This window comes from Akebia trifoliata, chromosome 14 (assembly GCF_017979445.1).
Source record: "Akebia trifoliata isolate Shusen 1 chromosome 14, ASM1797944v1, whole genome shotgun sequence".
Lineage (NCBI taxonomy): Eukaryota > Viridiplantae > Streptophyta > Magnoliopsida > Ranunculales > Lardizabalaceae > Akebia > Akebia trifoliata.
In genome coordinates, this window is record NC_141388.1 from 11762950 (window position 1) to 11906463 (window position 143514).

Below are 143514 nucleotides of genomic sequence, written 5' to 3' on the forward strand. Positions count from 1 at the left end.
GTCATGGTGTTGGATTGAAAATTTCATAATCCATATAGGCCCAACGACTTTTAGTAAGATTTGAAATCATGCTAAGTTAGTCGTACTAACCTAATTCATAAAGTAAGGTTTGTTTAATAACAAACTTAATTAATTAAGGGAGTTTTGTAATAAAATTGTACAAGATAGGCATGCCTGGTACTCTATAAAAAATTTAAATTACTAAAAAATCCTAAATTTTAGAAATTTTTGCAGGTGCAAACTCTTAAGAAACTTTTTTTATTTATTTATTTATTAATAACTCCTTAAGGCTTTCAAAATTATTGTGGGGGCAAATTCTTAAGAAATCAAATAAATAAATAAATCATTAATAACTCCTTAAGATTTAAAAAAAAATCTTGTGGGGGCAACTGCCCCAACCAAAAATCCACCTTTGTTTCTAAGCATGCCACATCCCCATGATTTTAGATCATGGTTGATTTGCAACTACAATTGGGAATAAAAGTAAAAATAAAGAGAAATAAGAAGTATCCATAAACCCTTATAATATACACGATTGAGTTTTGGTGACTCATGGAAAATGATTCATGCAAAACACATGATCCCATTTGTGTAAATCTTCTTTTTCTGCTTCTCTTCTCTTTTTTTATTTCAGACAATATTCTCACACATTTAGATGGGATCGGTCCCTACGACCACATGTCTCAATCTTACAGAAGTTTTCTAACGTGCAACAAAGTAAGGATGCCACTTAGTTCAAACACATGAGCAGAAGGAACAAACCCCTATCACTAATTTTACTGCTCAACCAACCCCCTCAAGATAGGAGATATATGCATACCAATAATATAGATCTCAAAGATACTTATCTTGATCGTTGGATTGTGTTTTGGATGGCCAAAGTCATTTATTCCAATGCCTATTACAATACTACCCCGTTGTTGTCCATTTTTTCAATAGGGTTGCTCTATTTGCACCTACTATTTGATGTAGGTGCACCAATTTAAACCAATAAACTTAGTGTTATGTTTCCCAATTTTTTATTGGTGCACCAACCACTTTCAAATAGAAATCCCTAGCATCTCCTTCGTGTTAGCAACATATTTTTATAGATTACGTCAACGGAAGTTGGTTTAACCAAAAATCCTTTTATTTTGGCATCTTTTTTAATGAATTCACGTCAATATAAAAGGAATGACGAACTAAAATCGAACTCAGTGAACTAATGAGTTAAATGAACAAAATGCAAGAAAATGATGGAATGAGGATTTTTTGTTTCTTTTTTTGGTTTTCGTCTTTGCCGACATGGAAATGGTCATGTATTTACAAAAGTCTATGGACACAAGCAAAAGATTTGATTCTTTGTGTCTGTTGATAGGATGATGTCGACATGGATAAAATCATTGCTTTTATGTAATATTATCTCTAAATGGTTTGGGTTTCTAGGATTTCTAATAATCAACTAATGTACATTGCTTTTATCTCAAATCAAACCTTAAATTTTACGCTTTATCATTTCTTCATGATTTACCAATATAATAGAAAGTAAAAAAATATAAAAGAAGAGGAAAACGAGAAGATTTAAAATTTACTCTGTGGCTTTATTGAAAAAAAGAGAAGACAAAGGTGGTGGTGGTGGTTCATTTCCTAACACTGGGGGGAGACAAGATATGATGGAAAAATATGAATGTATGGATAAGTTACTTAAGAGGGGAAGGTGTGTGTATTAAAATGTTATAACTTATTGCAGTGCACTTATAATAAAGGTATACTTACTCAAATGGTGGGTGCAACAACAACTACTCTTTCTAAGTGACACAAGAAGTACATAAATCAATAGAGTCCTGACAATATGACTCGCCAAGTGGCATACTCCATCAACTCCCTGGCGTGGACAAGTACGGGAATCATAAATATGTATGCCTCAATATACATCTTTTATGCAAAAATGCAATTGTGTATCCCGAGGCATGTAGAATTACGGTTCCCAAACTTGTCACATCAGAGAATTGATGAGTATGCCACCTAGCGAATCATATTATTATGACTCTAAAAAATATCCAAATTTTTATCAAAAGTTATAATCACGCAAAATTCACTTATTGACATGGCATGTACATTGAATCATAAATCATTTTCTTTCAGATACACAAGGAAAAAAGATATATAATTCGTACATACATTCATGTCAATGAGTAAAATTTCAATGACGTTATCTACAGTAATAATTGTTAAACATTGTGCAAAAATATTAAAAATGAAAGATGACCGACGGTCCATCTTCCCCCAAAAATTTATTACTAACTAGTACATGGGGCCTCACCAAACCAATCCCACGGCTAGAAATCTCTAATGTGGCTGATTTATATAAGTCCTTACCAAGCGGTCACCTACTTTCTCTTGGGTTGGGTAATAAATTAGAGTAAGTCTAACCTTACTAACTTAGTAAGACTTCATATCTTACTAAGGATCTTTGAGCTCACCTAGTGGATTCCTAGAACATGACCCTATATAGAGGACAAAATTCTATGAAATTTAAAAAACAAAAACTCGTTTAACAGTTCAGTGGGAATTCAAGAATCGTTCATTTTAAAAACTACTGATCAAACCTAGAAAAATATTATTTTTTGAATTTTGTTCTCTTGGATCTGAGTATTTTCATGAAATCCAGAAGTTTGTGTTGTTGGATTGTCAATTTAGTAATCAATTTGAGCTCAATAACCCTTAGTAAGATTTTCAATCTTACTAAATTTGTAAGGAAATTGTTTCTACAAACAATGACTTTATCAAAGTCATGTTCACTGTGGCGCCTACTCGGTCAGGAAAGTTTGGTGGAGCTTTAAAAACAAGGGACGTCCGCGACACAGGTAACCATCTTTCTCGATCATCTACAACGACCATACAAATATTTAATATATATACGACCAAATCAAACTTGCCTTCTCCTCCAAACATATTTGTATTATTTGAAAAGAGAGACAGAGAGATCAGAGTGGGAGATGGTGGGACCTCAAAGACCTCTGTTCGTTCTCTTTGGATCCTCCATTGTTCAGTTTAGTTTCAGTAATGGCGGATGGGGAGCTGCTCTTGCTGACATCTACGCTCGTAAGGTAAATCTTCTTCGTCGTCTTCTTCATCTTTGTTGTTGTTTTAGGGCCAAAAACTGTTTATTTCTTGAGAAATTTGGATTGATCATGGAGATGAAGTTTTGAATTTTGAAGATTGAAGTTTGAAGTTTTTGTTGATTGAAAGGTTTAGATTGTTGTTTTCAGATTTGGTGTTGCATGTTGAGTTGTTGCGAATCGCCTTGATTTTGTTGGACTTTTTATGGTAATTTTTGTTCTCAGATTTGAATTTGATTGTGTACTTGTTATGGTTCTGTTTTTTTTTCTTTTTTTTTTTTTTTTTTTTTGTAGGAATTTTGCTTTGTAAATGGTGGGATCCACTGATCTACTTTCGTTGTTGTTAAACAATTTGCTGCTTTTTTTTTTTTTTTTTGTTCTTTTTGTGATTTGACGCGCACTAGTATGTTGGATGAGATACAGTTCCTTATTGATGATAAGGTGAGGAAGAACGGAATAATAAAAGAGAGATTTTTAAATCGAATTGGGATCAGTATTTTTAATTTGAGGCGATTTTTGTATGAAATTTAGCTTGAATAGGGGGAAGCCCTTGTATTTGGGATGAATCAGTTGAGTTGAATATGTCTTGGATCAAATTTTTGACCTTGAAGAGAATCAACTTTGTTAAATGGTTAATTAGGTATTTAGGATGAATCAGTTGAGTTGAATGTCTTTTTTACAAGTGTTTGTTCAGTTTATTCGACAAGCACGCCTTTATTGAGGTAGTGAGAAAAGATATTTAGATGCACACTTTGGAAAAAGGTTTAACTCTAGATAGGATTCGATGGAGAAAAAGGAGGTTGTAATTGAGCTCCTTGTTGAAAGTGAGAATACTTAAAGATAAGATAAAGTGTACCGAATGCTAAATATACAATATCCAACTACCACAACCTTTCTCAATCATGGTTTTAAATCTTGTCCGAGACCAAGATGACTAGTTTGATCGTCTCGTTATCGTCCACCAACGAGACGAATTGACAAGTCATCTCAAACAGTGAAACCATGCTCTATCATCAACCATTGTCTCATTGTTGAACGAGATGACTCGAATAAATTGGATGACTCATCTCGTTCATGAACGAGACGAGATGTCAAAACGAGTTTTAAAACCATATTCTCATTGTATGTTTTAGTTGTTGATTGATAACCCATTGAGTTTCTTCATAATCTTCTCTTCTATTATGAAGACCCCTAATGAATCTACAAGTTTGAATTAGACATAATGTTCTAATTTCCATTATTGGAGAGAGTAAAACTTGGTTATTCTCCATATTATACATGTGGATAATTGTCTCGTGTAGGTTAAGATGGTGTACCATGAGCAGGCTTCAATGGATGACAAAGATTTGGTTATGATAATCATGAATGATTTGATCCCTGATTCATACTTCCATTTCTGGAAAAACTAACTTGCTTGGAATTAGTGCCTTTAGTGTTGAGTCCATGACCACATCATCTTACCAAGAAAAATTGTCTTCTCTTTCGTGTCACAAGGACAAGTGATACGTTGAACTGGCTTGCGTAAATGAATTGTACATCACCCGACATTGTATCTGTCAACAAGGTACTCTCTCAAAAGATGTATGCCAATTCAATCACAAAGCTTCAAGGAAATGAGAGAGTGTTTTGCCATCCATAACATCATTTGCAAATCCTTTGTGTTGTCTCCAAAATCCTTAAACAATATCATGTCCATAATTTTACTAAATTTTGATTCATGAGGACAGGAGATACATTCTATACACATCACTTTCGTTAAGAATGCCAAGAATACTTGGGAAACTCCAACTTGACTTGAAGTTTCCATTGTAAGAGTACATGTGGAATCAACATTGCTTGCTTATGATCATTTCTTGGAGTTGGAGTGTTCACTTCAAATCAATGATTTGATGGTAAACAAAGATTTTTTTTCTTCATGCAGAATGTTTTACATGGTAACTTATGTTTCGTAGTTCCTCTTTCTAAATCTCTGCTAAGTCATAAGTCCAAGTACATCCTTATCTTTGTAGTTATTTTAGTTCGTCAATGACATTCAAAAGAATATTGACTCCTTTATATTTAGAGTTCTGCTACACATTTTGAATGAAATTTTCATTTGAGACCCTCTGGTCTTTTTGTTTTTCATTCCTCTTTCTTTGGTTTTATGAGTTGGCTTTAAAATTTATGTCAGTTTTGGATGGTTTATTGAGGCTATGATTTTAATTTACTTTTTCCTATTTTCTTCTTTTGTTTTCAAAGTTTTATCTTTTCCTTCCCTTTTGAAACCTCCTCTCTGCTGTCTTTCATAGGTTTTACGAATATTGCTTCTCAAATCTGACCTTATGGTCTTTTCATTTTTCTTTCCAAACCTAATATAGCATATTATATTTCCCTATTACATTTTTAAACTTGCATTTTCTTATAATGTAGTGCAGTTATGTTTGAAAAGGTGTGAGGCTTATGCATTGAGTTGAGGCGTAAATAGAAGACCTCCAGGTGCATCTTGGAAAGCATATATTGAGCTCTTTACTACCCTACAACATTATATATCTCTTTTTATTACATTATTATTTTAAAAATGGTGGGAGCACAAAACTTTGTTCCTTCATTCATAGTTTTACCTTTTCAAAACTATCTGGTTTTTGTATATTACACCGAATTAATTTACTTGGTCCAGTACTCATTCAACTTAGCCAAGTTAGTTGGCCCAAGCCTTCATTTTGGGCGCATTATCAGTTAAAACTTGAAACCTAGTTTTTGGGCATTGTATAAAAAATATTAATGCAGGTTGTATACATACAAGAAAGAGGCTGATATTCAGATTGGTTTGGGTTTTGTGGACTTCACAATTAAGCCTGAAATCAATACAAAATCTGGACAATTCGTAAGCCTGAGATCCAGCCCTTCTTAGAGCATGTTGCAGCAATCCAACAAGGCCAAGTGTTTGACCTAGTAAAGGGATCTTTTTGCTTGCTCGTCCGGCTTTAAAGAGGAGTCCCATGTGCTGGTCGAGTAGGCAATAATTGGAGGGATTTTAATGCTGGCCAAACACTAAAACTGGAGAATTTTTGGCCTGGTTGGCATCTCATATGTTGGTCCTATTAAGTATTAACTGTCCAAAAGGGGGGTAATTTGGATCGTGCATTCAGTCCAATAAGGAAGGAATTTACTATTGTTCAAAGTTCAAACCACCAAAAGTAGGTTTTTTGTCACTTGATTAGTGTCGTGAAGTTTCTATTTAATTATTGAGTGGTCAGTAAAGTAGTAGAATTAGGAGTTTTACTATTAGAATAAATAGAACCAAGAACTGAGTTCATAGAGGATAAATTAAGTCCTGACACTCAGGAAGTGGAATGTCCAATAAAAATCTATGGTCTAGAGAATGATGTCGAGGATGGAGAGATTGAGCCAATGCTGGCTCCATTATATGTGGTTTCCTAGCCCAACATCAAACCTATACAACTTATTTAGCCTGTTTTACTGCACCCTGAGTCCAAATCACCCGACTCTACATCAGTTTTGATGCAGGAGCTAGTTTGTTCTGCATAAATTTGGTATCAGAGTTTGTCTAAGAATTTATTTATTTTGACTTTTTTTTTTGTGTGTATGTGCCCCAAAGCTTATGTTTGGTACATAAAATACAGAATTTGACTACTTCACTTAATAAATTCTAACATACTACTCACTCCAATAATTGGAACTCATAACATTTATTACCAAATATATAAGAAGCACAAAGGCTCCACACTAGCCCCTTTCTTATATCATAGTTTTCTTCTTTTTATATATCTTCAATTCATTGTTGTTGCAACTTACTTTTGGTACAGGCAGACATATTAGTGCGAGGATACATCAGTTGGAACTCAAGGCGTGCTCTCCAAGTTGTCAATCAAGTTTTTCCTAAGGTATTTTATGCAACATCAAAGTTATTGAACCGTCCTTCAATCCTGGACATTATTTAGGACGTTTTTAGTGTTTGTCACTGATGTAATTGCTGAAGGGAAAAATTATTTCTATGCATTTAGATTATAATCACCATTCATAAAGAGAAAATCAGAACATATGCAACACACGCAGGGTTGCACTGACCCATGTTCTGTGGTATATGCACATTGTTGAGTATTGTGTTATCCACCTCTGCTCCTGGGTGTCACGTGCTCATGTGTCGTGCCCCAATTCTACCGTGACCCTCTTATATTCATAGTTGCGCCTTTCCCATCAGATCGGTCTTTTGGGGTAAATGGTTGTCAACATGGTATCAGAGCGCTAGGTTCGTATAGGTCAAAGGGTTGAGTCTCCTCAAAGGAATTTTCCACCCATATGGGTGAGGGGGGTGTTGAGTGTTGTGTTATCCGCCTCCGCTCCTGGGTGTCACATGCTCACGTGTCATTCCCTAGTTCGACCCATGACCCTCGTATGTTCTAGTTGCGCCTTCCCCATCAGATCAGTCTTTTGGGGTAAATGGTTGTCAACACTCATTGGGTCTCACCCATCTGTGTGGTACTACACAATGTGGGTGCAGTTTTTCTTCCATGACAAAATGAAAATGGAACCGACATTTTTTTTAAGGATTTCAGGTATTATCTTCTATTGCCTACACTTCTAAACCACTATCTTGTTCTTGTCTTTGTTCTAGGATGCAGCTGTACAACCTTCGTTGGTTGTCGTTTACATAGGGGGTAATGATTCAATGGGACCTCACTCATCCGGCTTGGGCCCTCATGTACCACTTCCAGAGTACATTGAGAACATGAGAAAGATCGCAAGTCATCTCAAGGTAATTTTCACCTACAATATTACCTTATTTGCACTCGAGGGAATCTACGGTTGACCAGGGCAGTCTTCTAGTGGGAAAATGGTGCACTTGCACATTCCGAGGGGTGATTCACCCACCGATGGATGGGTGGTCCCTCCTTGGACATGGAAACCATCCTTCAGAGTGTTTTTCCTATATTGTTCCTCCTTTTCCCTTCAACGGCCCAAACTAATCAGATGGTTACAATCAGCCAATTTGGTTGATCTTTGCTTTGCTGCATTGCTTGGAGCATTATGCCATTAAACTATCCTCCAGCTCAATTTTACTAGTACCTTAAATTCCCTACATGAAGATGGCAGTGGTTGCACATTCTAACACCACTTTTTGATTGTCAGAGCCTTTCAGAGACGACGCGCATTATTTTTCTTAGTAGCCCTCCCGTCAATGAGGCAAAACTTCGCGAATCAACAAGGTTCTTTGATGTCTGCTTTTGCATTTCATGTTTTCCTAGTTTTCTTGATTAGAATCTATGTCCTTACATTGGGTGTTTGCTCTGAAACCAGTGGGATATTTAGTGAGATTGTTAGGTCAAATGAGACCTGTCGAATATATTCAGAAGCTTGTATAGAGCTGTGCAGAGATATGGACCTGAAGGTTGTGGATCTTTGGACTGCCATTCAGAGAAGGGATGATTGGATGAATGCTTGCTTTACGTAAGTTTGCTCATTTATCTATGCTTTCTAATTTATATTTCTCAACTAGTGAATATGTATATTTTGAAGATGTAAAGGAACTCATCATCAGCCTTACTCTCTTAAAGACTGGTGGTGAACATTGTGTTGCACGGGGACTGGGATACAATTAAAGGGAACTCTTAGGAAACCTCCTAGCTGAACTTTTTCTACCCAATTTGGTGATCCTAACCATTAGTTCTGTTGATTTTGTATGCTCCCCCATCTGTTGTGCTATTTTATTTTAAAAAAAATGTGGTGGATAGGATGAATTCATGCTAATTTTTGGCGAGAGATCACCTAGGTTGGACTTTAGAAGTGACCGGATCTTTCAACCAGGAGCGTTGCTCTTGATGAAACCTCATTCATCCACCATAGTAAGTACTTTTTCTTTCTTAACAGATTAACCCTCTATGTCCTAAAAAACAATGACCGTAATGAAATATTGATGATTACTGCAACTAAAAGGCTACAATAGTGTACAAATGGAAAAATTAAAATGTCATAATTTAAAAATTCACTTGAAACCTCTAAAGTGAAGAAATTTCAAATGTTAAAAATAAATAAAAAACTTATTATCAATAAATAATGATATTGACTAGGAATTGTTTGGTTGAGAAGAATTTTAGAAGAGAAAACTCAAGTCTCATAATGAGAGCTTGATATATATTTATAACCCATAATAAAGGAATGGACATAAATGTCCTTGCACAGAAAGAATAGAAATAATAGAAATAAATTGATATAAGTCAAATTAGAACTAACTATCCTAATATTTCCAATACTCCCCTTCAAGTTGGGGCAAGTATATCAACTAAGCCCAACTTGGCAAGATGAGAGTTTGTGACAGAAGGTCCAACAGACTTTGTAAGCATATCGACTAGTTGATCTGAAGAAGAAATAAAGATTGTCTTAAGTGCACCAGATCGAACTTTCTCCTTGAGAAAGTGAACATCAACCTCGATGTGCTTAGTCCTTTCGTAAAGGACTAACTATCATAATATTTCCAATAGGTTGCAGCTACTTGAAGGCTTTGAGTAGAATACTAACATCAGTGATACTTTGTCAATTCACATGATGAGTGAGAGAAAAATCAACAAAGCTATGGATATGGCACGAGTGAAAGTACTACCAAGCCATGGACCATAGTGTAGTCATCATTAAATTTTTCAGACACCTTATTCAAATAAAATAGGTTTACTTTCTTAAAGAATACCAGTTTTAAATTATAAAATAGAAAGGCTTTTTAAGTGGTATCAGAATAGGTCAAATGAATAAAGATATTTTAGTATACATAGCTCAATATATAGCATACTAAAGGTGCTCTGCACCCTTAAATAGTTTTGAACTTGGTGCTTCTGCATCCTCACTCTAGTTCATTCTTTCTTTTTGAATTATAAATTGAGTATTTCCCTGACTATCCTTCTTTCCTTAATGGTAGTATTTGCATCCTTGGATGTACCTTCTTTAAGTCAACATGTTTGGACTAAATTTTTAAAAACCTTTTTTTTTTCGGTTTAGAGTGGGATGCTTTCCAGGAAACATTCAGGTTATGGATATGTTTGCTCTTTTCTATAAGGGCCAATGACTACATAGGAAAATCTCCGGTTAAGATTAATTTACCATCACCCAAGATCAATATACTTCTCAGTTTTACTTATTTGCTAAGTTGTGGCATGGCTTCTTCCTGGGTTCAAGTGTTTTGTTTGGAGCATAGTGACAAAAATCTGTGATTTTTTGAAAAAATCACGATTTCGAAAGATCTCGGATTTTAATATTTGTCAACTAAATCATGAAGTTTTTTAAAACTTTGATTTTTCAAAAAATCACGATTAATTGTGATTTAATCCTGATTTTTTCAAAAAATCACAGATTATTTTGTTTTTTTTTTTTTTTTGACATTTCTTATACTTAAACCAATTATTTTTTACTTCTTAATTTATAAAAATGTTTTCCCAATTTTATAGACATTTTCCAAAGCTTTCTCTTGCCAAATTACTTTGTCACTATGGTTTGGAGGATCTTCGTAATAGAATGTTGATGAGAGATCATTTTCTTCATTGGATTTTTCATTATAATTTTAGACATGTTTTATAAGTGGTCTCAAACCAATTGGTTTCGAGAACATTGGTGGTGTCTTGCAATAATAAGTAGAAAGTGAACGAGTTAAACCAGTCATACTCATTGTTAGTGCTGCTGTTAGTGCTAGTAGTTATGCTCCAAAATGAGGCTTCTGCCATGCAATCTTCCCACCATTTCTTCATTGAATCCATTATTGTTAGGTAGGGAGATCATGGCCTCTTTCAAAGTCTTGGGAAATTTGAGTTGGTGTTTCACAGATAATTAGCCAGTTTACAAGGTACTAGGAGAATCCAAATCCTGTTTGATATTTAAATTGAATAGGTAAAAATTCTCTCCATAATCCTGGAAGTACGTGTTAGAATAAGATGGTTGGCAAGAAATTATTGCAACTAAACAACCTTATTGTAGCCTAGTAACTATTTTCTTTATTTTTTTGTCTGAAATGATAAGTAATTATATTACTTCCCTCGGTTTCTGGGGCTGACATATAATATTATCCTGAATTCATTTTTATAGAGATGGTGTTCATTTATCGGCGGAGGGAAGCAAGATAGTGGTGAAGGAGATACTAAAGGTCCTGAAAGAAGCTGAGTGGGAGCCGAGCTTATACTGGAAATCCATGCCAACTGAATTCGCGGAGGACTCACCGTATGATCTTGTTGCATTCAATGGAAAGGACACTATAAACCCATCTGAATGGACCTTCCACAGAGAGATCCAGTGGGATTAGCTTCTGAAAAGCTGTATTTTTTTGGGTGCCTAGGACATCAAAGTGTAGAAGATGGCGAAATTGCAGAGCTGGAGATCATCTCTATATGCACTTCTGTCTGGTGTGAATGGCAGATATTTTGATGACTTCAATTTTAATTCATTGTTCAAATATGTTCTGTTCTAAGTGTGATTTTAAGTTCTTCCTCATATTATAAGTCATCATATACCCAATCTAAATTTGACGCCTCAGCTACAAAAGAAAAGGTAAAAAAAGCTTTTCGCCACCCTTTCATTTTGATCCCATGAACATTAGGCCCACCTCTTGATGGACCTACACCTAAAAACATGATTGGTGATTCTTAATTTAGAATCAATTGGCGGTTTTCCTGAAACACCCAGTTGAGGTACAGCCAACTACAAGTCTCCACAAATTCATAAAATTCTCCAAATAAGAGATTAGCTGATTAAATTGAGAAATCTGTCAATTAATCACTGAATATAATAACAATTTTCCCCTTCACCCTCAAAATTTTACCTACAACACTCGATTCTTAATTAAAATGATGGGTTTTTTAAGTTGGTGAGGGTTTGAAGAAAGTTGATCTCATGACACTAGGTACAAATCCTATTCAACCTCATCTCCATACATAATCCCTTTGTGGCCTAGCAAACAAAATAATAGTATTAACAATAATAATGATCATGGTAAGAAACCCAAGAAACATCAATCTCAGTATTCTCGGAATTTTTTTTTTTTTTTCTTTTTTTGAAATATTCCTCCAGTTATGTGAAATAACCAGATCCAGATCCAAACTTGCTTACTATAGCCCTTATTTAACTTCTTTCACCCCTAAGGTATAACAACCAGATCCAAACTTGATTACCATAGCCACCCTTATTAACTTCTTTCAGAGAGAGACACAATGAACTGTACTTGGCCCTCAATTTAGAGGAAAGGCGTTGGTAATCTATTGCTCGATTTAAAACCCATTCAGTGGCTCCAGTTTGCCAGTCTCGGATCAAATTGCAATAATCAAAACTAACTTGGAACAAGTTTTATAATGAGATTGGATAGAATGGCACACAGCCGGTACAGGAATTTAAAAATATATATATATATGTTTTGATGAAGGGTCAAATCTAAATTACAATAGTGATAATTCGTCAACCCCTAATTCCACTCTTAACACAGAATAACACAACATAACAGGCCTCTCATCAATTTTGTAAAATAGATGAACGATGAAATAATACATAGAGAAAGGGGAGGGAAGTTAAAAGAGAGGAAAATCAGAAGAAAAAAAATACCCCCAAAAGCTGCCGACAACAACATCAACATTCAGCACACCATTGCTAATTGCAGCAAAATCAATTTACATTCGGATTTGGGAAACAGCCCTTTTTCTCTCAACACCAATACATGGAAATAAAATCAGACCACAGACATCCCAATCTGAAAACCATCCTGAAATGATATGCTGCTTTGAGAATTCTGCAAATCACAAAATTCATGTAGAAAGCTGGAACCTGCCACTGGGTTTTCTCTTTCTCCATCCCTGAAAAGGATTTCGACATGTTAAGAGACTGGCCTATATGAATTTTTACCAAACAGGGATCAGAAAGAAACTTACAAAGGCCACGTAATACAAAAACGTCAACCCTGCCAAAATAACAAAGGCTATTTGGAACACATTATACCTGTAAATCAAAACCAATCCAATCAGTAAAGCATACATGTCTAAACAAGATTCATTAAGCATAAGTGCCTATTGTTACTGACTTGTATAAATATTTAATTCCACGGAGAGACTGCAATGTGTGGCCAAAAATTTCCTGAGCGGCAGTTGCTTGAGCATAGTAACCAAATGCAGTGGCACAGAACTGAATCACACTGCAGTATAAAAGGCCAATAGCATTACCAACAAAACATCAAATCAACGTTTGCTTCTGTTGATAACTCACGAGATTACAATAAATGACTGTTCTTCTCTTACCATTTTCCTTGCAAAACCCAACTAAGTGTAGAAGCATTCATTTTATTCTTGGGAGGATCAAGTAATTCCATTCATACCTAATATTAATTCCTTCCACCAATACTCATCATTATTATGGCTCAATTCAGTAGCATGTGAACTATCACATTTAAATGGAAATACAGTTTTCAAGTTCCAAGACCATAGATCTTACGATCAAGTGGTATTTGAGTTCCATGGATTGCCAAAGCCATTGTACTGGACACACAAGACGTTAAATATAGTAGTATAAGAGCTAAATGTTTTCCGTTTGAACACTTAATTTTCACCATTTACTCTTCCCTCTAAATTACGACTGTTGCTTCCCAGATGAGTAGTGATCTCATCAAACATTAGAAAGAAAACTACTGTGCTAAAAGATTGTCATTTGGAAGTCCAATGAAATGCTCGGGAAATCACATATGCATACCTGATGGAGCAAAGGAGAATGAGTCCCACATTGAAAAGAAAAGAGTTCATCAGAGTGGCTCCCCACCTAAAACCAAATTCAATAAATGATCAAAAAATTGAAGGTGTATCAGAAAGAATAAGTAAAATTTGGGGCAAGTTAACAAGGCAGGTTTGTTACTTCATAGGATGGATGGTTATGAAAACTAGTCTCAGACCAAGCATCATTGCCCCTGCAATCACTGCAATCAGAAGGTAGAAGCAGAAAAAGGCAAATGCCGCTGTACCAAGAAGACCTGTTTAAGAGTAAAATAATTAAATGAAGTCTGAACAAGAGGCCTCCATAAAGAGGGAAAAAAGATGGACATACACAAGCTTTACTCATTCTCATTACGTACCCCAGATATCATCCAGCTTGATAAAAACCTCGTTTAGGAAAGGTGAAAGAGGGGGATCGATCAACAAATAAATGACAATATGTGCAACCCAAGCCACTGAAACAATCAACCTGTAGAGCAAACAGTTTTTAGAGATTTATACCAAACTTGTCATAGTGCTAGGGCGTAGTCATACATAAATCAGCACATGGGAATTATTGAAGAGTTCTTAGGAAAGACGATAATTGATTAGGAAATGGTGTAGGCATAATAGTAAAGACATTTAAAAGATAAAATTGTAGGTGCTAGGACAATAGGTAAGTATACGGTAACATAATTAGTGCTTATTTAACCCACATTGAATTAGGAGAAAATATTAAAAGATAATTATGGGAATACATGGACGAACTCGTTCAAAATGTTTCCAATGGAAAGAAGAAATTCATAGAAGGGGACTTTAATAATCCTATAAGGAAAGCAGAGGATATGAGAGGGAGGTGTATGGAGGACCTAGATTTAGAGAAAGAAATGCAATGGGTATGAGATCGTTAAGTTTGGAAAGCATATGAAGTTGAGACAACAAACATGTATTTCCAAAAGAGGGATGACTTCTATCAAGAGTGAAACCAGTAAAGATCAAGTACATTTCGTTCTACTATGGATAAATGAAAGACAATAAACAAAGACAGTAGATTTATTACAAGGGAGAGAGGAAGTTAATAGTTCTGAAAAAGAAAATAAGTGACAAAAAAAGGACAAGGATTATGGTAACGAGAGCAGATATGAACACACTTGAATTAATAGAAGACATGACTTCAAACATAACTATATTGAGGAACATGGTTCAATCAGCAAACCCCAAGATAGGGCTTTCACGGTGATGATAGCAATTTCCAGACATAAGAAAAGCCAAAAGGATGGCAAAGACAATCAAATATCATGTCCATTAAAAACAAAGATACCTCTACTTGTGATATTTAAGTTTACCTTCTCATTTTTCATGGTACTATATTCTCAACTCATAACAATTTTCTTATATGTATTGTCATAAAGGACATGTTAGTTGGTACATTATGTAGAAGAATGAAATTGATTGATTCTCTTGAATGATTACAATGAACCCTAATAGGGTTTAGATCTTATCCTAATCAAATCCTAATCCTAACTAAACTTGCAGATGATTTGATATATCAAGATACACCTTATTACAATGTTCCATATCTAATATTCTAACACCCTCCCTCAAACTCATGGTGACTGGGGATCAACAATCAATGTTAGTTTGTTGAAATCGATGGCCTTAGAGATCAAGATCGTCAAAGAAGAGTCATAAATGCCAAATGCATGTTGTTGAAGAAGACATCCCAATAATCATATAGCTTAAAACAAATCAAATCACCTCAAATATGAATGGACAACCCGGAAAATAAATATTATCGAATGGCCTCTTTTGGACCTTGAAATGGGTTCAATGTAGGCTCCATCCATCATGGGCTCAATCATTGGCCATTGCCTCTATTGGGTCTTAGATGGTCAAAATGTCGCTCCATTGCGGGCTCTATCATTGACCTTAATTTAGGTTTTCATCAAACCACAAACTTCTTTAAAAAAAATGATGGGCTGAACCATACAAATTGACTGTATTTGATCTTGGGCAAGTTTAACAAAAAGCTTAGAGAATGAAAAGTAGGACTTGGCCATGAAAAATGCGATAACTTGGACTGAAAACAAGTACGACATAAAGGGTTTTAGTATGTGGCTTGGAAAGGATCAATAAGGGGGCACACGTTATTTGTATGTAACAACATGCACAATAAATTGGGCTTTTTAAGTGGCTGGCTGGATGGGTCATCTATAATGGTTCAATCTCAATGTTTTGGATTTTAAAGGAAGATGGATGCATGTAGGCTAGGGTGGACTTTATAGGAAAGATAGGGGCTGAGAATAAAATCTTCCTCCTTGGGGAAAATAGTCAGTGGGATTACTAGAGCATTACTTTATATTAATCCAATGATTTATGTATGCAAGTGCAAGAGTACAGGTGTTGTTTGATCCACACTTGCAAACTCTCTTCTTTGGCTTATGCTCACATAAGACCCCTTTCATGAGCAACCCAGCAACTATGGTCTTTGTGTTGGTCTCCTTACCAAAAGAAGCTGAAGTTTGGGACATCTTGCATACCCCAAATCCGTTCCCGCACATGCGGCCAGAACTACCACCTTAGTTTTCCTCCAAAAACATGACAGTTACAAAAAAAGAACATAGATGTCATCTAAAACCTGGCAAGATGATGGAGCATTCATGATGATTATTGGATCTGGAATGTAATGGTAATAGAGACTAGATGCAGCAGAATAGAAGACAGGTCCTTGAACGCTTTGATACCATGTAGAAGAATGAAATTGATTGATTCTCTTGAATGATTACAATGAACCCCAATAGGATTAATATAGATAATAAAAGAATCATATTCATATCTGATCAAATCTAGATAGACCCAATAAGATCTTATCCTAATCAAATCCTAATCTTAACTAAATCTGTGCAGATGATTTGGTGTATCAAGATACACCTTATTACAATGCTCCATATCTAATACTTTAACACATTACAATAGGTCTTGTGGAAAAAAAAAAGTGTAACATAACAAGTTTCACCATATTTATAGCATATAAAAACAATGATGTTCTTTGTGGATCAAGTACTTACCCTAGAACTCCCAAAACAAGTTTTGCCATGTAGCCAATAATAGTTAAAGCCCACGTGGCCTCGGCCTGGACAAATCAGGTAGAAAAATGAGAACAGGACAAATCACTAATGCCCATTGCAAGAGTACCATAAGTTCAGCATGTCAATATGGCACAGCCATCACCTTTTCTCCTTGAGGATACATCTCCTCTAAGGCCTTGACATCTTCTTCCAACAGAAGCAATTCCTGCAAGGGCAACAAATTCCCATTACCATGAATTCAAGAAAGTAAGTCCTACCAAATGTTCAAGTCTTCAAATTTCTAGTTAATGAAACTAGGGTTGACAAAAGTATAATACCACTAGAACACTAATTATTTTCAATATAGACAAACAAATATCCATTAGAACAATCCAATGTTTATCAGAAGACAAGAAAACATGCTTCATATAATAGGATCCAAAAGGTGGATGCAATGTCATAGAAAGCAAAGCAAGGCAAGATATGTTCAAAAAGAAACACAAAAGATTAGAATGGTAAGTAATGGTGTATAAAATCCATATTTGTAAATGTTATGCACTTAAAAATAAATATGAGTGGACAAAAGTAGAGATACACCTTTTCAACTGCTTTTACATTTTTACGCCATTTTCTCCCCTTAGAACCACTTCTCTCTTCCTGATGAAGTGCATCAGCTGCTTTCTTCAATTCTCTAGCTTTTTTCCCAAATTCAGTTGCCTCCTGCAGGATATCAAAGATGACCCACCACAAGTAATTTCCAAAAAGGATTACATGGAGTATGTCGATGCCAAATCTTTGGGATAAGGCTTCAAATACATTGTAAATGATGAATCGCATGGAGTATATAATATTCTACAAGTATATCGTGGGTAATGCAAGAAGACCTTGATATACTGCGAGCGAGTGATGACGGCTTTAGGACGCCTAATGAATGAAAATATGAGTCCCAAAGGCAGGCAAGCAATACCAACACCGCCAAATATCTGCATGGAACATTGAGAAGATAGTAGTAAGCAATAGAGATACACCCAAAGTAATAAAAGCTGAGAACAATCCAAAAGTTAAGAAAATATTCACTAGTCCACGCTGAGCAATAAGTGTAGATAGTATATTTTCACTTGCCCTAACTCCCCCTACACATAATATCACCATACATGTCTATGGGTCTCATTCAATCGAAATTATTCTACAACAAATATCATTTAAAAGAAAAGTACCTGGGTATTATGCAAGATACGGAAGTCTACAAATAAATTCAAAGTTTTGCAAGAGAGAACATACAGAGAAAAGGAATGATCCAACAATGGTTGCAAGGGCTACAACATATTCTGGAAAGGTGGTGCGCATAGTCCAAGATTTTTCTGATGAAGCACTTGCTGAGTAAGCAGAGCACTGGAAAAAGTACAAGCAATCATTCAGACTGGTGCAATCAGAATTTTTCACCACGGACACCAACCGTGCCAATAAAAGAATATCAGAAAGCAAATCAAGAAAAAAAAAATTAAATGGATAGCCAGTAGACAGTTATGTTAAAAAATGACAAACAATTCAAAATTGTGTTTTAGAAAAGTTACAATTTAAATATATTACTCGCAACACATCAATTAGTAGCACTCTCAAATTATCAAAACTAAATGGAACTGGCCAATCCTAGGGAAACAGATCAATGTAATATTAAAAAGTAAAAAAGGAACAGAACCTGGTGAAAGGATGAGCCAATACATGGTTGATTATTTGAGAATTCAGTCCAAGTACTTGGGAAGTTTGTCGTAGGTGAAGAAAGGTGCCTAACAGTGAAGTCCACCTTTCCCACTAGACCTAATTACATCAAAGAGGTTAAAAAATGCGAGATAAAGATCACACATAAGGAAAAACTGTGCTACTAAAAAAAAAAGAATATCCAATCAATTAAAAAGATAAAATTACATAAATGTACATGTCTAAGTTACAAACCTTCTATTTTTCCATATGAGAGTTATTTGGCATGCCTTCTTTGGGAGGTAAATAGAACAATAAGTTGCAATGGAAATCAAAGATGACAAAGTATCTTTTGTACCAAACAACTATCTTGGGAGAATCTTATTAGTTATGTGCAGATGATTCAAAACTAACGTCATATAAACGATAACTCCTTAATTTTGTGTGTGTGTGTGTGTGTGTGTGCGGGGGGGGGGGGGGGGGGGTTCATGGTAAAGTAAGAAAAAGAAAAGGCATATTATTCAATCCTTAAGTTTTTTTTTATTACTAATAAAAAATATTTTGAAACATGATAAATCACCACAGCACTAGCACACTTCCTCAGAAATAATCTCAAAAACAAAATGATACCCTAGGAAAGACCTAGTTCCAGATATCCAGATTTGGACAAACAAAAATTTTCAAAGTTATGAAGACACTTGAAGTTGGACCATTTTCATGTGTCTTCATAAGGGGGCCAACTTCATTGTTTGTTTAAGTAAAAAAAATTGGTCATTTGTACTCTCTTTATTCAAAATTGATTGTGTATTTCTGCATGTCATTTCGTCATTATTCCAATCTTCACAGTACTTGGCCTTTCCCTAAAATGAAAGGATCTTATAGAGTATGACCCCTTTTGCGGTTTATTGGGCCATCTAGAAATAAAGGAATAATAGTGTTTTCAAAGGGAATGAATGCTCAGTCTACAAAGTGATCATCAGTACTACAGGTTATCTTTTTCTTTCGGTGTAAAGCACTTGGGGAATTCCACGGTGTCTTATTTGAAGATATGATGTTTAGGTGGGATCAGGTTATCTCTAAAAGATAATAGGTTGTGGTCTTGTGGATAGCATGCTGATCCGATGCCTATATCAGTTAGGTTTTTATTAATTTAGATTAGACTAGTGTGTATTGTAGGTAGCTTGATTGAATTCCCTATCTTTCTTAAGAAAATTTTCTACTTATCAAAAAAAGTACAACAGGAATGATATTCACAAAACCCAAAATAGTAAAGAAGAAAAAAAACAGTGTTATTAGAACAATATCAGAAAGATTCGTGCTCACTGTTACTAATCCAATTTTATATTTATTTTTTTTATAAAAAAAATATCCATGTTCTCACTTAATGATATTTTGTTACAACCTTCCAGCATCAATTCAAATTTTTGTACCTTCAAAATTACCATTAACCTAATTTGGTTTGATCCTAAGATTCAAGATTAGGTCATTTTGGATGAAAAACCTAAACAACATTTCTATGTAGAAAATACTGTCAAATTCCACAAATAACTACAAGAAGAAGAATGCCCTAACCGAATAAAATTCCAAGTAGAAGCCCGCAAACAATGGCGGTCGTCCCAACCCACATCAACGCGCTGGTTATCCGTTTCCCCACACTCCTGCACACAAACCATCGCCATCAACAACAATTCATTAAAACCTAAATTTTCCTCATAAAAAACAACCAGTAATAAAGAGCTCGATGAATCACAAAAACCTAAAAATACCAACTTTTCCTGATCTCCTTCGTAGTAGAACATGGCAAACGGGATAACGAAGAATACAAGAATGGCATCTGCGATGTAAACTGCGAGCCATAGATCCTTCATCGGTAGAGTCAGACTACAAGCTCCATTGTAGATTGCGTGACGACAGGCCTGACGATTTGCAACATCGGCTGGAAGCATCAAGATTGAGATTGCAGCAATGGAGAGACCTAAAACGACTACGAATTTAGGGAAATAGGCCTGGTTCGCGTCATCTGGGTGTTGATAGTTAACGAGGAGGTAGACATTGAAGAAGAAAACCAGAACGCAAACCACTATCGCTACGATTACAAGGGCAAGATTGAAATCCCCCATTGTTTCTCAATCGATCTTTCTTCGAATCGATCAAGCAAGATAGATCGATTGATGCAGGTTCTTCAATGATCGAGCGAGAGATTGATCACTAGAGCAAGATTGAAATTTCAATCCCCCATTGTTTCTCAATCTTTCTTCGAATCAAATCGATCAACCGAGAGATCGATTGATGGAGGTTCTTTAATGGTGGAGAAATCGAAGGAGACGACTCATTTGATCTGAATCTGAAGATTTGAAGCACAGAAGAAAGAGAGACAGACAGACAGACGGAGAGAGAGAGAGAGAGGTTTTTTCTGGGAGAATCGTGTGCGTTTGACGAGGGATGGGATAATTACTGTAATGCCCTCTTAATTTTGCTTAATTAATGGAAATATTAGGTCTGATTAGGTGGATTTTGTTAGGGTAATTTTGTAATTTTGAATCTCCGTATGAAGACGTAAGGACAACCTGTCAAGGCCATGTTAATTTTGTCGCACAGATTAAATTGCAGGCGATTCGAACCCGGGTGTTTTACGCCGATGTTGACGACTTATATCACACATTAGACTTGTCTACACTATCCAACGAATGACTGGGATGGGAGAAAAACCGTTTAGTTCAAAGGGATTTCTAGAGATCAGCACTCTTTTTTCTAGAGATCAGCACTAACTTTCCAGTACTCCTCACTCTCCCGCCTTGGGTTTTTGAAATTTCCCTCTTTAAACTTCATTTCTTTCATTTCATGCTCGATGATTACTGAAGAAATTGGTTGCAAAGAAATCGAGAAATAAATTAGCAGATGTCAAGTATGCGAATCTCTCTCTCTCTCTCTCTCTCTCTCTCTCTCTCTCTCTCTGTGAGTTTGGGTGCACATAATTTGTTTGATAAAATGCCTGAAAAAATTATTCCTTCTCCCAAAATGTGGGAAGGGTAGGTTACTTGCAAAACTTGTGATCAGATTCAGATCTCAAATAGGAAATTTGTCTTGTTAGGGCATGTTATTCTAGATTTAATTTCCTTACTTGGCCATGTTATTCTAGTAATTAGAGTTACTGCTGATTATTATGTCTAGGTAATTGTTTATCATAGGGCTTATGTGTTTTCCGGTTGCCTAAATTATAATTCAGAATTCATTTGAAGAACGAACGATCCTCGCTGGCTCTCATCAAAACTGTTTTTTTTTTTTTTAAATTTGAAGTTGTGTACAATTCTTGGATGGAATTCCTACACAAAGACCAAATGCTGCAGTTTATTTTAGAGTTTTCAACCAACATCAACTCCAATTCCAAGCCCGACCAAGTACCGCTTCCAAACACACCCTTACTCTCCTCCTTCGAATTCGAAAAGGAGGTAGTCAGGGTTTTTTACTGGTTTTTCTTCAATTAAAGCTTATTCTGAGCGTTGATCTTTTGGAAATATTAGGTTTTTTGTTGTGTTAAAGCTTCTATGAGGATTGATTCTGCAAAAAAAAAAAAGGTTTCTTTCCTATTAATGTTGTTAAAGCTTTAAAAAAATGATAGGAAAATGGGAAGTACCCACTGTGAGAGCTGGAACTAGGCACGACCCAATTGGGCTTTTGATTGTTCCCTCTCCGTTGAAGAACCGAATTGGGTACAAATTGAGGTTTTGAAGGGAGAATCATCATAATTTTATATGTAGATTCGCTTTGGTCTACTATCTTATCATCTCCAGCATGATTTCATAGCTTGTAGAGCTCAAAAAGAGTTACAAAGGTTGAAGGGCATAAACATGCAGTCACGCATACAGTGGTGAAGCTTCTGCTTTGTGAGTTCTTTACAATTGTATGTATCTTTCACGCGTACACAACATCAATTGAATGAAGTAGTAGCAGGAGCAGCTAGGAAGCATCTTGTATCAACATGAAAGAGCTTAACCCCAAAAGATGTGTGAATCATCTAAAACCAAACATGAATAGTAGGACTAATCCTCTGAAGGATGACAATTTGACCTTCTTTTATTGTAATGCCCATTATCGTCACAAAAGCTTTATATCAATTATTTGGGATCTGCAATATTAATCTATTTCAGTTATTCCCCTTAATCTAGAACAACTGAATTGTGTGTCCGATTAATTGTTTTGGGGTAAGTTGTACACCACATATCCATATTTGCAATGCCCTACACTCATGCTGGTATATCTTACTTACATGAAGAAGGTGCCGACATATATTGTAAGAGATCTGCGTGAAGTGACGGAATCAACAAGATTTGATTTCACAATGACCCATTTTCTCAAATGGTGAGAACTAGGACTAAGATTTGGGTTTTTTAGCAAACAAGATGAGAATTGTGTGTAAGTCTTAGACCAAGACATTCTGAGACAAAATGAAAATTTGTTTCATGTGTCATGATCACAACTACTATGCCAACTCACTTTTGCTTAGTCATTAAATGGCTAGTATTGTACTTGTTATATAAAAAAAAAATTGGATTTTCAAGTTTCCAATCTTGAACTTAGAAGTTATCTAACAGGGCTCGAGAGGGTGGTGTTCTTCTGTTATATCAACAGGTACTAATATGCAGTATATAAACTTCACCACTCACTCTAGTGGTCTATTGTTGCAGTTTATTTGGAGCAAATTATTCACACTCGTTCTATCACTACCATGCTTGCATACTGCCCTTGAGTAAAATCTTATTAGAAATGTGGTTAGAGATGCAAAAGTTGTATGCATTTGAAATCTGTAAAGTTTTCTATTCAAGGCAGACAGTGAAAGCCTATAGTCCATCCAAAGGATTCCACTTTTTTACGGAAATTGTGTGCTAAAATTCTGGGAAATGGAACCCCTCAAACATAGCTTAATTTTCTTAACTATTCATTCTTTCCCTTGGACAACTACATCCACTCAGAGGTCACTGAAGGCTTTATGGAGCTTGGAATTGGAAGTATTAAATTTAGTTTTCTTCTTTAGTAAAACAGTACTTTAATTAATTGAACTTTATATTCAATATATAGTTCATAAATCTCCTTTTAGTTGCATTCACAGCTGTCATTGTGCTAGATGGGATAATAAGATAACTTGATGGGTGAAGCAAGCTTGCAAGGTTTAAAGTGATACGGAGTTGCACTTCTGCATCAATAGAATCTATTAGAGAGCAACTGAAAGAGAAAACAATATCAAGCTGTGACTTTTGGTCAGAAATGGCACGGTATTTCGACATTGACGACATTATCATGGAGGAGGAGGTAAGTACTAATGGAGTCAAAGCGAGAGTGTGAATGTACCTCATGCACACCCTAATACCTCCACCAGTCCTAATTTTATTTTTTTTTTGTTTTTTGCAGCTCATCTCGGCTGTTTTTCAAGTAGGGGCAAATGGAGTTGGACTGCTTGATCCTAGTGCAGAAACAAACAGTGTATGTCTTGATCATAACATGGACCATAAGAGAAAATTATCAATGGCATTCTTATGGTTTCTGTTTGTGTTGCTCAGGTTGAACAAGGTGCAAAAGTAGAGCTGCCTTTCTGGCTTGCCCAGGAGTTACACTTAAGACAAGCAGTATCAGTCACTGTGCCCTCCTGTTTCAATCAAAAGTAATCCACTCAATTCTTTGGTTGAAAAAAAAAACTATTGAATCAAATATGACAGATCAGGAATCCAATCAAACCAATCGTTGTGCCTAGGAGATTTCGTAGATGGTACCTATTGAACAAGTGGACTACACGGTAACTGCTGTGTAAAGCACTGGCCTGGAATACAGCTGCTTCCAGTGCTGACCCAAGCACAGTTTCAAAGATGTAATAACTGACTGTATTTTTTATTTACGTTCCTATATTTAATTTGGATTTCGCGACATTGCCAGGACAAGGAAGGAAATACAGGCCGATGCTCCATGTGTCGATCTAAGGAGTCGCTGCCCCTACTTCTATGAGTTGGGATGCAAGGTTTCCCCCCTGTGAGTTTCTCTCCATATTTCTTGTATCCATATCTTTAACTACGAATCTGCATGTCTTCAAAACTATTGGCACATCTTCAAAATTACATTTTCTGGGGTACATATAAAGCACGCTATAAGAAAACCTTTTTTGTTCTTTTTGGCATCATTTATAAACTTTCGAAGTTTCTGTTTTTTGTCTAGATTTTTTTATCTTTATTGATCAAATTTTTACAGGGAATACTTTAGTCAGGACAACCAACCTACTTGTGCTATGCATGTAGGTTGGCAGTCAATATTGATAGGTCTCATTAATCTCCGTTGGCCACCAATCCAACCAATCGACTACTCAACCAATGGTTTCATGATTGAATATTATGAGCGATCCACAAATAAGTATTATGCTAGGTTGGATCATTCACTCAATTCTATTACTGGCCCAGTAGATCTTGAGAGGACCCCATCAAATGGGGTGCCTTGTCCATGAAATAGAGATTAAAAAAAAACACAGCTGTCCTCATCCAAGTATGCCTACCATTTATGGATGATGCGATCAAGGTTTAAAATCTTGGTATTATACTCTTGTTCAGCATCTCGGAGAGTAAAAATAGTTTTGGAATGAGAAAGGCAATGCACAAAAATAATGGTATATTTCCAACTTCCAATATACATGCAGTGGTATACATTATGCTACACTAGTTTTAATGCTTAATTAGACACTATCTATAAAAAAAATGCTTAATTAGACACCAAATGTGATGTTTAGTGAAAATATATTAGTGATGGAACTAAAGACAAAGTTTCTAATTATCTTAATTTTCTGATTCAAGATTGTATGCTGATGCATATTGTAGACGCCCCAATTTGCACGAACCCGTTAGGAAAATCCAAATTTCCTCGAATTGATTCCGACTTAGACTTAAGCCTCTCAATGGACCCGCATTGCCACTTGGCATCATTATTCATGCATACATGCATACTTATTGCATTTCATATAATTCCATGCCCATACCTTGTCCCTAATCCACTTTAAACCTATATCCATCACCCATATCCTAACCCAAGTCCATATCCTAATCCAAACCCAAACCCAACACCAAGCCCACTTCAAGTCCATTCTCTTATCCCTTCACAAGATGACACATGTTGATACCTGTAGAAAAATTGAATTTATTGAGAATTCTTGGATGATCATTACAAATGCCCCAATAGTGGTATTTATAGACCAACTATCCTATTACAAGAATAATCTAGAACTTCAAGAATATTCTAGAATAATAAACCAACTATCCTATTGTAGAACATTACAAGAATATTCTAGAAAGTTAAGAGTAATCAAGAATAATCAAGAAGAATATCCTATTTTCTTGATTCTATGAGATCAGATTTCCGGATTCTTCTACACTCCTCCTCAAGTTGGTGCATAGATGTCAATCATGCCCAACTTGCTTATCAGATGTTCAAAGTTAGGTCTAGCAAGCCCCTTAGTCAAGATGTCGGCTGTTTGCTGACTAGAAGGCACAAACGGCAAGCAAACAGTTCCAGCTTCAATTTTTTCCTTAATGAAATGTCGATCAATCTCAATGTGCTTCGTCCTATCATGCTGGACAGGATTGTGAGCAATACTTATTGCAGCCTTATTGTCGCAGTACAGCTTCAGAGGAAGTTCCACAGTCATCTTGAGTTCTTCGAGGATTTTGTATATCCACAATACCTCACAAATCCCTTGAGCCATTGCTCTAAACTCAGCCTCTGCGCTACTTCTGGCAACAACATTTTGCTTCTTGCTTCGCCAGGTAACCAAGTTTCCCCACAAAAAGGTGCAATACCCTGAAGTAGATCTCCTGTCATTCACTGAACCTGCCCAATCTGCATCAGTAAATACCTCAACACTCATTTGATTTGTCTTTTTGAAAAACAGACCTTTTCCAGGAGTAGACTTTAAATATCTCAAAATTCGATAGACCACCTCGAGGTGTTCTTCATAAGATGCGTGCATAAATTGACTAACAACACTAACAGAGAAGGCAATATCCGGTCGAGTATGAGATAAATAGATTAGTTTTCCAACCAATCTCTGGTATCTACCAGTATCAACAGGAACACTTCCCTCTTCCCAAAGCTTTACATTGGGATCCATGGGAGTCTCAGCCGATCTGCAACCACTTAACCCGGTTTCCTTCAAAAGATCAAGAATATACTTTCGTTGAGAGACAACGATTCCTTTCCTTGAACGAGCAACTTCCATGCCAAGGAAATATCTTAGTGCTCCCAAATCCTTGATTTCGAATTCTAAAGCAAGGCTCTTCTTCAATCTCTCTATTTCGATCACATCATCACCTGTGAGAATAATATCATCAACATAAACTATTAGCGCAGCAACCTTTCCTTCATGAGAAAACTTGAAAAACAAGGTATGATCAGCTTGTTCTTGAGAATATCCTTGTTTTTTGACAAACTGTGTAAACTTCTCAAACCAAGCCCTTGGAGACTGTTTGAGACCATACAGGGACTTTTTTAGTTTGCATATTCTTGAGCCAAACTTCTCCTCAAAGCCCGGTGGACTATCCATGTACACTTCTTCCTCCAAGTCACCATTGAGGAAGGCATTCTTCACATCTAGTTGTTGCAAGGGCCAGTCCAGATTAGCAGCAATAGATAAAAGTACTCTCACCGTGTTTAATTTTGCAACAGGAGCAAAAGTCTCAGAATAATCAATGCCATATGTCTGGGTGAATCCCTTTGCCACCAACCTAGCCTTGTATCTTTCCACTGAACCATCAGAGTTGTACTTCACAGTAAAGACCCATTTACAACCCACAGTGGTCTTCCCAGTTGGCAACGCCTCAACACTCCAAGTATTGTTCTTCTCAAGAGCTTTCATCTCTTCAAGTATTGCTTCCTTCCACTTTGGAACCTTTAGAGCCTCCTGTACACTATTAGGAATTTCTACACTGGACAATTGAGAGGTAAAAGCAGCACGAGATGATGACAATTTCGAGTATGATACAAATTTAGACAGTGGATTACTAGTATAAGATCTAACCCCTTTACGAAGAGCTATAAGAATGTCTAAATCAGAAGGCTTAGACTGACTGTTGGAAAGAGAAAGAGAATTACCTGTAACAGACTCAGATTGTTGATTCGTCCTTGGTTCAGAATCATGGCTGTGTTGTAGAGTCAATTCGTCTTTCCTTTTCTTATGATTCTTTTTCAAGTAAACAATCCCTTTCCAAGTTCGGTCACCATCCTTGAATCTATTATCATGTTGTGACATTATAGTAGGTTGTTCCTTATTTTCGGTTTCCAAAATTTGTTGTTCAGAATTTTGATTTTTAAATTATTTTTCAAATGTAGGTCTAGACTCAGGGGAAACATCACTCATAATAGGAGGATTTTCAAGGAATGAATCTTGGTCATTTACTGTAGGTGCAGAGATACTAGACTCAGATTCTTGCAAGAGAAACACATCATCTGAGAGAAAAACATTGCCCGAGTTAAATGAATCTTCCTTAAAAATCTCCCCCTGAAGATGAATATCCTTAAAATATGGTTGTTTTTCAAAAAATGTAACATTCATTGTGACAAAACATTTTTTCGATATCGAGACAAAACATTTATAGCCTTTCTGAGTTGGGGAGTAACCAATGAAGACACATTTTATAGCTCTGGGCTCAAGTTTTCCAATTTTTCGATGTTCATGAACAAAAACCGTACAACCAAATATTTTTAAGGTAGATCAGCAGAAAGTCTAGTAGTTGGAAAACAATTTGTGAAAACTTGGAAAGGAGTTCGAAATTGTAAAACTTTGGAGGGCATTCTGTTTATTAAGTACGCAGCAGTTAAAACAGCCTCTCTCCATAGATACTTGGGAACTTTAGTTGTAAAAAGTAATGCACGAGCCACCTCCAACAGATGTTTATTTTTTCTTTCTGCAACACCATTCTGTTGGGGTGTATCGATGCAAGAACTGTGATGAATTATTCCTTTTTCAAGAAAAAAATTTCCCAAGGTCGTGTTAAAATACTCTTTCCCATTATCACTCCTGAAAACTTGTATGTTAGTTTGAAATTGAGTCTGCACCATATTGTAAAAATTTTTAAAAACGCGTTCGGCCTCTGATTTTTCTTTCAATAAATACATCCAGCAGAGTCGAGTATGATCATCCGTAAATGTGATGAACCATATCTTGCTAGAAGGTGTACTTATCTTATTAGGACCCCAAACATCACTGTGAATAATAGTGAAAGGTTTTGATGGTTTATATGGTTGTGAAGGAAAAGATGTACGGTGGTGTTTTGCAAATTCACATATTTCACAATGAAACATAGATGGATCTTTATTGCCAAACAACTTAGAAAATAAATGTTTTAAATATTTGAAACTTGGATGACCTAATCTTAAATGCCATAACATAATATTATTATTGGAAACAGAAATAGATTCAAAGCAGGAACTTATTTGTTGAGATTGTCGCCTCGATTCAGATCCATCATCAAGGAAGTAGAGTCCTCCACTCTGTTTAGCACTGCCAATCATCCTCCCCGAGGTCAAATCCTGGAACACACAATGAGTTGGGAAAAAGGTAGTTTGACAATTTTGATCACGGGCTAGCTTGCTGACAGACAAAAGATTACAGGAAAGTTTGGGAACGTGAAGAGTGAGTGATGGAGATACTATAATAGAACATTTTCCTGCAATGGCTGAAAGAGAGCCATCTGCAATCTTAATTTTCTGATTACCATAATAAGGATTATACGAAGAAAAAAGAATTTGACAACCCTGTCATATGATCGGTTGCACCTGAATCGATGATCCAGGTGCGATCAAGGTTGACATCAATGAGAGCTGTTTTCAGGTAATTACCTTTTTGAGCCAAAGAACAAGTAGGATTTTTCTGAGACTCGAGAATCTTGTACAGTTGGTCTATCTGCTCCTTGGTGAAAGGAAACGAATTTGAAGAAGACTGCTGCTCTTGATCCGAGACACTGGCCTGAAGTGCACGCCCCGCTCCACTAGACTTCTTCTTCCAGTGATCGCACCACGGCCGTTCAGAACGCTTACCATCCTTTTTTACCTCCTCCTGAAAATCTCGAGTTACAAGGGCAGAACTTTCTACTTCCGAGTTAGTAGTACTAGGAACCGATTTGTTGTTAAGCATCACACTCTGCCGTGCTTCTTCTCTCCGAACATCTGAGAAGGTCTCACGAATTGTTGGCAGAGGAGTTTTCCTTAAAATTCGGCCCCGCACCTCGTCTAATTCTTTGTTAAGTCCTGCTAAGAACATAAATACACGATCATTCTCCTGTCGTTTCATGAACCGGATACTATCATTGCACACTCCCAGACATCATCATAACAGAGGTCTAACTCCTGCCACAATGTCATCAACTCGTTGTAGTAAGAGGTTACATCTCGGTCACCTTGTTTCGCGTGCCAAAGTTTGGATTTTAAACAAAAAATCTGCGAAGAATTTTCTAGATCGGAATACGTATCCCTGACTGCTTCCCAAACATCTTTGGCCGTCGGCAGGAACATGAAGGGCTTGCCAATTGCGGGTTCCATTGAGTTCACTAACCACGCAATAATCAAAGAATTTTCTGATTTCCAGGTCTTGAGAGTCGAATCTACATCGGCAGGTTTTGTCACTTCTCCTGTCAAATATCCAAGCTTCCCCTTGCCTTCCAAAATTAAACGAACGATTTGCGACCATTCCGTGTAGTTTTTTCCATTTAGACGGTGGATATTTAATTGGAACGAATTCGTGGACCCTTCTGAACCACTAAATGAGATGGAAGAGTTCAGGTTCGGACTTGTGGTGCTTTCCCCTGACACCACTGAGTCCTTACTAGTCGCACCGGTTAAAGCCGTCTTCCACGGATTTTGACCCGCCATAGGTAATTCCTAGATCAGAACCTAGTGCTCTGATACCATGTAGAAAAATTGAATTTATTGAGAATTCTTGGATGATCATTACAAATGCCCCAATAGTGGTATTTATAGACCAACTATCCTATTACAAGAATAATCTAGAACTTCAAGAATATTCTAGAATAATAAACCAACTATCCTATTGTAGAACATTACAAGAATATTCTAGAAAGTTAAGAGTAATCAAGAATAATCAAGAAGAATATCCTATTTTCTTGATTCTATGAGATCAGATTTCCAGATTCTTCTACAATACCTCATAAGTCCCCAATACCCAATGCATCATCTAATTAGAAGGTCAACTTTCCTTTTGTAAAAATTCAAGAATGCCCTTCTCAAAAAGTTTAGTCAAACCAAAAAAGTTATTTGGTCTTTAGTAATAATCCATAAAGGTGAGAAAACTTCCAATCATACCCTCAAAAGGTGGGAATCTTCAAGTACATACATAGAGTCTCCCATTAGTCCATTTCAAAAACATACATTCACCCTTGCTTTATGAGTTATTTACAAATGAACCAAGATCTACTTTTCACCTACCACTTCACCTTTACACATGTCATTCTCCTACTCACCTCCCAAAAAGTACTTTGTTCTCCCATTGGTCCATTTTAAAAAATATTCTTACACATTTGCTTTATAAGTTATTTACAAATGAACCAAGGTCTACTTTTCACCTACCACTTCACATTTACACATGTCACTCCCCTATTCATCCTCTCAAAAGTACTTTTATTCTCTCCCCTCTATTTATCAAAAAACCAAATATCAAATAATGTTTTTAGGATTTCTTCACAAATGTCATCTTTGCCCTCATACAAATGAAAATTTCAATAAGAAATAACCTAAACCCTATGTCCATTTTCTTTATTTTTAGGGTTGGATCACTTTATCCCCAAAAGTTCTCTAAAAACTCTATAAATACCCTCATTTTCTATTAACAACTCATGCTCTCAAACCCCCATCTCTCAACTTAAAATTCTACCAAAATTTCTACTCACTCTCTCATCTTCTAAACTTCAACCCACTCAACCCTCAACCATCTCATTCAACTCTCAAGTCTACCTTTCAAGGTTCAAGTTCATCAAGGGACAAGGTGGGGTTCAAGATGTAATTTACTTATTTCAAAATTTGCATTCTCTTCTTCTAACCCTCTCTTTTCTTTTCTTTTTAGAAATCCCTAAGATGTAATGTATACTCTCTCCCATCCCCGGTAGATTAGACTAAGGTTCGATCGAAAGGATGGGGGTTGAAACCTTTTTCACCCCAATCTAATGTATCATCTTGTACACAATGCACACACTCACCTATGCATGGCAATGATAAAGAAATGTGTCACCCTCTTGATGGGGTGAATCACTAAGTTTCTAGCCATGCATACATGCATCAAGGTTGTGGCCTCAAGGGAACTCCATCATGGAGTCTCTCTAAAAGCTCAAATTTACATTCATATTCCCAAATGCAATGTGACTACATGGGTCATTCTCTTCCATAGAATGCCCTTAATGTCACTTTGAAATCAAAACCCTTTTGAAAATGGGACATTTCACTTTAATGCACACACCACCCTTGTCATACATTCTCATGCATTTTTAATATTTGTTTTTTCAAGTTTTTACAAAATAAAATGGCCAAGCAAGGTAACCACCTTTGGTGGAGAAGATGGGGTGCCTAACACCTTCCCCATCCTCTAATCGAATCTCCTTACCTAGATCTTAGGTAGACTTTGCCCTTTTCCAACGAATGAGAGTCACTACAATGCCATGAAAAAAATAGGTTTCAAAAAATCAATTCGGGTGCCCATTCACACCCATTTCCAAAAAAGAATGGTGGCGACTCCAAACAATGTAGCATTGAGGTTCATGACGAACATTTCATGTCTAGACATACTATTGTATATTTTCTTGATACCTTACAGTAACGGAATGTCTTAGATGGGGATATTTTGAACCATGGATATGATGGTGATCTATATCTTTTAGTGTTTCTATCAATGGCCATAACATCATGTTGTGGTTCCCATGTTCAGTATGTCTGACAGCACTTGTTCTTGTGTCTAAGCTACAAAGGTCTTAATTGGATTGGTTACTAACTATCTAAAGCATCACACTTAGATGTTTGTTTTAGTATGATTTTAATGGTAAAAGTCTGGAGAATACGACACAGAGTTGGATCACATGCAGCTATATTATATTAGGTTAGAGACAGACAAAGGACTGTTTCTGTCACTGAGCCTTTTTTTTTTTTTTTTGATTAACAGGGTTGGTGATAAAACCATTGGGGCTTTCCTCCTATATGCATTTACGGGTAGGTACAAAGAAGTTCTGAGCAAGGCACATAGTGCAGCATTTGCAGTGGCTCCCAAGTTTTTGAAAATTCTCACGAAAGAAGAAACTCAATGTAAGACTTACGTGACATTGTCAAACTATCTTCTCATTCTTACATTCATCTACAATGATTCAAATCTCGACAATTATGAGAAACATTTTTTTTCTTGAAGTGTATGAAGCAGCTCGATCTTCAATGTTAGCATTCAAGAAATGGCGGGTGGGCGGGCCAAGGTTTGAGAGAGCATCAATACTCAGGAAAAAGAGGAAAGCCGACTAAGTAGGTGCATTGGTCCTTCCCCTTTGCAATCTCAGCTAAATACTTTTCTAGTTTGATTGAATGCATGTATGGAAACGCTTAGAAAGTTATTTTACTGTCGGATGAAGCATCCAGAAAACAGAGAATATTATTTAGAGAGCTTCTATTGCCACACTAACTTTTGCTAACACCACCCCAAGATGTGCTAATTCTTTGTTGATTTACATATGAATTGGGGTGGCAATTGAATCTCTCTATTTTTTCAGTAAACAAAGTTAGCTTCATTATTGCTGATCATCCATGTAAACCATCAGATGATTAGTATCATCTCTTTGATACAGATACATTGTGAGCTACAATACAAATAACCCTTCAATTGATATCATGTGTTTGTTGTTGTTGCCATGTTTAAAATCTTATCTTGAGGCAATGTTTCAGTCCAGAGAAAAACCGATAATTTCTCAACCAATACATTCCTGAAACATTCAATATTTTGGGGTCAATGTCATACTTACATGTATTGGCTGACACAATTTTTGAGCCATGGTGGTTGCTTTCATCCTTTGATCCACATATGGTAAGAGACCGATTAAAATGCATAGAGAATAATCAAAAACCATTGAAAGTCTCAATAATATCAATCAAATCATAAACCAAAACATAGCTTTTCATTATTTCCCATCATCTATTTTGGAAGAATGATTCTTTCTACATAATCTATTGTTCTTTTTTGTTATATCTTGAGGTTGCTTCTGAGCTTGTACCATCCTTTCTTGCAGACACCAACGACTTTCCGTCCATGTTTGAAGAAGGCCTTGAGGTCTTTAGTCCTCTCCTTCATCTGCTTCTCCAGCTCTCCCATTCAGAATCAGAGATGAAATAAAATGGAAATAATGACCCATCATCAATCTCCCCCTCTCTCCCTTTTAGTTCTAATGTTCCTCTATTGCCTTCTCTGTTCCAGCCTGTTTTTTGGGATTGCTTTGACCCGTTCTAAACAAATGGATTCAGATTCCCAGAAAGATTGGTTGGATTCACTTTTGGTTTATTTAATATATGGATAATGCTGGAGTAACATTAAAATGTACATCGATTGTACATTCTGATGTGGACACACATAACCATAGATGTTTTTCATCAAGATACAAGTGAAAATCATTTATGGTTGTGTGCACCACCACGTTAGAATGGCAGAATCGATGTACATTTCAATGTTACTTCAACACAACTCTATATTTATCTTTCTATTATTAACCGATGACCTTTTTTATTTTCTCTAATGGGTTGGCCAAAGATGATAGAAACCAAAGTTTAAAGGGGTCTCTTACATGGTTTAAAATATGGAAATGTATTGGCCTATACAAAATGTTATTGGTGGAGATCGATACAGAACATTTTGACCCCTACATATTGGTGGAGCGATGCAAAACATTGAATGTATTGGCCAATACTGTATCGGTTTTTTTCATCAACCGTAACATTCAATGGATATGACATTTTAAACCTTGGTCTCTTATAGCAAAGGGTGTGTTTGGCAAGGTAGTTAATGGATTGGGTATAGATTGGATCTATTTGGGACCAATCTGACAAGGTTTCGGTTTGATCTAATGAGAATTGGATTGAATTATTATTGGATTCGGTTTTACTGGATCCTAACATTTAGATCCAATTCTGATTAGCCTTTCAAAATATAAATAAATTTCATATATTCAAACAAACATGAAATAAATGCTTTCTCACACTTCGAGACAAGGGAAATTGTTGATGTAGAATCAAATTGGATCCTTATGGAAGCCCAAATCCTTGTTCCAAACTTGAAGTTATTGGATCGGATTTTGGGTATATAGCATGGGCTTGTGCAATTTTAGGCTCAATGAGTTGGCCTTAACCTGAAGGCCCAACTAACATTTCACCTGTGAATTATGTATTCTTATAGTTAGAGTAAATTGATAGAGCTGAAAATTGATCCTATTTGCTTCCAAGAATCAATCATCTTCAAGTTCTTTAATTTCTATGATAAATTATTTTTATTCTATTTAACTTTATCTTCAATCCAACGTAACCTTAACCTTTTGTTAAAATTCCATCATTTTTACTTTCCCAAAAGCAATATCTTGTCTTAGGTTTGAAGTAAATAAATTCTTAAGGTTGAAGTTGATTGGTTCGGTAGAAAACTTAAGGATTTTTCTGGCTACAAGGTTCCGTGCCCTTGCCATGTCAGCCGTGTACCCAACTGTGTACCAAGACCACATACATTCATTATTATTCTTGCCAAAAACATGGGCAACTCACGGGCAAAAAAATATTCTGAAGTGGCCTAGAGTAAGGCCACTAACCCTTCAGTGCATCATGTGTCACTCAAATCCCCCGAGTACATACAATACCCCAAGATGGCTAATTCATCTCAAAAATTTGGACACCTCCCTATTACATTACACATGATTTGAGTGTTCTGTCTCTGTTTTCTCCCCAAAATGGGTCATCTTTGAACCAGATAAGATAACAGATGGTCACGACGATTATAGTAACAAAGTTTGTATTTGATAATTATTCGATGGGACTTCAATTCGATTAACATAGATAAATTCGTGAAAGCTTTTTGTCATAAAATTGGGAAACCTAAAATAATGTTTTTGGATATTTTACCAAATCTTTCGTCTTCAACCTCCATTTAAAAAAAATAATAATAAATAAATAAATTTTTTAAATTGCTATTGGCACCCCAACTTTTACTTATTTCACCCCAATTTCTAAAATTATTTCTCACACCCCAATTATAAATTAAAACACACCATCAGCCATCAACCATTATAAAGGTTTGGCTCAAATTGTTATCCCAACATTAGAAAACATCATAGCACTTGTACCAACAATTTCAATAGTTGGTTATAATTATGATTAGACTCATATAAAATCTTAAAATAAAAAAATATAAAAAAATTGAAACGTAGTTTCTATTGGCACCTCAACTTTTACTTATTCCCAATCATATATTTATTTTCTCGAGGTTTTCCCAAAATATGTACAACTTATGTCCAAATTTCAATTTCAACGCACTATTCATTTTAATTCTCAAAACATGTGTTTTCCACTTAATTCGTTGATAAATTACCAATGAGATCACTAGTAAGGCAAAATCGTTAGTATTTTATCAACGAATTCGTAGATTTTTTTTTATTTTTTGCTTGGTGGGTTTAGTGATTAATAATTAGCATTCGGTATAAGAAAGGGTTCAAACCTAAGACCTTGGGAACAACTAGATTACATAAGTGACGAATTCACCATAAAAACATGTTTTGGGAATTAAAATGAATAGTGAATCGAAAATTGGAATTTCGTCGTATTCAACTCACGAAATGGAGGTTCACCTTATTTCCTTTAATTTGAATTGGGGTGTAATAATAAAAATTTGAGGTGCCAATAGCAGATCTAGAAAAAGAAAAAAAAAAGTCTATGTAGTTCTTAAGATTTAAATAAAAAAAATAAAATTTTGAGGTTGAAAGGTAAAATTTTTATCATATTTTAAGATGAATCGATAAGATGATTAATTCATTGATTTGTTGAATTAATTGACTAGTCCCTCATTCGAAGAAGAATTTTATGATTTTTTTTTTTTTTTTTTTTTTTTTTGAAAAATTCGGATAATTTTGTGAATGTGACGATGATAATGATTATAAATGATGACAACCAAGAAGGAAACGGCATTGATGTCATTTTGATTGGTCTATAACAGAAGACGGGGGTCAAGGAGTATATCAAGTATCAACAATTGGTAATGTCGGCTTCATTACCGAACCCCAACTTTTGGTAAGACGTCGGTTAACCCCAACTCTCTCTCTCTCTGCTTCGCATTGGCTCCTATAATGGCGTCGACAAAGCAGTATCTCTCTCGTTCGTCAGATTCCGACGGAGATTCCGACAATAACACCTCCGTAGCAGACGAACTCCGGCACACAAATGTCGAACTCGAAGAATCAATCTTCAAATCCTATCTCCAGATCACAGGCCACTCATCTCCTGATCTCTCAAAGATCAAATCTTTCCTTACTTCCGCCAGATCTGGTGCCCTATCTTGCTTGATCTGTCTCGAGAGAATCCGACCGTCCGATCCCACCTGGTCCTGCATCAACGGCTGTTACGCCGTGTTCCACCTCATTTGCATCCAAAGCTGGGCTCGCCAAGCCTCTGATCTCGCAGCTGAACGCGCCACCGCTCGGCTCTCTCGCGAATTATTCCCCGTAGCCGCAGCTCAAGCCCTAGAAACCTCAAATTGGAATTGCCCCAAATGTAGAGTTGAGTATTCGAAAACCCTAATTCCCCGAATTTATCTTTGTTTTTGTGGAAAATTAGACAATCCTCCAAGCGATCCATGGGTACTTCCGCATTCATGCGGGGAGATCTGCGGTCGGCCGCTGAAATTCAATTGCGGTCACAATTGCTTGTTATTGTGCCACCCGGGTCCTTGCCCAGCCTGCCCGAAGCTCGTGAAAACCCGATGTTTCTGTCGAAAAATTGAAGATGTTCGGCGATGTGGATTCAAAGATTTCTCGTGTAACAGTGTCTGTTCAAAATTGTTGGATTGCGGGGTTCATCGATGCTTAGAAACTTGTCATGAGGGTTCTTGTCCACCTTGTCGAGCGAAAGGGGTTTATCGATGCCAATGTGGGAAAATTGAAGACGAAAGGCAGTGTTTTGAAAGAGATTTTCGATGTGAGAATCCGTGTGAGAAGTTACTTGGGTGTGGAAAGCATGTTTGTGAGAGAGGGTGTCATTTGGGAAAATGTGGAGGGTGCCCGCTTCAAGGGAAGCGGTCGTGTCCTTGTGGAAAGAGAATATATGAAGGTATGTCTTGTGATGTTGTGGCCCCAACTTGCGGATCAACTTGTGATAAAATTTTGAGCTGTGGTCTTCATAGATGCCCAGAGCGGTGCCATCGCGGTCCTTGCATCGAGACTTGTAGAACTGTTTTGGTAAAATCATGCCGGTGTGGAAGTTTGAAGAAAGAGGTAGCCATTTTGGTAACTCTGTCTTATTTGTGTTTGATGGATCGTGGATCATATTGAGTTGTTTTTATCTTAAAAATGCAAAATTTAGACTAAATTTAGAATAGGTTCCTTGCTGTCAAGCTTTAGCATGTGAAAGGAAGTGTCAGCGAGTACGAGATTGTGGACGACATGCTTGTAGACGTCGTTGCTGCGATGGGGACTGCCCACCTTGCTCAGAGGTATCATATGTCATCGTTTCTCACTTTCTACTTTGTTTTGGTAGCATATGCATGGCAATTGTATTTAATGTTTCAAAACTTCAGATTTGTGGGAAGAAGCTTCGGTGTAATAACCATAAATGCCCTTCTCCATGCCATAGGTATATTATCATCCTATTAATGATTTTTGTATTTTAATAGGAGAAAATTTTTGGTTAGTTCAAGCTATCTTGGTTTACATAAGGGAAGGGAATATTATGCAAATCAATAGCCTTAATCTTATCCATTTCTTTGCTTTTTATGTATTATTATGAAATTTTATTATAACTTTGTCAGTATTTTCTTTGTAGAGGTGCTTGTGCTCCTTGTCCGCTGATGGTTACTATTTCATGCTTTTGTGGAGAAACACACTTTGAGGTGAGAGTTTGGTATTGCATACTGTATTCAACTTATTGTCAGTGGGATATAATTTTCCTTGTTGCAGACTTGTGTGAAATCAATTTTTTTTCCATACACTCTAATTGAGTAGATCTATTATGCTTGAAATGAAAAAGGATCTTGTTGAGTAGGATAAACTTGACTATTATGCCCTTGCATTGTTTTTCTCTACTGAGTTCCATTTGACAACATACATGAAATTATGGCAACTACCGCAGTGACATCATGCACCTTGCGTTTTAGGACCCGGAAGTGCCTCATATTTTTCTTGCTCAATATTGCCTGAAACTTAATTTTGTTTGAAGTTGAACAGAATCAATAAATAACCTTCTGTGAATTACGTTACTTGGAGTTTTATATGGCCAACCATTGGCTAAATCCTTGGAGTGGTGCAACTTAAGAAGTCTTTTTCTCATTGAGAACTGTTCAAGCAACATACTGGGTCTTGATCTGAGATCCTCTGTTATAATGGTGAATTTTTGTGTGTGTGTGTGTGTGTGTGTGTGTGTGTTTCTTAATTATTCATTGCATCAGCTTTTATGTTGTTTCTTGGGCTCATTGATGACATTAATACTGAGCTGTTGTTGCATTTCCTCTACTACCAAGAGTACTTAGTTTCATCTTGTCGTGGTAGTATTTTTTTTTATAGACATTATCTGTAAAGTTTGTGTCATTACTATGTTTCTATTCAATCCGCTCTGTATGATCTTTTCATCTATTTCATGATAGGTTCCTTGTGGGACTGAAGCAGATCAAAAGCCTCCTAGATGTCCCAAGCCATGCTCTATTACTCCTTTATGCAGGCATGGATCAAATCGCAAGGTACTGGTCTTGGTTGTTTGCTCCTTCTTGGTCTCCTATAAAGCTTGGTTTTAACTTACCGAATGAGTTCTAGGGAAGTTTTTTCGGATTCCTAAAATAAACTTGGAAAGTGCTTGGAATTATGGTAGGTATCGTTGCCTATATTTGGAAGCGTATGAGAAAAACAGAGTGCTTTCTCCATTCTTGCTCCTTCAATGATGTCATCAATTAATGAGATTCTTCATCTCGACCATGGTGGGTCACATAATTATTGAAGTTCATGCCTCTGACTATGGTTTTAAATCATTGTTCTTTATGATTGATGATAATAGTATTTGCTGGCATTTTGTTCCTCCAAAATTCAATCATCCTATAACTTTATGAAAAAAATTATCATATAGCTCCTGCGGAGGTTAGAAAAGTTATTGATATTAATTACATAATCTATAGCATGTAGTATTAGAAAGATACACCACCTTAAGCAATAATGTTCATCTTGTATCTTGCTACAGCCACACAAGTGCCACTATGGAGCTTGCCCCCCTTGCCGGCTAGTTTGTGAGGAAGGATTTCAATGTGGGCACAAGTGTAAATTAAGGTTTGTTGGTCATTTCAAGATATCCAGTTCATGAATGCTGTTTAACATTCTTTGACTGTTATTTTATCTTTACATACGGTGCCCTTGCTCTTTAATTTAGAACATTGTCTTTCATCTTCAGGTGCCATGATCCTAAACCTGCTCCTAACCCAGAGTTCACCTTGAAATCTAAGAAAAAGAAATCAAATCGACAGCCCGAATGCACCCCTGGAACGCCATGCCCTCCCTGCCCAGAACTTGTTTGGAGACCATGCCTTGGCCAACACATTGGAGCAGAGCAGATGGTAGGTTGTAAATCTTCTTGCAAGAAATAATTTTTTTAAGTAAAATAACTCCCATCTTATTAAATACTTGATTATTTATTGCCTCTTAGACCTTTTATGTCATTTTCCCCTTAAAGTGTCTTTGATGCTTGCTTTCAGATGGTCTGCTCTAAAATAGTAGCATTTTCATGTCAAAACTTGTGTGGAAACCTTCTTCGTTGTGGCAATCATTATTGTACAAAACCTTGCCATGCTTTGAAGAGCCAGACCTCAGCATTGGGTCTGCAAGTAAGAAGCGAATCTTGTGAAGAGTGTGATCTCCCCTGCCAAAAGGTTTAACTATGTTTCATTTTTGTTCCACTATTACTTTCTTTATTTATGTTTCTTTCGATTTTTTCATCTCATACATCAATGAGAAACTACGTAACAGGATTTCTTACCATTTTATTTCTTGTTTCATGATAAAACTTGCTTGGCGGCTAGATAAAGTTCTTCAACTTATAAGTTTCCTTTGTAACTCAATCTTCTTTCAGGATAGGAAGCTTGCATGCCCACATCCTTGCCCTCTACCATGTCATATTGGCGATTGTCCCCCTTGCAAAGTTCTTATCAAACGTTCATGTCATTGTGGTTCCATGGTGCATGTTTTTGAGTGCACGTACTACAACAGTTTACCTGAAAAAGAGAAATTGAGTATTCGTTCATGTGGCGGGCCTTGCCACAGGTATATTACATAATTTACTCTCTTTTTCATTGCAATCCTTTTATTTGTTTCTATTTTACATGATAAACTTGTTGCTCAAAAAGAAAATTTATCGATAAGAGAAATCTATTAAGAGATTGGGACAAGAGTTCCAATCAATGAATACAAACTTAATCTGGTGATAGAGGGATTCATCAAAAGGTAATAGCCAACAAGAAAAAATACAACAACTAATTACTGACCAAAGCTCCAATCCAAAGATAAAATTGTTAAACAGACAGCCCCTAAGCACCTTCAAGATTGATGCCTATGAATACAGTAAGGCTTTGATCTTTAACACCAAATCTTCATTCCTCTATTCCTTGTTTTCCATGACAGCGTTTTTCCTAAACAGGATTTTATGAAGCCAAAAATTGATTTCATGTTCATGCTCCACACCCTATATTTCATGGTGAGGCAAGTATGGTGCCATTGTACTTTGCTTAAAATCTGTTGAATTTCCATTTTGTGGTTTTATTCAATGCTAGCGAGGGAGCCTCAAAGGCACCCGGATGATTCCAAGGTAAATCAATATCATTTTTTCTTTAATCTTCTTCTCCGCTTCTATCTTCTGCGTCAATCCATCTTTTCTACATTTTTTTTGTTTGTTTGTGAGAAATCAAGAACCCATCAAGAAACCACTAAGAAACCCATCAAATCATTCCTAAACCACAAAAACCTATACCATTAATCTCTTCTCCAGATCTACCTTATACTCTTTTGCCTAACCCTATTTCATAACCAAAGCTTAATTACAACACCCTATTGCAAAATATCGTAATAACAAAACTTTGTATTTTAAATAACCAAATGGCTTTTGTTGAAATCTTTCACTATGGACAGTAAGACCTTTTGAGCCTAAAACATTTTGTTGCAATCCAATTCCCTCAACCTTTAATCCTTTTCTTTATCCTATAAACCTAAATCCCTAACCTTAATTGCAAAACGCCGTTATTAGACCCCACAACCCAAACCCTTTTGGGTTTACCCTAAACCTTTACAAGTAACTCTATCATAGTAACTCACTCCCAAACCAGATTCCATCCCTATATTTTATCTTCTTCCCTCTTGTCCTGCATCAGATTATTTTTGAGTTAGCCTCTATTCCTCTCCTCCCCTCTCCTTATTTCTTTCCTTCGTCTCCTACACCTTTCAAACTTCATCCCCTCATCCAACTCCATTGACTTTGTTTAGACAATAGTCATAACCACCTCATCCAACTCCATAGTCTACGTGTACACCAGTTTTCTCATAGGCTAGTGCATCATCACACAATAGTTATTTGTATTTGGTTGCATATGCCTATTTTAGAAGCATTAGATTCCTGCATTCAATTGATAATTTTCCCTACTATCATTTGATACATTTAGAGAATTGCTCTATGGCTAAGATGCCAAATATTAGCCTAGCTAGCAAAGATTACTTCTAAATGAACACATTACCATATTGGCCCCTAATCCATGTGAACAATATCCTAGATTTCATGTTAAATAACATGTATGTGTGTATCTGAAACATGTAATGGATCATAAACATAGATTGGTTAGTTTAAATTTTCTTTTCCCCTTACCAAAAAAAAAAAATTCTTTTCCCCCCTATATTGAGCTCCTTCCCTGTGGAAACTAACCATTCATCCTGTTTGTTAATGTCGATACATGTTAGTTTGAGTATTTTTGGACATTTTGGTAGTTTAGTTTGAATACTCTTGGACATTTTGATAGCTTTATTTGCTGAAGTCAAATCTGTGAACATTAAAATGATTTCCTTGCTATATTTTGCTTTTAGGGTATGTTTGATTGCATGGAAAGTGATTTTCCATGGAATTTGAAATCCATGAAAAAATAATGGTGGAAAATAGGTAGGGTTGGAAAATCAAATTCCATTGTTTGATTTTACTTGGATAAAATCATGGGAAAATTATCTAAGATAAATGAAGAGGAAGAAGAAGGAGAGGAGGAGGATGACAGGAGAGGGAGAGGCTTGGGAAATGATAAGAGGGAGGGGGGAGGACGTGGTGGTGGTGGCGACGAAGGTAAGTGATGAAGAAGAGGAGAGAACGTGGTGGTGGTGAGAGAAAGAGAAGAAGAAGACGACGAAAAGAGAGAGAGAAGGTGGCCGGAGATGGTGATGACAGCTACAGCAAGGTTAGTGTGATGGTGGCTATGGTGATGGTGGTGGTGGTAGGGAAGAAGAAGATATGAGTGGGGAAGAAGAAGATGCTATTTTGGAAATGGAAAATATGGGTGGGAAAGTGAAATCCATGTTTTGGTGGACATTTTTGATTGGGGTGGAAAATCAATTTCCATGGAAAAATGCAATCAAACACATGAAAAATGTCATTTTCCATGGAAATTGATTTTCCACCCTATTTTCCATGTGCAATCAAACGTACCCTTAGTGGATTTCTATTATTCTTGAAAATCCCAAAAAGAGTTTTGTTCATCTTTCATTATTATTTGTTTCTAACAAAACTTTAATGTTGTTATTGTGTTGGATATGCAGAAAGTTGCCAAACTGCTCACATTTATGCCCTGAGATGTGCCATCCTGATCAATGCCCATCACCTGACAAGTGCTGTAAAAAGGTAATACTACTATATTATGTATCATCTTACCTGTTTCTATTTGTACAAACCCGTTTGTCCAACACCAAAGCCGTGGGTTCAAGTGTAGCTTACCCATTAAAAGAAATGTATTTATGGATGGATGAATAAGTATTTATTTAGGGCCTTTCTGATAGCTTAGTAAATTGTTCCTTAGAAATTTCCACTGGTTTGGAATTTTCAAAACAGTAGACTAAGTGTGTGTACGATTGTTGAAAAAGTATTTTCTTGAGAAAATTGATTTCCCAAGACAATCATGCCTGTGTGTTTATACATGGGAAAATATCAGAATTTCCCAGTTTCGCTATATGATTGCAATAGGAGAAGTATGTGGAAATATACAAGGTTAGACTTCATTTAAAAAATGGCAATATTTACTTTTAGATTTAACTTCTTATAAGACTGCCTCTTTAAAGTACATTGATAACTCAATAATGTGGGTCCCATGGGATGTGGGGTTCATATTTTTTCAAATCGATCAATAAATGAATAAATAAGAACTCCACGTAAAATTGGTAGGATTTGATCTACTCAAGGGCATATAGGTAGGGTGCTTGTGTACTAACAACACAATCATTTTCAAAATAATCTTAGCAATCTACAAAGTAACTTCATATGATTCCACCATGTGGGTCCCTCACTACTTGGTGTCCACATTTTTTTCCAATGAAAAACTCCCCTATAAGCTCACAAATTTCCTTGTGCAAGTGTTAAAGATGTTCTGAGGGGCGTTGGCTGGCAAATGTTTCCTAGCCGAGAAAGGGTTTTCATGTGAAATTGGGCAATCAGATGCGTGGCAAATCTCATTTTCATCTGAAAACTATTTTCCCATGAATTTTTTTGAGTCATACAAACCCCAAGCTTCCGTACAGGGACTAAAAAAGACAATTTCCTATTCAACATTATTTATATAAGATTTTGCTAAGATTTCTTTCAGAATTCCAAAATGAGGATGTTATGCTTGCCGTATAATACTTGGGAATAAAAGAAAAGGAGAAGAAATTAGATTTGCTCCTAAATCTATTTCATTCTTACAAGCACTTCCCCTGAATCTAATTCATTCTTATGGTCACCTCCAACACCGAAAATTTACATGAATTGTATTTAACCGTTGGGCATCAGTGAGCTCCATCTTCATCTAGAAATTATCTTTCTTAAAGGCTATTTGAATACACTTCAAAAAGCAATTTTGTACTTTTGAAAGTTAAAAAGTAAGTTTGGATTCATTTTAGAAAACTACTTTAAAAAGTAAAAATCCTTACTTTTTAAAAAGCAAAAAGAAAATACTATCTACTTTTTAAAAGTTACTTTCCTCCTAGCTCGTTCCTACTTTCTATCCAAATGGGGCCTTAACCTTATTGCTTACCTGACTGTTATCTAAACAAGGCAAACCAAGGGATAATTAGTTGACCTTGCAATCATGTGATTTTCCTTAATCCTTAAGGTAGTTCAAATTATATTAAATTTGCCCAAGGAAGACGTATGTTGGTTGGTATTACCATTTCAAAGTTTCATCTACGCATTTGATACATTTTTCTTCATACATTCAAGCAATGCATAGGTTGCTTTAATACATACACATTTATCAACATAAATGAAAAAAAGCGCACTCCCACAAAAATGAAGAAAAAGAAAGAAAGGGAAGCACTTCTTTCACTTTGTTTGAGCATTTAGAAGAATGAGAAACTTTGGACTTTCCATTTAGATTCATGTAATATGGAATGTCAATATTCATCAAGGCAGATGCTTGAAAAGAGTCCATGTGGGCATTTTCTTTATGTTGGTTAAGAGTAAACATCATGAACTCTTAAATGATACCATATATTTTTGTTTGCCTGGACATTTTAACAACTATAACAACAATGCTACTTTTTTATTTATCTAATTTTTATTGTATTCCCTTGTCGACTCCCTCTTGTAAGGTTAATGTTCGTTGTGGATGTCAAAACCTCAAAAAGGAGTGGCTATGTCAAGATGTTCAGGCAGCATATCGCAATACCAGTCGTGATCCCAAGGAAATCTCAAAAAATCAATATGGAGTTGGCCTACTTCCTTGCAATTCACAATGCGCTAGTAAACTAAAGGTTATAGATTCAGAATTACAGTTGCGTAAAGCTAAAGTTTTAGAGGTAAATTCCTTTCCCTCAAGAAGCATTTTACTGTTAATTTATTAAGTTCTTTTAATTCATTTTTCTCTGCTTTAATTCTTTACTTTTATATTTGAACTTTGAAAGGGACACATCCTCGCAACATGGCCGTGTGTTTTTTAAACAGATGATTCATATGGTCTATGGATTGCAACTTGTCATTATCTAGGTCCATATGGAGGCCAATTACTAATTGAGTAAACAGTGTCCTCAACAAAACTAGCCCACATGCAGCATATGCTTTTTCTCTATAACTGTGTGAAATCAAGCAACCATAAATGGGAATTTGTTCTCCTAGGTAATCAAATTACCCCCAACAATGTATAACGTTGTAATCCAAACCAACCTTGCAATTATATGTACTAAATCAAGCAAACATAAATTGGAACTTGTTCTCCTAGGTAATCTAATTACCTCCAACAATGTACGATGTCTTAATCCCAACCAATTTTTTCATAGATCTAGAAATCATATCCCATTTCGGGGTCTTCTAGGTAGTTAAGTCTTCTCCAACAACTTAAACTGTGGTTAGTCAGGACCAACTGCCCGACACAAATGAAACATACATACACTTTATGATACAGAATTTAGGAAGAAAATTAGCTGCTCATTTTGTCTCTCTACTCTCGCCATTCATGAAAATCCTCCCCAAAGCTGAAATTTTTTCTAAGGTGAGCTATTACTCTCATTGAATTGGGGAGAAATTTCCAAGGTCATATGTAATGACATTGATGCAATCAGCGTCTGCATAGGCTGAATCCACTTCTGATGGTTTTAGGTTATTTGTATTTTTTGGTGTAAGATGTAGCTTTTAAAGGGGTTTTCTTTGAGCAATTTGTATTTAAGTGGCTCCTTGTGTTCTTTGTAAGTTTTTCTTTTCGTTCCCTTTGTATTTGAGGTTGGTCATCTCAACTTCCATCTTTAATAATATATTTCTTTTACCAATCAAAAAAAAAACTACAGCCACCAATATCGTTTTCAAAATGGCTTGTAACTCAATAAGCATGATGAGTGGAGGAACTCCAAAGGCAACTACTTGATTCTATTGATATTCAAAGGTGAAACCCTTTTTATTTATTTTTTTATTATATATATATATATATATATATATTGGGGGGGGGGGGCACCATTTTGGAATAGGATGCTTAAAGGTGTCTCAGATGCTCCACGAATGGAAAGATGCTAATTGATGAAGTATTGAATTTCTCTCATGATATTAGAAAACTTTCTCATATGTTCTTGGGTGTTAGGGATGGTTTTCTGTAAAAAAAATTTGTTGTGCTACGTCAGTAAATGGGAAGACGGAGAGCAACCTTAACATTGTTGAATACATTTGAAATCCCAACGCTGAAAAGGCCCAAGCAATTTCAATATCCCAAATGTTTCTTCTTTCGTATCTAGAAATTTTAAGAATGTCTTCCCAGATCATCAGTGAAGCAACAATCTAAGAAAAGATAAGCATGAGATTCTAGATGGTGATCGTGGAAGGAGCAGGATGCTTCATTTATTATCTAGTGATGGAGCAAGATAGCTTTTCTTTGGAGGCAGCAATGAAGAGCTCTTGAGGCTACGTTGCTATGCTTCAGGATGCAATTTGAGTACCGAACAAATATATGCCGTTCCCAAGGAGGGTATGCCCTTGTATGATTCCAGGCCGATCACTAAACTAAAAACTCCATTTGATGTGGAATGGTTTCAGTGTGTTAAAGGTCATTCCAAGTATCCTTTTGGTTAGGTGAGGATGAAGGAGTGGGGCACTATGCTCCATTGCAATAATTTCAAAATTCTACATCAATAGGGAATCCACCATCGTGTCTCAGCCAAATAAGAGAGAGAATCCACGGACACGTCCTTGCATGCCATCAATCTGGCCATATGAATCAGAGATCCATTGCCAATGAGACGCAAAATAAGTGGTCTGATTTTATTGCTCGTCTTGATAATATGGAGCCATGCCCATAAATACTCAGCTGGCATTCAGCATTCTTGCCTCCCACTGGGAACTCTTGTGGATATATCTAGTCTTGACCCAAGAAATCCATATATGATTGAATCCATTCTGCATCTTTGAGAACTGAGATTCTAAAGATGTTCATTATGGTCACAGTATATCCCTCTTGTAGGAGAGTACTCAAGATGTCATAATATCCTAGTAAACAATGTTTTTCTTTTAACTTGGTTAGTAATAGAATGAATAATGTCAAAAGGCGCCATGAATGGGGCATAAAGTTACTATTATATTTCTGCTTAATCCATTACAGACCTTGTGATAGTCAGATATGACTATAACAGTAATCAGTTACTCTTTACATAGGGTTGGAGGCTGAGCAATGAAGTAAGAAAATTGTGAGAACCAGAAGGGCAAAATGTGTTGATTAAGAGGAACTACAGGGTGGTTACAATCCCAAACTATCTTCAACGTCAGATTTGCAATCTTATCATTTTGGCACTTTCCTTCTCTAAGAACTTGTATCATAAAAAATAAAAATAAAACCAATATTGAAGTCGGAGACAATAGACACCAAATCGTTGCAAAAGGAATTCCTTCAGCCAATTATTGTCTTCTTTGCAAGTCTGATGGGGAATTGGTCAATCATTTGCTTATCCATTGTCCTTTTTCCAGTTAGATTTGAGCCTTTTTTCTGTTGTTATTCAGAGTCTCCTGTTGCTTTCCACACTCCATCCTTGTGCTCTTTCAAATCTGGCATCTTAATGGATTCACTTTCAAGAAAAGGATCCTAGGGTCCTTAACCACATTTGCCATTTGCCATTTGTTGAGGAATTTGGCTAGAGAGGAATAGGATGATCTTCATAGAGGAGGAGAATTCCATGGAAAAGTTCTTTCAATCATTGGGCTCCTAATCTTGTGGAGCAAAATTTTTAAGTAATTTAGGGGGGTCTTCTTTGAGGAATTGTGTAAGTGGGATCTCATTTGTTCAGACTTCAGACAATTTTGTTTGGAATGTAGCTTTGTTTCTTTATACCTTTCTGTTTGGATGGTTAGGTGGACTCCTTGGCCACCTTCTTTCCTTAAAAAAATGTAGACTAATCAAGGCTCTATTTTGTTCACATCATGTAAAAAATATTAATGCTTTAAGTCACAACTATTTTAAGTGTCATTTCACATAAAAATAATTTTTCAGAAAACTAATTGCCTTGAAGCAAACAAAACCTAGGAGGAATAACAGGCTACATAATGTCTCATTACTAAATCATCTTTCATGGTTTGTGAGACTTTTACCTTAGATTTCCTCTCTTGCAATTTTCATATATTCAGGGTTACAAATCTTATATACTGGTTCGTGTACCTATTTTCGTTCGCAAGTGCACTTGCATGCATGTGTAGATTTTTGTGTTAGTGGAGCTCAATCAGGTTGAAGTCTAATAATTATTCAATTCTCTTGTGTAGTGCAAAGAGACAGATGAGGGAAAACCCATGCTAAAGCGTAAAAAAAGACGAGAGCGGGCTCAAGAAGTTAGGCAGATTTCAAGGGTGCAGGTCCATATTAGTATTTTGACCATAATGTGTAGCATTCATATCTATCTATTTCTTCTGCTGCTTCATAATATTGACGTGATCATTTGTATTTGAACAGATCATATGTGCAACCCTGAGACGATCTCTCTTTTTTATTTCCATAATCGTTGCTCTAATTGCAACCATGTACTATGGTTACAAGGGCCTACTCTGGCTGTCAGATTGGATGAATGAGGTCGAGGAAAGAAGACAAAGAAGAAGATTTCCAGGAATCTGATAGTTCTCAACCATGATGTCTGCCTCCGAATAATATGAGTTGCATGAGGTTAGTATAATAAATCCCCCCTTAAGCTTATACATGTTGAATTTGTCAACTCACCAGTGTCTGACAAAAAGCATGAAGAATATGGTCAAAATTATTGATTGTGTGATTCTTGTTTATATTATAGTGCTTGTAGAGTAACAAACTAATATATTTTTTAGATTCAAACAATTTTTTTTTTTTTTCCTTTTTTTTTCTGCTATGTGGGGGGGTCTAAAATAGGAGACTTGTAATTCATTTTGAATAACTTGGGAAGCATTAAGACATACAGGCATAAGTAACCAATTGAGTAATTAATTTACTGCTCCAAATGAGGTTTATTTTCATTAATTTATTCTGTAGAGTGCATAACATTGTCACTGCAAGTAATGGTGTTGCATATTTTACTGATTAATTGAATTTTCTAAATAATAAGAGTTTTTTTTTTTTATAAAAGTAATTAAAAAATATTTTAAAAGTAATGGAGTTCTTACCTTCATGGATAATGTATCTGGCATGCCTCCCTCCATTAAAAAAAAAATTGGTGAAATAGGAATCATGATGTCAACTGTAGTAGTCGGATAAGGTGTAGACAATAATGAAAATGTGCCATTATCCAAGATCATGAGTGATTCTAAAATTTTGACCATTTATATAAAATAAAAAATTGAATAATGAAGTTGTGATTCTAAATTTTTTTTTTTTTTTTTTTTTTTTTTTGAAGGTTACGTTGTAACTTTTGATTGGAGTGTCTGTTTTGCAAATATGATTATTATGCATTTTGGGTATTTTAAGTACTCCGTCCACATCGAAAGTCATTTGGACCGGATTTTGGATCTGATCCGATCCATTTGCAACCCTAATATTTAGATGTTGATTTATCTTGTCTTTTTCCATTAACAGTCCTACTTTTAGTTTTAGATGTTGATGTGGCATTTATTTAAAATTAAAATTAAAAAAAAAATGTGTTTTATCAAAATCTTTCTCTTTCCCGCGGTTTGTTTGAACTTTGAATACTTTACGTGGAGTGACGTAAAGAAAGTATAAAATATAAAATAAAAAGAGACTACGCGAAGCTTCGCATGGTCAAATTCTTCAACTACGTGGTGGACTTGGTCATGAGTCATGACATGACACCTGAATCTGAATATCCCAAAGGTGTATAATTACAATTCCACCCTTTTTGATGGCAAGTCTGAACTTTTAATCGAGTGGTGTAAAGTCTTTGCAATTTAGAAGAAGGGGGAATTATTACTTAAAAGGACCCTCGCAGAAGGGCATCTTTTTAAATAATCCCTAAATTTTCATGGGTGGCTTAACATGGTACTTAGTCAACTTTTTTCTTTTTAAATGGTCTCTGAATCTTATCTCCTACGTTTCTCACGATTGAATGTCCTAATCATTTTAACTCATCGTTTTCATTCAAAAATTGAATTTTTGACATCTCAATCGAGTTTCGAAGATTCTATTTTACTACAAAGGATTTAAGAAAGAAGAAGTTATTTTCAATGATTTTTTCAAATATTTTGAAGATGTGTGTAAGAGATTAGGATTTTTTCTTAATTTTTGGATGAAAATCAATCAAGAATAGTTTTCTTGGGTTGAAATCATCTAAATAATTCATTGTCTCAAGTTTTTAGTCAATCTTTCTATGTATTTTAGTCAATAAAACTCAAAAATAAGAAATGGGCGGATTTTACCTATGTCGAGTTCACCACTTTTTATTTAATAAGTGGTGAACTCGATAATAAAAAGTTGTGAACTCGACAATAAATAATGATAAGTTCGATAGTAAAAAAAATTTGAACTCGATACTAAATAAAAAATTATTGAGTTCAACAATAAAAATTTTAAACTCGATAGTACGAGGGACAATTTAGTACGAAAATTTTTACTAAATATCTTGTTAAGCAGCCACACGAAACTTAGGGACTATTTAGAAAGAAATCCTTCTATGAGTGTCTTTTAAGAAAGTTTTCCTAAAAAAATTGTATATTAGAAACAATGTGTGCTTAAGCAGACACCAACCTAAACATATCCGTGTGATGAATTCATCATCGTAAATGTATTTAAACTATAATTTTATAATTAAAAATAAAAATATAATTTTATTTTTAGATCTTACTTATGTTATCTCGAAATGAAGTTAACAATTTATCACTATTATCAAGGACCTTTAGGTGGATGACTTAATGATGGGGCGAATCATCTGACATCTTGGTTGGGGGGAAGCAATGATAAAATATAATTTTATTTTTAGATCATATGTATGTCATTTCGAGATGAAGTTAATAATTTATCCAACTTAGTTGTATTTTATTATATATATATATAGGATCGCGTTATTACGACCCCCTTTGCGACATACCTTTTTGTCTTATATGGGCAAAAATGTTTGGAATGGGCTGATTTTTTGTGAGGATGATCTCTATGGTGAGGAGATCATCCTGGAAAAAAATCAGCCCATTCCAAAACTTCTAGACCGTCTGATTTTTGTTGAAAAATTATAGACCGTCCAATTTTTGTAAATCAATTTTGATGGGGTTAGAAGTTTTGGAATGGGATGATTTTTTGCCAGGATGATCCCCTCATCACAGAGATCATCCTCACAAAAAATCAGTCCATTCCAAACATTTTTGCCCATATAAGACAAAATGGTGTGTCGCAATGGGGGTCGTAATAACCCGACGCATATATATATATATAAGGGAAATGTTCAGCACCATATATTTTGGCAAAACATTTTTCAAAACATGGGTCAGAAGTTTTGGAATGGGCTGATTTTTGGTGATGATGATCTCCTCACCATAGAGATCATCCTCACCAAAAATCAGCACATTCCAATACTTCTAACCCTATCAAAAATGGTTTACAAAAAATGGACGGTCCACGATTTTTCATCTTATAAATATGGGGCTAGAAGTTTTGGAGTGGGCTGATTTTTGGTGAGGATGATCTCTATGGTGAGGAGATAATCCTCACCAAAAATCAGTCCATTCCAAAACTTCTAACCCATGTAGGACAAAAATGATTGGCTAAAATGTTGGCCAAAATGTTTGGTGCTGAACGGACTCTATATATAATTGTAACAATTGCGTATATCCATGTAACGAATTCATCAAGCTGGAGTCTTTTTTATAGATGTATTTAAAATAGATTTTTATAATTAAAAAAATATAATATAATTTTATTTTTAATCACACATATTATTTCAAAATGAAGTTAAAAATTTATCACAATTATCAAAGACCTTGAGATGAATGACATGATCGTCCAAAGTCGGGGATTTTTTTTCCTAATATCTTAGTTGGGAGGATAACGCATCATTCAGGCTAAGACCTTCCTCTGGCATTCAAGTTGAAATCGCCTCAAAATATATAATCGATCTACGAATTGACAAAATCGAGAATTCATTATAAGTTAACAAGCTCACCAAAGATATAAGTTGGACCTCACAGTGCACACCCTGACGAGAAAGTGTATGGGAACCATAATGCTTTCCTCAAGATACAAGTGAAAAAGCATATGTGGTTCCTATTCACTTTCACGTCAAAATGTGCCATATGAAGTCCAATCTTGAGGTCACTCTAGCATGACTCTATTCATAATCTCAAATATCGTGGATATCTTCTCAAACTAATCTGAAATAACAAGTCATTTTAAGAAAATATAACTTACTAATATACAAACACAACCCAACCAAAATAATATGAAACTTAAAAAGGAAAGGAAGTTTCATAAAATAGGTTGATTTGTTCTTTAAAAAAATAATGTTAACCAACATCTAATTTGAGCATTGGAGTATTTTTTTAATAGGAATTTGTAATTAAAAAAAAAAAAAAAAACCTCAAAATATTGAAAAGAAGACTATGAGACAAGTCAAATCGTAACACGGATATTGAGTTGTACCAATATCCTTAAAAACCTTTCGTACACTGTATAATTATGATATTAACAAAATAAATCATGTCTGTATTATTTTCATTTTTCTTAGATTTCCTAAAATATCATAGTTTTGAATTTATATTGTAAAATAAATAACACCCATCTTTTCAACTCTCCATTTTTAACTCCCCCCAAACTCTCTTGACATGGCATGTGCATGAACTATAGATTATTTTACATGGGATACACAACTGCACATATTTATGGGGATGTGTAATTGTGTATCCTAATGAAAAAAAAATCTATAATTCATGCACATGCTACGTCAAGAGAGTTTGTCGGAAGCGGATCATCTGTAGCCCATTTCTCCAGTAGCTTTTGTTTTACAGTCCATAGAACACTACATTCAAGGAAAATAACAATACAGTCCTCTTGGATTCATTGTTTGGATCAGATTTGATGAAAAAAAATTATCAATTTTTTTTTTTTGAACCTCAAGTGTTTGAAAATGCACTATTATTTTACTCCTATATTTAAACGATTGGATGCAATCATCTTGATGACATGGCACACTCTTAAACGTTGATATAGGTTATATAGGACTATAAGAGATTCACGCTACAAAGTATCTACTCCTAAGTTTGTCAAAGGGGATCAGAAAATCACGATTCCTTATATGAATATGAAAAATCTGTATATCATTAGAAACATAATGTTTTTCAACCAAATTTAATATTTCTATAAAATTTCTAATAATATTTGTTAATATTTTTATTTAAAATAATAATTTCATATTATTAGAATTAACTTAAGCTGCACGTGCATCTTACCTATTATTTATGATAGAAAGCTTAGAGAGGAACTTGGACTATACTAGTATTTAAAATCCAACACCGAACCAAATAAATATAGAAATATAAATGAGAAGAGAAGAAGGCCGCCAACTAATAACTTACATTCACATTTGTGATTAGACATAAAGAATTCAATCTCCCAATTGAGGCTCCCACCACACCACACAACCATAAATTATTAAGATTGGCGGTGAAACCCAAGCAATTCTACCACCCCATCCCTACCGACCAAATCATCATTTCATTCTCTCACAATAAAACCTAATAATCAATATTCTCTCTCTTTTTTAATGTACCTATGTTTCTCTTACTTTAATGTAAGAAATAAAATAAGGGTCTTGTTAACCTGTGCCCTAAAGTGCAATAAATGCACTTTTAGAAATTGGAATCTAAAGGTATTTTGATAAAATATAATTTTTTTTACAAGTATTTTTGGTACATAATCTAATTTTTAAAGTAGGGATGTACATTCAGGTAAACTTGAACCAGAACAAATTGAATTTTTTTATTTGAATTAGGTATGATTAAAACCAAGACCAACTCGAAAATCTCGAATTCGTTTTGGGTTCAAGTATCAAAGGTCAAAACCAAACTCAAACCGAATTAAATTTTCGGGTAGAATCGAACTTCAAAGGTTTGAACTGAATTTCTTTTTAAATAAAATGAGATTTATGAGAGTCAAACCTTGGATGTGGCCATGTCACAACATCTTACCAACTCGTCAAGTGTTACGTTGTGTTAAAATTAGTAAAAATGAACATAATATAATAAGTCGATTCTTGATTTGGGTTTCGATCTTTAGAATGGGTTCAGTCCGGTCTTGGAGGGGCAAACCCAAACTCAAATTGATATTTATCGATTTCGATTCAATCTTAACCCAAACAGATTCGATCCGAGTTCGATTCGATTTTTGGTCTGGGTTTCGGATAAAATGTACATACCTATTCCAAAGTGTACTTATTGCACTTTAACGTATGCCCTTGGGGCACACGTTAACAAAATCCATAAAATAAAGGGTAATTTATACATGGGTTTTGTTAAGGGCACACTATTAAAGTGCAATACACACACCTTGGGAATAAGCACTTGAAGGTATTTTGGCATGAAAAAAAATTAAGGACATTTTCAATACAAAATCTAATTTTGAAAGTGTAGTTATTGCACTTTTAACATGTTCTCTTATGTTAACATTATACATTACCCTCTTTCTTTTCAAGAATATTTTTATTGCTCTTTTGTATTTTTCAAATTGATAACATAACCCTCAATGTTTTGTGCTTATGCTTCTCGTACTTTAATATAAAAAATAAAATAAAGGATAATTTATACATAATCCTCTATGATTTCATGAATATTTGAGTTGCTCTTCTGTATTTTCAAATTGATAACATTGCCCTAGACCTCAGTCTTCACGGAGAGATTAATAGAAGTTATCAAAATACTTTCATCTTCAATTTATAGTCAAATAAACTTGATATTTCTCTCAAAAATCACATATTTGTGTGTAAAATAATTTTTTTGTGCTTTTGTTCAACCTTAAGATCTATCTATTTTAACATTACGAGTTTTAGACCAGAAAAATGTGCATATCTTTAATACAACTAGACATTTAATAAAATGTATTTTCGAGTAAGAAAACATATTATTAAATATTTATGCATGATAACATGTTCTCAAACGTAGATGTAATTATACATAGAGTACTGATTTTCTAACTCAACCTGATAAAATAACTCAAAAACTCTTTGGTGTCGCATGTGCAAGAACTGTAGATTTTTCCCCTTGGGATACATAGCTCCATATGTTTATGGGGATATGCAGTTGTGTATCATGAGGGAAGAAATCTACGGTACTTGCACATGCCATGTCAATGAGTTTTTTTATTCTATCAAAGTTGATTTAGAAAATCATTATACTTATACATATTATGATGATAAAATAAATTAAAAAAAATGATCAACATATATTTATTTCAAAATAACACACTATTGAAAATTTTAAAAAGCATAATATTAAGATATTATTGTTAAATCCCCATATTTTTCATATTTTTGAATCACCAAATTCTATATTATGTATCAAATTCTAAATTAAATAACATTCATGAACTAAATTATAAACAATCATAAGGTTACAAAAATTTACCATAAGTCGACCATTTTTCTTGACCATCACAAACAAGACGGAAATTTTGGGAATGTGGAAGACAATGGTTTTTCAGATAGAAAAACTAAAGGGTTTTTCAGGAGATTGAAGTCGATGGATCATATAAGAAGATGGATTCTTGGGGAAAAAATCAAAGGTTTTGAGTTAAAAGTTGCAGATGAACGTATTTAAATCATTTTCTACGAATCTTCTCAATAGGTCAAAGATGGCATGCCATAACTTTGAAAATATAGAGGTATCTCAATAATTCATTAAAACATGTTTGGTATGCCTTAATGGCTCTAAAGTAAAGTAGTTATGGATTCAAGTTCACATCGGTCGGTTGAGGTTCATATATGGACCCCATTTCTCCATCAAGATCAGTATTCGAAGTCCATTTACCAACTAATTATTATAGATCAATATTAAGAATGATAAGCTCTTCTGAAAGGGTAGGTCAAGTGTTTGAAACCCCCACAAAGCTATGAATTCCTTGGGACCATTCTCTAGGGTCCGATAGACCCTTGATACAATCAGTTGCACAAAGGACTTTCCGAGGGAGTGGTGCGTGTGACCCTAGGAGTAGTCTCACCTGAAGGGTTGGGGATACTAATAAAAAAAATAAAAAATAAAAAATAAAAAATATTAAGAATGATGGACCTTGACCCATTGTTATAAAGCTGATTCCATAGGTTCCTTTACTTACTTTTTTTTTACTTGGATCTTCGAGATTTGTGATTTTATTCAACATTGGTGGGTCCCACTTCTTAATTACTACTAAGGCCACTGGACACATTATGAGTGATTTTTGGTTGCCAAAAGTTGCATGCGATGGTAGCCAGCATGCCTGGTCGGGACACACTTAGCCCATCTGTTAAAAAGGGTAAAATAAATAGCTGTATCGAATCATGTATTAAAAGCATCTACCCTTCAGTATGTTTAAATAGGGGTCTATATTAATTTAACATAAAAAAATAAAAAAATAAAAGTTTTAGTTGACCTAGAATTTTTTTATTATTATTAGAAAATCTTAATTAATCTTTAATTTATACTTTAGCCAACTGTTCCAACTGTTAAATATGTGACTAACAGAAAATAATTAAACTAAGAGTCGAACACGAAATAATAGAAAAACATTAATCTCCAACCTCTTGGAAAGTTTTCTTAATTTTTTTTTTCTTTAAAATATTTACCTCCATTTCTGAAAGTTTCCAAATGAACAATTTCAACGATATCTTTTAATTTCTTATTTTATTATGTTCGACTATATGCGTTTCTCTATCCGTAGAGTACATTGAATGTATAAAAATATGACCATAACAAAAAGTTTGTTATTCGTATTAACTTTTACTCTAAGAGGAATGTTGTGTGAAGATTCTATCTTTTTTAACCTTCAAATTCAAATGTTAGTAACAAATTAGGGTTTCGGGGGAGGTTGAAGTTGATGGATTTTTCAGAAGAAAACTCGAGGATTTATGGTAAGACTTTAAAGAAGTCAAATAATTTATATATATGTATAAAGAATTACAATTATTTTTTTGACAGTCTAATGCAGAATTTAGAAATTATCCTATTGGATTGGCCAATAGGATAATTTTCCATTGTTATTAGACACATAATAATCAAGGTGATTTAGAAAAGGGGGAAATTGTCAACAACAGAAAAAATCTGTTAAAATAAATTTTTATTTAAAAAGTATCAATTTATCAAAATTTATAGATTGGAACCTAAAACACCTTGTAGTGGCATTTTGTTTTAAATTACCATATTATCCCTAAAAAATGCCACTTCAAGTGGCCTTGTATGTACAGAAGAAGAAGAAAAAATAAAAATAAAAACACCACTTGAAGTGACGTTTTCTATAATTTCAAAATTGTTTATGACCCAATTACAACCCTTGTGGTACTCTCAAGATCAATGATTAATTTAATATTAGACCATAGATCTAAAAGTCCGGAACAAAAAAAAAAATACAAAACCCAAAACTGATCATATGCGGAAAAGAAAGATAAAACATTCAACTTGCCTTCGTTTAAATGGGAGTTAGTAGGTGTTTAAATGGGATTTCGAACTAAAAGTAGGAAAGAGGAAGGAGAAAGGAGGAGGAAGACGGAGTTCTTCGAATCAAAGAAAATGCCACATTAAGTGGCATTTTTTTAATAAGTGCAAGGGTATTATAATCATTCTAGGGAAAAATCGAGAAAAAAGAAAAAACACCACCACCACCACTTCCTATCTATAAATTTTGATAAATTGATACTTTTTAATAATAATTTATTTAACAGTTTGTTTTTTTTTTTTTTTTTTTTTCTAATTTCCCCTTTAAAAAAGGGTTGGGAAAATGATTGAATTGGCCATATCTTTTTAATAAAAATGGCATATATTCGATTTTACAATTATTTATTTTTTATCAAAATAGTTATATATATTCGAAGATCACATTTGCTATTTTGCAAAAATTATTGAATTGGCCATATCTTTTTAATACTTGCAATTATTGTTTTTATCAGAACGGTTATATATTGTATGATCACATTTGCTATTTACCTTTGTCTAACTCTATGTGCAATGAACAAACGAACTTATACCAGCTACCCATTTTTGTAAAATAAATAATTATAAAGTACATAACCATTTTCAAAAACATTAAAACAACAACAATAAGAACAACATGACTGGTTCAATAATTTGGCTAAATACATAGCTGTTTTACTAATTCCTCCTAATAGTAAGGGACCAATTAATAATAAGGTGCAACTACATTGTATAGGAAATTGGGACACTTCCAACACAAGTGTGAAAGGGAATTTTAATTGTGAACTTATTAGTGCAGGTCTATTCAGAATTCAAAGAACTACCAACCAAACACATGTGAAAGACAGAAATGGTGGAGAATAAATCAAAGTATAATTTAAGAGAAGCTACAACAACAACAACAGCAACAAAAATCCCCACAGAACCCAGTCTTGGAACTCTCATTCCCCCAAATCAATTTCAAGTCAGTGTGCACCAAACCTACAGTGCGTGTTAGAACAAATCCTACCCTTTACACTCACAAATATATGGAAAAAATAAAAATGAAAAATAAGACAAAAAAATTTCCTTAAAATCCGTGATTTTCTTTTCTTTTCCCCCATTTCTTTCTTTTGAAAATTTTCATTCTGATACAATGGAAATTGTAGCACTAGAGATGCTGCCGTGGCTGTCATCACAAAGAAGAAGCGCCCTCTCCAAGTTAGACACAATGTCGGCCATGCTCGGCCGCTCTTTTCCTTCCATGTTCACACAATGCACAGCTGTGTACGCCACCAACTCAACCGCTTCCACCTCCTTTGTCTCCGGTGGCCCCACTCTCACATCCAACACCGTCCCCAACTCCCCCGCCATAATCTTTGGCACCACAAAGTCCACCACACTAATGGGATTTCCCTCGTCTTCCTCACTTTTGAATATCGCTCTCTTCCCTGTTAGCAACTCCAACAACACAACGCCAAGGCCGTATACATCACTCTTTGAAGTCAAAACATTTAGCCCATAATACTCTGGATCCATGTAACCAACTGTCCCTGCTGCCTTCGTCGACATGTACTCTCCTTCGAATTCAGGACCCATTAACGATAATCCGAAATCAGATACTCTAGCAGTCCAATTGGCATCCAATAATATGTTAGAAGATTTAATATCTCTATGAATTATAGGTGGGACTGCATAATTGTGAAGATATTCAATTCCTCTAGCAGCATCTAATGAAATCTTGATCCTCATTTTCCAAGAATTCAAAACACTACTACTTTTTTCTCTATTGTTCGTTGAATGTAAATGATCATAAAGTGCACCATTCTTCATGTACTCGTAAACCAAAAGCCTCTCATCCCTCTCTTCGCAAAACCCCACAAGCCCGACTAAATGCTTATGGTGGAGACGTGATAAGAATGCCAACTCCGATTGAAACGCGCTTTCTTTCTCTTGAAACTTCTTTGCCTTAGAACCAATGTCTCCCCTTTTAATTGCAACTTCACGACCATCATCGAGCTTACCCTTGTACACGGTCCCAAAGCTCCCGGACCCAATCTTGTTCTCCAACGAGAAGTCATTAGTGGCAGTTGCAAGCTCCAAAAAGGTGAATACCTCTGCCCTGTCTGTGTGCTTCGATGAGGTTCCACTCCTTTGGCGTCTCATTAATCGTGAGCCTTGTCGCCTTATGGTTGAAGATCTCGAAAAAGAGGGACTAAATGGACCACTACCCGATTGCGTGACGTTAGTATTGGCACCAGTAATGGTGGGTTGAACCGAATTGTGTATCTTTTTGTGACTACAACAACAAATTCCAGTCCAAAGGCAATATATAATAGTGCAAATACCCGAAAAACATCCGATTGAACCAATAATGGCAAAAATCAATAAACCCTTCTTCACTTTAGATGAAGATCGCGGTGGTGGCGGTGGCGCTGGTGGTGATGATGATGGTGGTGGTGGCATTTGCAATGGTTCACAAGGTTTACAAATTTTTCCAGAACCAGAACAAAGAGATTCAGAGTCAGGAAATATACCACAGATACAAGAAGATTGTGTACATGGACCAGGAACGATCTTCGGAAGACCCACCTCCAAATTTGGATTTATAGGCCACCCAGGTCCCCAACAAATTATGGTTAAATTCGACGTACTCAACCCACAAGTGAAATTCGTACCAGCGACGATCCTCTCAAATGAAACCCCATTAATCTGATTGTTATAAAAATCTCGACTTCCCCAACAAATCACTGAACCATTCAATCTTCGAATGGCACAACTATGATTCAAACCCAATGCGAATGAAGAGAATTCGAAAGGCGACGAAGCAATTGGACCATCCAATTGCCCTGAATCATTCATCCCTCTACAAATTAAATACCCAGTAAGATTCAAACCACAAACATGAGAGACCCCAGCTACTAAATTAAACATCGAAATGTTCCCAAATTGATTTTGAATCTCGTTCGCAATCGTACTATTACTCCCCCAACATCGAACCTTACTATCGTTCTTCAAAATTCCACACGAAAACCCTCTCCCAGCCGTGATTGACTGGAACTGTTCGTCTCTAGTCAAATTTATTTTTTCATCTCCTCTCCACCAACATTTAGCGATTCCTGTACTGTTCTCTAACGCACAAACCTGATCTTCTCCTACCGTTAGATTTCTCAAACTAACGGTGTTATGGAAGTAGATCCGTTTGGGTTGAAAACTTGTGTTGGAAAATCCAGAATCCCAACAAAGAAAGCTGAGTCCTCCAGACCTCAAACCACAGAAGAAATCTCGACCACCAGAGATCGATTCGTAAGAAATGTTAGGTTCAATATAGATTCTTCGACCACCTCTGTAACACTCGATCCTCTGATTCGGTTCTTCAGCTACGATTCCACAAACGGTTCCGGAACCGTAGCTGATGGCGATGGTAGAAGCTGAACCGAGACCATCAACGAACACGGATGGAAAGATAACGGCAGCAAGGACCAGTGTAACAGTAACGGTAACGGTGGTGGAGGGAGCGGTTATCCTCATCTGACGAAGTGGGATTTAACGGCGTGAGTGAGGTCTGGTTTCTGCTTCATTGGCGGAGAGAGAGAGAGAGAGAGATTTTCCTTTTTGATACAAAAAGGAGAGACTCTGAGAGAATAATAGAGTCACGACGTAAGTGACCCGCGTGGCACGTGTAAAAAAGAAATAGCTGAAATGGTAATGGAAATGCAGATGAAATTAATCTGAAATTATAATTTAAATGAAAGCTTACGGCGGCGAAACACAGAAAATGCGGGAGGTTTTTCGTAGTTTCGATCTATTTGGTCAAACACGTCGCAGACACATTAAGTCCAGCGAACCAAGTTCCATGAGAGAGAGACTGACAACTTCAACATGCGCTACTTGTGGGTATTCTAGTAATTTCCCATATATTTTCAAAATGACAAAAAAATCCTTCACATTGATGAATGATGATGATCATGGCATGGTGAGCATAGGGGTCCTGAATTTCGAGGCTTAGATTTTAAGTAAAAAACTTGACTCTTCACCTCTTTTCTCCACGTTGTATGTTTTATGGAATCAAAATGTAATTATGTGACTGTAATATTTTTGTTGGATCACTTAAATACCCTATGTCATTCCAGTATTTTTTTTTTTTAGAGTCGTGCTGGGGTGACACAGGATTTTTTGTGATTGTCACAATTCTGACGTGGAGATGTATACATAACCGTAGATGATTTTTACTCGTATCACGAGGAGATACATATATGATTATGTGCACATCCAACATTAGACTTGTGAGAATCACAATAAATACCATGTGTCATTCCAGCATTTTCCTTTTATTAGTTTCATCATGAGTTGTGTTGGAGTGATAGCGCCAAATACTTTGTTTCACACTGTATTGATGTGGAGGTGTGCACGTTATAATATATGATTTTTACTCATATATTGAGAACAAACATCTATGGTTTCGTGCACATATCCACGCCAACGCAGTGTTTTATGTAATCACTTCAACATTTTTCCTGATAAATATATTCAACCATTTAATAAGTATGCATGCAGAATAAATGAAGTACATATCTTATCTTATTGAGATTTTTTTTTTGTACCGATTGAATTGTCGATCCTATTGTACATGAAAATTTTAAAAAATCTGAACTCACTCATCCTAGCCTTCACCTTTACCTTAAGATTGAGGATCCAATACAATATCATGTTCTTATAATAAAGGTAATGTGTCTACATAGTACGTTTTTGTTGAAATTTGAAATATCTAGGACTCTTGACCAAATTGTGAATTCCAATAAAAATGTGCCATGTAGATCCCTTAATATTGTTATAGGAACGAGACACAATTCTAGATAACAACTTTTACCTTACATGTCACAAGCATATTAGAGGGGTCTTTCACCTCTGAATTTGTCAACTTTTGGTCTTGGAGTTATCATTTTTCTATTGGAAACAACAGTCAATTATTTTTGCTCCTACAATATGTTTAAAAAACGAGTCCTGATAATATGACTCGCTAAGCGGCATGCTTAATCGACTCCCTGCCGTGGACAAGTTTGGGAATCGTAGATCTATACGACTCGAGATACATTGCTCCCTCAAGATACACTTTTTATGGGAAAGTGTGATCGTGTATCCCGAGACATACAAATCTACTGTTCGATTGAGTATGCCCCTTGATGAGTCATATTATCACGACTCTTAAAAAATATGATTGAGACTAGTTAGATTCAAACATTTCTTTTATAATGGTTTTTACACGCGCTAATTATTAGGTGGATCAAAGGCTATTAACTTTTCTTCTACCGTTGGATCAGCATACACAAAATATATCGATGGCTGTGATCCTCTTGAATGAGTCTCCGCTGCTCATCTACTTCATGCATGGCACGTCTCTTAATATTATAAGACCCGGTTTAAAGTTTGAATCTCTGTGAGGGAGTCAATGGAGTTCCAGATAAAATACTGTGAATTCTCAAAAATCTTCTAATCTTCCATGAAAATGACCGGAAACTCCCTTTCTCCCTGTCAAATTATGTGCCTTTTGCGATTGGACCAAGTCCACCGTACAACCACTCATTGCTATTTTTCTTTATCATTAAAATTTCAGTTTTGAAGAGGAATTAATGATTATTGTTTCTCCTATGGAATGAAATTTTGGATGATTTACACACACACCCTCTAAATTTGATGAATTTGTTTAGACAACCATTGTTTTGAAACTTATGACATGTCCCTTGACATCAGTATTCTTTAAGATAATTATTTAAAATGACCTAAATACTCCCTTATTCAATCTGGAATAAAAAATCTTTGATTTCCTTTCCAAATCAATCATCTTCAAGCTCTTAAACCTCTATACTGGATTTCTTTTACATTGTGTTTGGATTGTTAAGTGGTGAGAGAAGAGAAAAAATAATGAATTTTTTTCTTCATTAAAGAAATTAAAATTGGTTTTGCATAGAAGAATTAAGAGATTTTTTTTATTTTTTCTTAGAAGTGAAGAAGAAGGCATTGAGGTCATTTTCAAATTAATCTATCACGAGAGATTAAGGTCAACGGATATGTTATCCGCTTGGAAAAATATAAAAGGAAGTAAACGTGGAGGGGTATGTGCAAAGCACTCTAAATTTTTTAAAGAATTAAGAATGCTAAAGAGAAAATAATAATAATAATAATAATAATAATAAAAAGGCCTTCGTTGTTTCTTGGAGCCCAACATTTACCTTCTTCCCAGACCCCACTCACAAATTATTTTGGATTATTTGTGTTGTATCTAATATTGTACATAAAATAATAATAAAAATTATTTTTTATATTATTTTAATGACTAAAATGAGTCCACTGGTGAGAGTTATTAATTGACTTGACATGTCAACATCCAAGTCAAGTCAAATTTTGGTTTTAGGACATTGTTTGGGATAAAGGCATTACTAAATCTCGTCCATCGTCAAAAAATTCTCGAGATACAAAAAAAAAAGACCTTAGGGTTTGTAACTCAAGGTCTTTTTGATGGTGGATGAGAATTAGTAAGGCATTTTTTCCTCACTATCACGATACGGTTAGTTAGATTTAAAAAAATTGGGAAAATTTTGACGAATATAAAAAAAAATGATATTTTTGACTTTCATAAAGTTAATTGTCATCTTTAATTTCCAAATCCTATCTTGTTATTGACATTTGAATGTGAAAGTAAACAAAAAAAAATTAGAGTAAAAGGTAGAAATTAGGAGTGACGATCTCAACATGACTCGCAAATACAACATGAAGGTAGTGGGTTTGGGTCAAGCCTAATTAGGTTTGGGTCATAATAATATCAATTTTTCTAACACAATTATTAAATGGATTGGGTTTGGGTTCTGGATGTTAACCCACCTGACCCGTTTAGACAGTTGTTCGGTTACTAACGTATTATTATTATATATATATATATATATATATATAATATATATATATATATATCAATAATTATTTCAGAATTTTTTAAATTACTCATATTTTTTCTAGAATTTTCTAAAAAATTTTCATAATACATTTTATTTTATCAATTCTATAATATATGAAGAGTGTTTTAAGATATTTTTAAATTAATAAATGGTTAAGCTTTAGTTTATGAAAGAAAAAATAAATTTCTTAATAAGTTATTTATTTATATTTATATCATTTTACTTCATTTTTTTATATTAAAATCTAGAGATATGTAGTGTTTGATTTTTACTATTGACAAAATGACCATCAATAAGATTTTAGATCTTCCCAAATAAGGCTATTATGTCTCATGTGACAATAAGATTCACTTTGCTGAGCCAACAACAACAACAACAACAACAATAATAATAACATTGAAAAACACTTTCTTTACTAAGTAAGGAAAGTTTTCTAACCACATCACCTTATGACATCCAAAAACATGATCTTATGCCACATGGTTGTAAAAGATAAAATTCTACAAATTTTGAAAAATAAAAGTTATTTTGCCCAATTGAATTTAGTTTACGGTTGTGTAACTTTATTTTTAGTAATTATATTTTATTTTTGGTGGTGGAAATGAAACTTATTTTTTTAAAATAAAGATTAGAATTTTATTAAATAAGTTATATATGGGTTGAGTCAGGTATACCTATTTACAAATGAGTTGGGTTTGGATTTGGTAAATTTTTATAATACCTTCACCTCAACATGACCCGAACACGATCCAACCCGACCCATTGCCACCCCTAGTAGAAATGTTATCATATTTGGCAATTAATCAATTAATTTGTTAATCCATCAATTTAATTGGTCATTCCCTTAATTAGAGAATTTTACACATTTTGGAAAAATTCAAAGAATTTTTTTACTTTGAGTTTTTTTTTTTTTTTTCTTTCTTTCTAAGGACTAAATTTTCGAACATGTCACAAATTCACGGAACATAGCATACCTTACAAACACATGAAAATAATTGAAGTTACTCCATACATGTTTAGACCTTTACAAAGTTTACAAACCAATTTTTATTTAGAAGAAAAATTACTTAGAGGATCCTGGCGGAGAGGTTTCTTTTTAAATAGTCCCTAAGTTTTGAGTAGTGTCTTAATAGTCAATTTAGTAAACCTATCATTTCTTAATGGTTCCAGAGCCTCATCTAATATTATAATGGATTGTGAAATACCTAAACTACCATTTTCTCATCTTCTTCGTGTATTTGGGGTTCCAATAGAGATGTCGATCAATTTTGACAAAATTTTTTTTTTTTTGCCACAACTAACGAATGGAGAATGAATACTTTTGATTAAAATATTTAAATGTATTTTTTTCGAGTTCATCATAACTTTTTATAAGGAGTGTCCATTTCACAACTATAACATATGCATTTTAGGTATTTCAATAATATCTATCTAGTATTGTAGTCGAAAAAATGAGAGAAAAAGAATCTCATTTACAATGTCGAGTTCAACACTTTTATTGTCAAATTCAACATTTTATTGTCTAGTTCACCATTTTTTTTTTGTTGAGTTTAATATTTTAATTTATTATCGAGTTCATTACTTAGTGTCAAGTTCACTACTTTTTATTGTTGAGTGCAATATTTTAATTTATTGTCGAGATCACTACTTATTGTCAAGTCTAATATTTTAATTTATTGTCGAGTTTGCCGCTTGGTGTTGAGTTCACCACTTTTTATTAAATAAAAAGTGATGAACTAGACAACAAATAAAAATGTTGTACTCAACAATAAAAAGTGGTGAACACGACAATAAAAATGTTGAATTTGATAATAAAAGTGGTGAACAAGACATTGTAAATGTGATATATTTTTTTTCCCCGACTACAATATTGGATAAACTTTCTCGAAATACCAAAATGCATATGCTCAGATAAAAAAACCAAGACAAAATCTTCAAAAAAGATTAAAATCTCAACTTCATTATTCTTTTTATGTTATAAATCGTTGAAATAAATCGAACAAATACATTCAAATATTCAAAATTAATAGTATTTATTCTCCATTTGTCATTCACGATAAAAACAAATCGTTAGAATTAATTGCAATCCCCATTGGAAACCCCAAGTGTGTGAAGAAGACAAGAAAATGGTACTTTAGGTATTTCACAAACCATTATAATGTGAGATGAGGCCCACGGACCATTAAGAAAAGAAAAGTTTATTAAATAAACTATTAATACACTACCCAAAACTTAGGGACTATTTAGAAAGAAACCCCTCTGTCCCCTCCGTTAGGGTCTTTTAAATAATTTTCCTTTTTTAATATCTCATATCTCATTTAGCCATTAACCAAGCTATCTCTTCATCCATTTCAATTAACAAGGGCTACAAAAATGGCCAAGTAGTTCATCAATATAAATTCATATGTATAATGTTTTTATTTGTTTATAATACAAATATTTCACCAAATGTGGCACACCTTAAAGAACATAACAATTTTTGTATAAAGGTGCTCCTCCATACATGTCTGGACTTGTTTGTGGGTCCCCAGATGAAGATCTCCTCACAAAACAGCACATACATTATTGTTTAAATTAATCCTACCAACTATTTGGCTCGAATTTTCGATGAAAAGATGTCTTTTTGGACTTTTAATTGACTTCAATATGATTTTTTCAAATTCAAATTTTTGACAAAGATGACAATGTGGAACATGGTTGATTATCTCCACGTAATATCAAGCTCCTATGTAAAAATCTATATAATAAAGGGTTTTGTTAATGTGTACCCTTAAGGCACAAATTAAAGTGGAGTAAATACACTTTGGAAATTGGAATCTGAGGGTATTTTGATGGAAAAAAAAAAATTAAGGGTATTTTTTTTGTGTGTGTACAAAATCCAATTTTCTAAGGATATGTTTGATTGTATGGAAAGTGACTTTTCATGGAATTTGAAATCCATAAAAAAAATAATGGTGAAAATTAGGTAGGGTTGAAAAAGTAAATTCCATTATTTGATTTTACTTGGATAAAATATCTGAGGAAGATGAAAAAGAACAAGAAAACGAAGAGAAGGAGAGGAGGGTGAGAAAGGAGATGTGAGGAGATGGAAAGGCTTGGAGTGGAGAAGAAGATGCTTGAGAAATGATAAGAGAGAGGAGGGAGGGGGGAAGGAGGATGTGGTGGTGGTGGCGACGAGAGTTAGTGAGGAAGAAGATGAGGGAATGTGGTGAGAGAGTGAGAGAGAGAGAGAGGGGTTGCCAGAGATGGTAATGATGGGGACAATGATAGTGACGACGTCGATGTTAGTGTGATGGTGGCTATGGTAGTGGTAAGGAAGAAGAAGAATATGATATTTTGGAGATGAAAAATATGGGTTGATTTCACTTTCCCACCCATATGGGCGGAAAAGTGAAATCTATGTTTTAGTAGATTTTTTGATTGGAATGGAAAATTAATTTTCATAAAAAAATACAATCAAACATATGAAAAATGTCATTTTCCATGGAAATTGATTTTTCACCATATTTTCCATGTGCAATCTAACATATCCTAAATTATATTTATTCACTTTAACTTGTACCCTTAAGAAAACACTATAATAAAATACAATAGTTCACTTCCCAATGTTCAGCCTCTTATAAGTAAGGGTGGAGATTTAATCACTCCATGGCACTCTCACGGACACTTATCAACTTTATTTCCTTTTCTCTTTTTTACTATCTTATCCAATTTAATTGTTTTTCTCGTCTTCCCCTTTTTTTCAGTAGTACCCCTACCTCTTTATTGTCTTTCATGTTTTAACCCCAAAGAAGTGTATATTCTAGGGTTTGATGAGTAGCCTAAGGCCTCTACCTAAGCCTAAACCTAATTTTAATCGGATTATACTTTCTACTCCCAAGCCCAACAGAATACTTGAAAATTATCTCCCAAACTTGATTCGAAGAAGGGTGGAGCCCATTCAGCTCATATATGTGTGTGACCTGAGGCCCCAGACCAAGTCCATTATAATTTACAACTTTTATTCTTATTGGGTCCGAACCCAATCTGAAGCTTAAGTACCTCCAAGATTGGCCCAAAGCCTAGTTGAGTCCGTCTGATGACTCAGATCAGTTTGGATAAGCCCAAATTGCCGCCTAACACTGGCCTTGTTTTGGGCTTGAAATTGTCAGGTTGTCATTAGATGGAGTGGTCTTGTGCCTACCAGGGCAATCAATGAATCGGATCATACCCAAAATTGGATCCGTTCCAATAAATTTGGTTCTTGATTGAGAATTCGGATATGATAAGGATCCAATCAAATATCTTATCGGATCATTTATGGATCAAGCACAACCCAATCCTACAGGGAGTTGGTAAAATATGGGGAAATTGTATTATATTTTGTTTATTTAGATTTTATACATGAAATCAGAATTGATCTTGTTTGGATCCAATCCAATTGTTTTCGTTTGGATCCTAATATTAGGGTTACAACTTTTGCCGGCTGACCTGAACTCAACCCGATTGATGGGCGAGCTTGGGCCAAGTTTATGTAGAAGATGAGTTGAGCCTGTGTTAGAATATCTCAACCTAATTTCAAATTGGGTTGAGCTCCGGTCGAGGTTACATGCAACCCTACTCATCTTGACCCAATGCTATATACTAATATAGCAATATTTTTTTATTTCATCTTATTATTATGACTTGTGGATAATTAGTTAATATTAATGTGAGCTTTTGCTTAGTATGATTTATCTAAATATTATCTCAATGATGGATTTGAAGGTTTTTTGCAATTTTATTTACTAATAATTTTATTTTTGGTGTTATATATATATATTTTTTAATATAAAATTTATTTGTTAATCGAAACAAAATTAGTGTTATATAATGAACCCAAGCAGACAAAACGGCCCAAATTACCTAACTCGGATTAACCTGAACTTAACCCAATTTTAGAAGATCAAGCTTAGGTTAGTGAGCTTAGGCCCAATGATTGGGTTGAGCCTAGGTTTACCTCCCAACACGTGCAGGTTAGTATTAAGTTCCAAATTCCAATAAACAAGCTCAATCTAACAGTGTTCAATCAGATTTGTGTCCGATAGGTTCCGGATCCTATCATTATTAGATTGGTCCCAGATGGACCCTATCAGATCCATTGACAGGCCGACCGGACAAGTGTCTGATCCAATCCTCTTATCAGAAAGGTTCCGGTTCAAATCATTATTGGATTGGTCCCAGATCAATCCGATCCGCTCCAGTGATATCCGTACCCCCCCCCATAGCCCGTTCCACATCATATCGTTCTCCCAAACTGACATGATTCTCTAATCTTCCATTCTTTCTTAGAAGCAACTCCTTTCGCCACTGTAACAACTCAACAAGATTAGGGTTTCGAAATGGTGGGAATGATGGCCAAGACCTCGAGAGAGGAGGCCGCGAGTCTCCTGAACTCGATCAATTTCTCTACGAACAAACCCTCGAAGCTCGAACATTTGTGTCAATTAAAGCAAGTTTTGTTGCAGAGAGATCCTTCTTTGCTACAGGAGTTCGTCCCTCGTCTCCTCGATTTGCGGACTGATCGGTTTAGCCCAATTCGAAAATCTCTCGCAGAGTATGCCCCCCTTATACTTCCAAACCCTCTTCATTTAATGCATTTTCTCTCCATTTGCTTTCTTTTTGGCAAGTTCTTTCTTGCCCATTACCAAATCGATTCGATCGATTGTGACATTTTTATTTGAATTCTAGATTGAATGTTTGTTTACTGAGAACTTTAGGGTTCCATTCATGAATTCTGTTATAAATGAAAACCTGATCGACATCCAATTGCCGTTGTTAGAACCAAAAACTGGTTCTGTAAATCTATAATGTTGGAAATGAAAATTTCAATACCTAGGTTTGAAAATTTTGCAAATTTGGAACTTTGGACAAGATAAACCATTTTATTCGGTTTATAATTATATATTTTAAACCGTCCTTAATATTCAAAAGTTATAATTTCTTTTTTATAAAATAAGGTGGATTTGAAGAAGCTTAGGCCTTGCTTGGTACACTACAAATCATTTGCATTTGCAAATGGTTTGCAATGCAAATGGTTTGCGATGCATGATTTACTATTGCTTGGTAACCATTGGAATTGGTCGGTCTTTGCAATAAAATTTTTCATTGTGATTTTGCTAATGTTCTGCAGTACCTTTTGTGCCGCAAATCAAACCGCAAATCATTTACTAAAACTTCTTAAGAATGTAGGTGATCCATGCAAATCATTTGCATTGTGTAACCAAGCACCAATAAAATTGATAACAGAAAATTATTTGCATTTGCAAATGATTTGCAGCTTACCAAGCAGGGCCTTAGTCACAACCGACTTTAATTGACTCGGTCGACGTTTTCAAAATATTGGACGAGTTGTATTAGATCTTGGATGAGTCAATGTCAAGGGCGATTCGCATTGAATATCCAGCTCATTCGTGAATGATACCAAGGGTGAGATGACTCGCTCTCGGACGATTTTTAAACCCATGGCTGTATTTCAACACCACCAAAATAAAACACATAAGATGCGCCTTAATTTACAGAACTCTAGAGAGGAGAGGGAAGTATAATGAACTAGAATAAAATACCTTTTATAATAAATGATCTCACAATTTTTTCTCTCTTAAATTACTCAACTTCTAATTTTTCTAAGACAATTTCAAACAAAACGTATCCCTAAATTCTCAATTCAAATCCTAACCAAACTAACGAAAAGACAGCGAGAGTGGAGTAGGGGACCGAGGTAGCTGAACAATTATAAATCTGTGTCTCTTTGTGTTTTTCTCGAAAAAGGTGATGTGGAGATATAGAAATCATATAATGGATTGGTAAATGAAAAAGTGGTTGTAGGGGACATTGATGAATTCTTGGTTGATCTCGTCCCCACTGCAAGGAGAAGGTTTTGGGATCCAATCTCGTAATGCAGCAAGGTGATCAGTTTTGATATGCATTTTAGAGCTTTTTTAAAGTTCTAAACTCAAAATTACAACTAAAATGATTTCTCAATCAGATATGAATCAGAGATTTACTGAAATTAAGGAATTGAGTTTCATAATTATGAATCAGGACTAACAACTACAAATAAAATATGACGATGGAGAAATTTATTTTTGATTGAAGAATATGTAAACTAGATTCACGATAAAACTCATATTAAGAAATAAATGAGAATTAAAATCTAAGAGAAAAACTTAATGAATCTAACGTGAATTCGATCTTATATTGATTTGCATGAATTCTCCAAATCTAAATGGAATTCTTCTTCTATTATTCTTGAGAGCTGAAACTCCGATCTTTTTTTTTTGATCGATAAAGATGAATTTATTAAAAACCAAAAAAAGAGTGGGGGGTTGAGAGGACCCTCCCAAAACAAACAAAGACACAAAAACGCTATACAAGAAAATTAACCTGACAAGGAACAAACCCTATCCATCTTACAACAAAATCCTCAAAGAAAATCCCCCCGAATTCTCTATAAAGTTTACTCCAAGTGAAAAGAAACTCCAAGATTGATAAAACTAATCGATCAAACGTAGAAACTTTTCTTTCAAAAATGCCCCCATTCCGATCTAACCAAATTCCCCAACAGATCGCAGATGGAATCAAGAACCAAAGAATCCGTTTTGACGACGTGAACGAACTACCCCAAGCCGACCAAGACTCCAAAGTCTGTTTAACTGAGCAAGGAAAACACCCCTCTAATCCGAACAAAGATAGGAAGTGCGTCCATATAAGGTGTGCCACTCGGCAATGAATAAGAAGGTGATCCACCGATTCAGCCTGAGATTTACACATACTGCATTGATTCGACGAAATAAGGCCTCTTTTGATTAACTGGTCCATAGTTGGGAGTCTTCCCAAAACCGCCATCCACAGAAAAATTGAAATCCTAGGAGGAATCTTGCCTCCCCAGACAAAGTTGTGAGGGAAGGACAAAGTACTCCTAGGAGCAATCCCAGCATACAAAGATTTAACTGTGAATTTCCCATCCCTAGTACTGCTCCATAGTCTCTGGTCACCCGAAGTACTCCTGCTGTAGCTATTCTCCACCAAACTCACTAATCTCCCTAATATCTCCACCTCCCAATTATTGAAAGTTCTTCTAAAACCAAAATCCCAATTTGTCACCCCATTTGTGAAATTTTTGACAAGAGAGATAACTTGGTTATTTATTGAGGATAGAGCAAAAAGATCGGGGAACAAGATCTTAAGAGGTCCTTCCCCACACCACCAATCCTCCCAAAATCTCACCTTACTCCCATTCCCAACTTTGAATTTCACTTTCTTCTTAAATAATGGAAGTCTTCTGAGGATTCCTTTCCACAGCCCACACCCTACAGCTCTTCTAGTCGGCACTCTCCCAATTATTCCTGCTCACCCCAAATTTATCCACTATTACTTTCCTCCAAAGACTATCCTCCTCCTCCCCAAACCTCCAAAGCCACTTCCCCAATAAAGCCGAATTCATAGAACCAAAATCTCTGAAACCCAAACCCCCATTCTTCTTAGGCATACAAAGCTTCCTCCAACTTACCCAATGATGTTTTCTCATATCTCCTTTGCCATGCCACAGAAAATCCCGACAAATTCTATCCAGTTGAACTTCTACACTTTTCGGCAGAGAAAACAGAGAGAAAGTATAGATAGGAATACTAGCCAAAACACTCTTGATAAGAACGATTTTCCCTCCTTTCGATAAAAGTTTCGCTTTCCAAGAACTTAATCTCCTTCGCGTCTTTCTAGCACCGGGTCCCAAATATCTTTGCTCGTATAATTCATACCCAAAGGAAGACCCAAATAAGTCGATGGAAGAATCCCCGTCTGGAAGCCAATTGAAGCTGCAGCTACCTCCGCCCCTTTCGCCTCTCCCACCAAAAAAAGCTTGCTTTTACAAAGATTTACCGGAATACCAGAAATTGCTTCAAAACAATCCAAAATGTTGCTCAAGAAACTCAGTTGCCTCGGCGAATAATCCAAAAAAATCAAAGTATCGTCCGTGAACTGAAGATGAGAAATCACAATACCACCGACCTTGGTGGAGAAACCTGACAACTCACCACTTTCCACCGCCTTATGCAACATTCTACCCAAAGCTTCTATAACTATCACAAACAAGAAAGGCGACAACGGGTCTCCTTGGCGGAGCCCTCTCGAGCTTCTAAAATACCCAGTTGGAAATCCATTAACTAAGATTGAGAAAGTTGGAGTGGATATACATTTCATTATCCATTGAACCCATCTCTCACCGAAACCCATCCTCCTCAACAAGTATTTCACCAGATTCCAATTCACATGATCGTAAGCTTTTTCTAGATCCACTTTGCAAACAAACCCCGGGACTTTTGCTTTCCTACGCGAGTCAATACATTCATTTGCTATTATGATCCCATCCAAAATTTGTCTTCCTGCTACAAAAGCTCCCTGTGCCAAACCAATAATATCACCCAACACCATCCTGAGCCTTGAGGCCAGGATTTTAGATATGATCTTGTAAATTGCGTTCACCAGACTAATCGGTCTCAAATCCTTAATGTCTTCCGATCCCGCCCCTTTTGGAATCAAAGCAATGAAAGTGCAATTAGAGCCCAAATCCAGGAATCCTTCCCTATAAAAGCCCTCGACAGTCGTCAAGACATCGTCTTTAACCGTCGGCCAACAAGCTTTAAAGAAACCCAAAGAGAAACCATCCGGTCCCGGGGCCTTATCACTATCCAAACTATTAATCACCCCCCACACTTCATCCGCATCAAAAGGTCTCTCAAGCCACCTTTGTTGATCTTGAGAAATGCTATCAAACGGCAAGGAATCTAAAGTAGGCCTGTTCACGTGATCTTCCGTATACAAATTCTTATAGAATTGCACTACCCCTTCGCACAACTCCTCCTCTCCCACCTTCCAAGAACCATTAACCTGCAATTTTGAAATAAAATTGACCCGACTGTGAGCACTCGCCATACGGTGGAAGAAAGAAGTGTTCCTATCTCCCTCTTTCAGCCAGCGGACTCTCGACTTCTGTTTCCAAGTAATTTCCTCCATAACTGCTAACCTTTGAAATTCAACTTTCAGATTTGCTCTACGCATCCTCTCTTCTACCTCCAAACACTCCCTCTCCTCCTTATCATCGTACTCGTGTAACTCTAAAAGCACAGCGTTCTTCTTTTCCACCACGGACCCAAAGATTTCTTTATTCCAAATTTTCAACTTGTCCTTAGTAGCTTTTAGTTTCAGCCTCAGCACTTTCCCCGGCCTACCTTCAAAGGACATCCCATTCCACCAGGAGTGGATTAACTCATCAAAACCTTGGTGCAACAACCACATATTTTCAAATCTGAACGGCATAGGGCGATTTCTTAACACCCCTGCTACCAAGGAAATAGGACAATGATCTGACACCGGATTCGACCATTTCTCTTGAGATAACCTCCCAAAATGCTCTTCCCATCCCAAAGAGACAAGAAACCGATCCAGTCTTATAAGAGTTGGGTTCACCTGATTATTGGACCATGTGAACCTTCCCCCGCCAAGCGGAAGGTCAATCATCTCATTGTAGTCCACAAACTCTGAGAACCTGCGCATATTTGGAGTGATTCTCGAACCCCCACTCTTGTCGGCTGAAAAGCGAATAACATTGAAATCTCCCCCAACTACCCATGGTTTGTCACACCACCTTCTAATATCCTCAAGCTCGTCCCAGAATTGACTCCCCTCTTTCTCCAATGTCGGGCCATAAACCCCAGAGAAAACCCAAGTAAAGTCTTCGCCAATCAACCTACACACAACTGATATTGAGAAGGCCTCTGTAAGATAGTCTTCCATAGCAATCGTCTTCTTGTTCCACAAAACAATAATACCTCTCGACGCACCCAACGAAGGAAGAGCACACCACCCCATTGCTTTAATCCCCCATAGCTCCTTAATCACCTTATCATCCACCCTTTCTAACTTTGATTCCTGCAAGACCACCATATGGGGCTTTTGTTGATGTAGAATGGCTTTAACCGCTGCCTTTTTTGTCGCCGCATTCAACCCCCTAACATTCCAGGATAAGATTTTAATTGACATTTAAAGCAACTAAGCGCCTCCCGGCTCTCTTCCCTTTAGCTGTTTTAAGTGAAAATTCCTCCACTGATCTCTTGAGTTGAATAATTTCCTTCTTCAATCTCTTATTCCTCTCCTTAATCAGATCTTCACTACACGACAAATGTCTCATAATCTTCAGCTTGGAAAATTCCTTCTGAAATCGATCCCTAGGCGACATCTCCACTAAACCCTGGTCCGAATATGAAACCCCACCCCCCGACAGAGGCCAAAGTCCCACCACCTTCTGCATGCAAAGTTCGACTCCCTTATTAGTCTTCAACGCCACATTGAGCAAAAGTTGAGCCACATTTCCGTCCTTTCGGACAGACATACCTACTTTCAACCCAGCCTCAAGCATGTTAGCCAGCACCTGCTCTGTTAATTCCATTAAACCACTCCTATAATCTTTACTTACAATAACCAACTCTTCTGAATGTTCTGAACATTTAGACCTAACAGATACCTTCGTCTGCCGATGTATTGAGCACGAAACCCTCTCTTCCTTATCAGAACCTGGATAAAGTCTACTCACCCAACTTGGATGACAGATACGCCTTCGAACACCGAGGCTCCCTGTAGATTTGACCATCCTTCCCATCTCATAACAGTTCGACCCCTGCACTTGTCCCCTAAAATCTCCCAACGCTGGCCAGGAAAAAATCAAACTTGGTAATAACACACCACCTCTGTTCTCCATAACAGAAAAAGCAAAACTGCCCCCTAAACCCTCTCCCAAAACCCACCTATCAGTCTGCGAACTTACCTCGAATCGTTGTCGGGGACCAAGTAAACCAGACGGTAAACGAACCTCTCCGGAAACACGATCGATGCTGAGGTTGAGCTCTCTTTCCGTAACCTTACCCTTTCCGCCGATGATGCCCTGCCCCAGCCACGCTTGTTATCTTGCAAGAACACCCTCGTTCTTCACTCTTTGAGCTTTGAGAACCTCCTGCTGCACAGCTGAACCAAGCTTTAGGATCAACCTTAGTAAATTGATGGCTTCCAGTAACCTCCACTCTCTCTTCCTCAGATGATCTGCTAGACGAGAACGAAAAATCTTCGATAGCTAAATGTTGCAGGCTGGACTGGGTTTTAACAGCTCGACAACGAAGAGTTAGCCCGTGGGCCTTCTTAGCTCTCGGCCCGCCAGATTTCGCAAGACCACCCAGCCCAACTCTTACCTCAACAGTCCTCTTTCGACCTTTACGGCCTGTTCTTGGTCCAGTCGATTTAAGGAGACACCTACTACCCACCGAGACTTTACAGCCCAACCCGACTTCATTAAGATTATGGGCATCTTACAATAATTTTCGTTTCTTCTAATCATTGTTTTTCCTCTTTAATTATCTTGATTCTTGGCTCTATCACCCTCAAATCTGTCAATTTTACACATTCTTGGATTCATGAAGCTTTTATCAACAATACTGATGTCTGATTCTCCTTCAAAATATTTGTATCAAAGTTTGAATAGTGGGTGGGCCCAACATGAGGTATAATAATAAAGTCCTCTTCATGCTTGCCTGCCAGGGGACTCAAAGGCGAGCATCGCACCAGATCAACCCAATCAAAGAGCAATTAGAACAATGAAGGCACCAATTGATAACAGTTAACCAAGATGAAACCCAACTAGCAAGCCCAATGGGCTGAAAACTGTTGCAAGGGAAAATGTGTGTTGATGCCCATAAGACAAAATTTTAATCACAATATTAATGAGATCCCTGGCAGCCTAGCTTAAGAGCCCTAAATGTTATCATCCCTATCATATTCTTCAAAGTTGACTTTTGTTGATGTTGCTCAGTTTCGATGTCTTCAATTGTTTTAGTCCAAGTACTATTGTACTATTTTCTACCACTGTAAGCAACATATGTGGCATGTACTGCCCATGCAAAGTGCCTTGTTAATAACCAAGAACGACCTTGACCCCAACTTTCATTCGTTGTGCCCCATTCCTGAATCAAAACATAAGTAGATTCTCACCCACTTATCACTTATATATGATGATGATCAAATGAATTTTTCTTTCTACGAACATTGTAGAACTTCTGTTAAAAAGCTGATGTTTGAAGCTTCCTATGTGATCTATTGTCATTTTATATTTGGTATTAAAATTTTTGCTAACTTTCCCTAAATAAAACTAAGCTTTGGGAAAATTGCTCATTCATGTCGTCAACACAACCTACCGAGTGCTTTGAAGAAGGATAAACGCTTACAAGAGCTCTAGTTGCAACTAACATATCATTGATTTTATAAATCTGTTCAATCTATTTTGCAATCTAATTTTATGGGACTTTATAATTTCAACCTAGAATTCATAGTTTTTCAAAGTTTTTATGGCTTTCTTTAAGGAGTGTTGGGATGTAGTGAAAAGGGATCTGATGGAGGTGGTTCATGATTTTTATTGCAATGGTTTCTTAGATTTTGGTTCTAAATGCTCCTTTATATCGTTAATTCCTAAAAAGGAGGGTGTGGCGAACATAGCGGATCGGAGACCAATAAATTTGGTGGGAGCTGTGTACAAGATCATTTCTAAGTTATTGGCTGTGAGATTGAAAATGGTGTTGCCTAGGATTATTAGCTTGTCTCAGAGTGCATTCCTAAAGGGAAGAAAAATCATGGATGGAGTATTTGTGGCAAATGAGTATATGGATTCCAAGAGGAGAGGAGGTGTACTGGGGTTGGTGTGCAAGATAGACCTGGAGAAGGCGTATGACTACATCAAGTGGAGCTTCCTTAGGTACTTGTTTGGTCGCATGGGTTTTGGGGACATACGGATTCGTTGGGTGATGTTGTGTGTTTCCTCGACATCTTTTTTGATTTTGGTGAATGTTACTCCTAAAGGCTTCTTTAGGAGCTCGAGGGGTTTTAGGCAAGTGGACCCTCAATCACCTTTCCTATTTTTAATTGTAGCAGAAGCTTTAAGTAGGATGTTGGGGAAGGTAAGTGGAACGGTGATCTTGTTGGGTTTCCTTGGGGCAAGGTGGACTATTGATCCCTCATTTACAATTTGCAGATGATCTTTTGGTGTTTGTGGATGCGTCTGAGAAACAAGTTGGTTTTCTAGGAGGTTTGTTGTGTTGCTTTGAAGTGGTTTATGATTTGGGCGTTAATTTTCGCAAGAGTAAAGTTTTTAGGGTTGGGGATGTTCTAAGAGCACACTTGTTGGCGACTTGTTTGGGATGCCAATTAGGGGAGTTTCCATCAACTTACTCAGGGTTATCTTTGGGATCAACTTACAAAAGTAAAGCAATGTGGGATCTTATGGTGGAAAAAGTTATAAGGTAGAGATCTTGGCAAGCAAGGTATTCGTCAAAATGGGGTAAGTTGATTCCTTTTTTTTGATAAGTTAAAATTTTATTAAAAAGGAACAAGGTGACTCTGAAATACAAACTCATAAAAAACGAAGCAAGAAACACTAGGATTCCTTTAAATTACAAACCATATCCCACCTAGGAACGAAATTATCAAAGAGGATTCCTTTAAAGACTATACAATTCTCCCCAAAAGAAAAAAAACCCAAGATGGATCGCAAGCTCTTTCCCTTAAAAAATACGCCTATTTCTCTCATTCCAAATACCCCAACAAATGGTGAAAGGGGTAAGACTCCAAAGGATCCATTTCGCACATTTGAATGAATAACCCCATGAACCCCACGTTTCAAAAAGTTACTTAATCCATCTTGGGAAGCAACCCCTTAAACCAAATAGACTGAGAAAAGGAGCCTAACCTCGTGAGCAAGATCATAATAGATGGGCAGATGATTCACCGTCTCCCCTCCCTTAAGCAAATCGAACAACCATTCGGGGTTTGAAAACCTCTCTTGATTAACTCATCCAATGTGGTAACTCTTTCCAATGAAGTTTGCCACATAAAAACGGAAACTTTAACATCCCAAACAAAAGAAGCTGGGAAAGTGATATTGGAAGAGGTAAGCTCCATGGCGTACATAGACCTTACCGAATAAACCCCATTCCTCGTGTCGTCCCAATGCATGAAATCAGCCCTATCCTCGCATAAAGTAGTGACTTCGACCAAATCCAAGAGCCTACCCACGCTAACAATCTCACGACTTAGACAAATAGTGTTTTGGCAAGTATATTGGTCTACTTCTTCTCTCTGCTTACCATGCCCCGGAGTGTGGAAGAAAGGTTGGTGAAATTATTTCGTGATTTTTTGTGGCATTACAGGTTTGGCAAAAGGAAGTACCACTTGGTGAGTTGGAAAACAAGTTTTTAAGCCTAAGGTGCAAGAGGGATTGTGAATCAGGAGACTCAAGGTAATGAATCAAGCTTTGCTTGGGACATGGTTGTGGAGATTCGGGGTGGAGATCAATAGTTTGTGGAGGAAAGGGGTTGCAGTAAAATTTGTGGTGGAGCCATTCGATTGGGAAAGTAACGCGGCTATCCTTTCGTTGTGGGGATTTTTAAAGTTCTTATGGATAGGACTCCTTGGCTACTTCTGACTCTTGCGGGGAGTTAGAAGTCGTTTGGATAATTTAGATAAACAACTCTTTCGAAGAATTACTCCGCGCAAGAGCAAAAAATTGCTCTTTATGAAAAAGTCGCTAAAACCTACTTCTCAATTTCGCATCTTGCGGGGAGTAATATTCTAACAACTCATTTTACCGAAATACCCCTAACTTTATTAATTTTCTACGAAAATATCCCATTTTAAACACATTATATTAATATTTAATATTTAAAATATTATATTATATTATATTAATATTTATTATATTATATTATATTAATATTTATAGTTAAAATGTCAAAAACAGTATAGTTTGAAGGCATATTATGATACTAAAAAACAAAAAACAGTAACTAGTATAATATAAGGGTATTTTGGTCTTTTTTCTAGAAGTCATGAGAAGTCAATATGGTTCCCAAACAGACTTCCAGCACAAAAGTACTTCTGTCAGTACTTCACAGAGTTGATTGCCAAACGCCCTCTCTGCATAGAATTACTTTTCCAGCTCCTCCACAGAGTACTTCAGCTCCTGCTCTTTGGAACAGTAGTTCTGCTCTTGGTATCCAAACACGCCCTAAATGATTGGGAGTTGGAAGGGGTGTTTACACTGCTTCAGTGTCTAGAGGGTGTGAGATGCACCATCGATTTGGGTGATGCTCATCGTTGGGTCGGGACTTCTTCAGGATTATTCTCAGTTAGCTGCTTCTATGATTCCTTGACGACTACAACTTCTACTTCCTCTTCAAAGGAAGTGTGGGGTAAGAATATGCTATCAAATGTACCATTTTTCATTTGGTTTTGTGTGTGGTCTAGAGGAAGACCTTGACCATGGATCAACTAATGTTAAGAGGTATTCAAGGGCCTACATTCCCGTGTGCAACTGCACATTCGATTGCGACTGCGGCCAGAGCTCTCAGTTTCATCCTGCTAACGAAGAAGGCGACGGTCTCACAGATCAGTTGGAAGCATTCCAGCTAGACGAACCAGAGGGAGACCACATGGCTAGCACGTCTAGTCCCATGCAGCACATGTTCGTTGACGCTATGATTGCGGGGTGACTCAATCGTCTTTTGAAAAGAGATGTAGCGATGTTGAAGAGACAATTATTTCACTTGCAAACATATCTAGGCAACATCAAATATATGACGAGGTTACTTGATATTGTAATCATCGTTGATCAGCCAGAAGAATATATGGCTTTTTGAGAATGTGTATTTTGGGAATTCCAACAATTTGTTTAATCGATACAAATTGTGACCCGAATCTCACAGATATTTTGATTCCAACCAATGATGACGCCTTAGGAGCCAAGGAGACCATTGATCATCTTCTTCTCCATAGTGTTTTCTAGAGACAAGTTTGGAGCTTCTTCCATAACAAGTTTGGTGTGAAAGGGTGTTTTCCTACCTCTGTAAGGCCTTATTCTTGTCTTGGCGAGAGTGGGGGTGTTTTTTTAGCGATGCTAAAAGAGTGTTGCGGGGGATCACCCTGTATGCAATTTGTTGGGTTATTTGGAATGAATGTAACAAGTGTTTTGAAGGGAAAGAATTGTCATCGGCAGAGGTGTCTTTTACAGTGGTTTCGTGCATGGTTCAAAATATCGTCTTGTTTCATAATGTTTCGTATGAAAGATTTTGATTTTCCAGCATATCGAGACGAAACAACAGAGAAAACGAAATATTAAAATCATAAAAAGAAAAGGATAGGGAGAGGGGAGAAGAATAAAGGAAAGAGAGATTTTGGGCGGCAGAGGAGTTCCAGAGAGAGAGAGAGGAGAGAGACCTTAAGACGCCGGAGTCACGCTGGGTTCTTCTTGGTGTTAGCTACTTCCTCCTCCTCCTCCTTCTCTGTTTTTTCTTTTTTTTTTCCTTCAAGTTTTCGAAGAAACGATGGGCTGGGCTGTTTTGATTTGAACGATTCTATGCCCTTGACCTTTGTCTCCTATGAAAGACTGCACTATTTAAATGAAACCCCTCCATTTTAATAAATATTTGATACACCCAATGTTTTCAAACTGATAGCATGCCCCTTGACTACTGTTTTCTATAAAATAATTCTATTAAAACCAAAAAATTAATGTGCCGAATGTATTGTAATGTTTCGGTCTTGTTTCAATTTATGAAAAACTCGAAACATAGGATCGAAACAAGATTTTAAACCATAGTTTCGTGCGTCTTTTTCTAGTTCAAAGTTTTCTTGGAGTTCAAGGGTGTGTTTTTTGATGATTTTGTGGGGAGATGGGACTGGGTTTGAAGTATTTCGTGTTTGTTATTGTAGCCTGTTGTTTGCTGTCTTTGTATTGCTAGTTGGTCTTCCCGACCACTTTTTCAATAAAATTCATTTATCTATAAAAAAAGTTTCAATTATTGTAGGCATGTCTTATGCCTGAGACTTAACTATGGTAGGAGTTTCCCTTCCTAATTTATCACAAGACCCCATTTGAATACAAAATTCTCAAAGAATAACCCCTTCAATCTTCAAAGAGTTTGGACTCCTTGCACATGAGTATTTTTTTTGAGAATGATGGTCTGGATATTATTTTCATTGCCTTCAAATACCTTTTATTTCATTCCTTAGGCCTCAACAAATTGCAAAGCACATGACAAATGCCATAATGGATATTTAATAAGTAAAGTTTTAAGATAGAGGTAGTTGTAGTTTCTAGAAAGATGAGTTGGGACTTGGGGAGAAGGGGGTTGCATAGCTCCTTTATATTCTCAAGGGTTCTTGTCTCAAAGAGATACGGGGAATGGAGAAGATGGTCGTCTTGTTCAAGACTGAAGGACAAAGCAAGGTGGCGTCCTTCGTGGTGGTGCAGTTCGGTACCACCTTCCATAGGTATAACATCCTCTTTCCAAACGAGAGAGATGAAGGGGTGTATCCTATTTCTTCTCATCTTTTGATTTGTTATGTGGGTAGAGTATAGATGGAGGAGGGAGGGGAATGACTAATTCATGCAATCAAAAAGATGAAGAGGAGCTCCAGTTTGGTAGACACCTTACCTTACCATGAATTTTTCTTGTTTTACTTTTTAAAGATTCAGGATACCCAATTTTCTGTTGCAACCACTTCTCCAAAGGCCTAAACTAGAGCTAAAGGAAAAAAATCTAAAAAAGTAGGGCTCAAAAGTGGGTCTTGCATAATTACTAATCACAAGATATAGATACTTGAGCTGACTCGAACTGGTCTCTGTTTTTGGGTTCCCAAACACCTCCTTAGGTTTGTCCTAAAGCCAATATATGATGGGGACATCAGCCCATGGGACAGTTATTTAGGGTGTCAGGTTTATTTGTATTTTGTTACTATTAGTGAACCCTGATTTAGTGGGAGCGTGTTTAGATATAGTTTTATATTTTTAGCCCTTAAGTAGTGGTCCATGATTTAAGAGAGGGGAGGGGGGGGGGGGGGTGTAAATTTAATTGTATTGTTTTATTAGCTCAATTGGGATAGGAAATTGAATCCTGCGATGGTTCTATTTTTAAATCTCTTAGTTTGTTTCTATTTTAGAATTTTATTTGGGTTAGGAATTTCTGTTGGCTTGAAAGATATTTAATTAAGGGAGGAATCATCTCGGCAAAATTTTGTAGTTTGTGCAAGGTGGAAGGGGAGTCGATGTATCATATTCTTTTACATTGTGCAGTGGCTAGAGAAATCTGGTCCTACTTCTTGAGCCTTTATAGTGTTGTTTGATTCTTGCTGAGTTAGTTCCGCGGTTTGGTGGAATGTTGGCTAGTTATTGGATGGGTTTCTTGGCATGCAAGAGCAAGTTATGGTGCATTACTCCCTTTGCTATTTGTTGGAGATTTGGAAGTAGAGGAACCTTAGGACCTTTGAGTGGAGAGAAAACTTGGTGCAAGGAATCATCCTCTCCATTTTGGGGTTTTGTGTTTCTCTAGAGCAAAGTTTTCAGGAATCAAATGTGGGTTTCTTTGTGTTGGGTGTAAATCAGTTTATTTGAAAAATTAAATCTAATCAGAAATAAAGAGAAGAGAAGTTGAATCCAAATTAAATGATGAGAGAGAATTTACAAAAAGATGGAAGGAAGAAAATTTAACTGTTTGATAAAAATGGCAGAATATCAAGGCTTCACGTTGGACGCAATGTCCTTAAGAAAAATTTCGCCCCTACTCTGGTGCTGACAATTACTAGGCATCTGTTTCCCAGGATACAATGATCTATAACAGAGAAGGAACACTCCAATCTTTATTAATGGCGAGCCCGAATGTGTAATTAGTATTTAGTATTCTCTTTTGTAGTAAATTGATTTTTTTGTGTTAAGAGCAAATGTGATTATTCGAAGAGGCGCCTTTCTGTCCAGAACAATTAAAGGGGACTCTTACCAGAAGGCACAAATTGGTTTCCAAACAGACTAAACAGGGACGTGAAAGGGGTGTTTTGGATTGATTTTTTCTTTCATCCTTAAAGATGTGAAGTCAACTAAAAATGTGATAGTTATCTCCTCATAGTTGGGGTTAAAAGCCAAGAGGGTCTCTCTAAAAAATGTTAGTGGATCCCACTTTTATAAATGCCTAAAGATGGCCAAAAAACACTAAAGAAAGTTTGTTGTCTCCAACACTTCGAAGATTTTGTCAAGAAGTGGGATTGGGTGTGTTGGATTGCTGTGTAATCGGGTCCTTAGCTTCTTGTTTAGATCCGTTTTTGATGTGTCTTGTACCTTTTCTTTGGTATGGTCATGTTGAACATGCCTTTTCTCTTTTAATAAAGAAAGTTTTGACTTGTCAAAAAAAAAAAATGAAGACATGTATCTTGTGTTTTCTTTTTCAAGAGGCAATGAATATGTGGTTTTATTTTTTATTCTTTACAGAGTTCCTGACTTTGTCATGTGATTGGATGCATGGTGTGAAGCCATCACTTATTCTTGGTGTTAAGCCAAGGTGAGCTTGTGAAGACATGTATCTTGCTGTTTTCTTTTCTTGTTTTCTCTCTTTGTTTTGGGTTGGTCCCCTCGACCCCCCATGTTGTTCTTTTCAATAAATTCATCTTTACTGATCAAAAAAAGATTGAGCCATACTACTCTATTCTTCTTCCTCTTCATCTTCTCCACATTATTTTCTATTTTATCACCCATAAACTGATATCCAAATCATTCCCAACCTTCACATCATTCCAAACCTTCACAAAAACCTGTTCAACCTGTTTCTAAACCCTGACCCTATCTCGACACCTTACTACCCATCAAGCCACCCCTACCATACCCTTTCAACAGCCCCATACTGCTGCCACACCCCTAGAATAGGTCTTAACTACGGCCAAATCAATCCTAAACCCAACCACCATCCTAAACCCGACCACCCTCCTAACATCCCTACACATTATTCTCAACCTTTAATCCTAACCCAAACCCTAACTGAACACCCTATTCCACTCTCTAAACTCCTACCAAATCGTAAACCCTGCTATACCTTCAAATTACAGCAACCCTAAACCCATAAATCTACCACAAATCCTACCTTACAAACCTGTACCTTGTTGTCCCTAGTTACATCAACCCATAACCTTATCCTAACCTAAAACCCTTACCATTTAGCCAATTTAAAATAGGGCCTGCTGCTGGTCTTATTGTGCATGATGGAATACAATTTTTTTTATTGGTTAATAACGAATTTATATGCAAACCACAATTTTTTTTTTCTTTGAAAATCCCTGTGAGATTTGGCCTGTTTTTGAAACCTTGAAAGAATCAATAGAACCCCATAGATATCAAATTGTTACCCTAAGTTGGTGCAAGTTCAATCTTCTGTTGGCATCCTCCTCTTCACATTTGAGGGGTCCAACTTGTGGGATTGTGGTTGCCTTGGACTTTAAACAGTTATTTAGTTGATGTTCTCTTATGTTGTGGATGAGTGAGGGTTATCTTTTCATTACTTTAAGTAATTTGTTCTTGCTCTCAGACAGACCTTTCATTTTTTTTTTTTAATAAGCAAGACCTTTCATTTAATTTAGGCATCATAGTCCTCCATCAATTTCGTTATAGAAAAATCAACTTTTGCTCGTCTCTTCCAACTCCAAAGTTTGTTACCTAGTTTGTGATCAAATTGGTTCCAGTTGGCATGTGGAATTCGAGTAATTCTTTTCTATCCATTTATGTTCTAGATTGAATTGAATGGAAGAAAAAGAATCCTGTGTGAACCCAGATATTTTGTATGTGGAACTACTAGTGTCGATGATGATGAACCATTCATAAATGATGACTTCATTTTTCAATTGACTTCTGATCTCCATTTCTTGTCAGTTATATGCTTTCAATTGTGTCTATTTATTTTCCTGATTGTCTTTGTTCTCAATGTAGGATGATTGGTGAAATTGGATTGACGTATACTGAGTTTGTACCTGAAATAGTACCTGTTTTGATAGCTTTCTTGAAAGATGATACACCAGCAGTGGCCCGACAAGCTATCACCACTGGTACAGAATTATTTCGTTGCTCTCTTGAAAAGGTTGCAGTTCAGGTACATAGGGATTTTAACATCTTTTGGTCCTGTTGTCTATTGGTCTGATGTTCATTGCATTCCCACTTGCAACTTGTATTAGAATAATCAAATATTACCAAGAATTGTACATTGCATGCTATGAAACAATTAGCTATTCATGCAGTCATATTAAGAAGTGTAATATACTAAGACTGATAAAAAAAAAGTGTAATATACTAAGGCACTGCTTGTAGCTAGAGAGATTAGTCTAGTTTGTATTTTCTTGAGAACACCTTGTCCTCTCTTCACTACATGCCTTTCACTTATCAAAAAAGAAAAATACTAAGGCACTGCTCTATGTGCAAATCTAATAGTTAGAGACACATTAACACACCAGGGTTGCTGTGCAGAGTCAACTGCCAATTGTCGCCTTGGACTATGGCACTACCCTTAGAAATCAATAACCACGGTTTTCATTGAAATCATAGGTCAAAGATTACATTGCTGAAACCTTACATTCACTTTCTTATGTATGAATTGATAATGTATAAATTTAAAATATAAATTTTAAAAGTTTTTTAATAGAAATTGAAAAATGATGCCCAGACATATGTATAAATTAGCCTGGAGTCTTGGCAATGCAGGGGCCATTTTAATTTGATTAAATTTTTATGTAAGATACATTTGAATGACTTCTGCTTTTTGAACATATGCCATCTTGTCCTGTCCATGCTTATTTAAACAATCTATTTTGATTATTCTTTATGTAATGTTTCAGGGCTTACACTCAAGTAAACTGGACGATTCTCTTGAATCATCATGGTCATGGATGCTACAGTTCAAGGACACCGTATACCCATTAGCTTTTCAGGTAATCAATGCTTATATTCACAAGATTCTTACATTTATCTAGATTTTTGTGCATGTTCTAATTCATTGTATCTACCTCTTCTGCAAGCCTGTAAGTGACGGGGTTAGATTGCTAGCTGTGAAGTTTGTTGAAGCCACAATTCTTCTTTATACACCAGATCCTAATGGTTCATTGGAGTCACTTCCACATAAAGCTAGTGAAGGTACCACATTGTTTCTTTTTGTTGCAACGCAGATCCCTTTTTGCTTGAAATAGAATGTATTTTATCTTATAGTTGTGTATGTTTTTAAACTGGCTGCTTGAGACACTTTTCATTAATGTGTTGTGTACCATTTCTGTAGGAGAAATAGTAGGATTTGATATATCATGGCTACGAGGAGGCCATCCAGTGCTCAATATTGGAGATCTATCAATTGAAGCCAGCCAAAGCCTGGGGTTATTGCTCGAGCAACTTAGATTCCCCAAAGTGAAATCACTCAGTAACTCAATGGTCATAGTTCTCGTCAATAGGTTTGTGGTTTCACTCATGTTTTACTGTTTTTAGTTTATTCAATTACTGATGTGTTGAAACATTAAGAGTTATCCATTCTGTCTTGTCTGATCTCTTTGTTATCATCTCAAAGTTTTCAATGTATTTCCTTATTTGTTGTTATCTCCATTACAAAGTTGGGACTGTTCCATGTTCATGGGAAGAGAGAAAATTCTTTGGAGATTTCTTCCTTTCACTACTACTTGGGGGTTATGGTTGAAAAGGAATAAAGAATCTTTAAAGGGGTGGTTTCTTCTTTTCATGTTTTGGTCTTAAATGTTCTGGGGCTGCTGTATTTTTTGTGCCAGTTATGTCCGGAGTTTAAGTGTGTATTTTTTGATGACTTCATTTTTAGATGAGATTCACTTTGTAACGGTTAGCTTTTTTTGCTTTCTTTCGGTTGGTCATCTCGAGTATTTGCCTTTTTTCCTTTCTTCTTAATAAATTTGTACTTATAAAAAAAAAAAAAAAAAACAAAACCCATCTCTGAAGCTGTTACTGGTTGATCAATAATTGTGGCCTTTTGAAAAATTGGTTGTATTTTCACACATATGCTTGAATTTAATATTTCACTTAGGGCCATTTTATCATTGTTATGTTTTTTTTATTTGGAAGGTTATGTAGGACAACCTAGATTTTTTCGATTCTAGGTTTTACTTTGGGAAGGGTGGTGGAAATGGCTAAATAAGTGGTGATGAAGGTCAAAGAATTATTGCAAGAATTTTTTTTCCTTGAGAAAAAAGGGTTTCCAGAATCCCAATCGGCTATTGAGTTATAAAATGCAAAGTTTTGCAAATTACGATATTTTCAATATGGTAAAGAAAATGATTAAGGATTGAGGAAGAAGGGGTTTCAAGACTTTAAGAATTCAAGAATCAAGAACGAGGATTAAAAGAAAATAAAAAAAATAGATATAAGATTAAAAGAAAAAGGGAAGGGGTAGAAATATAGAACCTTAGAATCACATTAAGGGTTTCTTGGAATCACTCCAAGAAGAATGACCTCCAATCATTGGAAAAGCTGAAAATTTTCTTTTTATTCCATAACATCTAAAAACAATTACTAGCCATAGGCTAGACTCATAACTCTAATCTTAAAATTGCATTAAAAAAATTGTCTCTTCTGACCTTGAGAAGTCAATCTCGTGTAAGACTGACACTTTATCGGTATTTTGACCATAACTTCCCCAAAACTCATTGGAATTGTGAAATCTTGGGCTCATTGGATAGGTAATTGCATAATCTATCAAATGGCACAAAAATCGACTCAATACGACAAGTTTTGACCCTTCAATAGAGGACCTAAATTAAAATGACGTAAATAGTACCTAACTCGAATTAAACTCCTAAATAAACTAAAAAATAACTAATTTAAAATAATCCCGAGTAATAAAACAATAAATCTAGACCCAAAAAAGTGAAAACCTAAATCATTACAAAATGTTCGTTGGAACCGTTGAAATCTGCGATCCCCATTAGGAGAGTTTGGGGGGGTGGCGGGTTGACTGTCAATGCCATAGATTCATTTTATTAACCTTTTTTAGTTGAGAAAGATTTTTAATGAGAGGAAGGGGAACTACAAGAGAACTTTGCCATGATACAGATATTGTCTATATAAAATCTTTAATGCTTATGTATCAGCATCTCTTCTTTTTTGATAAGCTAATAAATTGGCATCTTCAGTGGATGACTGAAGTATATGCCCATAAAGGATGTACCTTCCTGGTTATGACTCCACTATGTACACATCCCCCCCTTCCCTCCCCCCCACCCTAAGGACAGTGGCACAGTGCATTTTTTTTTTTTTTCCTTTGTTGTTTGGCATCATATGGGTATTCCCTTGAGGTGATGTTTGAAGTATTCTTTTCTAGGTCATTTCTCTTAGGAACTAGGGTAGAGATTCACTTGAGAATACTTCCTCTCCTCCTTGGGAATTTGTTAGGCCTTTTGGAAAGAATCCAATAGAATAATCTTTGAAGATGGTTAGCTGACCACAACAAGAGGTTGATAAAGCTATTTGGGGACTCATGGTTGAGTGGTTTAGTTTTTAGAAGAGTTATATGATGCCAAGGAAGGATTTTGTTGAACATTTGGGAGTCTATTATTAATGATAATGTTGAGGATAGTTCTATGGGATATAAGTTGTATTATGAGACTCTTATTTTTCCTTGTTTAATGGGATGCTTTTCTGTTATGAAAGTTCTCCTATATACAAGCATGCTCTATAACATTACCTGTGGAGACAAAAATTCTCAATGGGTTATCCCCCCTGATAGGCTCTTCTACACCAGTGCCCATGATTACTCAAAGAGAAACCACACCAATTTTTAGTTTCAAATATCCTTCTAATGGTTTCTTTCACTCTTAGAATTTTCCTCGGTTAGCCATTTCTTGATGATTGCGTACCCTGAAGTGCATGTTCACTATCCTAATGTTGGTCTCAATCTATATACAAGGACATTGAAGGTCCCAGCTTGCTAAGTTGATAAATTCTGTCATACACCATGGCATACCCATGTGTCGAACACATGTTCGCAACTATTATTTGTATGTGTTTAGATTGAGCCTATATCAGCTTACCTTTATAAGTTGTTATTATGTTGTATGCTTCAACATGAATTGACATTTAAAAAAAATATCTCAATGAAGGTACTAAACTGTATGAAAGTTTTGCCATACTGAGTTTGTGGGGTTCAATGTCACTAACTATCAGTGTCCGGCACAACAACTGTGTCTGGAGCCCCTAATCTTGGTGGGCCGAAGCACTAGAATTATGTACGTGGGGGCAGGGGTTCTGGGGCTTGCTGGTCCTACACTTGCGTCCTTGTTACATAGGTTCTCACGATTATCTTTATAGTATGAGACTATGAGTGAGAACCTTGTTAGTTGCATATATGTATTGTCAATTTATCATTTATTTGGTTAAATTTGAACCATTATTCCATCCCTTCATTCTAGCTCTTGGTTTAATTTGACGTTTGTAACCAGTCTTTCAGCAATTGCAAAGAAGAGGCCTCCATTTTATGGACGTATTTTACCAGTTTTGCTTGGTTTAGATCCATCAAGCTCTGTTATAAAAGGGATTCAAGTTTGTGGTGTACATCATGCGTTGAAGAATGCCTTCCTCTCCTGCTTGAAATGTACACACCCAGGAGCTGTGCCGGTATATCTTTTCCCTTTTTTTATATATAAACTACACATAAGATGCTTATATGTTTGAAGTTGGACATCTGTAGCCATTGTTGGTATCTGTTTATGTGGCTATACCATTACATGCTTGCCTATGATCTCTTTCTTCATTGAGTCATGGTTTTCTGAGACCCTCCTGACACATGCTCCCATACTCCCCCTGACATGGCATGGGCTAGAACCATAGATTTCCCCCCTTGGGATACACAACTGTACATCCCCATAAATATTTGCAGTTGTGTGTCCTGAGGAAAGAATCTATGGTTCTAGCACATGCCACGTCAGTCAGAGAGGATGTCAGAAAATCATTATTCTTCTTCATTCTCTTCGTGCATTTTTTCCGTATTATTTTTATTGAGTATTACTGGTTTTTTTTTTTTAAAGAGTATCATCTATTTAATTTATCTGCATGGCAATTTTATCAACTGATTGTTTGTCACTGGGCTGTTTTATGATACAGCTAACCCATTGTTCTCCATATCATATTTGAATCTCGTAGTTTATTCTTCTGAATTTCCTCTGGCAGCTAGGATTTTGCTTGCAGGTCAATGTTCTACTACACTAAATGTGTCTTTTAAAAATGAATGCATTAAAGAAAGGAGAAGATAAGCAAGGCTGCTAATGACAACCGTTCCACTCGTGCTTCTATTGAAAGAAGCACTTCGTTTCACTTCCCCTCTCGATAAATTCTGGCGAAAGCACAAGTTCCTTCATTAGTCAGTCTTTCAGTCAAGAATTCGTTCCTTACTCTTAGTCTGAAATTTGTGAAGACATTATGAAAAATGAAAAAGAGGAAAATTTTAATGAATGATTTTGATCCTTAAGTCTAGCTGGAATGGACCAAAGATTTCTCCTTTTTGCTCGAGGAGGTAATTCCTCTTTTGGCTGCTGGCATGTTATTGAAAGGGAGACGAATCCTTGATAGTTCTCTCATAGCTAGTGATTGCATAGTTCTGACTTAGAAATAATCTTGGCATTTTAGAGAGCTTACGACACTGTTGATTGGGACTTTTATTATTATATTCTTAGAGGAAAGGACTTTGGTAAAAGATTGATGAGTTGGATTATGTGTTCATAAATTGGCTTTGTTTTCTAATCATATAAATAATTCTAAGGAATTTGTGTAGCTCTAGGAGCTTAAATACAAGGTGACCTGCTTTCTTCCTTTCTCTTATCCTAGTTGTGGAGGTTCTCAGCTTTGCCCGTAAGGAATGTGGAGGGGTCAGATTAGAAGTCTCTGGACAATGGATCTATTATCCCTCACCTTCAATTCACCAATCATAACATACTTATTGTGGGAGTTTCCACTTCATAAATTCTGAACATATGCATGAAGTGGGTTCAGCTTTGTTGTTTAGGGACAAAACACCTCAGATGTTTACAGTTATTGTGAGCTTTAAGTGCGAGGACTTTTTGGCACTATATCTATTAAGTAAAATCTCTATTTTTAATCTACTCTGTCAGTTGAACTTACATTATTCATGATCATCTTAAAGTTGATATGCAGCACTATTAGCATTTTCTTGATTTCAATTCAAATATCAGCAGTGAAGCTTCTGTTTCAAAAGTGAACCTGAACATCATTATTTAATACAGTTGTTTGATAACTGCAGTGGCGCACTCGATTAGTAAGTGCCCTGAAGGAAATGAAAGCTGGAGAGTTAGCAGAACAAGCGCTTCTTCATGTAGTGAAAATTACTGGAAGTATAGAAGATGGAACCAGCCAGTTATATCCTGCTAAGGTATTCATCTCATCTGTTTTTCTGTTTCCTGCTCAATTTAACAAATATTTATTGACTGGTATGCTTGGATCGAGCCTGTAACCTTGTGGTTCAGCGTGTAAGTGCATAAAATCAACCAGTAAAGCTGTGGGCTCTGGCCCACTTTCTCATAAAACCTACCTTGACAAAATTTAGTTATTTAAGTTGTGAGAGTAAATAAAATTTTATCAAGTTGGGTTTCTGAACTCTTCCAATACACATGTAAATGCATATGTATTTTGGGAGCTTGACAATGACGTGATTCATCATACAGGAAGAGAAGCCCTCAATGAAGCCATATGATGCAGTAGACATTGACACAGGAAAGAAGAGACCTATAGTTCAAGAAACCAGTGATTTGGTCCAAGACGTGTCTGGAAAACGAGCCAGATCGACAGACAGGAATTCTAATTCAAGTCAGGATAGTTTTCCTTTGATTGGATCAACATCTTCCTCTGGAGAGGGAGATACTGGACCTGTGCAGCAACTTGTTGCTATGTTTGGTGCTTTGGTTGCTCAAGGTGAAAAAGCCGCCGAATCTTTACAGATTCTTATTTCAAGTATCTCTTCTGACTTGCTAGCTGAAGTGGTTATGGCTAATATACGATATCTTCCTCCCACTCGTCCTATAGCTGAGGAAAACGAGGAACCAATGCTGAACATGAGTTCCATTTCAGGCATGGTTGGTAGTGTTTCCCCTGCTATACAAACATCATCACTTGTATCTGATTTATCTTCGCTTTCTAGTGTGTTTCCACAGATAGCGTCACTGTTTGGTCCTCAACTGACTCCATCACAAGATGCCACTGTATGATAATCTTTTAACTCCTGGCACTTACCTTTGTTTTTCTTTCTTCCTTTTATTGGATGAATGTAGGGCATAAAATGGGTCACATTTTTTCTGAAATCTGAGTGACCCGAATCCGAATTTAGAGGGTTTGGACCCCTGGAGTAGACCTGAATAAAAAATGGATCGAATATGGGTTGATGTCCCTTGATCCGAGTCGGATTCGGATCCATCCCTATATTTGCCTAGATCTGAATGATATATTTCTTTGTTTATTAAATTTTTATGTTTTTCAAAGTATCTTGTTTCTACTATTTTAATATACATGAATTCTTATAACATAAATGAATTATAATAGTAAAATAGAATAGCATAGCAATTAGAAAAGAAATATAACAAAAAAAGATGTTGAATGGTCTGAAATTATCCGAACCGATCGACCAAATCAAGTAATTCAGTTGGGTCGGATCCATTTTTAGTGAAAGCAATATGGTTCGGATATTATTTTAGCTAATAGTTTCCGAGTTGGATTTGGATCCAAATCAAAACTTTGGATCTGGATATACTCAGATCCAACCTGAAACTGACGCATTTTAAGCCCTAGATGGATGGTGCGTATGTTTTATGCTCTTATCTGATCCATACAATCCTTTTCCTTATAAAAGCATACAATACTTTTCCTTTTTTCATTTAGTTCAACCTGGTTGGCTTCTGAGTTCTGTCATGCTGAGGGATGCCCATTTTTCTTGTAAACAGCAGGACCATCATTTGGGTGATGAAGATCAAGCGGTGACTGTGTCTGATATTGCTTCAGTGCGTGGTAGCATCACTGATGTGACTGAAGCAATGGTACCTGTTGGTGTTCTTGGTCTTACTAATGCTATTGTTCCACCTAAAATGGAGAACGTTGATTCAGTTATTCCATCAGACATACCTGATGTGGGGACTCTAGAGAGTGGGATACCTGGTCTTGATTCTACTGTCCATAATGATGGGAAGCTAGAAATGGTAGATACTTCTTATCAGGCTACTGCTGACTTACAAGAGGAAACTCAGGAGTATTTTACAAGCTTGGATCCTCTGGACTTTCCTTCATCTGGTTCTGTGGCAACCGATAGGTCCGAGGATCTTAGCCCAAAACTAGCTGTCTCAGATTCCAACAGTGTGGCTTCTACAACAACTTCGGTTGTTATATCTAGCCAATATATGCTTCCCAAGATGTCAGCACCGGTTGTCGATCTTAGTGACGATCAAAAGGATCAATTACAAAAGTCAGCTTTTATACGCATCATTGAGTGTTACAAGCAAGTATATACAGCCGGAGGCTCACACATGCGCTTTTCCTTACTCCCTTATTTGGGAGTTGAGGTAATAGTACTGAAGAAAAGTACTTTTTTTTTTCTTTCTGAATTTCTGTTACAATGAACTTGACTTTGTAATGACTTTTATTAAGATGACAGATAAAAGCTCTAGTTTCTCTGTTTGTTGCCTCTTAGATCATTTAGATGTTCTCTGTTTTTCTTTCAGGCCTGACTTCTTTTTTTAATTTTTTTTTTAATTTTTCTATGACAATAGATGTATTTTCCAATTTTTCATTTTGTTTAGTTATTATCTGGAATGTTTTTGTGAAGAAGCTTCTATTCAAATTCAACTTCTTTATTTTCATGGATAATTATTTTCAGGAGAGATTGAAGAGTCAGCATAACGATTAAGGATGCCTTCACCTCTCTTAATTTTTCTTCCTTTGTTTGATGCCAAATGCTTTCTATTGTTTTATTGTTTTTATTTATTTTTTTTGTTTCTATGACAATAGATGTATTTTCCAATTTTCCATTTTGTTTAGTTATTATCTGGAGTGTTTTTGTTAAGAAGCTTCTATTCAAATTCAAATTCAAATTCTTTATTTTTATGGATAATTATTTTCAGAAGAGATTGAAGAGTCAGCATCACGATTAAGGATGCCTGCACCTCTCTTAATTTTTCTTCCTTCGTTTGATGGCAAATGCTTTCTATTGTTCTTTATGATTATGGAGAAGACCGGTTGTTTTCATCCAATTTCCCTATTCACTGATGCGTCCTTACCATACAACATTATAATTATGTTTTGATGGCCATTTAAATATTTGGCATATTTCCTTTGAGTTATACCTTTTCTTTTTTATGCTTTCTTATGGGTTGTATTGCTCATAGGTTTCATTCTTCATGTGCTGTCATATGTCATCTGTTTTTCTGTACACATATAGATAAGTTGGTACACAATGTCTACCCATTATATAATGCATTGTGCATTTATAAATATACATACATCTTCTCAGTTATGATTTGATTTTCTGCCTATGATATACTCTATTGGCATCAATTCCAATGTACTCAGTGATGTCACTTGTTTTGGTTTAGAGGCTCGTGTATAATTTATGTAGTTGCAAGCTTTATTTTATGCAGTTTCTCTAATCACATCAATTCTTATTTACTCAAATTTTTTATGTCCTTTTTGCAGTATCCGTTGGAGTTGGATCCATGGAAGCTTCTACAAAAGCATATATTCTCTGACTATTTGAATGACAAGGTAGCCTGATATCCCAAGTTAACTTTGATGCTTAAGTTCGTTCTACTTGTGAACTAGTTTTCTTTATTTGGTTGATAAGTAAGTTCTTATCAATGTTGTACACAGTAAAGTTTGAGTGTGTCACTGGCTTTTAGCCATAATCCTCATGAGCAGGCCCAGATATTTACTTTTTTTCTCATTTGAACTCACATGAACCACATGTCACAAAACTTCATTCCCCTCACGTCCAATAACCACCAGCAGTGAACTTGCCTGTCCTAATTGCTTTTGAGTTTTCAAACACCCTAGGCTTCTCATGAGGAGTTAATAGAACTATATTAGAAAGGATTTTAGACGACATAAGAATTCTTTAAATAATCTGTAGGAGCACATGATGCATGACATGAAGAATGCATGAATTGGATCGTGTCTTTAAATGCTTAATAAAATATCAAATTTGGTGGGCAACAAGTATGGTTAATGGTTTGAGATGGGAGAGTTGCTTGAGATGGTTTGGTCATGTGCAACAAAGATCAATGACAGTGCCAGAGTAGTGATGCATCAATTCCTCGAGATTTCCCCCATCAAACAACCTTTTTGGGTGCTGCAAAGCTAAAATCATACCTGTACAGAAAATACAACGAAAAGGGAAGAAGAGAGAAACAACATATAAGATTGTTGACAGGTTTTATCCTAAATCCCTAGACTACATCCTCAGGCTTTTGAGAGCTGTTCTTCTAATTTCAATTTGTTTTTATATCATTCTCTCTGTACAATATATGGTAGCTCTTACGGTCCTTTCTCCCCCTTCTGTTTAAGAAGTCTCCTCAAATAGATAAAAACAACCCAGTCCAAAAGGAAGGTATTCAATCCCCCAAATCAAGGAATGGCCAAATAATCAATAATTAAGATTGTAATTTCCCTATTAATTAGGGGTCTTTCTGTCTTCTGGATAGGATTCTATCCAATCCTATCAAGATATGACCTATTTCAAACCTTCCCTTATTAGTCATGCCGCGTGGCATCTTGGTTGAATGTGCTTATCTCAACATCAGGATATGCATTGAATCAGTCTTGGGATACATGTTAGTCAATGCTTGGGGATCTACATTGCACTATTCTTAAGATGTGCTAATCAATGCCTTGGGATATGTGCCGAATATACCTTCAGATCCACCATCAAAGTACCCACTCTTGGTGCCACGTGTTTGATCCAGATTACGTTTGATTTTTTGCTCATACAGGTTAGATAATGATTATGATTCACATCTTGGGTAAAGTTATTTTTTCAGGGCCAAGAAATCGTCTATGATTTAGATTGTACTTTGATGGACAATGATCCTTTCTGTTGTTCCTTCTCGTTGTTCTGGCCATTGGGCAGCCAACTGATAAATGGCAATGCCACTGAAGTGGACAAAATAGTTCTGTGTGGCATGCTTTTCTTGTATTTCGATTATATTTTTTTCTTTTCTATCTTCTTTGTAAGGGTTCACTTAATCTTAGCTTGCTTTATTTGAGAATATGTATGATTTTCGACTTTCTTTCACATGAAGCAGTGATAAAGTTGTTAATGGTAAGAGAGAATGAAACACTTGGATGATTGGTTGGCAAGCTTCGAAATTACTCTACTTGTGACTTCAATCTTCTGATTTTTATAGTATGGCCTGACTAACAGTCAGGCTCTCAGCCTTAGCAAGGCTTCTATGCTGATTAACAGTCAGGCTGGAGTTTTTCTTTTAGTCTGTTTGCCTTCTAATTTCACTTCTTAATGGTAATTGTATGTACTTGTTTCCACATCTAAGATTTGGTATGTTTTCTGCTTTCTCCCATTCTTTGATTTCCTAATTTAATTTAAGTATAATCAATTACTAAGTTCATGTTGTAGTATCCATGGTATTCTAAGCTTGTAATGTGAGTTTTCCCTTTTTCAATATTATTACATTTAGGTTTTAAAAGAGTGTATCTTCAAAAATAGAGTTATTTTAGATTTTGCAGAAGTTTTATAATTCTAGGTACATCATCTACATCTTCTGTATTGCTAGTGGTTGGCAAGTTATCAAATCTCCTCACTTTTTCTATATAAACTTGATTTAGCTGACATTAATTATTGGATGTCTTCAGGTTCAGGGACATGAGTTGACATTACGTGTCCTCTACAGGTTATTTGGAGAGGCAGAACAAGAACATGACTTTTTCTCATCTACAACTGCTACTTCAGTATATGACACATTTCTTTTGACTGTGGTGTGTATTTCTTCTTTTGTTCCCGGCTTGATAGTCTTTTTGGGAATCTAAAATGTTTCTAACAAAAAATTGCTTGCATAGGCTGAAACGCTTCGAGACTCTTTTCCAGCTTCAGACAAATCTCTCAGTAGACTGTTCGGTGAAGTTCCTTATCTTCCAAAGTCAGCTTTTAAATTGTTAGAGTGCTTGTGCTCTCCTGGAAAAGGTGAAAAAATTGATAAGGAGCTACCTAGTGGCGATCGAGTTACTCAAGGCCTTAGTGCTGTTTGGAGCCTGATTTTGACAAGGCCTCCAATTCGAGATGTCTGTTTGAAGATTGCTCTACAGGTTTTCTTCTTTCCTTTTTAGGTTATCTTGTTTCTAGTAAACTGATAACTCTGAATGGAAGTATTTCAACATATATACTAGATGCACCTGCAGTTTTATCTGGTTTCCCGTTATTGACACTAAATGTATGAATCTCTTGAAATATCTCCTTAATTGAAACATAAGGCAATAATTTGATTTTGTTCATTTTTCTTATCAACAAATTATCCTTACTCCAAAAAATGTTTTCTTCGTATGCATGCTTCTTTCTATCATAATTTATTGACGAATAGAAGGGAGGAATACTAAGGGGGTCGAGAAGGCCTAACTTAAGGAAGAGAACCAACAAAATCACAAATAATTCAACTAAGGACTACTACCCGAGCTCTTGCAAGACACCAACTTCCACTTAAACAGAAAATCCTTTAAAAAATTTTCCTTTGAAGTCAAGGAATTGCTTACACTAAAAATAAAATAAACCCTAAGATGCATATATTCGCATCATATACGTGGTGCTTATAGACACCCCGTCCATTCTCTCTTTTTCCTTAAGACTCTTTCAACAAATGGCAAGGTGTGTCCGGAGAATTCTTCCTTTGTTTCTGTTTTGTGTTTTTTCAAATATTTTCACATTGAATTTATTCTTCTATCTTTTATATTGATCGGGATTCTGTTTGACTCTCAATAGAGTGCAGTTCATCATTTGGAGGAAGTACGGATGAAAGCAATACGTCTGGTAGTCCTACACTGAACTCACAGTTAAAACATTGGAGTCCACTTTCCATCCTTAGCTTTGCTGATATTGGTTGATACTGGATTTTTCAGGTAGCAAACAAACTTTATCCAATATCAAGCATTGCTCAACAGATAGAAGACTTTGCTAGTGAAATGCTGCTCTCCGTAATGAACAATCATGCTACAGAGGGAATGGATGTCGAGGAATCTACTACTGAAGTCCAAAAGGTATTGGTTTTTATGCTTGCATGAATCAAAAGCTTCTTTTTCCAGTGATTTATCAGAGAAAGAAAGAAAACGAAGCTATTTTCATTAGTCAATGTCATTAATGTTACTCATTTTATTATTTATTGACTATAGAAAGAAAAATTCAAGTTGAAGTTTCTAAAAGAGCTATAGGAAGTCCCAGGAGAATGTGGATAGAGGTGGTAAAAGTTTTAGGAACATTCTCAGTAACAAAAAACGTGGGTCTGGACAGAGTGGAATGGAGGAACATGGTTCTTTAAGCCAACTCTAAATATATGGGTTAAGGCTGAGGATGATGATAGTGCTAGGATTGAAATCTTAATGCACGCTGAGGTATGTATAAAGTATGGATCAATATCTGAAAAAGATCTTTAATCGTGGGAATTTTCCAAGCAGACACACTAAAAATTCCTATAGAAAATGGTGAAACATATATTGAGAGTACCATGCTGTAGAAGGTTGCAGTTAGGGCTTGCCATGTGTGATGCGCCATTTGAGAGGAAGGTGCGTGAAGTGGCTCCTTATCCTCGCATGAACCAAACAAGCCTGTCGAGTAATTGTGGGTTTTTTCAATTTATTTATTTTGATAGGGTAGAATTATTTTTCTTCAGTATAGAACCAGTTTTGCACACAAAAGTGGTTAAAAATAGTTGATATTTTGTTATATGCTTAGGTTGTGATTAGCAAAGGCTATTGATAAATCCGATAAGGGTGTATGGTGGCAGATTTTTTTTTGTTGGATGAATATAAAATTATATAAGAGGGAGTTCAAGTTGACCTATACACAATAACAAAGAGAAAAACGACCAAAACAAAATAAGTCTCACCCCTTACCTTACTTGATGCAAACTGAGTCTCAGCTAAAAACAATTTCTTTTAATAACTCACCTGAACTCTTCAAATTTCTTGCATTGCATGGTTTCAGATTGAACATCTAAAAGGAGAAAAAACTGCATTATTTGTAAAAGATACAGTTTTTTGAGAGAATGGCTGGAGAGGATTCATGTACATGACCAATAGTTGGGTTGAGGTATCAATGGTGATGATCAATCATCATAAGAGCCAGCTGTATCATATAGTTGTCCCTCTATAATCTCTATAAAAGTACAAATTTTACACTGGTAGTTGACTGCATTGGACTTATATTTTGTTCCACTGAATTGCTTCTATAATTTGTTCCTGATAAGTAACCGTGTGTTATTTCACTGAAAGATGGTTTGTTAACAGCTTCTATTTTGTGGTGCTTTTTATCAACCATAGTAAAAGAAAATTCATCTTATGTGCTCTGTACAGGCTTCTGATTTGGAAAGGCCTTCGAATGAACAGTTATTGCTGAGCACCCCTGCCAAGGAAGTTTCTTCGGACACTCCCCAGTCATGCTCAACTCCAAGTGCATCATCCTCTTCAATCTCTGAGGCACAGAGGTGTATGTCACTTTATTTTGCCCTTTGTACCAAGGTATTGTTTTATTTTTCATCGTTCTATATTTTCTAAGGTTGAAGAAAGTATATTTTAGTCTTTAGCAGCCAGTGCTTAGATCACACCGATTCACTCTGTTCTGCAGAAGCGCTCCCTTTTTCGGAAATTTTTTGTAATCTATAAAAGCATTCCAAAGGCTGTAACGCAGGTTTGGTTAAAACCATATCTTTGTCCTTATTAATATCATATTTTAAGATTACCTTAATGCTTTAGTTCCATCTTTCTCCCATAAGTCTGTTTCTAATCAGTTATATGGTGCAGGCAGTTCATCGTCATATTCCAATATTGGTTCGCACAATAGGCTCTTCACGTGAGCTCCTTGACATTATTTCAGATCCACCAACAGGAAGCGAGGGCCTTCTAATGCAGGTTTTGATGAAATTGAAATAAATATTGTTTTATTCCACATGCCACTGCCAAAGATGACAGTAATAATATCGGATACTGTTTCATTGACCCAGGTTATACATATATTAACGGATGGGACGATGCCCTCACCAGAACTAATATTTACCATTAGAAGGTTATATGAATCAAAACTTAAGGTAGAACTTATTATATTTTTTTAATTATTGAAATACATATCAGAAAAGTTTTTTGTTCATCATATATGGTTTTTATGTTGATTGCAGGATGTAGAGATTCTCATTCCGATAATGTCATCTCTACCAAAAGATGAGGTTTGTTCAATCCGTCTTCCCCCCTTTTATTGTCCATTTCCATATAATCTTTTCATATTTTAGTTTTCTCGTTAGGCCTCCTTTATAGGAAATATTTGTCACATTTCTCCCTTGCTTTCTTTTCATGATGGATAATTTACTGGTTTGCTTCAATAGGTCCTGCCGATATTCCCCCAGCTTGTTAACCTTCCTCTAGATAAGTTCCAAGCAGCACTCGCTCGTATGCTACAGGTACTGTTCTCTCCTAAGTTCTCCAAGTATTTCCTCTATATATGTTTGAGTATGGTTATTCTCTGTGTGTCTGGTGCTTCGGCATTACTAACCAGCATCCAGATTTCAAGTTCACTAGTATTTCTTCGTATTTGGTTAGCGATCAAATTCCTGTTGACATTCTTATTCTAAATATTACCATGCAGGGATCATCTCATTCTAGTCCTGTCCTTACCCCAGCTGAAGTATTAATTGCTATCCACGGAATAGATCCTGAGAAAGACGGAATACCCTTGAAGAAGGCACTTTTATTTATTTTTTCCTTTTTTATGTTTCCCAATCTTCTTTAAGTGGCACGGCTAAGTAAACATCATTCTCTACGCAGGTGACAGATGCATGCAATGCTTGTTTTGAGCAACGTCAAGTCTTCACCCAACAAGTTCTAGCCATGGTGTTGAATCAACTAGTATGTACCTCTGAAAACTATTTAATTTCTCATACAAAGTTTTCCAATTGTAACTAGTTTAATAATACAACACTGATCAAGAATATTCATTACAGGTTGAGCAGATTCCTCTCCCCCTGTTGTTCATGCGTACTGTCCTACAGACAATTGGTGCTTTCCCTGCATTGGTGAGAAAGTAGAAGGCAGATTTTCTTTCTGCTGTTCATGGCCCACTTTTAATTGACAATTTTCTGGACATATACAACATAAATACAATAAAATAAAGCATGATGCATTGAATATGGAAAAATTATTTAGGGGCGATTTTTTTTTTCTTTTTTGTGAAAATAGCCTCCACAATGGTAAAAAAGGTGACCATTCCGGTTCATTCCACTTTTTATTTTTTTATTTTATTATTATTATTATTATTTTATTTAAATAAAGAGTAAATTTAAAAATCTGGGTTCATGTTAATGCAAACGGCTTTGGGGTGCAATGCACCAGTTGCCAGCTCAACCAGTCCATCATGGTGGGTTTGAAAACATTGGTTTGTAGTCATTGGAGAATATCATGAGTTCAGTTGCAAAGATCTCTTTACTTCTGTTATTTCTCTTATTTTCTGGTTCCTTTATTTTATACTGGTAAACTTCCACATTAAGTTCAACCTCAAGTTGTTGCATTAAGTCATTTTGTACTGAGCTTGGAAAATAAGCCATTTATTGTGTTTTTATACCACAGTTTCACATCTTATTCTTATGTCTGACTTTAAATATTGTAGGTAGAATTTATAATGGAGATTCTCAACCGTCTTGTAACCAAACAGGTGATCATATTTGATCTTAGTGTGCTATACTTAACTACATTATTGGTTTTTGTGCTTATATAACTATTTATTTATGGGTTACTGCAGATATGGAAATACCCAAAGCTATGGGTTGGATTTTTGAAGTGTGCCCTCATGACAAAACCTCAGTCATTCCGTGTGTTGCTTCAGGTATGTTCTACCAGCTATACTGCACCATAATCTTTAAATACGGAAGTCTTTTGGAGGCCTTTCCAATTCCAGGCATTATTTTGCATCAGATGCTGACTTTGCCCCATATCCCTTATCCTAGATTTGGGTTCCTTTTACCGTGTTAGTGACGCATGAAGATCGAGACACTATCATAGACTGCAACTAGAATAAAGAGTGCCTGTACAATTTGTTGGCAATGCCGTCTTAATATCTCAAATAAAAGCTTACACACACACAGCTAGGTTGACATGATCTTATGACCTTTTAACTTTCAAGCTTAACCTATATTGAGAACCTCTTGCCATAGCAAACAGCAAAAGGAATACATGAAAGATCAGTATTTGTTTTTTATAGGTGGGAAAATTTATTAATAGAAAGAAAGGTGGACAAGATGTTCTCTAGGAACAGCAAAATAGGGTTTAACCTGTCTCAGGACATACAAGGCCCCATCTATCTATGTTGTTAAATAGCATATGCTACCCGTGTGCGACCAACACATGTTGTTCGCATATGCCATTTCACACATCGCATATGCGGTGGCATATGCTGCAAGAGAAAAAAAAATGCAGAAAATGTTTAAATCTTGATTCTTGAGTAGCTTTCATATGCTGTAATAGTGTAACATAGAGATTAAATAATATTTATAATTATGTGAGAATGTAGTAGAAAATGTAATGAGATTTAAGAGTTGGAGGCTTTGTGAGAGTAAGAAAGAGATTAGAAGGTAGAAGAGATTTCGTAAAAGGAGTATGAGGGGTAGAAGTGGGATAGTATAAGAGAAAAGAGAGTTTAAGCTATAAAAAAAAAGGAAAATCTATGTCCAATGGTCATATTCTGACCTTTGGACGGTATACCATCCCGATTTTCACTTTGTAAATAGCATATGCGACCACATTTGACAACATTGCCATCTATGCATAAAATCCTCAAAGAAGCCGCCTCTGAAATCCAAGAAAAAAAAAAGAACAGACCTAGAAAATTAATTATTATATCTTGAACATAGAGATCCTTCCTAACAAAGTGTGTTCATTCCTCTCCTTCCACAAGCCCCAACTAATGGCAAAGGGCAAGTGGTTCCAAAGAGACCTTTTTCTGCCAAAAAATGATGAGGATTGTTAGCAATTGAGAAGATGCAACACAGAATTCGGGTGACACCAACTTACATTGAACAAGGAAAAGAAGTGGGACCGCACTACGGAAGCAGAGCGACAATGCAAAAACTGGTGGCCAACCGACTCCTTTTGACTGACACGCAGCAAAAGTCCTTAAATGATTAAGCCTCTCGACTTAAGATGATCTATATCGGGAGTTTATTCAGAGCCTCTGCCCACATGAAGGAGACTTTGGAAGGAATCAAGGGATACAAATCACCAAGGCCGGAAAAGGGCCCCTCTGGAACACCACTAATTCTAAATTTCCCTCTCTTACATCCCCTTTTATTCATAAAAATCTCACAAGTCCTTTCCCCATCGGTGAATTGCAACATGTGTTAGTTTTTAAATGTAAATGCAGTTCAGTGAAACTGGTATGAATGCTATCTTATTTTCTAAAATTTCCAAACTAGCAATTTCTTACTGCTTTAGCTACATCCTATAAAAATTTAAGTGTATACCTGTTGCAAAAATCCTAATTTGAGATGGCAATGATGTCATATGGAAACTATACTTACTGTCTGTCTTCTCTTGCAGATTGAGACTGGGAATTGTGGAATTGTTAAGGTTTTTTTTGTTTGTTTGTTGATATTATCATTTTTATTTGTCAGTTACCTTCAGCACAGCTTGAAAATGCGTTAAACAGAACTGCTGCCCCCCTTAAGGCACCATTGATTGCTCATGCTAACCAACCAAGCATCCGATCCACTCTTCCAAGGTATTTGCACATACCGAAATTTATTTCTCGTATAAATTGCTCTCCACCAATTTCTAACATAGGGAGTTCAATATATTATAGGTCAACATTGGTAGTTCTGGGACTTGCATCAGATTCTCAGATTTCAAGTCAGGAGCAAACTACTCAAGTTCAGACTGCAGACACTAGCAACTCTGGGACAGAGGGGGTGACTGAAAAACCTAAAGAATCAACTGTCAGCTGATGCAGTAAGTTGGAATATGTTTTTCGTTCGATTGATAGCAACACTCGCATGGTAGATTTTACTCAATTTTTTGTTGTAAAATTGTGGCACGGTTGATTTTGCTAATGGTTCTGTTTGGACCAACTAGGTTGGTGGGGACTGGAAGCCAGTGTTTGGTTTTCATGATCCTCCACTTGTTAACATGGTGGCTTGTAAGTGAATCCATTGATTAAATTGGCTGCTGCAAGGTATTTAACTAACGTCTTCAATGCATCCGGGAATTGCTGATCCTAGCTCTGCTAATATTGTCAATCTGAAAGATTGAAGGGATTCTCATTGAAGACCTTGTACAAAATGTACAATACGGGTTGGGTTGGTCTAATTGTTTCAGTTTCTGAAAGTGGATAAATGGCAATAGCATGTAATTTAGGATGGATTTTATTGAAAAAATGTAATTTTTGAGGAGTTGGATTTTGGTCAACAATATTGATTCCAATCTGAGGGTGATACATATATAAAATTGATTTACTTAGAAAGCCATGGTATGTAAGCAAGGTTTTGTTTATATTAATTGACCAAGATTTCCCCGAGATTCATGGTGCCCAATCAGTGGGGCCTAGACACAAATATCTAGAATCAAACCAAATGATATAAACAAGTAATCTTGAAGAGCATCTCATCATCCGAATGATATAAACAAGACTTGATTTAGCTTAAAAGGCAATAAAATGGAGGAGCAAGATTCCAAGAGAGCATCCCATCCTCCTAATGTATAAACTAGACTAGATAAAATGGAGGAGACACAAACCCATCCATCTCATCTTTTCAATTAACATTGCCAATGCCCATCGTGGCGGCCTTCACTATGATACCCTTCTTCTTAGGCACCTTGGTCGCCCTTTACCCAAGTCTCTCCTTCCAAGGTTTGAACTTTAGATGTAAACTACATGTACAACTGTTAAAGCTCCTGTCAAGAACAACTTCCAAAACCCAGAATTAATGAGAACCCCATGGGCAAAGGCAGGCATGTTAACAAGTTACAAAACAAATTGGAATTGAAAACCACCCTACATTCATACATGACAGGAACTTCTAACAATAGATGCATCAGTTTTCAAATTGATTTTTTGAACAAACCTAGAAAATACATAATTTTGTTAATGGCCCCTGAGAACAATGTGACATAATAATATACAAGATGCCAAGAGTGGTCAGAGCATGTACATATGATAAGATATCCATTTAGGTGCCCTAAGAACAATGGTGTCTTATTGATATATATGTAATGTTTATTATGATGAGGTCCAATTGGAAGCAGGAATTCCATGTTTTTGAAACCATTCAGGCATGTGGAATCTTTCGTAGAGCATAGGCCTCACATCCTTCTGCAGAGATAGATGCCTAAGAAGTGGAAGAAGGACCTCCAAAAGCTGAATCACCAAAAATACGTATCAGAGAGGGCAAATGATCAAACTGTTTTTTATGAAGTGTGGGTGTGTGTGTTTGCCCAATGAAAACTCTTACTTAGTACCTGCTCATCGTAAGGCTGTCCTGCAGAAAATGGAATGCAAGGTATTCCATTTAGTGGTTGCAACAAGAAACTGAATGGGTTATTATCAACAATAACAATCCGGCATAAATCGTTTGATAGGCTAGAAAGATCCTTCACGTGTTCCCGATACTCTCTGTAATTTGTACAATTGCAAGAAATTTAATCAAGGGAAACTCAAGCTCGAGCAACTTCAAATTCAGATATTACCATAAAATAAAATAAAACATTAAATATTTTCATTTCATGTATAGATTGAGCGTATAAGAGACAAGCACACTGAACTGAATGGGTAGAAAAGGGAGGAAAGATAACATTAGAAATTAATGAATTTGAGAAAATGTAATAGTCCCCCGATAAGTGACAAACTAAAGGAAAATTGATAGAGATGGTTTGGTCATTGAGCAATGAAGACCTGTCACATCCTCCGTTTGAAGGAATGTGCACCTTGAAGGTCATGCGAGCTGATATTTTTTTTCCTACTGTTGATTAATAACAATGAGATTTGTGTTACAGAGCACAAGTTGGCTTTAAACTGAAGTCGAGAAAATACATGGAAAGATACAACTAGTACTGGTAGTCGGTAGAAGATCTACAGTAACTTTGATTAGATGAAGTATTTTGATTCATGCATTACTCTATAACATTAAGCACAGAAGTTTTAAGAACGTGTTGTACATGCTGCTGGGGTACAAACAGACACAAATACCAATTTCCAAGTGATCCCAATTACAATAGCCAACTCCTGATTATGTGTCCTCCAAGTGGTATGGTACATCAAGTAAATCTTTCTATACATGAAGCAGCAGAACCAAACAACAGGTCTTAACCTAGTTTAGATGTCTGCGTGAACCAATACAAAGTACAAACATCAACATTGCATCACAACAGTTTATAATTTATGAACTTATTATCTATATTTAACCTCAATCTCAACTACTTATTACTGAGACCTACTACATTCATGAACTAACTAAATCAAGCAGAACATAATCACTTAGAAGTTAATTGACATATCACAAAAATGGGAAAAGTTAGGCAGGAAGTCATTTAATGTGAAAATACAATCATACTGTGTTATGAATCCTTGAATTCCATGGTTTCCAGTCTCTACTTTGGAATTCAACCTCACATATTCCAACACAAAGCCTTGGGAGGCAATTTATGTGGTAAGTTCTGAATAACTAGGCGCAAGTATCAATTGTTCATCTTATTAGCTTGAACTGGAAGAGGTCAGTAATTGGTTTGGGTTCATTCGGTCGATCATGAACATAAAACTTTGAATATACGGCTCTTCGAGAATGTGTCATTTTGGGAATTTCCAACAATTTGTTTAATTCACATAAATTGTGACCCCGATCTCGCAGATATTTCGATTCCCCAGCCATTGATGACACTATAGCTTCAATCCAAATGTTGGTCTCATCATTTACTCCCAAGTTGTTTTTTTGTTTTTATCACTGGAGTGAGTAATGAGCTGTAGAGGGAATTGGCACTACACTACTCGGTACTCACATACAAACATAAACTCATACATTTATTATTTTCTACTGAATTTTTTAGAAATCTCTCAACTCCATTAACATTTAAATAAGAATTCCTTCCAAAAAAATATGATCCAGTTTCCCTCTCACCCTGTGCAAATGCTGTCTGGGATTTGTGCTTTGTTTTATAATGGATTTTCTGATTAAAATGAAATTCTTAGAGAAACTATTGACCTGCACTGCATTATAAAATCCATTATTAGTCTCAGTTCAATTTTATATTTACATCTTGAAAAGGTTATATTCACAGTGGTGGAGAACATCCGGATATGTGGTAAGATGTGAGTATCCCTTGATGTCCACTTACAAAATGAGATGAAAGAGATTTCATGGTGGAATGGAAGCAAATCACCGAAAAGTTCTGATCGAAATTTTATTGTGATGGTTCGGACCAAAGACATCATCATCAAGCCTTATCACAAGGATTTGGGGTTAACTAAATGAATCTTATTCCTCCATTTCAATCTGTCCATAGCACATCCAATGTTATTGAAAATGTGTTTACATCCGCTTTCACTAACTCAATCCTTGTTCTTTTGGGTCTTCCTCTCACTCTTTTAAGACCTCAACTTGAATATTTCTACTACAAGAGGCTCTAATTGACATTTGTTGAATGTACCCAAACTGTCTCATTCAGCCTTCTTTTAGTTTATTCCCTATTGGAGCCACTCCTACATTTTCTCGAATGTGATAATTTTATTGTATCTTCCCTACATAATGCTTGACTACCCAAGATTTAGGTCCATTAACCATAGCTGGTCTTACTACGTTCTATAAAAATTTTCTTTTCGTTTGATTAATCCATCGCATAACACTCTAGAAGCACAACTCCACTTTAACCATCCAACTTTGACCCTATCAGCAACATCTTCTTCAATCTCTCCATCCTTATGTATCATGATTGAAGTGGTCGTTTCAGGGTCTTTCAAGACTCTTAGGGTATGTTTGATTGGATGGAAAGTCACTTTCCATGATATTTGAAATTCATGGAAAAATAATGGTGGAAAATAGGTAGGGTCGGAAAATCGAATTCCATTGTTTGATTTTACTTGGATAAAATCATGGGAAAAAAATCTGAGGAAAATGAAGAAGAAGACAAAGAAGAAGAAGAAGAGGAGGAGGAGGAGAAAGAAGATGAGAGGAGAGGGAGAGGCTTGGGGCAGAGAAGAAGAGGCTTGGGAAATGATAAGAGGGAGGGAGGGGGGAGGACGTGGTGATGGCGGCGGCGGAGGTGAGGGAAGGAGAAGGAGAAAAAGAAAACAAAGAGAGAGAGAGAGAGAGAAGGTGGCCGGAGATGGTGATGACGGGGACTGCGATGGTAACGATGACGAGGTTAGTGTGATAGTGGCTATGGTGATGGTGGTGGTGGTAGGAAAGAAGAAGAAGATGAGTGGGGAAAAAGATGATATTTTGGAGATGGAAAATATGGGTTGATTTCACTTTCCTACCTATATGGGTGAGAAAGTGAAATCCATATTTTGGTGGATTTTTTTATTGTGGTGGAAAGTCAATTTGCATGGAAAAATGCAATCAAACATATGAAAAATGTCATTTTCCATGGAAATTGATTTTCCACCATATTTTCCATGTGCAATCAAACATACCCTTAATTTTTACTGGACATTCCCTCTTCCTGGGTGTCTGTACTAAATTAAGATTCCAAGTATTGGGTCTTGGTTCAAATCATATTCGTAGAAATCTTGCAAAGATGGTTTATACGAACAAGAAGAAAATCAGAATATTCTCAAAGAACCAAAATGAACCGAACTTAGAGAAAAAACTAATGAAGGAATGGAGATGACGACAAAAAACAAAATCAGGGCTTTATGTAGCACTCTCACATAGATAACTGTTTTTGGAGAGACAACAACAAGAGAGTTCACTAGAACCCTTCCCTCTTCCGTATTATATCACATTATTTTTTTCTTTCTTTAATCACATCTTATTTCACCAATAAAAACAAATGCCTGGTATTCAACATGCAGATCACAGAATAAGAGAACCAGAACAAAATGATCTTCAAGAACATATGGTCTGATTAATGAGAAATGAAGCATGAAGCCAAAGGTGAGGTTTAAAGAATATTCGGGACTCACAAACACATTTGCATTACCAAGTTAAAAGATTATTGAATTGAATATAATTTATGTAAATTAAAATGAGTAGTTAAAGCGGGAGCATATATTGATGAAGACCTAAAGTAACACATCGCAAATCTGCAGTCTGCATATTTTAGAGGGTGAGAACCAAATATAAACTAGGGGTGGGTGTGGGGGCTGGGACAATTTGGTGGCTTCCTCGTGGATCTCCAAGTAAAAAATCAATCCAATCAAATGTCATAACTCATAACCAACTGATCTATGACATTCTTTCTGGCAGTCTCTAGATCAAGAGATTGTGACCAAACCTAGGTTGACTTTTGACCTGGGACCTCTCTTACGAAGTGGCAATCATGCTAGGCTCCAACCCCCGCAAGTGCACCATGTCATCTGATATTCCATGACAGACTGTAATTGCTGTATAATTCTGGGATTATAAATTTATGGGCATACAAGTCCTAGAATAGAAGTGACATCATATTGTCAAACCCAATCGTTTCCATAGTGTGAATGCAGTTGAAAAGAAGAACTTACGTGCCAATTGTGGAAGGCCGGTAAAGACGGCGACTAAATCGATTTTCGATGTCTATTCTGTCAACAAGTGGTCTAGCATAACCTGTAGGATGCCCAAATATGACAAATTAGAGTTGAGAAACATGCAGTGAAAGCAAAGACTGAGAGAATAGTGCAATAATAAGCAAACCTTCAAGGCCAGCAGTGAAGAGCACAAGATCTGCAAATTCACTAATCTGTTTTAAGAATTCTTCCAAACCCGGACGCTCAAACACTGTGACATGATTCACCTTTGGTTTTCCATCACATTCCTTTGACCCAAATAATTAATCTTCAAGTAAGTTTCTTTCACAAACCATGATTACATAACCAAATAAATACATTTAAGTGAATAACAACTATTAAATTCATACTTTGTCTGAAGATACACATTCCAGCTCGAACCACTTCAACCCAGCTTCTGTTGCTTGATTACAAACAATAGCTGGTAAGCTAGATGTCTCATATGCACATACCAGAGTCTCATCCAAGTCAAGAACTACCTGCATTCCAAGGAGCACATCTAAAGAACAAATAGACTTTATACAATTATGTCAAGCAAGAATGCAAGATATATTCTGCACTCAAAGTATAAGTTTCGACAGCATTGCTGAAGTTTGAATGATCACAACTTGAAAATGCTGGAATAAAGATAAAGCAATGAAGAATTGTACTTCAATCAAAATTTAGTCACAACTTGAGATTGCAGCTTTCAACTGTAAAGCACCAAATTTAATATATATATTTTTAACTGGCTTACATCTACACAAGCAATTGCCTCTAAATTGTAGTTTAGATAACTCTCGATATAAAAAAAATAATTACATAATCAGACTAGAGAACCATCAGCACCTATTTAATACAAAACCAATTTATATGTATCATCTAGGTTACTAGTTGCACGTAAGACTTTCCAAGGGGGTGGTGCGTGTGACTGTGGGATTAGTCTTACCCGAAGGGTGGGGATACCCACGATAAGAGAAAAATAAAAAATAAAAAATGTATCATCTAGGCTCCTTCAATGGAGGAAATTAACAAGGTCAACAAACTGTGGAGGACTAGGCACAAGTGAGTCGTGAATCCTGACTCAAAGTGTCTTCTCCAACTTAAAAAAGCTGGAATTCAGCCCACTCCCCTTTCAGGAGAGATTTTTTGCTCACAAAAATTTTCGTCACAGTGCCCAGACTCATGTGTGTGTCACGTCAAACCTAACAAGGGTAATTTTGTAAATTGGGGATGCTATTCAATACATGTGGAATCTTGTGATTGGTGGATCCTGTATTCTGTGAGCACTTTGAGCAAAAAAAAATAATTTCTCTTTCAGGTTCTTATGCAACACCTTCCTCTTCCTGTTAAATTTGGTGGCGCCAAGCTTGTCAAACATGTTCTGTGTTGTCACAATAAGGTTTGTCAATTCTCTCATTCTTTGCCCATAAAAGAAACCATTTTTCTGTCATCCTCACTTAATACAACTTAGCCATAAGTGAACCATGGCATACCTCATTCATGTTAAATTAACTACATCGATTTGTGAAATTATAAGCGAAGCAATCTTCCCCCAAAAAAAAAAAAAATTAACTTCTTGATCATTCTAGTTAAATTAACTAATCGAATTGTTGATTTATGGGTGAAGTAATCTGCCCTAGAAAAACCCTGAAAAATTAACTTCTTGTTCGTTCTAGTTAAATTAACAATTGAAATATGAATTTATGTGAGACGCGTTCTGCCCTAACAAACCAAAAAAATTAACTCCTTGATATATTCAAAATCAGAATTCAATCTAGTTAACTAATCAACTCAATCAACTAATAATACATACAAGTCATCAGTTCTATTTATTCACCAAATCCATTAAAAATATGAAAATTTAGACAATTTAAACCTTTTACGGAATATACTGACGAAGTCCAACAGAAATCTCAACCAAAAAAAAAAATCTCCGAACAAACTGTAACAAATCAGATCGAACATAAAAAAACACTCGAATTTCGCAAAAATCAAGAGATCGTCTAAATGAACAAACCGTGAGCTTCTCGATGGGCTGATCTTCATCATCATCGCCATCCTTGTTGGAGCTAACGTGCGCCGTGTTGGAAGGAGAGTCTAGGTTGGTAAGCTCAACGACTGGTAAGGGCTTGAAAGAAGGAGAAGAAGAAGAAGAAGCAATCAAGCGATGTCGAAGACCGATGAAGGAGAGAACTTGATTCATCGAAGGTGTGATCCTCACCATTTGAACGAAGATTTGAAAGAAGAAAGCCAACCAGTTTAACAGAGCTCTCCATACTGTGAGAGTTTTTGGCGCGTAGACTTCAGCCTCAGCCATGGCCGCAAAGGGACTGATGATGATAGATAAAATACGCAGAGGGTGCGTACGGTGTTATCGTGTCCCCCACCCTCAAAATCTTCAAATCCAATCTCTCTCTCTCTCTCTCGGTCTTCTGGCGGTGGAGGTGGTGGTCTTCGTTCTCATTCGCGGATGAGAGAAGGGGAGAGAGAGAGAGGGACAAAAGTGAGAGACAATCATGTCTTGTGTGGGTCCTACTACAAAGACAACCAATCAGCAATCAGATTAGAGATATCCATCATTTCATCTCCTCAACTCATTTGATGATCTACTGTGTCAGGGAGAACGAAAGATAGCTTATTAGATCATACGATATGATACGACAACGAGTTTGATGGCAGCCACACCACTGACTAGCGTAAAATAAGAAAGCTGTTATTGACACCTCAACTTTTACTTATTACACTCTAAAATTTTAAATTACTTATTGAACCGTTAAAGATTTAATACACATCCTTCGAACATTACAATATAATACTCAAACAATTATGATTAGGCTCATATAAAATCTTAGAATTAATTTATAAGCGGTTGACATGGCAAGTGCACAGATCCATAGATCTTTTTCTTTGGAATACACTGGAAAGAGATCTACGATTTTGTAATCGCATACAAATATCTAATGGAAATAAAATGAGAGTTTTTATTCGCACCACAACTTTTACTTATTTTCAACCAGTTACTTATTTTCTTTATTTTAATTGATATATGGTAAGTAAAAAAAATGTGGGGTGCCAATAACAGTTCTCTAAAATAATTATGAGAACACCATAAATTTGTTGTTCCCCTAATATATAGAACTTGATGTCTTGAAAATATGTTGCAGAACTATGTTACATGATTTATTAATTGGCTCGATGCCAATTTGGGTTCATGGTCGGCCACTCTAGTCTAAACATAGTTGGCAGGGAATAGACGTGAATGATTCAATTATCCGTTCGCTTAGGTCTACTTTGTTTAAGCATGCAAGTTAAGGACTTAAGGGGTTATATTTATTATTATTATTATTTTTAAATGTAAATGAAATTGATAATAATGTGGTTAAATGCATATCTATATCTATATATATATATATATATATATGTGGGGCGTTCAATGGTCAACTTTTTGGCAAACTTTTTGGCAAAACATTTTTCAAAACATGAGTTAGAGGTTTTGGAATGGGCTGATTTTTGGTGAGGATGATCTCTACGGTGAGGAGATCATCCTCACCAAAAATCAGCCCATTCCAAAACTTCTAACCCATATTTACAAGTTAAAAAATCGTGGACCGTCCGTTTTTTGTAAACTGTTTTTGATGGGGTTAGAAGTTTTGGAATGGGCTGATTTTTGGTGAGGATGATCTCCTCACTGTAGAGATCATCCTCACCAAAAATCAGCCCATTCCAAAACCTCTAACCTATGTTTTGAAAAATGTTTTGCCAAAAAGTTTGCTAAAAAGTTTGCCCTTGATCGCTACCCTATATATATATATATTATATATATATATGGGTAATGGTGGCGGATTTTCTTATTCGTTGATGTTATTTGTCACAATAACTCATGTATACTCATAAGACTTCGAAAATTCTTGTGGGGGCAAATGCCCCCACTGGCCCTAGTGTAAATCCGCCCATGACCAATCAATCAATTATCAAAAAATCCCCATAAACATGGGATTGCTACGACTTATAGAGACACGAATCCATGTGCGCAAAGGTAGCTGGACCAATATGACAATGGGGATGTTGGCAAAAGGTGATATAACTCCTCTAATTCATCACTTATAAAGAAAGGGGGGGGGGAGTTTGAAAGAAAAGCAACATTATGTAACTGTCCCGACTCAAAGTCAATATACTCTATTGAAATAGAAAAGTGCCTTAAGGATTAAAATAAAATTTACAGTTATTTAATCAAAGTTTTGAAGGTGATTGAAGAAGAAGACTAGAATGACTACATTATGTATTTCAAGGATGTGGAAGGATTTTCACCCCCTAATTAAATAATCCTTATCTTCTGTGGTAATCTACTAAGCATTCGTGCACACACACACCCCCTTAAGACATGACTTATTGGATTTTCAAGTTTGATTTTATATCTTAGATTTCCATCTCTCTTATTCACAAATGATATCAAGATGACCCAGACAAATTATCTCATTATCTATGATGAGAAATACTTTTTCGCATAATTGCAAGAAGAAATTACCTAACCCTAGTCATGAAATCTTGTTCTGAACGATACTAAAATGATGCACTCTATTCGATTCATTCTAATTCATCAGTTTAATTTGGTATAAATATAAATATAAAAAAAAGACGGGATTGTCGTCTTGACAAACATGAATAATTAGATATATCTTTATTTTTTATTTTTTTTATTTAATGATTTTTCAGTAGAAAAAAATAAAATAAAAAGAGGACAAAACCACCCAATCTTGTAGCACAGTTATTCATTGTACCTAAAGAAGAGATGCTCCTACACATTACAACATTATTAATGGCACTATATGACTTTTAAGAGATTCGAGGGATAGATTTGGTATATTGGTAATAAATCAAATAATAAAGCTTAAAGTATTAATAGATTTGGATGGAAGCCAACGAGGGAACCATTCTTTTATTGCAGACTGTTACATCTTTAATACCAAACTTGGAATAACTTCAATATGATCTTTAACATGTAGAGATGATCCCAATTGAACCAATCATGTTGATTGGATGATCATGACCGTCCATCATCAAGCACCTACTTTTGGACCTGACCATAAAATGAAGTTATGGGTAGTGGCCCACATAAACTTTCTCGTGCTGGGGGAAAGTAAAAGTATATTACATAACTATCAATAACACAAATCTCGATGAACATCATACGGTCTGGAATTTGGGACCATCCTTTACTTGAATCTAGGCCACATAAATCACTTTATTAACAACAAATTTAAAGTTTCAAGCGTCACATCTCTTTTACATTCTTAGTGGGACAAGTACCAAGGAAGAGTTTGTTGTTGAAGTGTTGAACGACCTTTTCGTTACGACATTAGATGATGGTTGGTTGATCAAATAGACCTGTTTCGGATCGGATTGCTACTAAATTGGTATAAAATGGGATCCGGACAGTTCATATCTATACATTTCAAACACATAATCTGTCATGATTCAAAATCTTACCAAATCGGATCCTTATTGGAAATCCCAATACTTAACCTAGATCCAGAGTTACCAAATTGGAATGGATCAGATTATTTTTTGTGTGTGTGTGTGTGTGTGTGGGAGAGGGTCACAGACCATAAATCTTTGTCCTTGTGTATCCCAAAGGATCTACGGTTATGTGAAGGGAGCGTCAAATTATCAAGACTAAAAAAAAATTCCCATTTCTCTATAAATTAACTCAATAATTTTCCTTAGAGATATCAAATACACCATAAAAAGTAAGAGAAAACATAAGCCATAAAAATTTGAGAAAAAATAATACTTTCTTGCATAATATCCATGTTTGATGCTGTATAGCCCACTAGGTTTTTTTGTTTTTTTTGTTTTCTATTTTTTAATAAAATGTAATAGCTCAAATTTAGTTTTGAGTACTTATTTTTAGAAAACACTTTCCTTAATAAATAAGGAAAGTTTCCTAACAGCTTCATCTTGTGGCTTATAAAAAAAAAAGACCTGATGCCACAAGGATATAGATGAAAATTTTATAAGAATTTTGAAAAAGTTGTTTTTTGGGTTGAATTTAATTTTAAATTTGGGAGTTATTTAGCCGTCAAATTGGATGAAGCGCAAAATAATTTTTTTTTTTTTGTTTGAATGAGTTTTTCAATGAAATCTAGAGAGCTGTGGTGTTGATTGTCAATGTGGTAATCTATGTGGATCCAATGACCCTTACTAGGATTTGAAATCTTAAAAGTGAGTCATGATATCTTGGATGTTTTTATTTACTTTAGGTATTATTTTCCCCGTTACAAAGTCAAGAGTCATTGAAATGTTTGAGTTGGGCTGGAATGACATCAAGATTGTACCTCATATCTCACTTTCGTGATGTGAAAGTGTTTAGGAACCATAGATGCTTTTCATCGAAAGCTTGAGGTCACTTCCAAATATTTTTCCTTTAAGCAGTTGTAGCAGCAAATTATGGAGCTCCGCAGTGGATTTGCCAACTCTATTGCTCATATACCGGTCTGAATTCCTCTGAATCTTGCTCTTTACTTTTGGTTTGCGGATTCTATTTCCCCTTACCTCACGATCATTCCTTTTTTTACTCAACTCATCCTACTCGTCGGACGCATGACATCTTCAAGGCTCGTTAAAGATCACTAAAGGGGATCAGGAACCCCTTATCATGATTTGGCTAACTCCTTGGGGCCTTACTCCTTTGTTCCAAATTCATCTAGTTATTGGGTGGAATTATCGACTAAGTAAACGTTCCATGCATACTGTATCTCGTGTTAAGGCAAATCCTCTTATTATGTGAAACAGTGAAAGTGATAAAAAACAATAATTGGGGACAATGGTTGCAAAGACCTATTTTTGGAAAATATGTATCAAAAAGTCCCTTCCAAAAAAACATGGACTCTTTAGTATTCTTTTTATCAAATATTACTCTAAAAAAGATTTTTGAAGCAAAAATACCATAATTACCATTTCAATGATTTTCGAGGTTTAAAGAAACGTGTTTATTTGAGGTACTCGTATGTTTTAAAATTAATGGCAAGCCCCTTGACCATGGTCATCTCTTATAGAACAATGAAAAAAAAACATAAATGAAAAAAAAAACTTTATTTTCTCTTCCCAAAACTAGTAATCGTTAACTCATATAGATGATGATGATGATGATGACTACAACAAAGATGATGATGGATATGCATATGGTCATCATCATCAAACTGATTTGATCTATGTATATTAGATTTATTAAAATATATAAATAATTTTTGAATAATTAAAACATAATTTTAAAACTTGACTTGAAAGTTCATCGAATTTATTCAATTAAAAAAATTAGCAAGTTGACTTAAATGAATCAAATAAAATTATATTGAATTTATGAATATCTTTTACTAAATAAAAAAAATTATTTTTATTTTTCACATAAATATCCATAACAAAATAAATTTGTCAAGTTTTTTATTTGTCTTAGTATATTTTCATACTAAACCACTTTGTAAAGTTGTTAAAAGGGTATTTCAGGTATTTTCTTAAAAAAAAAAAAAACCTTCAAAAGATCTTTATTAGGTTAATATTTCATTAAGTGGGACTTAAATGGTCCATGTTCTTTACTAGGGACTATTCAGTACATATTCTCAATAAAGAGTCCTTCAAATTAGGAAAAATCACTGTAATTATGTTATGTCTCTATCAAATGTATTGTGTGAAGTTAGTTTGTACTCCATTATTCAAATTGATCTATTCATTTAGTTTGTAGTTTGCAATTTGTACCAATACTTTTCCTTTGTTATTTTAGTTCATTTCAAGTGTGAGAAGGTTTATGCTTCCATATGGTAAAATGTATTTCTTACATTATAAGGTAAAATGTGTTAAAACATGTTTCATTGTATATTAAGTGAAAACTTCACCATTTTTTTTCCTTTTGTTTTCAAAAGGGATTTTTTTTTTCAAAACAAGAAGGTTTCAACTCTCATGTACCTTATACTAGAATACATTTTGTGCATGTAGGTCCAATGACTCAATCCAATTATAACCAGGTTGTGATAATCATCCAATCGCCATGAGCTGAGCAATACCCCATAGACACACGAATTTGCTTAAGAGGGAATCATATTTCTCATTCATTCTGACTTAGAAAGAACTGCATTGAATCAAACATTCTACCTACATTCAAATAGGAAGTTCTTTTACAAGAAGAACCATATCAAAAACCAAATATTCTAGTCAAATGACATATGACTCCATGAAATTCTTATTGAGGATAGACATCCACAAACTTAGGATACCAATCTCTATATGGTTGTAACAAATCATAAAGATTTTCTATACAGTTGTAACAGTTCATAGAGTCTTTCATTAAATAGAATACATCTATTTTCACAACTCACTTTTAGGGGTGGATCCAGGATTTTCTTGTAGTGGGGGCAAACTATAGTTCATAATACAATTGAAGAGCTCAAAGATGAATGGTTTAAAGAATAAATTTAGAGGTTTTTTATTGGAAGTTGAAGAAAAAGATATTTATGATATTTCCAATTAATCTATGCGAGAGGGCCCAGTCAAGAGGTAATGCAATCTTCAAAAAATTGAAGGGGGTGGGGGTGTTAAGGAAATCGATAACCCAGATTATTTAGCTTAGAGACATTCAGATCGTCTTCTTTGTGGATGGGTCATGGGGACGTTATCTAGAGAGGCACTTGGATTAGTGGATGGACTTGACATCACATCCAAAGTATGGAACACCCTCTTCAATCACTTTTCTCAGAGATCTCAAGAAAGGGAGTTTTTTATTCCCCCAACACTTACAATTCCTAAGAAAGGGAAGCTCAACCATGTCTGATTATATTCAAATTTTCAAAGGTCTTTGTTATGACCTGTCGACCATTGGCAAGTCGATAGACGATCGACAAGATCTTCTTAAAGGAATTGGTTCAAGTTATGAGTCATTTATCACTACAATGTTTAAGACACTAATTCCTCTTTATTTTGATCTAGTTCATCTTTTTCTTAGTCAAGAGACTACGAAGAATCTACACAACTAGTAGAATCTTAATCCTAATGTTGTATTTTTTTAACATCGATCTTAATGACAAGACAACAACAAAAAGGGAAATTAGGAAAGCAACAAGAACTCAAATCATGGAAATCAAGGGTTCCTTTCTTCAAAAGGGTATGAGTTTGCACAAAATGGATAACAAAGTAATCGAACAAATAAACTACTAAGTTCACAAGGCGGTTCGATTGAGAGAAATAATTAGTCCATTCAATGCTCCAATCCAGAAAATGACTGTGTTTGTCATATTTGCAAGAAGCCAACTCATATTGTTATTTGTTGATGGAAACATTTCAATCAAAGATACCAACCCAATGATATCTCTCAAGAATTTGCTGACATGACCCTCCGTAACAATTAGGACGTAGCTGGGTTTCCATACATTGGTGTTTTTGCTCACATGACATCCAATTCATGTAATATGTAATTGTAATGATTCGATTTTCAAATATGGAAAATCTCGTTAACATTAAAGTTAAATTGGGAGTCGTCACCATTCTTTTTCAGAAAGGGTGTGAATGGTCACCCAAAAAATAGTTTTGATAATCGAATTTGTAATGTTTGTAGTGATTCCCATACATATAAGGTGTTGGTCTACTTAGAGTTTAGGTAATAAGGTCCAGTTAGAAAATGTGGAAGGTGTTAGGCATCCCATTATCTCTAACCTAAAGTAGTTGCCTTATTAAACTTTGCCACTAAGATAACAAAAAGATGCATTTTGAACGTGAGTGTGTGTACATGAGTGAAACAATGTACCCACTCTATAAGGGGATGTTGATTTTAGTGTAAGACTTAGGGGATCATCCTATGGTAAAAGATATCTCAATCATGTCTACATTATGGCATGTTTGCATGAGATTAAAGTAATGTTTGCCTAGGTATTTTTGGGATACTCTATGAATAGAGCCCCCTTAGTATTTGACCTTAAAATGCATGCATGATATGGCTAAAAACTTGGTGGTTCACCCCATAAAATGTAAACTGGGGCACCTTTTGCCATCATTTCCATGCATGGGGTGTATGTGTGTGTACACCATGATAAGATGCATTTCCAAAGGCTTCAACCCCTACCCTTCTCACCTTAAGCATTCCATGCCTAAGGTTGAGGTCCAACTTGCTGTTAATGGGAGATGGTGTTTCAACACATCTTATGACTTTCTAGAGTGAAAAGAAAATAAGATTGAGGAAGGTAGAAGAGGGAAATGGGAGAAAATTCAACACTTAAATAAAAACTACCCAAACCCTACATTAAAGATTTGACTTCCTTATGCTTATTCTATTTTTGAAAGTGTTCAATGGAGATTAGGGATTAAGGGGTGAAATACTCATAAAAAATTTTCAGGTTTGTCATAAATTGATTTTGTTTATTTAGATCAACAAGTGTAACCCCAGTACTATGAAAATCCTTACTCTAACAAAAATCCTAACGCCTAATACAAAATCTATATACTCCTGGTCTAATCGACACCACTAGGGGTATAACCCCAGTACTCACCAGGTAATAGACTCTACTCGTCTATCTGACCTATCAGATGATCCCAACTCGCTGGTTCTACGCCCGCCTCGCCAACTATAGGCTCTGAAACTAAAAAATAGGAATGAAGGATGAGTAACAATGGTTACCTAGTAGGAAAATAAATAATTTCTACCAATAACCTTCTCTTGACATGAACGAATAAACATACTGAATCATTTTAACATATGCAAAATTTTACAAAAGAAAACTACAATTAATTGGTACATATAGCTAGGGATGAGCAACTAAACATTTTAAAACTTACATTACATCAATCAACAATACTTACTATAACATTTTTTATACAAATCTAATTGATCAAATGAAAATATTAAACATACTTTTATTTTATATATCAAAATAAGACAACATATACATAATACGTAATGGTGGAGTAATGAAATTAGAGAGTTGAGATTTACGATCGGATCACTCCCAGTCGGGACATGATGTTACAATTCCTTACTGACTTTTAGTTCCTGATTTTATAGTCGATCGCTGCACTTACCACGCTTGATTGACCATTTATCCGGCTCAGGCTGACTGTTTGACGTGACTGTAAGTAATGGGTTTCTTTTCGATGTGTCAGAACGTTTAACTACTATAGATTACTAGTGATCATTGACTAATCATCTTTGTCTATACCTATCAGGCGTGCATGTGATTCTCAAATATACAATCTATTCGTATACGACCACCTTTACATTACAAGTTCACTGGTAAAGATAGAGAAGAATAAATCCAGATTTTAGTTGTGACACCACTTTCATATGCGTACCATACTACGTATGAATTTGGTTGTCCCTACCGTACATCCAAAGATAGTATATCACTCCGAATGATATGACAGATTATCCCTTCAGGTATTCGCAAACTCTTTAACAGTTCACAAAATAGCTAAATATTATATATTTTTACTTTTCTTTAAAAATAATTAAGAAATTTATTTTAAAATAAACAAGAAATTTACATCATAGAGTTAAGCGGCCTAAAATAAATAACATAGCGGAAAAGTAACCAGCTCCCCGCGCTAACAGAAAGTAAATAAACATGCAACCAATATCATTATCCTTAGATATATGTTCATCAACCCACACATAACATCACAATGTAAAATGCAGACACCACCCCTCGGGTGTGACTCTGACATTTTACCGTTTTATACTTTTTTTCTCATTTTTTTATTTTTACAGTTTTCAATCTTTTGAATACAATATTCATTTTTCGACATTCATCAACTCAATATTAGTTCATTGATTATTAAAATATTTTTCAAACCTTAAAATTCATTTTTTTTTATAAATTAAACTAAAAAATTACAAAACTTATGTCAACATGGAGTTCAAGCAGTACACAGAACCCAACTGGCCAACACAAAACCCGGTAAAATATCCTACTCACATATAATTTGTTATAAAATACAATTAAACATATCAAATATGCAAGTTCTAGCGTGAATTTGAAATAACCAATTGAATTTTATATTTTTGAAAACACATCACAAATTTTTGATAAAATCCTAAATGTAATTTTCACAATCTACGATTACTAATAGAAATTGAGAGTTCCTTACAATATTCATTTTTCGACATTCATCAACTCAATATGAGTTTATTGATTATTAAAATATTTTTCAAACCTTAAATTTTTTTTTATCAATTAAACTGAAAAATTACAAAACTTATATCAACATGGGGTTTGAGCAATACACATAGCTCAACAAGCCAACACAAAATCTAGTGAAATATTCTACCCACATATAATTTGTTATAAAATACAATTAAACATATCAAATATGTAAATTCTGACGTGAATTTGAAATAACCAATTGAATTCTTATTTTTGAAAACACATCACAAATTTTCATAAAATCCTAAATGCAATTTTCACAATCTACGATTATTAATAGAAATTGAAAGTTCCTTACAATATCTGTGCAAAAGAATTGAAGTGCGTGTAGGAAAATCGAGGTAGATTAAATTTCAAGGTGACTGATTTTTGTATTTGACCCGATTGTTTTGAATATCTTGATGTCGTCGTTATTTCATCCTTCTAGGACGAATGACGGTTTGACCTCGAAACGGATGAAATTTAGGGTCAAAGTTTCGAAATTCCCCTATTATCTACGACTAATTTTTTAAGATATGGGGCAAAAATGGAGAGAAAACAAAATAAAATTGGGTGGGTTTGGTAGAGAATGAGACTGCGAACGTTTTTCCCTTCTACGTCGGAAGTCAACGACGAATCTACGATTGAAAGTCGTAAAAAAACAAAAGTTTCTTATAAAATGTCGCAGCTGGTTTTAGACGAAATTAGATGATGATGAATAGTGTTTTGGATTAAAAAAAATTATTTATATAAATGCGAGACGAAATCAATATTTTACCTATTATTTCATTCGACGATAATTTGACCATCCAAACTCCAAAAGTGGTGAATAAATACTTTGTTTTGTCTAACTTTTTGTTCCGATCTAATGGTGTGATCAAATTCTATAAATTATTCCTCTAACAAAAATTTACTTTTTCGACCCAATGGGACCTTAAAATTGACATCATTTTCATTTTTGACGATAATTCAACTTTTTGGACTCCAAAAATGACAAGTAATTATCCATTTATATAATTTTTTGTTATGAATCCAATGGTATGATTAAATTTAAAAAAAATTTACTTTACCAAAAAGTCATTATTTTTACTTGGTCCGACTAAAAAATCGAGGATTTTGTAATTTTTTCTGTTCGGACTCGCATTTGAGCGTGTTTACAGGCTAAAGTATGTTTTTCGATCATTTTGAATCCAACGGTGAGGTCAAATTTTATTAAAAATAATTAGAAACATCTTAAAGTTTTATCCTAATTCCCACTTTCAGAATTTTCTCAAATTTGCACTATTTATTTTTCTCGAGATACGAATTGAAACTTGGGATTTTACATATAGACTCAGTTGTCTTTAAAATAAATAAATCAAATAAAATGGTAGGTATAGAATTGATATTTACCTTCATTTCTCCTTTGTAATATTGAAACGTAGGAGGTTAAAATTTAAATATTTTGGCACAACAATATGAACAATACGATATTGCTTGAGTGACATGTGTATCCTTAAAGTGGGGTATCTTTATTTTTTTCCAAGTTTATTTTTTTTGATCAAAGATGTAGATTTGTCCATTTTTTAAGTAGAAAAACTTTATGTAGGAACATTTTGCATAACATCAAGGGAAGATGTAGTTTTTTTATTTGTTATTTGTATAGAATTAGTAACACGATTAATACTAATATATGTTTCTTTATTTTTGAAAGAAGTCATACTCAATATTTACTATTTGTTTTACCTTGGCACCTTCATCCATCTTAACATATCTTTGTCGATCTTTCAAACATCGTAGTTTTTTCCCAAGCCTTAAATGAAATATCATAAACTATTAAAGAATGAATTATTTCTAAAAATAAGTAAATTATAAATTTGTAATAATTATTTAGGCAATATTTATTAAAGTCGTTAATATTATATCTAATTAATATTAAAAATAAAGTATATATATATATAGGGTCCCGTTCAACAACAAACATTTTGGCAAAACATTTTTCAAAACATGGGTTAGAGATTTTGGAATGGGCTGATTTTTGGTGAGGATGATCTCTACGGTGAGGAGATCATCCTCACCAAAATCAGCCCATTCCAAAACTTCTAGCCCCAGTTTACAAGTTGAAAAATCGTGGACCGTCCATTTTTTGTAAACCATTTTTGATGGGGTTAGAAGTTTTGGAATGGGCTGATTTTTGGTGATGATGATCTCCTCACCATAGAGATCATCCTCAACAAAAATCAGCCCATTCCAAAACCTCTAACCCATGTTTTGAAAAATGTTTGTTCTTGAACATTTCCCATATATATATATATATATATATGAGTGTGTGTGTGTGTGTGTGTGTGTGTGTTTGAAACATCAAGATCAATTGTAATAAAATTTTAAAATAAATTAAATCACTAATATCTTCGGTTGTATTACTTTATTGATTTTCAAACTTTTCACGAGAATCCTCACTTATTTGTTGATGATGAGTAATCATTTGAGTCATTATACCTAACATATAAATGCACAAAGATATTATATTTATATTTTTCTTATTATAGAATCAAGATATTAAAAATATTATCATCAAAAAGCAACAATTTTGCCATGTGCCTCATCTGATTGTTGGTTAGATGGAGATAAGTGAGAAAATAGGTCATCTCCATACTAATAAATATGTGTTTTATGTAATTTCTATAATTATTGCTGCTACCAGCCCGTGGTTCATGGTTCATGCAAGTGATCTTTACAATTGATTGGACAAATAAATGTTACTCTCACCCTGTAAGGAAACATCAAATTGAAAGAATTAGAGAAGTGAATATATTTAAAGTGAAGGGATGAGTTAGCAACTATGAGTTCTGTCTCTAAAAAGGAAAAAAGAAGTAAAGAGTTGATGTTGTCACCCCAACTTTTTTATACATCACTTACAGTGAAACTAAGTATGATGTTTAGGGTGTTGATAACAATCATAAATTTTTTAATGTAATATTTGCACTTCGTTCCCAATTTCTTATGTTCTTAAAAAATGATTGGACCCTCAGACTAAAAGATGAAAAATTATTCTCAAGAATGTATTGATTTCAATGTTCAGACTTAACTTTTTTTTAATCACTTTCATCTTTTCCTCCTTTTTTGACTTTTAGTTCTCTTTATATTCGTATCTTTGAATTATGATTGAAAAATTGGTTCAATTTTATTTTAATTAAAATCGGTTATTTTTTATGAATATTACATGAAACAAAATAGAATATATGAATTCTAATAAATATCCAAAATAAATTAAATTTTTTAATGTAATACCTCGGATTTTCAACTCGTATCTTGAAGAAGTCCAATGGTGATATTTCGAGGAAAATACCAAATAAGGAAATTAGAGTAAAACACTTGGATATTGTTCCGATCATTTTTAACGAAAATCAACTCCACCATTGGATTTAAAGAGATTGAAATATATACATTAGCCTGTAAGCAAGTTCAAATTCGAGTTCTGATGAAAAAGTTATAAAATCCTCGAATTTCGCGTTAAGTGGGATCCAAAATAGTTAAATTTTGTTAGAGAGAGAATCAGGAAAATTTGACTTCACCGTTAGGTCCACAATGAAAAATTATTCGAAATGGAATATTCATTTGTCAATTTTCGATTTCGAATGGTCAGGATTTCATCAAAAATATAAATAAGTAGAAAATGTCAAAAATGCCCTCCAACTTTTGTTATAAATAGAAACAACTCATTTATTTTATTCAATTTCTATTCTCTAACTCACAAAAGGTCAGCCTATTCTCCAAACCTAGGATTTCAACCCTTTCCATCAAGATCTATCGCAAACGAATCCGAGTTGAACCTCGACGAAGAAGGAAAAATCGTTGGCGTTGTCGAGCTCTACGTTCTCACCCCATCCAACCTCCATTTCCTTTCCTTTCTCTTAGGCTCCCACTAAAAATCAGTAATAGGGGTTTTGATTTTACCTACTTGAAGTTCTACCTAATTTGAAGAAGAATGATTTATCGTTATTGAGGGAGGAGGGACACCTCTGAAAGCGCCCTCGATCCGCGGGGTGCGCGGATCCGCTTTTGACCCTTGAGGTTTGGGAGTCGCCACCTAGTTATTGTGGTCTAGGAACCAAACTGACTCTAACATGGATAAAAAGAACTAATCTACCATAAAAATTCTAAATTCGGGGATCAAGTTACGGGGTTGGAAGGTGTTAGGCACCAACCCCGCCCGGTCAAAACCGGTCTCTACTAACTTCCCAAGTAAATTACATTGCTAAAACCTAGATAAAAATAAATATAAAAAAATACATACCTTTCCGATAGCAAGGATTTTGCTCCCTCAGATCTGACAAAAAAAAGCTCCTTGTACCGTGCTCCCTTGCTTCGTTCTGTCTCCGAATTTGATTTCGGATCTCCGAGACAAGGTATCTTCTTATTTTTGAATCTGAACTCTTCAAGTTCGTTGCGGATTTGGGGGTGTTTTTAGAGGGCTTTTAGGTGTTTTCTAGACTAAAATTGAAGGATGGATGTTAGGTAAGGAGTTGGGGCTCCAAAACTAGGGTTTATGGGAGGCTAGGGGAGCTTCTAGACCTACTTCTCTTAGGGTTTATGATTTGATACGAAAATAGGGTGTGAGCACCTCTATTTATAGATGTTTTTAGGGGTTTATTTGGATAGAGTTAGTGTTTAATTAGAGATCTTTTAATTAGAGTTGTGTTTTAGTTAGACTTATTTTAGGTAGAATTGTGTTTTAATTAGAGTTGTTTTAGGTAGAATTGTTTTTAAGTTAGAACTCTATTAGATAGAGTTATTAATCAATTATAATTCTATTATGAATTTTGGTCTTATTTGATTGACTTTTAATGTTTTGACTTTAGTCTTATTGATTGACTTTTAATATCTTGACTTTAGTCTTGCTTAATTGACTTTAATTTTGACTTCAGTCTCACTTGATTGACTTTAATACTTTGACTACAATCTTGCTTGATTGACTTTAAATTTTTGGAGAACCCCCTTCCATTATTTCTTTAATTCTTTAGACCCCCAAATGGAGGGGTCCTTAAAGAAATATCCCACGAACCCTCAATAATTTTGCCTGAGAGTCCGATTAATCGATTTTTTAGGTTCAAAATTTTAAATTAATTTCATTAATGTTTAAATTTAATTATTTAATATTTTATTTATTAATTTCGAATTTTTTAATTATGAAAATTGTGAAATTACCGTTTTGCCCCCGGATAGGACTTTTCACGTTTTAAGTCGGTTTTTAATGTTCTAGGATGTTTTAGAATCGGTTTTTCGTAAATAATTCAATGAGAATGTTGGTTTGTGTCATTTATGAAAATTTTTATGTGAAATGATTGTGAGCTTTATGAGGGGCATTTTCGTAATTTTGTCAAATTCTGTTAAAATTGGTGAAGTGATTTATTTGGTTCCGATTTGTTATTTTATGTGTTCGAGAGAGTTTTCCTAAGCGTAACGTAGGCTCTAGGGTTGTTTTGAGGTTAGGGGTATTTTGGTAATTTGGTAATTTTTAGTGATTTTTATCGTGAAGCTTCTTTTTGTCTGCAAGATGATAATTTCTATGTTTCTGAGGTCGTATTTTCCTAGCGTAGCGTGATTTCTAAGGTTTTGTCAATTCGAGATACCTCATCCGGATTTCTGAAACATATCTGGTAACAAAATAAAGTAATGGAATACACATCCATCATTGGGAATCATTGCGATCGGGTTGACGAGTTGATTAATCAGGCGAGTGCAAAAATGGGGTGTCTACAACCTCCATCGAGGGTTTCGCAACTAACCCGACCGTTGAGCCCCGAAGTCGTTCAACCTCAAGTCCTTTCTGCCAATCCTTGATTTCGAATTATTTAAGCGTGTCCGAAAACTACAACCAAGTAAGGGACTCTCAATTCTTATTAATAACTGTAGATTTCAAAAAATTTCATTTAGGGATATTTTGAAACTTGTGTATGTTTTAAATTTATAGAATGTCACTTACATTATTTCAAATTCATGCTAGAAATCATTATGTTTGATGTATTTTAGCATAGTTTGAATATTTAATTCGTGGGTGGATTATTAGAATCGAAAACGAGAGAAAAACGAAGAAAAAATGGAAAAATTCATGAATTTCCAGTGTTTTGACAATGCCACCGTGAAAATCAAAAAGTGCCCAAAAAAAATTTCTGATATTTTTTTTGGATTCATCATGCTTTTAACATGCCAAAAAGACTACTTATGGCCCCCCATAACTCCTTCAAACGAAGCGGAAAAAAAAATAAACAAATTTTCGTCACGACGGGAATATTTTAAATATTCGCGTGATATCTTTTGCATTACTTTGAATTATGTTACAAAACTACATTGCTCTTCTTATGTTGTCTTGGGTCTTCATTTACGAAAATTTATTTTTAGTTTTGAAAACTTTAAAAAATCAAATTTTCGACACTTAGCCAAATTTTCATCAATTTTTTTAGTTTTGGCAGTTTGCTTTTGCATACTTGTTGAGACCTCGTTTTGAATAAACCTTGATGGTTTTCAATGGAAAGATCAAAAATGACTTTGAAAGATTGAAAATGAATGATTTGATTTGAAAAGATGAAAAGTGAGAATGTCGAGAGAATAGAAATATGGATGAATCGGTAAATTGTCAGAGTCACACCCGAGGGGTGATATCTGCATTTTACATTGTATGTTGTATGTATATCCAGGTTCTTAATGAAAGGGTTGCATGTTTATTTAAATTTATGTTGGCGCAGAGGCTCCGAGTACTGTTGTTTATTTTAGGTCGGGTGACCACAGTTGCATGGTAGGAACTGGATATCCATTCTCAACCTTGTTCTTGTAATTTCTCTTTTGTTTTAAAAGAAAAAATATATATATATATATAGCTATTTTGTGAGCTGTTAAATGGTCTGTGAATGCCTGAAGAGATAATGCGTCATATCATCCAGAGGGATGTACGGTAGAGACCACCAAGCTCATACGTGGTATGTGACACGTATGAAAGTGGAGTCACAACTGCAATCCGGGTCCATTCCCTTCTTATCTTTACCAGTGAACGTGTATTGTAAAGGTGGTCATATACGAGTAGAGTGTTATTTTGAGAATCACATGCACGCCTGATAGGCATAGACAAAGATGATTGGTCAGTGATCATTAACAATCTAGTAATAGTCGAACGTTCTGACACATCGAAAAAAGACCCATTGCTTATGGTCACGTCAAACGGCCCGCCTGAATCGGATAAATGGTCACCAGTGTGGTAAGACCAGCGACAGACTACAAAATCAAGAACTAAAAGCCAAATTCATGTTGTAACATCATGTCCCGACTAGGAGCGATTCAATTGTGAATCTCAACTATCTAATTCCACTACTCCACCATTTTGTATTATGTATCTGTTACTATATGTTGAATTATAAACTACAAAGTATGCTTGTTATTTCAATGTGATAAATCCTAGTTGGATGTCAAATGAAAATGTATAATGAGTACTGATGATTGATGTGATGTAAACTTTTAAATTGTTTAGCTGTTCATCCCTGACTATATGTACTAGTTAATCGTATTTTTCCTTGTAAAACTTTGCACATGTAAAACTGTTCAGCATGCTTACTCGATCATGTTTAGGGGAGATTATTAGTAGGAATTGGTTGTGGACTTACTGGATAACCGTCGTTACTCACCCTTTACTTTCATTTTTTTATAGCTTCAAGGCTTCCAGCCAGAGAAGTAGTCGTAGAGTCGTCTAATGAGGACCAGGGTCTTTTGTCCGGTGAGCATTGTGACTATATTTACTAGGAGTCTGTTCGTCTCAGGAGATAAATCTAGTTTTAGGGTTGAGTGATTAGATTCACGTTAAGGTGAAAGCTTTTTGTAATCCTATAAATTATAAACTTTCGCACTCTGATATATTAATGTGTTAGATATTTTCAGTCTTTCGCTGTTATCTCGTGTTTGCATTTTTCTAGTGTACAGGATTTGTTATATTTTGAATTATTAGATTTTTGAGTTCCGTGGAACACTAACATAAACTGAGAGAGTCATGCCCAAATTTCAATGTGCCACCTAGTACCTTGGGATTTGGCCTTGGGATTTGTGTTAGCATTTGGCGGGGTGTCACATTTAATACCTTCGGTTGTATTGCTTTCTTGATTTTCAACGTTTTATGAGAATTGTCACTTATTTGTTGATGATGAGTAATCTTTCCATCCATTATGCTTAAAATAAATTGTACAAATATTTTTTATTTATTTTTCTTATAGATCATAGAATCAAGATATTAACAATATGGTAAATTACACTTAGACCCCCTCAAAAGTTTACTGATTTAAAAAATAAATAAAAAATTATGATACAGGACTTGGGACTGCTTGGCTTTCGTAAGATTTCCTATATTTTCATTATTATTCATGTTTAAACCTCATCAATCTGGTACAGAACCTAATGATTCATTCTTTCAAGGCAGCCTATTGAAGTTTTTTTCTGAAGCATCAAACAAGACTGCTAAACATCAAGACTCCAATTTTTTTTTTGAGATAATCGCTCGATGTACAATCAGGTTCAATTGATAATTCATGATTAGTGAGCCCAAATGTGAGGGTTTTCAGGATGACATTGTGTGCAATATCGGTACATGATTCACTTACTGCAATAATGTTCAAATATCTAAATTTTACCCATTAAAATTTTCTTTTTTAGATTTATTGTTAAAACCAATTAATAATATATATTTGACTCCACTTGTAGATAACATATGAAGTTCTACCTGACTCCATATGTTTGCAAGCATCTTTAATTCTACCAAATGATTAAATTACAACTCTTTTTAACCAGAGCTAAGACATCATCAAGTTGGTAAAAGTTTTTAAAAGCTTGCATGAAATCTAACAACCTCAAATTGGTTTTCTAGGTGGCCACATTGCACTATAGAAGCAAAAATTTAAACCTCGAATGTTCTTGCATCAATAGATAATATTGTCTCATTGAGAGCAATATAAGAATGGAAATAACTTCATTTCTAATGTTTTACCATCAGCATTACATACTTGGTAATAAGGTTCCCACGAAATAAGAGAAATCCAAGAAATGATATATTGGAATTGCTATCATCAAATTAGGAATGTTGAAATCAGTCATATATCATCCATTTCATAAGTGCAGTGTAAAACCCCGAATTTTCAATTCGTATTTCGAGGAAAAAATAAATAGTGGAATTTTTAAGAAAATCTTAAAAGTGGGACTTAGGGATAAAATTTTAGGATATTTCTGATCATTTTTAATGGAATCTGACCTCACCATTGGATTCAAAATGATCAAAAAACATACTTTAGCCTATAAGCACGCTTAAATGCAAGTCCGAATATAAAAGTTGCAAAATCCTCGATTTTCGGGTCGGACCATACTAAAATAGTGAATTTTTGCTAGAGCAAGAATTATTAAGATTCAATTATACCATTGGATTCATAACGAAAAATTATTGAAGATGGACTATTTATTTGTCATTTTTTGAGATCAGGAAGTCGAATTATCTTCAAAAACGAAAACGACATTAAGTTTAGGGGTCACCTCAGGTCAAAAATGTAAATTTTTGTTAGATACATAATTTGTAAAAATTAATTGTATCATTAGATCCGGAACGAAAAATTAGGTGCAATAGAGTATTCATTTGTCAGTTTTGAAGTCCGGATGGTCAAGTTATCGTCGATCAAAACAATTGACAAAATACCGAATTCGTCCCAACTTTTATATAAATAATATTTTAATTTTTTTTATCTCATCTTCCCCAACTCGTCCATATAGCCGCGATAATAAACGAAAAATTTGTTTTTTTCTTTGATCTTCTACCTCAGATCCTTCGTAAACGGCTTGCCGTCGACGACTATCGTAGAAGGGAAAAAGATCCGCAGCTTCGACATCTATAAGACCCACCCAAGAACTCTTCATTTCATCTTCTCTTTGACTCGGTATCATCAAAAATCAGTCGTATTTAGATACAGAAATTTTGAAACTTTGACCTCGGATTTCGTCCGTTTTTGGGTCAAACCGTCTTCCGACGCAGAAGGGAGAAACGTTCGCAGCCTCGACATCTACAAAACCCACCCAACCTTTTTTCGTTTCACTTTCTATTTCACCCGATATCGTCAAAAATCAGCCGTATTTATATACGGGAATTTCAAAAATTTTGACCTCGAATTTCATCAGTTTCGAGGTCAAACCGTCCTCCGTCGCAGAAGGGAGAAAGGACGACGGCGTCGAGATCTTCAAAATCAACAGGCCAAATTCAAAAATCAGCCACTTCAAAGTTCGGTCTGTCTTGATTTTCGTGTCGATCGCCTCGATTTCCGTGCATGTGCTTCGATCCTTTCGCCTAGAGATTGTAAGGAACTCTCAATTTCTATTAGTAATCGTAGATTGTGAAAATTGCATTTAGGATTTTATCGAAAAAATTTGGATGTATTTCCAAAATATAGAATTCTTTTGTTATTTCAAAAATTCACGCCAGAAATTGAATGTTCAATATGTTTAATTGTATTTTTAACAAATTATACGTGGGTAAGATATTTTAACGGGTTATTTTCATAAATTGGGTCTTGTGCACTGCTCGGACCCCGTTTTGAAAAATAATTTGTATTCTTTTTCAATATTATTGATAAAAATAAATTCTTTAGTTGAAAAATGTGATTTAATATTCAATGAACTCATATTGAGTTAATGAATATCAGAAATTGGATATTTTATTGAAGAGATTGAAAACTGTAAAAATCGGAAAAAGGGAAAAAGGGTATGAAACGGTAAAATGTCAGAGTCACACCCGAGGGGTGATGTCTGCATTTTACGTTGTTGTGTTGTGTGTAGGTTGGTGAACAGATATCCAGGAATAATGTTAATGGTTGCATTTTTATTTAAATTTCTGTTAGTGCGAGGCGCTGTGTATTTTTCCGTTATGTTATTTATTTTAGTCCAGGTGGCTACACTTGCATGGTAGGAAACTGGATATCCATTCTCAACCTTGTATTGTTAATTTCTCTTTTGTTTTCAAATGAAAATAATATATATATGTAGCTATTTTGTGAGCTGTTAAAGAGTTTGTGAATGCTTGAAGGGATAGTGCGTCATATCATCCGGAGTGGTGTACTATCCTGGGATGTACGGTAGGGACCACCAAGCTCATACGTGGTATGGGATGCGTATGAGAGTGGAGTCACAACTGGAATCCGGGTTATTCCTCTCTCTCTTTACCAGTGAACTTGTAATGTAAAGGTGGTCGTATACGAATGGTTTGTATATTTGAGAATCACATATACGCCTGATAGGCATAGACGAAGATGATTAGTCAGTGATCACTAACAATCTATAGTAGTCGAACGTTCTGACACATCGAAAAGAGACCCATTGCTTAAGGTCACGTCAAACGGCCAGCCTGAGCCGGATAAATGGTCAACCAAGCGTGGTAAGTGCAGCGACCGGCCACAAAATCAGGAACTAAAAGTCAAGAAGAATTGTAACATCATGTCCTGACTGGGAGCGATCCAGTCGTGAATCCCAACTCTCTAATTCCAATACTCTACTATTGTGTATTATGTATATGTTGCCTTATTTTGATATATAAACTGAAATGTATGTTTAATGTTTCCATTTGATCAATTAGATTTGTATATAAAGAAAATGTTATAGTGAGTACTGTTGATTGATGTAATGTCAGTTTTAAAATGTTTAGTTGCTCATCCTTGGCTATATGTACCAGTTAATCGTAGATTCTTCTGTAAAAATTTTGTATATTTAAAAATGATTCAGTATGTTTATTCGTTCATGTTAGGATGGGTTATTAGCAGAAATTGTTTGTTTCTTTACTGGGTAACCATTGTTACTCTCCCTTTCCTTCTCCATTTTTTAGTTTCAGATCCGAAGCTTAGCAAGGCAGGTGTAGAACATGAGTGAGTATCATCTGGTGGGTCAGATAGACAGCTAGAGTCCGTCACTTAGTGAGTATTGGGGTTATACCCCCTAGTGGTATCGAATTGTCCAAAAGTATTATAGATTTTGCTCTGAGCGTTAGGACTTTTGTTAGAGTGAGAAATAATTGTATAATCCTGTATTCTGGTTATTCTTCCGCACTCTGATCTTTCGTACGTTATTAGACGTATATAGGCTTCCGCTAGTATTCTATTTTATGTGTTTATATACAGGATTGTATGTCGTTTATCAGGTGCAGGTTATACGCCTTGGAATGCTAACATAAACAGAGGAGACTATGCCGAAATTTCGAAGTGTCACCTAGTACCTCGAGATCTGACATGGGGATTTGTGTTAGTGTTCGGCGGGGCGCCACATGCAGGGAATACCCAGAGCATTGAAAATGACTTTTAAGACAAACTAAATATCCACAATTGGATATTTAATAAATATCCATGACCTAAACTTGTCGTAGAATAAGCTTATTAAAATCCAAATACATTAACAATAACAAACTCGATAATGTCTAAGGTTTCCTACTTTTTAAAAGTAAATAAGTCAATGAAGCATTAAGAGAGCAAACAAGAATTTAAAAATACTACTACCAACATTGCAATTGGGATCTACCTAAAAGCTACAACTAAGCCTATTACATCATCCTTAGAACTTTATATGGCAAACAATATGAATGATTCTAACACAATCCTAAGAACTTTACAAAAAAATGGGGCAAAAAAAGTTAATTTTCTATAAACAAAATAAAATGCATAAAAAAAATTCATTATTACCAATCAAAATCTTATTGGATTTTGATTAGTAATTTCTTCAAACATTTGGTGGGTTGATGATAAGTTTGTCGTATTACACATCAGGTATAGTTGAAGTCCAAAGACCATTAAAAAAATTACAAGTATTCAAATTTTATGATTGTGAAAAAGATAATCATAAAGTGGAGATGACTTTGACAGTATTGTAAAAAGATTCAATCACAACAACAGTTCCACTTCAAGTCTTCAAGCAAATATCAATATTATAAATCATATAGACGCACACACACACTCACAAAGATACTACCTGAGTAACTTGTTTTTTTGTTGATATTTAGGATTTTGGGAGAGGAAAAAGATAACGGATTTTAGGAGATGCGTGGTAAAATATGGTTAAGAGAGACTTTTAAACAAGAAACCATCATAGAAAATATAGTTGAATTAGGAGATAAGATGAATATGAAGAAAAAAAAGGTAGAAGGAGTTTATGCGATTACTCTTAGATCATATGGAAATATCAGGATTATGATGGTTAGGTGCTGTAAATCATGCAATCAATGAACATAAAGAGAGATTTGAAATCTTTTTAGAAAATAATTTATTATGTATTTAACTTTGATATAATCTCTAGTATATAAGGGAGAAGAGACTCCAATGTTTTGGTTACAATGGATCCTTTTAAACCATCACAACTGTCTTGAACCAACACACCTATTTAATATGTATGAATTCATTACAACTGTCTTAGACCAACACTCTTATTCAATGTGTCTGGATTGTATCTAACGCATCTGGATGCATAATAATAGGATAATCATTTTTTAATTGCACCCTTTCAAATTCCTTTGAGTTACATTATAACAGAAAACTATCCTATGTGTACTCATTTCAGTTTGATCAATAACATGGTCCTAAAATCCTCACTTGATCAAATCTTGAATGAGACTATGAAATTCCTGCAGTTTCCATTTACTATTGACTTGCATCCACTTTCTATATAAAAAATTCTTGATCACCAGAATTTCATTTGATCATGTTAGCATGTTAGCGACAACTTATAAATCATGCACCTTAGCAATTATCCAATAACATTATAGTGTCTTAATTAGTGGGCTTTACAATATAGTACTGCAATAATCTTGTATCTCTACTGGTGTCATCTATCTTATAGACCAAGGAAAAAAAGTCGCATTTACAATTTTACCTCAGGTGTCCCTGAAGTATATTTGTAGATGTCCTTGATTTTTATGAAATATATTAATTAGATATCTAGATATTTATCAATCCCATATTGATTACATACTCTCTAAATTCTTTCAGAGATAATCCCTTGATCAAAGGGTTTGCTAACATTTCCTTAGTAAAAACATAAATAAATTTGATTTCACCTCTTTTCACTATATCTTGAATATAATGATATTGAATGTCAATGTGTTTCCCTTTGGAGCTATTAGCTCCACTTTTTACCAATGATATAGCAGTCATGTTATCACATAACGTGTCAAGTGACTTGCTCGATATATTTAGTTTTTAAGTGTCCACAAAATATTTACTCACAACTGTACTGCAAGCTATATATTCTGATTTCATGATGAACTTTGCTATACAACCTTGTTTCTAACTTAATCAAGAAATTGCAGTTTCACCAAAAATGAATATATGACCACATGTGGATTTTCCACCATCAATATCACCTGCAAAAATTGTATCAATATATCCTATAACTTTTAGATCATTCAATCCAAAGATTAACTTAAATGTCAAAGTGCCTTTTAGATATCTTAGGCTCCTCTTAGTATAGCCTATGTATTTTACCAAGATTGGATTGGTAACGACTTACCAATACTACGACATGACATATGTCAGGTCTTGTATTTGTCATTAAATACATTAGACTTTCTACAGTCTGAGCAAAAAGTATATATTTCATTTTTTTTACCTCATCTTCTATTTAAGGACTCATTGACTTATAAAGGATTAACCCTTTGTTAATCGATGTTCCTAAAGGTTTACATGTTTCTATATTCAACTTTTCTAACACTTGATTTAGATATCAAATTGATCTAAGTAAAGTAAATTGGAGTCTCTATTTTTAATTACATTGATCCTTAAGAATATATAAGACTTCTCTCATACCTTTCATTTCAAATATGGATCCTAAATATTATTTAATAGAATTCATCATATCCAAACAATTAGAAGCTAACAAAATGTCATCTATATAAAGAGATAAAGTAGAAATATTATTTTTGCACTTCCATATATATACACAATAATCTAATGGGCTAACTTTATAGCCCATATTAATGATGGTTTGGGGGAATTTTAAATACCACTTGAGGACTGTTTGAGTCCATAAAGAGATTTTTCAAGTTTGTAGATTTTATTCTCATTTTTCTTAACTTGAAAACCATCAAGTTGAGTCATATAGATCTCCTCCTTGAGTTCTCCATTGAGAAACACAATTTTGACATCTAATTGATGTAGCTTTAAGTCCAATTTTACTACAACAACCATGATAATCCTTATTGATACAAATTTAGCTACTAGTGAATACGTGTCAACAAAGTCTACTTTGGGTTGTTGTGTGTACCATTTTTCTACTAACCAAGCTTTATATTTTTTCAAGGTACCGTTTGATTTTAATTTTTTCTTAAAGACCCATTTGTAACTTATGGCTTTTCTATTTTCGGGAAGATTTACAAATTTTCAAACTTTGTTATTCTCTATGGAGAAAATTGTATCATTTATAGCTTCAAGCCATTTATTTGCTTCATTACTTTTCATTACATGTTTGAAATCTCTTGGATAATTTTCTATTCCTATATTCGAGATTTTATAAGCAACAAAAACGTAGTAATACTTGAACCTTATAGGAGGTTCCATTTGATGCTTATTACCTTTCCCACTATTCCTAAGTTGTGAAGATTCAACAATTCTCCCACTATTCACGTCTTGTGATTCTATTGGTGGAACATAATCAATTATTATTTTTTGGGTAATATAATCTTGTTTATCCAAGAGTATAACTTGATTTACAGGTGTTACTTGGTTAGAAATTTCAATGAAAATAACATCCCTACTTTGAATTAACCTCTTATCTAAATGAAGAAAAACTTTATATACACTACCACTTTAAATGTAACCAATGAATCTACATTCCCAAGTTTTTTATTGCAACTTATCTCTAAGAGGTTTGGGAATGAGAACATGGGCTTTGCAACCCCGAACTTGAGGTTTGATAAATCAGGTTTATTTCCTGTCCAATATTTATAAGGAGTGAGGACTCTCGATTTTGTTTTTACTCGGTTCAAGACATACACTGTAGTAGAGAGTGCCTCTCCAAAAAATGTAACGTATGGCAGCATTGACTTAGTTATATCTAACAAATTCTTATTTTTTCTTTCTAAAATTCCATTTTGTTCAAGAGTATGTGACATAGTATAAATATGTAGAATACCATTTGTAGAATAAAAATCATTGAAAATCTCATACTCAGCACCTCTATCACTATTTAAGGTTTTGATTGGTCTACCTAGTTGCGTGTCAACATTTATCTTAAACTCTTCAAAATTTTAAGAACTTCAAACTTGTGTCTCAATAAGAAAATTTGACCATACCTTGAATAATTATTAGTAAAGGTGATGAAGTATTCCTTACCTTTATGAGTCTTAGTTCGTAAAGGACCACATATATTGGAGTGCACCACTTCTAATAAATCCTTTGTTTTTCAATATTTTGAAAATGATTTTTTTGTCATTTTTCTTTGAAGACAAGGCTCACAATGAATAAAATTTATAGGATTTAAATATGGTATAAAACCAATACTGCTCATACAAAGCAATTTGTCTTTATTAATGTGTCCTAAATGCAAGTGCCAAACATAACAGTCATTGTTATTTTGGGAGACAAAAGAATAATCATAATAAATTTCTTTATTAATATTATCAATAAAATACATATTTTCTACCTTTTATCCCTTAAAGATAACAAATTTATCCTTTTTGACAACAACAGATCCTCCAAAAAAAGATAAATAAAATCTCTTCTGGTCTAAGACAGATATATAAATTAAATGACGACTGATGGATGTTACGAACAATACATTTTAAAGAATGACAGTATTATCTCCACACTGAATCTTTCAGGTACCTTCTTCACCCAATACATCACAATAAGTATTGGTGCCCATGAAAATGTGATGTTCACTAGGAATTATGTCCTTGATATCGTCAAAATAACTTGTACTTCTTGCAATGTGTCTTATTGATTTGAGTCAATCCGCCAGCGATCTTTGGTGGATTCAGATACCATTACTTTAGAAGTTTTCATAACAAATTCCTTTTTCTATCGTGTCTTCTTTGGATAATTTGAAATGTCCAACCTCACCATAAGAATAACAAGCTCCATTCGTTTTTTTTTTCTTTTTGAAGACCATCTTGTTAGTGTACTTCATTTTATTTGAATTTTTCAAAAAAGACTTAGAAGACTTCCTAGAAGATTCAGAAACAATCATCAAAGAGTCCTTATCATTCTTATTTTTATTTTGTCTTCTTTTTTTTCTCTCTTCTTCTAAAGACAAGAAATCAGGGATTGTGCTCATAGTTAATGGTTGCCCACTACAAATTAATGATGTTATCACATTATCTCAAGAAGTAGGAAGACTGTTCATGATGATGGTGACATTTATCTATTCCGACAGTAGGTGCCCAACATTACTTAACTCCTTTGCAATTAATTATATTTGATGAATATGATTTACCACTTTATCATCTTTAGACATATGTATCTCGTGAAATTTATCCAGTAATTATGTCAGATACGAGACCATATTTTTTCTGAAGATGATCCATAATTTCCTTTGCAACCTTATAATCCTCATAGGGAGGAATTAAATTATCGTTCATGTTAAATATAATAGAAACTATCGCTAATTCATTATCTTCCTCCCATTTATCAATTAATTATTGAGGATTTTTAGGCTTAGGTATAACTACAGTATAATAGGTTTTTTTATGCATTAAGATATAGGAAAATTTTTATTTTCACATTTTAAAATTCAAACCATCCAATTTGTCTATTTCAAATCTTTTGGAAGTCATCTTAAATAAAATAATAATAAAGTTAACTCATTGAATTAGTACTCGATGAGAGACAACTTCATCTTCTTGAATTAATGAGAGACAATGATTCTAGTGCTCGAAATGACAATGAAACTGGTGATAATAACCAGGCTCTGATACCACCCTTGGATCATATGGAAATAATGAGATTACGACGGTTAGATGCTGCGAATCACTCCATCATTGAAAATAAAGAGAGATCTAAATTTTTTTTTAGAAAATAATAAATTATGTGTCTAACTTTGATACAATCCCTAATATATATAAGAGAGAAGATACTCCAATGTCTTAGTCACAATGGTTCCTTTTAAATCATTACAACTGTCTTGAACCAACACACCTATTCAATGTGTCTGGGTTGTATCCAACGCATCTGGATGCATAATAATAGGATGATCCCATCCTTTAATTGCACCCTTTCAAATATCTTTGAGTTATACTATAACGGAAAACTATCCCATGTGTACTCATTTTAGTTTGATCAATAACATGGTCCTACAGTTACGACAATATAAAATCTGAAAAATAGAGGCATTCGTGTGATTTATATCTCAAATCTGAAAAATGTATAGAAGTGTTCGAGTTATTTTTATTAATATTTAAAAAATTAATTTTTAATTAATTTTTTTATCAAAAGACATAAGAAAATTATTTTATTTTTTAAGGAGGTATAGGATTTTAAAATAATGGCTCTATTTATTACATTCAATATTTTACTACATTATGTAATTATATAAGTGAATTATAGGGTGATGATGAGTGATACTGAAGTTAGTGATACATCACAATCGATTGATACAAGTGATGAACTCTAGGTTGTTGAATTTGTAATAGAAGAGATAATTGTTAAAGATAATTTATCCTTAAACAAACAACCATATAGAAGTGATATATTGATAGGGAAGGAATATGTGCTTAATGTTCTAGATGACATCATAAACGATGTCTAGATTTATTTCAAATGAAAACAAAGGTCTTGTATGAGTTGTGTGATATTTTCAGAGACTGGGGCTTATTACGAGATACACGTAATGTGAAGGTGGAAGATAAGTGTATATATTCTTGTACATTATTGGTCAAAATAATTCAAATAGAAATGTTGCAGATCGATTTTAGCATTGTAGGGAGACTATATCTCGACACTGTGATAATGTGTTAAAGGCTATATATAAATTTTCAAAAGAAGTTAATTGCCCACCCAACTTCAACAT

At 35.3% G+C, this 143514-nt stretch overlaps 7 protein-coding genes across 16 annotated transcripts; 4 read left to right on the top strand and 3 right to left on the bottom strand.

Annotated features, from left to right (window-relative positions):
- Positions 1–2860: 2860 nt before the first annotated feature.
- On the top strand, positions 2861–11644 carry LOC147386275 (GDSL esterase/lipase WDL1-like). Of its 2 annotated transcripts, XM_086423128.1 has the most exons (7): positions 2942–3089; positions 3252–3309; positions 6908–6985; positions 7717–7857; positions 8232–8308; positions 8400–8549; positions 11166–11644. In XM_086423128.1, exons 2-7 carry the CDS (start codon positions 3307–3309, stop codon positions 11377–11379), a joined length of 663 nt encoding a protein of 220 aa, XP_086279254.1. In that variant the 5' UTR covers positions 2942–3089; positions 3252–3306; the 3' UTR covers positions 11380–11644. The 2 variants fall into 2 exon arrangements, with proteins under 2 accessions (XP_086279253.1, XP_086279254.1); XM_086423127.1 differs by lacking the exon at positions 3252–3309 and having other exon boundaries at positions 2861–3089.
- Positions 11645–12451: 807 nt separating this feature from the next.
- On the bottom strand, positions 12452–20938 carry LOC147386276 (LIMR family protein At5g01460-like). The gene is made up of 14 exons (XM_086423126.1): positions 20335–20938; positions 20137–20222; positions 18566–18684; positions 18148–18258; positions 17751–17849; positions 17464–17586; positions 17030–17092; positions 16867–16931; positions 14179–14288; positions 13962–14076; positions 13803–13868; positions 13141–13251; positions 12992–13058; positions 12452–12916 (listed from the first exon to the last, which is right to left on the bottom strand). Exons 1-14 carry the CDS (start codon positions 20682–20684, stop codon positions 12869–12871), a joined length of 1533 nt encoding a protein of 510 aa, XP_086279252.1. The 5' UTR covers positions 20685–20938; the 3' UTR covers positions 12452–12868.
- A 215-nt stretch (positions 20939–21153) lies between these two features.
- On the top strand, positions 21154–34444 carry LOC147386277 (DNA replication complex GINS protein PSF3-like). 5 transcript variants are annotated; one of them, XM_086423132.1, is made up of 8 exons: positions 21154–21469; positions 23672–23871; positions 23971–24042; positions 24120–24220; positions 24490–24582; positions 32750–32889; positions 32990–33100; positions 33855–34444. In XM_086423132.1, exons 2-7 carry the CDS (start codon positions 23827–23829, stop codon positions 33094–33096), a joined length of 558 nt encoding a protein of 185 aa, XP_086279258.1. In that variant the 5' UTR covers positions 21154–21469; positions 23672–23826; the 3' UTR covers positions 33097–33100; positions 33855–34444. The 5 variants fall into 5 exon arrangements, with proteins under 5 accessions (XP_086279258.1, XP_086279259.1, XP_086279256.1 ...); XM_086423133.1 differs by having other exon boundaries at positions 23660–23871; positions 32990–33096; positions 33855–34432; XM_086423130.1 differs by having other exon boundaries at positions 32990–33096; positions 33855–34432.
- Positions 34445–36861: 2417 nt separating this feature from the next.
- On the top strand, positions 36862–49999 carry NFXL2 (NF-X1-type zinc finger protein NFXL2). 2 transcript variants are annotated; one of them, XM_086422674.1, is made up of 13 exons: positions 36863–38081; positions 38186–38299; positions 38384–38439; positions 38629–38695; positions 39446–39538; positions 40030–40115; positions 40237–40399; positions 40538–40711; positions 40912–41102; positions 43623–43704; positions 45645–45851; positions 49279–49368; positions 49466–49999. In XM_086422674.1, exons 1-13 carry the CDS (start codon positions 36939–36941, stop codon positions 49622–49624), a joined length of 2625 nt encoding a protein of 874 aa, XP_086278800.1. In that variant the 5' UTR covers positions 36863–36938; the 3' UTR covers positions 49625–49999. The 2 variants fall into 2 exon arrangements, with proteins under 2 accessions (XP_086278801.1, XP_086278800.1); XM_086422675.1 differs by lacking the exon at positions 38384–38439 and having other exon boundaries at positions 36862–38081; positions 38208–38299.
- A 9405-nt stretch (positions 50000–59404) lies between these two features.
- Positions 59405–62319, bottom strand: CCR3 (CRINKLY4 related 3). The gene has a single exon (XM_086423390.1). It carries the CDS (start codon positions 62074–62076, stop codon positions 59689–59691), a length of 2388 nt encoding a protein of 795 aa, XP_086279516.1. The 5' UTR covers positions 62077–62319; the 3' UTR covers positions 59405–59688.
- An 8466-nt stretch (positions 62320–70785) lies between these two features.
- Positions 70786–107106, top strand: ESP4 (HEAT repeat-containing protein). Of its 4 annotated transcripts, XM_086422595.1 has the most exons (29): positions 70930–71070; positions 85864–85933; positions 87349–87508; positions 88248–88340; positions 88428–88542; positions 88682–88850; positions 91857–92031; positions 93671–93799; positions 94092–94625; positions 95361–95972; positions 97102–97170; positions 99271–99393; positions 99475–99720; positions 100388–100435; positions 100525–100662; positions 101974–102138; positions 102245–102307; positions 102421–102528; positions 102621–102704; positions 102792–102839; positions 102996–103070; positions 103256–103351; positions 103435–103515; positions 103611–103682; positions 104273–104317; positions 104405–104488; positions 106272–106378; positions 106460–106605; positions 106729–107106. In XM_086422595.1, the coding sequence occupies exons 2-28, from the start codon at positions 85890–85892 to the stop codon at positions 106599–106601; spliced, it is 3825 nt and encodes a 1274-aa protein (XP_086278721.1). In that variant the 5' UTR covers positions 70930–71070; positions 85864–85889; the 3' UTR covers positions 106602–106605; positions 106729–107106. The 4 variants fall into 4 exon arrangements, with proteins under 4 accessions (XP_086278720.1, XP_086278721.1, XP_086278722.1 ...); XM_086422594.1 differs by lacking the exon at positions 85864–85933 and having other exon boundaries at positions 70786–71070; XM_086422596.1 differs by lacking the exon at positions 85864–85933 and having other exon boundaries at positions 70932–71070; positions 87349–87464.
- A 564-nt stretch (positions 107107–107670) lies between these two features.
- Positions 107671–114928, bottom strand: LOC147386281 (uncharacterized). The gene is made up of 6 exons (XM_086422598.1): positions 114348–114928; positions 112699–112827; positions 112476–112596; positions 112307–112388; positions 108112–108265; positions 107671–108010 (listed from the first exon to the last, which is right to left on the bottom strand). The coding sequence occupies exons 1-6, from the start codon at positions 114645–114647 to the stop codon at positions 107873–107875; spliced, it is 924 nt and encodes a 307-aa protein (XP_086278724.1). The 5' UTR covers positions 114648–114928; the 3' UTR covers positions 107671–107872.
- Between the last annotated feature and the right edge of the window lie 28586 nt (positions 114929–143514).

What these genes read in the sequence shown, in the direction of transcription:
- LOC147386275 (XM_086423127.1), top strand. Translation starts at nt 2,979, where the DNA reads ATGGTGGGACCTCAAAGACCTCTGTTCGTTCTCTTTGGATCCTCCATT. An exon ending in TCAATCAAGTTTTTCCTAAG is followed by an intron (nt 6,986 to 7,716) that starts GTATTTTATGCA and finishes TCTTTGTTCTAG; the next exon opens with GATGCAGCTGTACAACCTTC. An exon ending in AAACTTCGCGAATCAACAAG is followed by an intron (nt 8,309 to 8,399) that starts GTTCTTTGATGT and finishes CTCTGAAACCAG; the next exon opens with TGGGATATTTAGTGAGATTG.
- LOC147386276 (XM_086423126.1), bottom strand. Translation starts at nt 20,684, where the DNA reads ATGGGGGATTTCAATCTTGCCCTTGTAATCGTAGCGATAGTGGTTTGC. An exon ending in TCTACTTGGAATTTTATTCG is followed by an intron (nt 18,685 to 20,136) that starts GTTAGGGCATTC and finishes TGATGTAATTAG; the next exon opens with GTCTAGTGGGAAAGGTGGAC. An exon ending in TTTTGTATTACGTGGCCTTT is followed by an intron (nt 12,917 to 12,991) that starts GTAAGTTTCTTT and finishes AATCCTTTTCAG; the next exon opens with GGATGGAGAAAGAGAAAACC.
- LOC147386277 (XM_086423132.1), top strand. Translation starts at nt 23,827, where the DNA reads ATGGCACGGTATTTCGACATTGACGACATTATCATGGAGGAGGAG. An exon ending in CTAGTGCAGAAACAAACAGT is followed by an intron (nt 24,043 to 24,119) that starts GTATGTCTTGAT and finishes TGTGTTGCTCAG; the next exon opens with GTTGAACAAGGTGCAAAAGT. An exon ending in CACGAAAGAAGAAACTCAAT is followed by an intron (nt 32,890 to 32,989) that starts GTAAGACTTACG and finishes TTTTTCTTGAAG; the next exon opens with TGTATGAAGCAGCTCGATCT.
- NFXL2 (XM_086422674.1), top strand. Translation starts at nt 36,939, where the DNA reads ATGGCGTCGACAAAGCAGTATCTCTCTCGTTCGTCAGATTCCGACGGA. An exon ending in ACTGCCCACCTTGCTCAGAG is followed by an intron (nt 38,300 to 38,383) that starts GTATCATATGTC and finishes TCAAAACTTCAG; the next exon opens with ATTTGTGGGAAGAAGCTTCG. An exon ending in GTGGAGAAACACACTTTGAG is followed by an intron (nt 38,696 to 39,445) that starts GTGAGAGTTTGG and finishes ATTTCATGATAG; the next exon opens with GTTCCTTGTGGGACTGAAGC.
- CCR3 (XM_086423390.1), bottom strand. Translation starts at nt 62,076, where the DNA reads ATGAGGATAACCGCTCCCTCCACCACCGTTACCGTTACTGTTACACTG.
- ESP4 (XM_086422594.1), top strand. Translation starts at nt 70,856, where the DNA reads ATGGTGGGAATGATGGCCAAGACCTCGAGAGAGGAGGCCGCGAGTCTC. An exon ending in TATACCCATTAGCTTTTCAG is followed by an intron (nt 88,341 to 88,427) that starts GTAATCAATGCT and finishes CTCTTCTGCAAG; the next exon opens with CCTGTAAGTGACGGGGTTAG. An exon ending in CCATGGTGTTGAATCAACTA is followed by an intron (nt 103,516 to 103,610) that starts GTATGTACCTCT and finishes TATTCATTACAG; the next exon opens with GTTGAGCAGATTCCTCTCCC.
- LOC147386281 (XM_086422598.1), bottom strand. Translation starts at nt 114,647, where the DNA reads ATGGCTGAGGCTGAAGTCTACGCGCCAAAAACTCTCACAGTATGGAGA. An exon ending in CTTCACTGCTGGCCTTGAAG is followed by an intron (nt 112,389 to 112,475) that starts GTTTGCTTATTA and finishes GGCATCCTACAG; the next exon opens with GTTATGCTAGACCACTTGTT. An exon ending in GACAGCCTTACGATGAGCAG is followed by an intron (nt 108,011 to 108,111) that starts GTACTAAGTAAG and finishes TTGGTGATTCAG; the next exon opens with CTTTTGGAGGTCCTTCTTCC.